General features: G+C 39.3%; 1 protein-coding gene, 1 long non-coding RNA gene and 1 other non-coding gene across 5 annotated transcripts; 2 read left to right on the forward strand and 1 right to left on the reverse strand.

Annotated features, from left to right (window-relative positions):
- The first annotated feature begins 2,656 nt into the window (after nt 1-2,656).
- Nucleotides 2,657-7,250, forward strand: LOC118926221 (uncharacterized). Its single transcript, XR_008995228.1, has 3 exons — nt 2,657-2,881; nt 3,759-3,871; nt 4,408-7,250. It is a non-coding gene; the product is annotated as an uncharacterized LOC118926221 (long non-coding RNA).
- On the reverse strand, nt 3,168-3,272 carry LOC118926323 (U6 spliceosomal RNA). The gene has a single exon (XR_005030418.2). It is a non-coding gene; the product is annotated as a U6 spliceosomal RNA (small nuclear RNA).
- A 30,564-nt stretch (nt 7,251-37,814) lies between the features above and the next one.
- Nucleotides 37,815-99,065, forward strand: ZFX (zinc finger protein X-linked). Of its 3 annotated transcripts, XM_036912799.2 has the most exons (9): nt 37,905-37,953; nt 67,174-67,262; nt 68,356-68,410; nt 70,000-70,569; nt 90,842-90,991; nt 91,205-91,348; nt 91,712-91,864; nt 92,397-92,537; nt 93,365-99,065. In XM_036912799.2, exons 4-9 carry the CDS (start codon nt 70,017-70,019, stop codon nt 94,546-94,548), a joined length of 2,325 nt encoding a protein of 774 aa, XP_036768694.1. In that variant the 5' UTR covers nt 37,905-37,953; nt 67,174-67,262; nt 68,356-68,410; nt 70,000-70,016; the 3' UTR covers nt 94,549-99,065. The 3 variants fall into 3 exon arrangements, with proteins under 3 accessions (XP_036768693.1, XP_036768695.1, XP_036768694.1); XM_036912798.2 differs by lacking the exon at nt 68,356-68,410 and having other exon boundaries at nt 37,815-37,953; XM_036912800.2 differs by lacking the exons at nt 68,356-68,410; nt 91,205-91,348 and having other exon boundaries at nt 37,815-37,953.
- Nucleotides 99,066-144,179: the final 45,114 nt, after the last annotated feature.

Raw genomic sequence — 144,179 nt, forward strand, 5'->3', positions numbered from 1 at the left:
CCTTCAAAGAGAGGAAGAATGGAAAAATAGAAAGAAAAGGAGATTTTTCAGTTTTAGTTTTTTATTCAAAATTTAATGTGTGGTCCTCCAGGGGATAGGACTAGAGGTTCCATTATTTGTAAAGATACTAGGATAAAATCCAAGAAATTGAGGAAAACACTACTATTAAAATTGAATTTAAAATATTCATATAAACCCATGATTAAATAGTGTATTAGTTGTCTATTGCTACATAACAATATTACCACAAACTTAGAGGCTTAACAGACACATTTATCTCACACTTCTGTGGCCCAGGAGTTTGGGCATGGCTTAGTTAGATGCTCTGCTTCAGGGACTAACAGAGCTTCAATCTGGGTGTTGGCCAAGGCTATGGTCACATCTGCTTCCCAAGCTCCCATAGTTGTTGGCAGCTTTTCATTCCTTGAAGGCTGCTGGACAGAGGGTCTCAGTTCCTTGCCAAGTGGCCCTCTCCATTGGCAGCTCATAGCACGGCAGCTGGCTTCTTTAAAGCCAACAAGGGAAATAGTCTCCTTCAAGACTGGCCTTAGTCATACATACTATAATCATATATGTAATCATGTGCATCCTGTCACTGTACACTGCTGAGTAGAAGCAAGTCATGGTTCTCCCCAGGTTTAGGAGGAGGAGAGCACACAGGGGTATGAACACCAGGAGGCAGGGATCATGGGGCCACCCTAGAGCCTGTCTGCCACAATATGTATTTTTTTCTAGCTCTGTCCATTGAAATGGCCTAAAAGTAGTGTCACCCAAGCAATAATGAACACCCCTAGTCCTCATGTTGTGGTCTCTGAAAACCATTCCTCATTAAAGGGAAGCTGGGCCTTTGGATAAATAGCTTATTCCAGGGCTGGGGCAGAGAAAGTACAAGGAGAGCCAGGGATATTTTGTTGTGCTAGAAATCAGTAAAGTTCTCAAAAATCAATGGGATAATATTCCACTAGCCACAGTCTTGATATTTGCAGCATTATAAAGACTAATGGTGGCAGTGAGCGGAAATACATGGAATCTATGAAAAGTCATTATTTAATAATGATGTTCAAAATAGAGAAAAATCTGAAAAATTTTATTTGTCACCATTTGAGGCAGCTATTAAATCAACTACTTACTATGAAAATTGGTAATTAATGGTAAAGAATTAAGCTTTTTATCTTGCCTTTTCAGTAGAATCTGTATTTCAGGTAACCAGATATCCCCAGTAGGTGAGCGAAAGCTCTACTTCACAGATGAATGCTAATTAGTAACTATAGAAGAGATGATAGGTTTTGAAAAACATCACAAACTTTAATGAAATTACCACAATTATCATTATCATACTGATCATCAACTGCTGTTAACAAGGTTGATGGGAACTGGATATTTTTAAAATTAAAAAGTAATAATGGTCACTTCCTAGTTTCAGGCAAAAAAATATAACTAAAAATGGGATTAGACAGTCATCACTTTAATCCAGTAATCAATTATTAATGTCATTAAAGGGCTAACCACATATTATATTTATTCTGATTGATTCAGCATGAATAACCATTCCCTTTAGAATATTCTAGCCAAAAATGTTTAATAAAAATGTTACAGGAAGTGCAGGAGATAGGAGAACAAACTAAACAGCACCAAGAGGTAACAACTTAACAAACCCAGAAGGTGGCACATTCTTCAGAACAACTGTAGGATCATCTCTTCAATTGTCAGCATCGTTTAAAAAGGGAACTAATAATCAAATATTATTATATGTGGTCCTTGAACAGATCCTGATTTGCACCAAACCACTGTTATAGGCATTTTTGTGTCATTTGGGTAATTTTTAATATAGTGTAGATATTTGTTGAACTGGACAGATGGAGTTCATTGAAAAGTAGGTTATAAAAAGCATGCAAAAAATATACACATAGGAAAAGATCTGGAAGTACGGGTACTAAGGTGTTAACAATGGTGGACCTCTGCAGGAGGGGGACATGTTTATGAATTTCCTATTGTTGCCGTAACAAATTACCACGAATTTAGTGGCTTAAAACAACACAAATTTATCCTCTTACACTTTTGTAGGTCAGAAGTCTGAAATGAATCTTATGGGACTAAATTCAAGGTGTCTGCAGGACTGGTTCATTTTGGAGGCTCTAGGGGAGAATCCATTCTTTGCCTCTTCCAGAAGGCTTCTGGAGGCTGCTGGCATTCCTCGAATCTAGGTGCATCACTCAAATATCTGCTTCTCTCATCTCATCACCTTATCTGCCTTCTGATTCTCCTGCTTCCCTTTTATAAGGACCCCTGTGATTACATTGGGCCCACCTGCATAATCCAGAATAACCTCCCCATCTCAAGATCCTTAAGATAGTCACATCTGCAAAGTCACCTTTGCCACGTAAAAGGTTCTAGGGATTAGGTCGAGGATATCTTTGAGGGTGGCTGTTATTCTGTCTACCACAGAATGTGATGTTTTTACTTTTTTGTGTGTGTCCATATTTTGTAATTTTATATAATATGCATGTATGTATTTAAATGTATTAGTTAAAAGTAGAAAATGTTGGAGTTTAATATCAAGTGACATGAAATGGGTTATTTACAATTTTATCTGCCTCCATGTGAAGCTTGAGCTTTACATCCAGTTATTTTCTTATATTTATACTAAATCAGAAAATTCAAATTCATAATTGTACATTGCCAAAAATGGCAGCAAGTGTTTGGTAACTGGGTCAGAGACTTATGTATGTTGAATTGAACAAGGACCTATAAATCGAGAAGTCATTTCTTCCATTCAGTGTTGCCTCCAGACAATAAGTGGGTGAAGTATCAAACTCAAATTCTGTACCAATGAATGTTTCACCTTGTAAGTGGGCTTCACTGGGAGCAGTACCAACCAGGGGTATGCTTTGAAAACATATGGGGTTATTTTGGTTGTTAAAGTGTTTGACAGGAATCCCCTGGCCAGGGATTTCCTGGCAGTTAGTGGGCAGGAGCCAATAATGTCTTAACATCCTTCAATGCATGTGACTTTCTTTACAAGGACGAATTTTCCTACATCTTATATAATTTTCCAATGTCCCCCTAAAATTCATGTATATGAAAAACCTATTTGTAATGATCTGAGCCTAAACCTAACCTAATTTTGCATGTAAATTCAAAGTACTTTTTTCTAATACTTACTGTTTAAGATATGGAATGCTTTCACAAATTTGTATGTCATTCTAGTGCAGGAGCCATACTTATCTTCTCTGTATAATTCCAATTTTAGTATATTGCTGATGAAGTGAGGAAAAATCAAAGCAGTTTTTGAAGTTTTAATATCATGGAATTTTCCAGGAATGGAACTACTGTGTAAATTGAAAGGAGTGTATATTGTTCTGTTTGGAACTTTATCAAGAATGGTTTAATGTTTTAGAGAATCACACTGATATCAATGCTGGATTGATGGACTATGTTGGATATCTTACATTTGTCCTTCTAACTTCACTCCACCCTCTCTACCTGCTCTGTGCCCTGTGAAGGGACTATATCAACAGGTTTGCTTGTGCTCTAGTTTTTGGGTAAGTTCACTTAATGGAAAGTATGGGCAGCTCTGGAAGATGAAAGGGTAGTGAGGTATGCCACTTGAGTGACCATCAGGAACTAGGTGTTATCTGATTCATGAAAACATAAAATTGGATGTGACAACAGTATTTCACTAGAAAATGATAACACTATATATACAATTGAGCCCATGGTACCTGCTTCTATTGATTTAATGCTCCCTTATCCTACAGTTATGGCTTCCCAGAGAGTTCCCTATGACTGGTTAACAAAGAAAAAGTACTGGCCTGGTTTATGCACAGTTTGTTGTGGATGGCAGCTGCATTCTAGCTCCTGAAAGCCGATGGTGAATATTCCTAGGGACAAACCTTTGGGTAGTACATCTTATTGTCTGCTTCATGTGGATGGCAGATTTTCTCTCTGGGCATATAATATTGTTGGGAAATGCAATCTGTCACAGTCTGGAACTTCCCTATTTGTTCTTCTTTTATGCAAGGCCCTGACCACTCTTTACTGGGGTCATTTCTCAGGGCTGAATTTGCGGGGAGCTACCTTGAGTGATGAGTTGATATCTCCTAGGACAAAGAGCAGGCTTGCTATAAAAGATGTGAATTACCCAAGGCAAGTATTTATTTCTCAGCTACAATGTTTACATAGTGTGTCCACCTGGCCCCCTCTGGGACTTGGGGACATGGAGAACCTACAACAAATATTTGTTAAATGCTTTGAAGTTAGTTTTACAAGCCTTTTGGATAGTATGTGACTTGTACTTGATTTTGCATTGAGAGGTGTAATTCGGAATTATTCCTCTGCAGTTTTGGTCCCTTAGGGAAAATTTTTGCCATCTGTATGTTTGACTGACTTATTTTTTTCTTTGTTCAGGCAAAAGTCCACTGGCAGAGGTATTGCTGCACATCTGTTGGAAAAAGCAGAAGTTTTAAAGACTTCATGAAACTATTTGACAAAGTTTCATAGCAAACAGTACTAAGGACTAGAGGTGAATGGATTGCCAATAAAATAAATCAGAAATTCAAATATTCATTGTAAGTTTTTCCTATTCACACTGTAGATGGACAACATTTCATGCTCATATTCCAGTTTATAATTCTATTTTGCCCCTTTCCTTTCCATAGTAAGTTTTAATCTTAGACCAGTCTTCATCTCTTTTAGTTCTCAGTAATGGAATTTGAGCATTTGGTCTGGAAAACCACAGACCCTCCTTACTGCTGGTATAAGAAATTCCAGCAACAGAATAAGATGATTTTCTGTTTTCTTAAAATGCCCTTGAAAATGTTATTTCTAACAAAGGGGTCTTGTAAGACACCTGGAACTCAGAACTTAGAGCATGTTTTGTGTATATAAGCTTGGCCTTAAAAAGCCTGTAAATTCTTTTTGTTTGTATTGCTTAATAATGTGTTTCCCTGGTAGTATTTAAATTGACATCTCCATGTCCTTTAAGCTGTGAATACCCAAGAGTTTTCTTTAATAGCCAAGTAAATCGAAAATTTGTGTGCACACAATAATTTGTCAGGCAAATGTGATAACCCTAAATTACTGAAACTGCATACAATAACTTGCATGCAAATGTTTATAGCAGCTTTATTCATCAAAAACTGGAAACAACCAGATGTCCTTCAACAGGTGGGTGGATAAACTGGTATATTCATACAATGAAATAGTAATCAGTGATAAGAAGAAAAGATCTGTTGATTCACTGAACAACGTAAATGAATTGGGTTTTTTAGTGGTAAAATATACAAAACATAAACATAGATGAATCTTGAATGCATTTTGCCAAGTAAAAGGAGCCAGACTCCAAAGACCTCAAAGTCTTGTATGATTCTATTCATGTGACATTCTGAAAAAGACAAAACTCAGGGGCAAAACTTAGTTTCCTATAGCTGCTATAAAAAATTACCACAACTTGGTGGCTTACAACACAAATTTATTGTCTTACAGTTCTGGAAGCCAGAAGTCCGAAATCAGTTTCACTAGGCCAAAGTCAAGATGTTGTAGGGCTGGTTCCTTCTGGAGACTCTAGACAAAGTTCATTTCCATGACTTTTCTAGCTTCTGGAGGCTGCTTGTATTCCTTAGCCTGTGACTCCATCCTCACATCATTCCAACTCTTGCTTCTATCCTCATGTCTCCTACTACCTCCTCTGACTTTCTTGCTGCTGTCTTGTAAGGACCCTTGTGATCACACTTAGAACTCAACCAAATAACCCAGGATTATCTCCCCACCACAAAATTTTTAACCTTTATCACATCTACAAAGTCCTTTTTGCCATATGATGTAACATTCAATTGTTGGGGGGATTAGGACATGGGTATCTTTCAGGTCATTATTTGGTCTATCACAGGACAGAAAGTAGATCAGTGGTTACCAGGGGTTGAGGGAGAGGGAAGGGTTGAGTACTTAATGGGCTACACAAGAGTGCTTGTGGATATATGACGCTACAATTGTCAAAACCCACAGAATGGTACACCACCAAGAAAGAACTTTACTGTACACAAAATTTAAAAAATCAACCTGGTTGTCAATGATCCCAGGATGGAATGCAGAATGTGATAAAAAGATCTAATTGTATTAAAAATGTATGACATAACTTCACTGAAGAGAGTCAGGGAAAAAGTTGCTAAACTTTGAAAAACAGTGTTTTTAAGCTCATAGATAACAGAACAGATTGATGGTTGCCAGAGGTAAGGGGCTGGGGGTGGGTGAAATGGGTGAAGGGAGTCAAAAGGTACAAAAAGTAGGAGACATGAGGATAGAAGCAAGAGTTGGAATGATGTGAGGATGGAGTCACAGTTGTAAATAAGTCATGGGGATGTAATGTACAGCATGGTGATCTAGTTAGTAATACTGTATTGTGTATTTGAAAGTTGCTAACAGAGTAGATCTTAAAAGTACTCATCACAAGGAAAAAAATTCTGTAACTGTGTATAGTGATGGATGTTAACTAGACATTGTGGTGATCACGTTGCAATATATACTAATATCGAATCATTATGTTGTACACCTGAAACTAATATAATGTCATATGTCAATTATACCCCCATAAAAAAAGAAAAATGGTGTTTTGACTAGCTAATGTAAGGCTAACAACAAAAAGAATTGTACATAAATACTGTACTCTAGTTGGCAGATATAGAAATATAGATATGTATGTGTAAATAGGGTGGTATATTTAGATACATTTCCTGGCTCTGACTGCTGAGATGGCCTTGAAGCAGTGACACCCCAGCAGCAATAAGCACACTTATCACTCAGATCTTTGTTTCTAGATACCATTTTCCAATAAACAGGATCAGGGCTCCTTGAAGAAGTGACTGATTTTAGGGCTGGCACATGCAAGATGTAAGGCAAGTGCAGAAGATCTGGCAGGACCAGAAGAAGACAGCCCAGAATATGAGCCTGCACCTGACCACTTCAGACTCTTGCTGTGATGTATGTTCTGACTTTCACACTTTTGCTATACTGTGTACTTTTCATGAAAGAAACTGTACATACTATAATGTCTTGTGAGTCCTCTTTAGCAGTTGAACCCTGTTTAAATGCCACTTTAGTGCACCTATATATTCAATTTTTGTAAATGATACATGATTACTAGGGAAAAAAGGTGTATTGTCTAGTATACCTGTTACTTTTCAGGAAGCTATTAAGGAAGACTTATTAATCATATTACTAAATGATTCTCTATATGTCTTCATATTTTGGCTTTAAAAATTTCACTGTCATTTTTTTAAAGGTCAAGTTCTACTAATGTAAGTATTTTCATCTTTGATTTCTCTTCATTTGCATTTATATTACATATTTCACCTTCCTTTACATTAATCTTTTTGTTTCCTTTTGTTTCATTTAAATAACATAAAATTGAATTCTTAATCCAATTTGTGAATCTTAGTTTTTAATAGAGTAGATTTCATTTATATTTATCATGTTTGCTAATACATTTGTTTTATTATTCATCTCATATTTTCTATGCTATTTTGAATGTTTCCTTATCATTTTTTATTTATTTTATGATTTTTAAATTTGTTATTTCCCTTTGAGCACTTGCTTTTATCTTCTTCATTTCTTTTGAAGGCATATATACTCCTTTTGATACTGGTAAGTGTGACCTTTAAGTTTTTCAAAAGCAATCTGTGGGTCTGGAGAAGGTAAGGTACACAGTATTTTAATAGCAAGAAAGCTGACAATGACTGTTAGGGTCATGTCAAAAGGACTCAGGAGTCAACTTAAAGAAGTTCCTACTAGCCACAGTTGGGATAATTTGATCATCAATAAAAATAATGCAGTGGACTGAAACACATGGAATATGTTTGAATCACGAGTTTATAATACTACTAAACAAACTTATTTTTCGCCTTAAAAAAAGAAGATAAAGGTAGCAGTATTACAAAATGGTGGGCTAAGGAGGTTGGTAGATACTCTCCCCAGTGAAACAAACATTTAATTGGTGAAACTTTACCCAACCACAATTAAAGACATACAACAAAGAGAAAACATTAATTCAAGAAAATCTACTATTAAACCTTAGTAAGAATGATGGGAATCTATGGCATTTGGCCATGAACTGCTTCCCACCCCCTGGTAGGAGGTGTGTGATCGAAGTTCCACTCTGGGAAGATGCAGTCAAGAAGGTGGGGCTCTCTTTCCTTCCATTTCCCAGTGTGGGGCTGTGGTTTCACTTCAGGCAGGGCAGCCCCTCAGCATCTCTCATCACTGCCCACTGTGTTGTAGAAGCTGTACCCAGGCAGGTGCAGGGCAGAGGATTGGAGTGCTCATCCCCTGCCTAGCATGCACTGTGGGACAGGAGTTGTACACCTGAACAGGTTATAGTACTGGGACCTGATCTCCCCTGTTCCAACTTGCTCACTGGGCAGTTTCCATATTGGGAGGAGCAAGATGAGAAGATCACTGTCTGCTGTCCCTGAGCCATTACCCTCTTGTAGAGCAGATGTGTCACTCTGGAATAAGTGAGCCATAGTCTTACCCTCTCTGCAGTCAGGTGTAGTAGTGCTGTGATCCTCTTAGAATTTAGAACAGCACCTTTCACACGGTGTGTGTTTAATATTTGTTAGCTATTATTGTGAAAGACAATTTGGCAGAGCGTACAAATCTTCAGTTACAAACCTTTCCCCAAATAGTGTAGCGGTTGTTCTCTCTTCTTCTGAAAGCTGATGGCTGCAGAGAAGTCTGCAACCAAACTGACTTGTCTTACAGCATGGTAAGCTCTGGTCAGACCGCCGGGGTGTGTATCCTGGCTTTTCAACTTACACTAGCTGTGTGGCCTTGGGCGAGGTACTTGACCTCTCTAATCCTTGTGGTCATCATCTGTAAAGTCAGGCGACTCACAGACCTCCCTGTTGTGGGCCAAACCATCCTTCCTCTCTTTCATTTGTTGCTTTTTTTCTCACTCCAACCTTGCCATTCCAGTGGGACTTCTAATCATAGCACCCTCGGCCCCTGGCCAGTGACCTTACCCCTCCCTCTTGGCCACTGGGATGGCTCCAAAGGCGAGCACAAGGCATGAAGACGACTGGAGTCCGTCTGTGGTGAACCCAGACGAGAGACTGTCTTTTTCTTCTGGGGTCACTGAGCGAGGCTACTGGGGGCCGGAGCTGCATGTGCCACGTGGACGAAGCCTGTCTGCTGCCACACCGTGCGGAGAGAGCCGAGGGAGCTGGCGAGCAAAGGGCTCACGACAAAATCGCTCCAGCTCCCGATCGCAGTCATCCCGAAGGCCAGCATCACCACCTGACTGGAACGCTATGAGGGCTGAAGGAGAGAACTCACGGGAAGCACCAAGCAGTGTGCAGAACACAAGGTGAGCCCTCAGTGACAGATCGTTTCTCCTGCCTGCCGGAGCGCGGGGCTTTGCCCCTTGTCGTTGAAATGGTTGCAAATGTGTGTGTGTGTGTGTGTAGGTAGCTTATTTTCCCTGAAACGAGGTGAGTTCTGTCCGTCTGCAGACCAGATCTTCCTTAAGCTTAGGAAAGTCTTTTTCTAACAGATCTTTCGTCACGGCCCCCCTTGGCTGGGAACGGCCAGTACCTGTATGTAGGTGTTCAGAGTCATCTCCGAATCTATCGTCTCTCTCATCGTATTCTCACGCCCCCACCTCTGAATGTTGAGGGCCTGGGGGTGTGGATGATGGTATTAATCCCAACAGGGTTGACTCCTTGTTCTTCTCCCCTCCGTCGAGGCCCTAGAAGGCCCAGGGGGGGACGTGGGCCACTGGCTGCCACAAGCCCACCCCTGAGGGTTTCTGAGGGGATGCATTTCTGCCGGTTCCCCATCCTATTGCCTTCCTGGCAGCAGTGCTGGCAGGTGTTTGTGACCCACGACATCTCGGTGACACACTTCAGGCAAAGTCAGCGGGAAGAGCAACAGGTAGGTGTGCAGGACCCCAGACGTTCCCACTGCCCAGCCCCTGCAGCAAAGGCCTCATCCTGGAGCTTGTTGGAAATGCAGACTCTCAGGCCGCACCCTGGACCCGCTGCATCAGCAGGAGCATGTTCACAACGTCCCGCGCATTTGTGTGAACATCACTGTTTGAGAAGCTCTGCTCCAGAGCCTGGGCTCAGTTTAACCTTTCTATTCACAGTCCTTTTTTTTTTTTTGTCTATTCACAGAGCCATTCTAGGTGCTGCTTCTTGGGAAGCCAAAACCTTCCCCAATGCCTCACCAGACCAGATCATGTAATGCTCTGAGGTTTTAATTCTTCATGTTCATGTAAATTTCCCCTCAGTATGAAGTTATTGCTGTAAGTGGGGGCTCCACTGCCAGCGCTCCTAGGAGTCTTACATGTGCAGTTCACCCTCTGTGGAAACCTTAATTTTTCTCAGATTCCTGCTGTGTCCTTGGCTTACTTCACCTTTTCGATAATCACGAAACTTTCTGCATTTCTGCCAGCTGCTTCTTCCTGTTTTGTTCTCAATTTGAGGTGTTTGTTTATATTTGCTTAATGTCCATATGCAAAAACAAGCAAAAGACATTTGTGGTTCATGTAAACAGAGCACAGTTCAAATTTGTTCCATATGAGATTCTCTGATGGGGAATTCTTATGTCCTATAATTGGTGAGAATATTTTTGCTTTAAACTGTAATGTTGAATGATCACTTCTCTTAGCATATTTATTTAATGTATTTTGCAGTGAAAAGTCATTATGTAATTAAAAAGGAGTCTGTGTTCAAAATGTGGTAGATTTTTCAAGAGCTGCTTTAGCAAATGTTGCTAACTGAAAGGTCATTCTGTAAGGTGGTTAAGTTCTTGGCAAAAATTAAAAAGTATAAGCACATCAAGAGCTGACCAATGAATGGGGAATTAGGAATTCTCTTTTTCTTTTGGAAAGTATGTATATTAGTATAGTCATGTTGGAGAGTAATACTGAAAATGTGCCACATATACCAATTTTGTTTCTTTATGCTGGAAGAGGAACTCTTATAAATGTGGGCAAAGAGGCATTTACCAGGATGTATTAATATTTCCTTAACTATCATTGGTGGGAGGCTTACTTGTATACATGTCACCTGGACCCCTATTAAACTGCATGTTCCTCAGCCCTATCCCATACCTATTAACAATGAGAATTTCTAGGAGTGAGGCCCAGGAATTCCCAAGATAGCAATGTGCTCCCATGCAAATTTGAATCATTGCTGCTCTCTTAATCATAAGTGGTCTGGTTTTATTTATTTCATTGCTTCATTGTGTTAATTGTTTCAAAAATAAGTGGTGTTATACAGTCTATGAAAAAGTAAGAAAGGAAGCAACTAATATCTGTAATACATGCCATATTCCAAAGATTCTTTGAAACTTGAAGGTAATTTTTTCTCTGTATGTTGATTTTTGTGTTTCTTAAACTTGCTATGGAAAATTTGAAGTATATACACAAAGAGAATAATGCATTAACCCCTGAGGGCTCATTGTCCAGCTTCAACAATTGTCTGCTGACAGCCAATCTTGTTTCATTCATACACCCCTCCACACACTTCACCCTCAAACTGTGTTCGGCCCTCACCCTCCCATATTATTTCAAAGGCTATCTCTGATAAGATATCATTTTATCTGTAAATATTTTGACAGTATCTCCCCAAAAGATAAGAAGTGTTTTTAAGACATAATCACAGGATCACAGGAAGATGGCGGCGTGAGTAGTTCAGTGGAAATCTCCTCCCCAAAACATATATATTTATGAAAATACAATAAATACAACTATTCCTAAACAGACACCAGTGGATGCAGTACAACAGCCAGGATACATCTACATCTGCGAGAACTCAACATCACATGAAGGGGGTAAGATACAAGCCATGGCCAGGTGGGACCCAAACGCGCCCCCATGGGAAGAACCTGGCAGGAAGAAAGGAGTCAGAACGGGGAGTGAGTGAAAGCCCAGGACTGCTAAACAACCAGCTCTAGAAATGTGCACCTGGAGCGCAGACACAAGGTGCACGGGGTACTGGATATTAGAGAAACGGAAAAGCAAAACCTGTGGGCAGGTCCCCACAACTGGCGCCCCTGAGACAAAAGAAAAGCAAGTGTTTTCTGCACGTCTTAAAGAGACAGGGACCCCACAGCTGGACAAAGTCATCCCGGCACACTTAGCCAGCAGCTGGGAATCCCGGGGAACTTTAGGCACCCTAAACCCCGGGGCGGCAGCACAGCTCTAGGTCTGAAGCCTCTCATGCTACTAAGCAGCTTGCCAGTCGTTCCTCCAACTGGCGTGGACCCCAACACAATAGCCCAATAGTGGGATAGTGGCAGCACACGCTGGGGGTGGCGGTGCTGGAGGGGACCGGGAGTGGATCGTGTGCGCCGGTGGCGACAGAGGGGACTGGAAGTGAATTGTGCGAGCCCGCCATGGCGGTGACTGAACAGCCTGGGTGAGGCCCACGCGTGCCAGCGGCAGTGGCACCAGAGGAGCCCGGGAGAGGTCTGCGCAGGAGAGGCTCACGCGCACCTGCAGCTGTACCAGAGGGAGCTGCCGCGCTCCCAGCAGCCGACCAGAATCCCAGCCCAATGAACAGCGGCCCGGGTGAGACCCAAAGGCTGCTGCTGGCACACAGCTGCCCGGCAGGGGTGCTGCTATTGTGGAGGAGTGCACCTGGCTTGCCTGACACTCCCCGCAGAGCTCCGCGCTACTCTGACAGAGACCCCACCCATAGCAGCTTAGGGGATTAACCCTGTGGCTGCTCCAGGAGTGTGGGTAATTGACACAGGCAGCGGAGAAGGGCAAGGCATCCAGCAAGCAGGAAAGGACTTTCTTCTCCCAGCTGACACACCCACAACCTGCCTACAGCCACTGCTATCACCATGAAAAGGCAAAAAATTTAGTCCAGTCCAAGATAGGTAAGACAACACCTGAGAGAGGATCTGCAGAGACAGACCTAACCAGTTTCCCTGAAAAAGAATTCAAAATAAAAATCATAAACATGCTGACAGAGCTGCAGAGAAATATACAAGAGCTAAGGGATGACGTCCAGAGGGAGATTACAGAAGTGAAACAATCTCTGGAAGGATTTATAAGCAGAATGGATAAGATGCAAGAGGCCATTGATGGAATAGAAACCAGAGAACAGGAACGCATAGAAGCTGATGCAGAGAGAGAAAAAAGGATCTCCAGGAATGAAACAATATTAAGAGAACTGTGTGACCAATCGAAAATGGACAATATCCACATTATAGGGGTACCAGATGAAGAAGAGAGAGAGAAAGGGATAGAAAGTGTCTTTGAAGAAATAATTGCTGAGAATATCCCCAAACTAGGGGAGAAAATAGTTGCTCAGACTACGGAGGCACACAGAACTCCCAAGAGAAGGGACCCAAAGAGGACAACACCAAGACACATAATAATTAAAATGGCAAAGATCAAGGACAAGGACAGAGTATTAAAGGAGCCAGAGAGAGAAAAAAGGTCACCTACAAAGGAAAACCAATCAGGCTATCATCAGACTTCTCAACAGAAACCTTAAAGGCCAGAAGAGAATGGCATGATATATTTAATGCAATGAAACAGAAGGGCCTTGAACCAAGGATACTGTATCCAGCACGATTATCATTTAAATATGGACGAGGGATTAAACAATTCCAGACAAGCAAAAGTTGAGGGAATTTGCCTCACACCAAACCACCTCTACAGGGTATTTTAGAGGGACTGCTTTAGATGGGAGCACTCCTAAAAAGAGCACAGAACAAAACACTCAATATATGAAGAATGGAGGAGGAGGAATAAGAAGAGAGAGAAATAATCATCAGACTGTGTTTATAATAGCTCAATAAGGGAGTTAAGTTAGACAGTAAGGTAGTAAAGAAGCTAACCTTGAACATTTGGTAACCACAAATCTAAAGCCTGCAATGGTAATAAGTACATATCTTTGAATAATCACCCTAAATGTAAATGGACTGAATGCACCAATCAAAAGACACAGAGAAATAGAATGGATAAAAAAGCAAGACGCATCTCTACGCTGCTTACAAGAGACTCACCTCAAACCCAAAGACATGCACAGATTAAAAGTCAAGGGATGGAAAAAGATATTTCATGCAAACAACAGGGAGAAAAAAGCAGGTGTTGCAATACTAGGATCAGACAAAATAAACTTCAAAATAAAGAAAGTAACAAGAGATAAAGAAGGACACTACATAATGATAAAGGGCTCAGTCCAACAAGAGGATATAACCATTATAAACATATATGCACCCAATACAGGATCACCAATATATGTGAAACAAATACTAACAGAATTAAAGGAGGAAATAGAATGCAGTGCATTCATTTTGGGAGACTATAACACACCACTAACTCCAAAGGACAGATCCACCAGACAGAAAATAAGTAAGGACACAGAGGCACTGAACAACACACCAGAACAGATGGACCTAATAGACATCTACAGAACTCTACATCCAAAAGCAACAGGATACACATTCTTCTCAAGTGCACATGGATCATTCTCCAGAATAGACCACATACTAGGCCACAAAAAGAGCCTCAGCAAATTCCAAAAGATGGAAATCCTACCAACCAACTTTTCAGACCACAAAGGCATAAAACTAGAAATTAATTGTACAAAGAAAGCAAAAAGGCTCACAAACACATGGAGGCTTAACAACATGCTCCTAAATAATCAATGGATCAATGACCAAATGAAAATGGTGATCCAGCAATATATGGAAACAAATGACAACAACAACACAAAGCTCCAACTTCTGTGGGACACAGCAAAAGCCGTCTTAAGAGGAAAGTATATAGCAATCCAGGCATATTTAAAGAAGGAAGAACAGCCCAAATGAATAGTCTAATGTCACAATTATCAAAATTGGAAAAAGAAGAACAAATGAGGCCTAAGGTCAGCAGACAGAGGGACATAATAAAGATCAGAGAAGAAATAAATAAAATTGAGAAGAATAAAACAATAGAAAAAATCAATGAAACTAAGAGCTGGTTCTTCAAGAAAATAAACAAAATAGATAAGCCTCTAGCCAGACTTATTAAGAGAAAAATAGAGTCAACACACATCAACAGAATCAGAAAAGAGAAAGGAAAAATCACGACGGACCCCAAAGAAATACAAAGAATTATTAGAGAATACTCTGAAAACCTATATGCTAAGAAGCTGGAAAACCTAGAAGAAATGGACAACTTCCTAGAAAAATACAACCTTCCAAGACTGACCCAGAAAGAAACAGAAAATCTAAACAGACCAATTACCAGCAATGAAATTGAATCAGTAATAAAAAAACTACCCAAGAACAAAACCCCCGGGCCAGATGGATTTACCTCGGAATTTTATCAGACATACAGAGAAGACATAATACCCATTCTCCTTAAAGTTTTCCAAAAAATAGAAGAGGAGAGAATACTCCGAAACTCATTCTATGAAGCCAATATCACCCTAATACCAAAACAAGGCAAAGACCCCACCAAAAAAGAAAACTACAGACCAATATCCCTGATGAATGTATATGCAAAAATACTCAAGAAAATATTAGCAAACCGAATTCAAAAATACATCAAAAGGATCATACACCATGACCAAGTGGGATTCATCCCAGGGATGCAAGGATGGTACAACATTCGAAAATCCATCAACATCATCCACCACATCAACAAAAAGAAGGACAAAAACCACATGATCATCTCCATAGATGCTGAAAAATCATTTGACAAAATTCAACATCCACTCATGATAAAAACTCTCAACAAAATGGGCATAGAGGGCAAGTACCTCTACAAAATAAAGGCCATATATGATAAACCCACAGGTAATATCATAGTGAACAGCGAGAGGCTGAAAACTTTTCCTCTGAGATCGGAAACAAGACAGGGATGCCCACTCTCCCCACTGTTATTCAACATAGTACTGGAGGTCCTAGCCACGGCAATTAGACAAAACAAAGAAATACAAGGAATCCAGATTGGTAAAGAAGAAGTCAAACTGTCACTATTTGCAGATGACATGATATTGTACATAAAAAACCCTAAAGACTCCACTCCAAAACTACTAGAACTAATATTGGAATTCAGCAAAGTTGCAGGATACAAAATTAACACAGAGAAATCTGTGGCTTTCCTATACACTAACAATGAACTAATAGAAAGAGGAATCAGGAAAACAATTCCATTCACAATTGCATCAAAAAGAATAAAATACCTAGGAATAAACCTAACCAAAGAAGTGAAAGACCTATACCCTGAAAACTACAAGACACTCTAAAGAGAAATTAAAGAGGACACTAACAAATGGAAACTCATCCCATGCTCCTGGCTAGGAAGAATTAATATCTTCAAAATGGCCATCCTGCCGAAAGCAGTATACAGATTCGAAGCAATCCCTATCAAATTACCAACAGCGTTCTTCAATGAACTGGAGCAAATAGTTAAAAAATTCATATGGAACCACCAAAGACCCTGAATAGCCAAAGCAATCCTGAGAAGGAAGAATAAAGCAGGGGGGATCTCACTCCCCAACTTCAAGCTCTACTACAAAGCCACAGTAATCAAGACAATTTGGTACTGGCACAAGAACAGAGCCACAGACCAATGGAACAGAATAGAGATTCCAGACATTAACCCAAACATATACGGCCAATTAATATACGATAAAGGAGCCATGGACATACAATGGGGAAATGACAGTCTCTTCAACAGATGGTACTGGCAAAACTGGACAGCTGCATGTAAGAGAATGAAACTGGATCACTGTCTAACCCCATACACAAAAGTAAATTTGAAATGGATCAAAGACCTGAATGTAAGTCATGAAACCATAAAACTCTTAGAAAAAAACATAGACAAAAATCTCATGGACATAAACATGAGTGACTTCTTCATGAATGTATCTCCCCGGGCAAGGGAAACAAAAGCAAAAATGAACAAGTGGGACTAGATCAAGCTAAAAAGCTTCTGTACAGCAAAGGACACCAACAATAGAACAAAAATGTATCCTACCGTATGGGAGAATATATTCATAAATGAGAGATCCGATAAAGGCTTGACATCCAAAATATATAAAGAGCTCACACACCTCAACAAACAAAAAACAAATAATCCAATGAAAAAAATGGGCAGAGGAGCTGAATAGACAGTTCTCTAAAGAAGAAGTTCAGATGGCCAACAGACACATGAAAAGAAGCTCCACATTGCTTGTCATCAGAGAAATGCAAATTAAAACCACAATGAGATATCACCTCACAGCAGTTAGGATCACCATCATCAAAAAGACAAACAACAACAAATGTTGGCGAGGTTGTGGAGAAAGGGGAACCCTCCTACACTGCTGGTGGGAATGTAAATTAGTTCAACCATTGTGGAAAGCAGTATGGAGGTTCCTCAAAATGCTCAAAATAGAAATACCATTTGACCCAGGAATTCCACTTCTAGGAATGTACCCTAAGAATGCAGCACTCCAGTTTGAAAAAATCAGATGCACCCCTATGTTTATCACTGCACTATTTACAATAGCCAAAAAATAGAAGCAACCTAAGAGTCCATCAGTAGATGAATGGATAAAGAAGATGTGGTACATATACACAATGGAATACTATTCAGCCATAAGAAAGAAACAAATCCTACCATTCGCAACAACATGGATGGAGCTAGAGGGTATTATGCTCAGTGAAATAAGCCAGGCAGAGAAAGACAAGTACCAAATGATTTCACTCATATGTGGAGTATAAGAACAAAGGAAAACTGAAGGACCAAAACAGCAGCAGAATCACGGAACCCAAGAAAGTACTAACAGTTACCAAAGGGAAAGTGACTGAGGAGGATGAGTGGGAAGGGAGGGATAAGGGCAGGGAAAAAGAAAGGGGGCCTTATGATTAGCATGTGTAGTGTGTGTGGGGGAAGAGGGGTTGCTGTGCAACAAAGAGAAGGCAAGTAGTGATTTTACAGCATCTTACTACGCTGATGGACAGCGACTGTGAAGGGGTATATGGGGGAGACTTGGTGAAGGGGGGAGCCTAGTAAACATAATGTTCTTCGTGTAATTGTAGATTAATGATACCAAAAAAAAAGATATAATCACAGCATCATTACACCTAAACCAAATTAACAATAGTTTGTTTATATCAAAATACATCCAGTTACATTGGCAACAATTCAGTGTTACCATTTCTCTAATTGTCTCACCATTTTTTAAATTAAGGTATCATTTATATACACTCTTATGAAGGTTCACAAGAAAAACAATGTGGTTGTTACACTCACCCTTATTATTGAGTGCCCCCTTATACCCCACTGCAGCCATTGTCCATCAGTGTAGTAAGATGCAACAAAGTCAGTCCTTACTTGTCTTCTCTGAGCTACACTGTCTTCTCTGTGACCCCCACACACCATGTGCACCAATCATGATACCCCACAATCCCCTTCTCCCTCCCTCCCCACTCGCCCTCCCAAAGCCCTCCCCTTTGGTAACCACTAGTCCCTTCTTGGAGTCTGTGAGTCTGCTGTTATTTTGTTTCTTCAGTTTTGCTTTGTTGTTATATTCCACAGATGAGGGAAATCATTTGGTATTTGTCTTTCTCTGCCTGACTTATATCACTGAGCACAATACCCCTAGCTCCATCCATGTTGTTGCAAATGGTAGAATTTGTTTCTTTCTTATGGCTGAATAGTATTCCATTGTGTATATGTACCACCTCTTCTTTATCCATTCGTCTACTGATGGACACTTAGGTTGCTTCCCTATCTTGGCTATTGTAAATAGTGCTGTGATAAACATAGAGGTGCATATGTCTCTTTGAATCCGAGAAGTTATTTTCTTTGGGTAAATTCCTAGGAGTGGAATTCCTGGGTCAAATGGTATTTCTATTTTTAGTTTTTTGAGGAACCTCCATATTGCTTTCCACAATGGTTGAACTAGTTTACATTCCCACCAGCAGTGTAGGAGGGTTCCCCTTTCTCTGCATCCTTGCCAGCATTTGTTGTTCCTAGTCTTTTCTTTTTTTTTTTTTTTTTTTAGATAATTATTTTTTATTGAAGGGTAGTTGACACACAGTATTACATTACATTAGTTTCAGGTGTACAACACAGTGATTCAACATTTATATACATGATAATTCTAAGTACCAGCTATCACCATACCAAGTTGTTACAATATTTTGACTATATTCCTTATGCTATACATTACATCCCGGTTGCTTATTTATTTTACAATTGGAAGTGTGTACTTTTTCTTGGTTGTTGTTGTTAGGGCATCTCTCATATTTATTGATCAAATGGTTGTTAACAACAATAAAATTCTGTATAGGGGAGTCAATGCTCAATGCACAATCATTAATCCACCCCAAGCCTAATTTTCGTCAGTCTCCAATCTTCTGGAGCATAACAAACAAGTTCTTACATGGAGAACAAATTCTTACATAGTGAATAAGTTACATGGTGAACAGTACAAGGGCAGTCATCACAGAAACTTTTGGTTTTGCTCATGCATTATGAACTATAAACAGTCAGTTCAAATATGAATACTCATTTGATTTTTATACTTGATTTATATGTGGATACCACATTTCTCTCTTTATTGTTTTTAATAAGATGCTGAAGTGGTAGGTAGATACAACATAAAGGTAGAAAACATAGTTTAGTGTTGTAAGAGAGCAAATGTAGATGATCAGGTGTGTGCCTGTAGACTATGTGTTAATCCAAGCTAGACCAGGGCAATAAAACATCCACGTATGCAGAAGATTTCTCTCAGAACGGGGGGGTGAGGTTCTAAGCCTCACCTCTGTTGATCCCCAATTTCTCACCTGATGACCCCCCTGCGACTGTGCCTGTCTTAGGTTGTTCCTCCCTTGAGGAATCTTACCCGTCTCTGGCTAACCAGTCATCTTCCGGGGCCATACAGGGAAATGTTAAGTTGGTAAGTGAGAGAGAAGCCTTATTGTTTGAAATGGTTAGCTTTTTATTTCTTTGCATATTTATGCCCTGTGGCTTCTATGCCCAGCATTTGTCTTGAGGTATCTTTACCACTTGGAGGAGTTATGATACTCGGTAAATTTGATATGAGGCACGAATTCTATTTAAGGGTTGTAATTAGGAAGGAAGAAGAAAAGCTATAGAAGTAGCAGGCGGGAGAAAACATGGGAAGATTGATTATTTCTTTGACATATCTTCTTGTAGAGTAACTTCAGCATGTATAGATTTTAAGCTACTACTTAAATTGCGCACACACATTAACATAATAGGAGTATAGTTACATAACCAAAGCATACCTGTAATTACCAGCCATCTCCAGTGAAACCAAGAAAACCAGTTAGGCACCCTAGGCATTTGTGAAAACTTATCAATGATATGATGGTTATTATCTAACTGAATTTGAGTAGTTTGAGAAAAATCAGACAAATTAAAACAACCCATTCCTGGGCACTGTTCACATCCCATATGTTCTTTTAACAGTAAATAGTCTGTAGTTGTAAGATTTTGGAGCGCTACAATTTGCACTTCTCCTAATTCTTGGTTGAGTTCCAACAGTATAGATCCAGTCAAATTTGTTGTTTTACTGTATGCACAGGCCAGCTTAGATATCTCCTTCATTCCCATGGCAAGTCCAGGAGCTGGTGGGATGAGTGCATCTACAGCTGTAGCAGTGTGTGGATCTTTGTTGGGGTTTTTTGATGATCATCTTCTGGCATGAGTCTTCCCGAGAGTGCTGATGTTGGAAGTTCTCTTTCATATCGTTTCTTAGTTAATTTTCGGGGTAGCCAAATTAGGCTTTGATCCTCTGTATAAACACAAACAGACCCTTTGCCTACACTTTTATATGTCCTTTATATTATTGTGTAGAACTCATTAGAGGTCACCACATAGGAACTGCATTTTTTTTTTTTAATCATTAATCTACACTTACATGACGAATACTTTGTTTACTAGGCTCTCCCCTATACCAGGTCCCCCCTATATACTCCTTTACAGTCACTGTCCATCAGCGTAGCAACCTGTTGTAGAATCACTACTTGTCTTCTCTGTGTTGTACAGCCCTCCCCTTTCTCCCACCCTGCTATGGATGCTAATCTTAATACCCCCCTACTTCTCCCCCCCTTATCCCTCCCTACCCACCCATCCTCCCCAGTCCCTTTCCCTTTGGTACCTGTTAGTCCATTCTTGAGTTCTGTGATTCTGCTGCTGTTTTGTTCCTTCAGTTTTTCCTTTGTTCTTATATTCCACAGATGAGTGAAATCATTTGGTATTTCTCTTTCTCTGCTTGGCTTGTTTCACTGAGCAAAATACCCTCCAGCTCCATCCATGTTGCTGCAAATGGTTGGATTTGCCCTTTTCTTATGGCTGAGTAGTATTCCATTGTGTATATGTACCACATCTTCTTTATCCATTCATCTATCGATGGACATTTAGGTTGCTTCCAATTCTTGGCTATTGTAAATAGTGCTGCGATAAACATAGGGGTGCACTGATCTTTCTCATACTTGATTGCTGCATTCTTAGGGTAAATTCCTAGGAGTGCAATTCCTGGGTCAAATGGTAAGTCTGTTTTGAGCATTTTGATGTACCTCCATACTGCTTTCCACAATGGTTGAACAAGTTTACATTCCCACCAGCAGTGTAGGAGGGTTCCCCTTTCTCCACAGCCTCGCCAACATTTGTTGTTGTTTGTCTTTTGGATGGCAGCCATCCTTACTGGTGTGAGGTGATACCTCATTGTAGTTTTAATTTGCATTTCTCTGATAATTAGCGATGTGGAGCATCTTTTCATGTGTCTGTTGGCCATCTGTATTTCTTTTTTGGAGAACCGTCTGTTCAGTTCCTTTGCCCATTTTTTAATTGGGTTATTTGTTTTTTGTTTGTTGAGGCGTGTGAGCTCTTTATATATTCTGGACGTCAAGCCTTTATCGGATGTGTCATTTTCAAAGATATTCTCCCATACTGTAGGGTTTCTTTTTGTTCTATTGATGGTGTCTTTTGCTGTACAGAAGCTTTTCAGCTTAATATAGTCCCACTTGTTCATTTTTGCTGTTGTTTTCCTTGCCCGGGGAGATATGTTCAAGAAGAGGTCACTCATGTTTATGTCTAAGAGGTTTGTGCCTATGTTTTCTTCCAAGAGTTTAATGGTTTCGTGACTTACATTCAGGTCTTTGATCCATTTTGAGTTTACTTTTGTATATGGGGTTAGACAATGGTCCAGTTTCATTCTCCTACATGTAGCTGTCCAGTTTTGCCAGCACCATCTGTTGAAGAGACTGTCATTTCGCCATTGTATGTCCATGGCTCCTTTATCAAATATTAATTGACCATATATGTCTGAGTTAATGTCTGGATTCTCTAGTCTGTTCCATTGGTCTGTGGCTCTGTTCTTGTGCCAGTACCAAATTGTCTTGATTACTATGGCTTTATAATAGAGCTTGAAGTTGGGGAGTGAGATCCCCCCTACTTTATTCTTCTTTCTCAGGATTGCTTTGGCTATTCGGGGTCTTTGGTGGTTCCATATGAATTTTTGAATTATTTGATCCAGTTCATTGAAGAATGTTGCTGGTAGTTTCATAGGGATTGCATCAAATCTGTATATTGCTTTGGGCAGGATGGCCATTTTGACGATATTAATTCTTCCTAGCCATGAGCATGGGATGCGTTTCCATCTGTTAGTGTCCCCTTTAATTTCTTTTAAGAGTGACTTGTAGTTTTCAGAATATAAGTCTTTCACTTCTTTGGTTAGGTTTATTCCTAGGTATTTTATTTTTTTTGATGCAATTGTGAATGGAGTTGTTTTCCTGATTCCTCTTTCTGTTGGTTCATTGTTGGTATATAGGAAAGCCACAGATTTCTGTGTGTTGATTTTGTATCCTGCAACTTTGCTGTATTCCGATATCAGTTCTAGTAGTTCTGGGGTGGAGTCTTTAGGGTTTTTTATGTACAGTATCATGTCATCTGCAAATAGTGACAGTTTGACTTCTTCTTTGCCAATCTGGATTCCTTGTATTTTTTTGTTTTGTCTGATTGCCGTGGCTAGGACCTCTAGTACAATGTTAAATAACAGTGGGGAGAGTGGGCATCCCTGTCTAGTTCCCGATCTCAGCGGAAATGCTTTCAGCTTCTCGCTATTCAATATAATGTTGGCTGTGGGTTTTTCATAGATGGCCTTTATTATGTTGAGGTACTTGCCCTCTATTCCCATTTTGCTGAGGGTTTTTATCATGAATGGATGTTGAACTTTGTCAAATACTTTTTCTGCATCTATGGAGATGATCATGTGGTTTTTGTCTTTCTTTTTGTTGATGTGGTGGATGATATTGATGGACTTTCGAATGTTGTGCCATCCTTGCATCCCTGGGATGAATCCCACTTGGTCATGGTGTACGATGGTTTTGATGTATTTTTGAATTCGGTTTGCTAAAATTTTGTTGAGTATTTTTGCGTCTACGTTCATCAGGGATATTGGTCTATAGTTTTCTTTTTTGGTGGTGTCTTTGCCTGGTTTTGGTATTAGGGTGATGTTAGCTTCATAGAATGAGTTTGGGAGTATCCCCTCCTCTTCTATTTCTTGGAAAACTTTAAGGAGAATGGGTATTATGTCTTCCCTGTATGTCTGATAAAATTCCGAGGTAAATCCATCTGGCCCGGGGGTTTTGTTCTTTGGTAGTTTTTTGATTACCGCTTCAATTTCGTTGCTGGTAATTGGTCTGTTTAGATTTTCTGTTTCTTTTTGGGTCAGTCTTGGAAGGTTGTATTTTTCTAGGAAGTTGTCCATTTCTCCTAGGTTTCCAGCTTGTTAGCATATAGGTTTTCATAGTAGTCTCTAATAATTCTTTGTATTTCTGCGGGATCTGTTGTAATTTTTCCTTTCTCATTTCTGATACTGTTGATTTGTGTTGACTCTCTTTTCCTCTTAATAAGTCTGGCTAGAGGCTTATCTATTTTGTTTATTTTCTCGAAGAACCAGCTCTTGGTTTCATTGATTTTTGCTATTGTTTTATTCTTCTCAATTTTATTTATTTCTTCTCTGATCTTTATTATGTCCCTCCTTCTGCTGACCTTAGGCCTCATTTGTTCTTCTTTTTCCAATTTTGATAGTTGTGACATTAGACCGTTCATTTGGGATTGCTCTTCCTTTTTTAAATATGCTTGGAGTGCTATATACTTTCCTCTTAAGACTGCTTTTGCTGCGTCCCACAGAAGTTGGGGCTTAGTGTTGTTGTTGTCATTTGTTTCCATATATTGCTGGATCTCCATTTTGATTTGGTCATTGATCCATTGATTATTTAGGAGCGTGTTGTTTAGCCTCCATGTGTTTGTGAGCCTTTTTGCTTTCTTTGAACAGTTTATTTCTAGTTTAATGCCTTTGTGGTCTGAAAAGTTGGTTGGTAGGATTTCAATCTTTTGGAATTTACTGAGGCTCTTTTTGTGTCCTAGTATGTGGTCTATTCTGGAGAATGTTCCATGTGCACTTGAGAAGAACGTGTATCCTGTTGCTTTTGGATGTAGAGTTCTGTAGATGTCTATTAGGTCCATCTGTTCTAGTGTGTTGTTCAGTGCCTCTGTGTCCTTACTTATTTTCTGTCTGGTGGATCTGTCCTTTGGAGTGAGTGGTGTGTTGAAGTCTCCTAGAATGAATGCATTGCATTCTATTTCCTCCTTTAGTTCTGTTAATATTTGTTTCAGGTATGTTGGTGCTCCTGTATTGGGTGCATATATATTTATAATGGTTATATCCTCTTGATGGACTGAGCCCTTTATCATTATGTAATGTCCTTCTTTGTCTTTTGTTACTTTCTTTATTTTGAAGTCTGTTTTGTCTGATACCAGAATTGCAACACCTGCTTTCTTCTCTCTGTTGTTTGCTTGAAATATCTTTTTCCATCCCTTGACTTTAAGTCTGTGCGCGTCTTTGGGTTTGAGGTGAGTCTCTTGTAAGCAGCATATGGATGGATCTTGCTTTTTTATCCATTCTATTACTCTGTGTCTTTTGATTGGTGCATTCAGTCCATTTACATTTAGGGTGATTATTGTAAGGTATGAATTTATTGCCATTGCAGGCTTTAAGTTTGTGGTTACCAAAGGTTTAGGGTTAGCTTCTTTACTGTCTTACTGTCTAACTTAACTCGCTTGTTGAGCTATTATAAACACAATCTGATGATTCTTTATTTCTCTCCCTTCTTATTCCTCCTCCTCCCTTCTTCATCTGTTGGGTGTTTTGTTGTGTGCTCTTTTTAGGAGTGCTCCCATCTAGAGCAGTCCCTGTAGGATGCCCTGTAGAGGTGGTTTGTGGGAGGCAAATTCCCTCAACTTTTGCTTGTCTGGGAATTGTTTAATCCCTCCTTCATATTTAAATGATATTCGTGCTGGATACAGTAGTCTTGGTTCAAGGCCCTTCTGTTTCATTGCATTAAGTATATCATGCCATTCTCTTCTGGCCTGTAGGGTTTCTGTTGAGAAGTCTGATGATAGCCTGATGGGTTTTCCTTTGTAGGTAACCTTTTTTTTCTCTCTGGCTGCTTGTAATACTTTGTCCTTGTCTTTGATCTTTGCCATTTTAATTATTATGTGTCTTGGTGTTGCCCTCCTTGGATTCCTTGTCATGGGAGTTCTGTGTACCTCTGTGGTCTGAGAGGCCATTTCTTCCCCTAGTTTGGGGAAATTTTCAGCAATTATTTCTTCAAAGACATTTTCTATCCCCTTTTCTCTCTCTACTTCTTCTGGAATGCCTATGATTCTTATATTATTTCTTTTATATTGATCACTCAGCTCTCTTAAAATTCTTTCATTCCTGGAGATCCTTTTATCTCTCTCTGCATCAGCTTCTCTGCGCTCCTGTTCTCTGTTTTCTAGTCCATTAATGGTCTCTTGCATCTCGTCCATTCTGTTTTGAAGTCCTTCCAGAGCTTGTTTTATTTCTGAATTCTCCTTCCTTAGTTCTTGCATATTTCTCTGCAAGTCCATCAGCATGGTTATGACTTTTGTTTTGAATTCTTTTTCAGGTAGACTGGCTAAATCTATCTCCCCAGTTTCCTTCTCAGGGGAAGATGTAGCAGATGCCGAAGCTGTCTGGGTTAGTCTTGTCTGGATCATATTTTTTTGCCTTTTCATGTTGACAGGTGCTATTGACTGTCAGCTGGGAGGGCCAAAATTTTCACTTACTACTGGCCTTTCTTTACTGGGGCAAGTGCGACCCCTAGTGACTTGTGTTGGGTAATTGCGTGTAGAGTGGGTCTTTGTGTCTTGCCTGGCCGGGAGGGAGAAATTTCCCTTTCTGTGGGCGGAATTTGTCTCAGGCTGCTTCTCTGCTTTCGCAGCGCCCGGTGGGGTGATGGATGGGGGGGCTGCTTGACTGTTTGCCTCCGTGAGGGGTCTCAGAGCTGTTGCCCAGGGGGTTAGTGCACCCGGTTTTCCCTGTAATTTCCAGCTGCTGTACTGTGACCTGGGTTTTTTCCGTCAAGCTGTTAAGTCCCTGTCCCTTTAAGACTTTCAAAAAGCCCCCGCTTTTCTTTGTCACAGGGGCATCAGCTTCAGCACCCGCTCAGAGGTCTTACTCCCTGTTCTCCCAGTATCCAGGGCCCCCTGGGCATATACTGTGTCTGCGCTCTGGCCTGGATGGCTGGGGCTGGGTGCTCGGCAGTCCTGGGCTCCGTCTCCCTCCCGCTCTGCCTATTCTTCTCCCGCCGGGAGCTGGGGGGAGGGGCGCTCGGGTCCCGCAGGGCCGGGGCTTGTATCTTACCCCTTTCACCAATCGCTGGGTTCTCGCTGGTGTAGCTGCAGTCTGGCCACTGTCCTGCGTCTTCTGGTCTCTCTTTTAGGGCTAGTTGTGTTTGTTGTATTTTCAAAAGTATATATGTTTTTGGGAGGAGATTCCCACTGTCCTACTCACGCAGCCATGTTAGCTCCGCCCTCCTAGTCTTTTCTATGTTGGCCACCCTAACTGGTGTGAGGTGATATCTCATTGTGGTTTTAATTTGCATTTCCCTAATAATCAGCGATGTGAAGCATCTTTTCATGTACCTGTTGGCCATCTGAATTTCTTCTTTGGAGAAGTGTCTGTTCAGCTCCTCTGCCCATTTTTTAACAGGGTTATTTGCTTTTTGGGTGTTGAGGCGTGTGAGTTCTTTATATATTTTGGATGTTAACCCCTTGTCGGATATGTCATGTACAAATATATTCTCCTATATTTGAGGATGCCTTTTTGTTCTGCTGATGGTGTCCTTTGCTGTACAGAAGCTTTTTAGCTTGATGTAGTCCCATTTGTTCATTTTTTATTTTGTTTCCCTTGCCTGAGGAGATGCCTTCAGGAAAAAGTTGCTCATGTTTATATTTAAGAGATTTTTGCCTAAGTTTTCTTCTAAGAGTTTTTCTTTTTTAATCTCAAAATCTTTAATTTAATTACATCTTTTTTCTAAATAAGGTTATAATCACATGTTCTGCGGGGTTAGAACATCAACATATCTTTTTGTGGGTCACCATTCAAACCATTACATGGATCAGTGTGAGTAGAGCTTATATGCAAGAAAAAAAAAGTTACAGAGCAAGGCTAATAATTTTTATCATTTTCATAAGTTAAAGAAGATATTGGCTGTCTCTGGGGGAAGAACTGGGCGGCTAGGGCCTGTCACCATATACCCTTGCATAGGTGTTGAATTAAAACAGTGTTACTGAGTTATCCATGACATACAATTGAATGAAAATATTTAAAGTGAAATGAGCCACAACTCATTGTTCCAAAACTTAACATGTATGCACCGGCAAAACCATCACCATGGTTATGATAGTGAACATTTCTCTCTCTCCTGAAGGTGTCCTTCTGCCCCTTTATCCCTTCCCTTGAACCTGCCTGGGTGGACCTTTGTGACTAATGCAATTTGGTAGCTGTAATATGATGCCATTTCTGAGCCTCTTCATAAAAGGTGACACAGATCACTCTGGTTCTCTGTCATGGCGTTTACCCTTGGAACCCAGCTGCCATGCTGTGAGGAAGCCGGAGACACTTGAACTGACTGTTCTGTTCTGTTCTAGTGACAGCCCCAGGTGAGGTCTTGCTACCGGCCAGCATATGAAGTAAGAGGAAGCCTTCAAGGTGACTTTGTCCCCAGACACCATCTGACCGTAGCTGCATGAGAGACTCCAAGTGAGAACCACCCAGCTGAGCCCAGTCAACCCTTAGAAACACGAGAGAGAATAATACTAAATGATTATTATTGTTTTACACTGCTGCATTAGGGGGTGTTTATTATATAACAATGGATGATGGACATACGGTATCTTCCATTAGGGGCTCAGGAAAGTGTGACAAGGGGTTCCCCTTCATGGTTTCCTTCATTCTGTTTAAGGAGGTCACTGGTGAAAGGGCCTGAGGCTACCAGGAGGTGGGCAGTTTTATCACTGTGTTGGGAAGTCACCTAGTGCCAATTCCTAACAGCTCTGGGGGAAGACTTTGCTCTCCCAAGACCTGGGGTCTGCAAGAGGGATTGGAACCTTTTGTCCAACTGACTTGGCCCCAGTCAGCTCCTCCCTGGCCTCCCCACATCAGAAAATGGCACCACTATCCACCCAGGCTCCAAAGCCATCCTCAACTCCCTTCTTGCCTCTACCCCAATAGCCAGTTCATGAGTGTGTGACCCACTGGCTCTGAATATGGCCACCTTTGTCCATCTGCATTCTACTACCTGAATTCCAGCCACCATCACCTCCTCCTCTAGCCTCCCTGAGGTCATTCTTGCCTCCACCCCCTTTCCCCTAAACCAAATCACCTGTAATACCTGCCTCCGAACTCTTTTAAAAATGTTTCATTTTGAAATAATTTCAATGCACAGAAGATTTGTGCTATGGATGGAATGTTTGTGACACCCTCCCCCCAACACCCCCACCCAGTTCCTATATATATATATATATTTTTTTCTTTTTAATATCATTAATCTACAATTACATGAGGAACATAATGTTTACTAGACTCCCCCATCACCAAGTCACCCCCACAAACCCCATTACAGTCACTGTCCATCGGAGTAGTAAGATGCTATGAAATCACTACTTGTCTTCTCTGTGTTGCACAGCCCTCCCTGTGCCCCCCGCCCCCACATTATACATGCTAATCATAATGCCCCCTTTCTTCTTTCCCTGCCCTTATCCCTCCCTTCCCACCCATCCTCCCCAGTTCCTTTCCCTTTGGTAACTGTTAGTCCATTCTTGGGTTCTGTGCATCTGCTGCTGTTTTGCTCCCTCAGTTTTTTATTTGTTCTTATACTCCACATATGAGTGAAATCATTTGGTACTTGTCTTTCTCTGCCTGGCTTATTTCACTTTGCATAATACCCTCTAGCTCCATCCATATTGTTGGAAATGGTAGGATTTGTTGTCTTCTTATGGCTGAATAAAATTCCCACAACTTTTGCTTATCTGGAAATTGTTTAATCCCTCCTTCGAATTTAAATGATAATCATGCTGGATACAGTATTCTTGGTTTGAGGCCCTTCTGTTTCATTGCATTAAATATATCATGCCATTCTCTTCTGGCCTGTAAGGTTTCTGTTGGGAAGTCTGATGCTAACCTGATGGGTTTTCCTTTGTAGGTGACCTTTTCTCTCTCACTGGCTGCTGTTAATACTCTGTCCTTGTCTTTGATCTTTGCCATTTTAATTATTATATGTCTTGGTGTTGTCCTCCTTGGGTCCCTTGTGTTGGGAGATGTGTGGACTTCCATGGTCTGAGAGACTATTTCCTTCCCCAGCTTGGGGAAGTTTTCAGCAATTATTTCTTCAAAGACACTTTCTATCCCTTTCTCTCTCTCTTCTTCATCTGGTACCCTATAATGCGGATATTGTTCCTTTTCAATTGGTCACACAGTTCTCTTAATATTCTTTCATTTCTGGAGATACTTTTATCTCTCTCTGCCTCAGCTTCTCTGTATTCCTGTTCTCTGATTTCTATTCCTTTAAGTCTCTTGCACCTCATCAAGTCTGCTCTTAAATCCTTCCGTTGTTTATTTCATTTCTATTGTCTCCCTCCAGAGTTCATCCCTTAGCTCTTGCATATTTCTCTCTACATCCATCAGCATGCTTATGACTTTTATTTTGAAATATTTTTCAGGAAGATTGGTGCTTTCGGTCTCACCAGGCCCCCTCTGTGGTGTTTGAGGGAGTTCGGACTCAACAAGTTTCTTCTGCCTTTTCATGGTGATAGAAGTGATTGCCGGTAAGTGGCGCATGTGTCAGCTGGGAGAACAAAGTCCATTCCTGCTTGCTGATCGCCTTGCCTGTCTCCACTGCTTGTGCTGGTCAACCACAGACAGGGAGCAGCCTCTGAGTTAATCCCCTCCACTGGCATGTGCGGGGTGGCCCTTTGGATGGCCTCAGGCACTGGCGATGGTTGCAGATGAACAGCACATATTCGCCTCGAGAACAGAGCCCCTACGTGCCTTCTGTACTCTGTGCTGGCTTCCTCTGCCTGTGTCAGTCAACTGGGTGCAGGGGGCATCCTCTGGGTTAATCTCCTGAGCTGCTGTGGGCCAGGCAGCCTTCAGGATGGCCTAAGGAATTGGTGTGGGTTGAAGGTGTGCAGTCCTATGTGTCTTCTGGACTCTGTGCTGGATTCCTCTGCCTGTGCCAGCCAACTGGGTGCAGGAGGCAGCCTCTGGGTTAATCCCCTTGTCTGCTGTGGCCGTGGCAGCCCTTGGGATGGCCCAGGGCACTGGCGGTGCTTGCAGGCGAGCAGCGCGTTTTCGCTGCGAGAATAAAGCCCCTTTGTGCCTTCCAGATTCTGCATCGGTCTCCGCTGTCTGTGCCAGGCAGCTGCATGCAAGGGATAGCCTCTGGATCTGGCCCGGTTAGTTGCATGCTGGGAGAAGACTCTGTGTGGTTGCTGTGGGCAGAGCTGCTCCCCTGTTGCTCCACAGCAATGGCGGGTCAGCCAGTTTCCTTGCAGTGCCAGCAGGGGGAATGAATGGCAGGCTGCTTATCACTGTGAGGGGCTTCAGAGCTGCGTTGCCACCCAAGGGGTTAGGCTGCCTGAAGTTCCTTAAAGTTCTCAGCCTGCTGGGCTGAGAGTGCCAGGATGATTTTGTCCACCTGTTAAACCCCTATCCATTTAAGACTTTTAAAGGGCCCATTTTTCTTTTGTCCCAGGGCAGCCGGCTGTGGGTAACTGTTTGCAGTCTTAGTCTCAGATTATGCTTTTTTGTTCCTCTAATATCCCGTACAGCATGCAACATGTGTCTGTGCTCTCGGTGGAGATTACTAGGGCTGGTTATTTATCAGTCCTGTGCTTCCACTCCTTCCCCACTCTGATTCTTTTCCTCCCACCGGTGAGCTGGGGTCGGAGGAGTGCTTGGTTCCCGCCAGGTCACGGCTTTATATCTTACCCTTTTCCTTGAGATATTCAGTTCTTGCAGATGTAGATGTAGCCTGGCTGTTGTACTGTACCTTCTGGTCTCTCTTTTAGGAATAGTTGTACTTGCTGTATTTTCAAAATACGTATGGTTTTGGGAGGAGATTTCCGCCACCCTACTAATGCTGCCATCTTGAAAATCTCTGGTCCAGGAACTTTTTCTTAGGTAGTTTTTTGATTACCAATTCAATTTCATTGCTGGTAATTGGTCTATTCAGATTTTCTGTTTCTTCCTGTGTCAGCCTTAGAAGGTTGTATTTTTCTAGAAAGTTGTCCATTTCTTCTAGGTTATCCAGTTTGTTAGCATATAATTTTTTATAGTATTCTTTAATAAATCTTTGTATATTTGTGGTGTCTGTAGTGATTTGCCCTTTCTCATTTCTGATTCTGTTTATGTGTGTTGACTCTTTTTTTTCTTGATAAGTCTGGCTAGGGGTTTATCTACTTGGTTAATCTTCTCGAAGAACCAGCTCTTGCTTTCATTGATTCTTTCTATTGTTTTATTCTTCTCAATTTTATTTATTTCTGCTCTAATCTTTATTATGTCCCTCCTTCTACTGACTTTGGGCCTCATTTGTTCTTCTTTTTCTAGTTTCATTAATTATGAGTTTAGACTGTTCATATGGGATTGTTCTTTCCTGAGGTAGGCCTGCATTACAGTGTACTTCCCTCTCAGTACGGCCTTCATTACATACCACAGATTTTACAGTGTTGAATTATTGTTGTCATTTGTCTCCATATGTTGCCTGATCTCTGTTTTTATTTGGTCATTGATCCATTGATTATTTAGGAGCATGTTATTTAGCCTCTATTTGTTTGTGGGCTTATTTTGTTTTCTTTGTATAATTTATTTCTAGTTTCATATCTTTGTGGTCTGAGAAGCTGGTTGGTAGAATTTCAATCGTCTTGAATTTACTGAGGCTCTTTTTGTGGCCTAGTATATGATCTATTCTTGAAAATGTTCCATGCGTACCTGAGAATAATGTGTATCCTATTGCTTTTGGACCACCAGCAGTGTAGGAGGGTTCCCCTTTCTCCATAACTCGCCAACATTTGTTGTTTTTTATCTTTTGGATGGTGGCCATCCTTACTGGTGTGAGGTGATATCTCATTGTGGTTTTAATTTGCATTTCTCTGATGATTAGCAATGTGGAGCATCTTTTCATGTGTCTGTTGTCCATCTGAATGGAATACTCCACAGATGAGTGAAATCATTAGGTACTTGTCTTTCTCTGCCTGGCTTATTTCACTGGGCATAATACCCTCTAGCTCCATCCATGTTGTTGCAAATGGTAGGATTTGTTTTCTTCTCGTGGCTGAATAATATTCCATTGTGTATATATACCACAACTTCTTTATCCATTCATCTACTGATGGACACTTAGGTTGCTTCTATTTCTTGGCTATTGTCAATAGTGCTGCGATAAACATAGTGGTGCATCTGTCTTTTTCAAACTGGGGTGCTGTATTCTTAGGGTAAATTCCTAGAAGTGGAATTCCTGGGTCAAATGGTATATCTATTTTGAGCATTTTGAGGAACCTCCATACTGCTTTCCACAATGGCTGAACTAATTTACATTCCCACCAGTAGTGTAGGAGGGTTCTCCTTTCTCCACAACCTCGCCAACATTTGTTGTTGTTTGTCTTTTGGATGGTAGCCATCCTTACTGGTGTGAGGTGATATCTCATTGTGGTTTTAATTTGCATGTCTCTGATAACTAGCGATGTGGAGCATCTTTTCATGAGTCTGTTGGCCATCTGAATTTCTTCTTTGGAGAACTGTCTGCTCATCTCTTCTGCCCATTTTTTAATTGGATTATTTGTTTTTTGTTTGTTGAGGTGCGTGAGCTCTTTATATATTTTGGATGTCAAGCCTTTATCGGATCTGTCATTTACGAATATATTCTCCCATACTGTAGGGCACTTTTTTGTTCTATTGATGGTGTCCTTTGCTGTATAGAAGGTTTTCAGCTTCATGTAGTCCCCCTAGTGGATCATTTTTAAAAGTCTCATTATAAACTCACCAACATACTTAATGCATTTCAAGCCATAGGAATTATTCTTTTGACAAATTTTTTCATCTTTAGCCAGCTGGAGCTTCTTTAAACTGGACCTTGAGTCCTTTTGATATACCCCCAGTAAACTTTGGCACTTTCTTTTTTCTCTTTCTTCCTGGTTCATCTTGTGCTTTTCTGCTCCAACCCAGGACTCAGTCATTTCTCCTAGAAACCCTGTTTCTCTTAGTGAAAAATTTTATATAGAGGCCCAAATCTGGGCACCCAGGGTGCTCATTATTACTGGTCATTGTTTCTAGGCCCCACATATTGATTTTCAACTCTTCAGTGGATTTAGTTTGTTTGCTGTTTTTTGTGATTTACAATCCCCAAGGTAGAATTGGCTATTGGTGGTTTTCCGGAATTAAGTAATGTTTTTCTCAACTAACAACCTGTGTGAAACTCCTGTTTGAAAAACACCTAATTGATGCCAGGGTTCTTGTTCACGAAGCCCAAGAATGAGCTTCAAGAACACTCAAGGTAGGAGAGCAAGGTACAGGCTTTTATTTAGAAATAAAGTGAGAGGAAAGAGCTCCTGGCTCACAGCAGGAGGGGACAAGAGAGGCTGTAATGGTGCGTTGTCTAGGGGGTTTTAAAGGCAGTTGAGGAATTTTCGAGAACATGAAAAAAACTTAGGGGTGTGGACTTGTTGAGTGGCCCTGAATATTTAGAATTAACTTAACACAAGCAACTTCCTCTGATGATTCCTCTCTGAGATACCAGCATCTTGATCTGGGGGCATAGAAAACAAGGCCACCTGCTCAGCCCCCAAGGTGGGCCGAGGTATTGTTTGCTAAAGAGTAAGTTGAGAATTTCTAACGTCTTAACTTCTTGGGTATTAAAATGCAATCTTATCTTTAAGGTGGAATCCTTCTTGCCTTTTACTGTTTGTTTATGCCTGGGCTTACTTGCTAAATTAGTTGCCCAGTTTGCAAAATCACTTCATCAGATCTGAAGGAGGAAAGACAGCACATAGGCCTGGGCCTTTTAGTATGCTAAAGTAAATCTTACACATGATTATAAATGGTTAGCATAATAAAACATTGCTACTCTTTTTTATCTGGGGAACATTAACTGATGTCACTGAAGAATGATTCTAGAGCTTAATGTTTAACATAGAGTTTTAGTAGGGGGGTTTCCTTGCATGTAGTTACCTTGCTCTGACTGCAAATATCCCGCCCTGCCCCCTCCGGAGGCCCCTCACCCTACTCTGACTACATCCACGGTCCCTGTCTCATAATTGTCAGTCGTTGTTTATTTTAATATTATTTCCCTTGGGGAGTGTGTGTGGCTTAAAGACTCAGATTAAAAATTCTTACTTGGCATTAATTACAGCCAGCTGAAATCCTATATGATGTAACTTGCTCATGTTAAGATAATTTAAGTATCATGTATCAGATAAATGGTTAATTTTTAAAGGACATGCTTAGTTCAATAAAACTAGGGCCTTTCTAGGGGAAAGTAAATATTTTTAAATCTTTGGGATATAAAATAATGAATTATCACAACTTTATTCAAGAGGGTCTATATTTTCTTGTAAATCAGTAATTTATTGTTTCCTATTTGGAGTCCCATCAGTCAGTGATGTGGAGTGAAAACAGCTTTTCTTCTTTTTTTTAACAACTTCTTTTCTGACTGATCTTTTTCTGAAAAAGTGATTGAAAGACCTTGTATTATTTTTGGCTCAAGGACCTATAAACATGTCAAGGATTTTTAGTTATTAAAACACTGTCAAAATCTTGAGTAGAGGCTTTTAACTATCTGATACACATTAATGGCTCTGAAGCAACAAATCAATTTTAGCACATAACCGAAATCCCTTTGACTGCTTTGAAAACATCTATTTGTATTCACAGTGTATGCCTTTGAAGTGTTCTGCTCTCAATCTCCCTAAATAAAATTTCCCTTTATTGTGTTTTTGTTTAAGTGAGAAAATGAAAGCACTTAAGAGTGTTTTTATTCTGCTATACACAGTCTCCTTATTTGGAGTTCCCCAAGGGCAAGCATGTATGTTTTTACTCCCTGTGTCCAGAATTCTATAGGTCTCTGATACTAAAACAACAAAAAGTATCAAGAAAAAGGCTGTAGTAGGTCCTTTAAGTACAAGGGGTTAGGTGCTTAATCACCCAGTGATTGATTGCCGATGTTTTCAGTGATGGTAGGTGTCTTCAGGGTCCTATTGTGAATGTCATCATAAACTGTATTTTGTATTTTATTATAACATCTATTGATTTCTGATCTCTACTGTTCATACTTCCTTTGCTCCTTCTATCTTGAGTATTTTATATTGTGTACTTCTATTAAAGTGATTTTTATTGTACACAGGATTTACAGCCTTCCGTAAACGGATTTGAAGCACATTACTTTCCCTTTTTGAAAACTTAAAGTGTAGTTTACCTCATCTGTACAACCACTTGTAGAATAATCTTTATTGTACTTCAACAAAGGTTTATCTAACTTAATTAATAGAACCAAGCCATCCCTTTCTTGTTTCCCATCAAAGTTAACAGTCTCTTTATGTATTAAAAGTAATGGTAGCAAAGCTAATATCTGGAATACGTTATCTGTGCAAATAAAAGTATTCCTGATTTAAAAAAAAAAAGTAATGGTAAAAGGCTCCCAAAACTACTACTGGTCTTAAATTGAGGAAACATCTTTTTTTGTTTATGCTCCTTGACACTCTTTTCTTAAGGGCTTTATACTGGTGGACTTAGTAGTATTTGATGATAATTATGGAAGAACTAACAAGAATGCTGATACTACGTTTTTGTGTTCATGCTGCTTACAGTTGATGGTGATGAGACCCCATTCTTGACATACCATAGCATTAAATGGAGGCTCTTGGACAGTAAACACTGGTTATCAATTTTTTGAAATTATATTAATGTGGATATGCAAGCTATTTCTCATTTTTACTTGAAAAAAATGCTTTGCCTTTTTGTGAATGCAGTCTATATCACAGCCTGAATTTTCTATAAACTATTAAGACATGTCATTTGTCATTTTTGAAAGGAAATTTAATCGCTTGAAAAAAATAAAAGCTAAAGCCTTGAGAGGAAAATTACCATCCAATACATTCTCAGAGATTTCTTCCTCTGTACGTTTTTCCTTTTTGAAAGCATTTTATAATTGTAAGATGTCTAGGGGAAAGGCCAAGTTGCATTTTGAGAACTTTAAAAAGTTATGACAGGAAACTGAAATACAGGGCCTCTGTATTTAGAGACTTCACAACAGTATGCTATTTACTTTACAACCTTTGTGTTCTTTACTGTTTAAAAATGTCCTTAACATTTAGTGAATGTAAGAAATAAAACGTCAGATTTCACATAGGGTAAAGACCACACTAACGTTTAACTAGTAACTTTTAATCATAGTTTGGGAAAGAACATAAAAAAAATGTTAATGAAAACGCAAAATACACATTTTTGGAATTGATATTTTGTTTAATCACATGCATATTTTCCCTTCTCTCTTGTCTTTTTATACTTAATAGTCTGTAAAAAAATATCCATACCCAATTCTGCCACCTCTCTGTATATTTGTTAAAGAATGTGAAAAATTCATTATTTACGAAACAATTAACACGACTTACATTTCATAGGCACCTTAACTTTGAAAGATATATAGAAAATATACAGTAAAAATATATTCTTTGCAGTGTGCGAAACCAGTTTCAAAATGTAACCCTCTTCCTCATTTTTTCCCCATAACTAATAAAATCAGTTTCTCTGACTGAATGCTTATTAAAAAAATTAACGGTTTGGTCGTTGTTCTAGGATAACCCTTCTCCACCCCCTCCTCTTGCCCACATACCCATTTAGATTGGCAAGCTTATTTTCATTTTGTTTAAAAAAATTTTTTTTTTTTTTTTAAAGCTAAGGCAGGGGTTGCTAAATCTATCTTCTCCAGTCACGGGGATGAAGGAAACACATTTACTGCGGGCGGGGGTCTGAGGGCCTGCAAACAACTCGAGCAGGCGCCTTGGCCAGGGCGGGCGCCGAGAGCCTGTAGGTCTCCGGGGAGGGCCCGGGGGGCGGCCGCGGCCCACAGGAGATACTAGGGGGCAGCCGGGCCCGGTCGGGTGCGGGCCGCCCGCCTCTCCGCGGGGTCGGCGGCCCCACGCAGGTTTTACGGCCGAGGCGGCGGCAGCGGCGCGTGTGTAGTGGAAAGGCGGCAGCGCGGAGGTGGAAAGAAGGGGGGCGCTGTCACCGAGACTCCGGCCGCCGGAGACCCCGTCGCATCGAGGCCACTGGGCTCCCGGGTCGCGGGGTGTGAGTGGCGCCGACCCGGGGCGCAAAGGGGACACGCTGGTCAGAGGAGGGGGCCTGTCTACCCTTCCGCATTTTCCTGGGTCTTTCTCCCGGGCGGTGACGTGACGTGCTGACGGCGGGCCCGTGCCGGGGAGCTGGGCCGCTTTTTGTCAGCTCCGAGCTCGGCCCCTCCTCCCTCCCTCCGCCCGCCCCACCAGCCGGAGCCCGGCCCAGTGCTCCAGAGAAAGGCCGGCCTGCAGGAGCCGCCACCGTCGCCGACCTCCCGCACTCTCGTCCGGTGAGTTCCGGGCGCCGCGGCGGCCGCGGGGCCTAGCGCGCGCGCAGCGGCCTGGTCTCGGCCTGGTCGGCGGCCCGCAAGGCGCCCTTTCGCGCTAGGCCAGGCGGTGCGGCGTGCGGCGCCGAGCAGGCCCCGAGGAGGCCGCAGTTAGGCCCGGGGAGGAGCCCGGCTGCCCCGAGCGGCGGCGGAGACGCGCTCCGTAAACGGGCGGGGGTTGGGGGAGGGTCGCCCGGTAGAGCCGGAGGCGGCTGAGGGGCCCCGGGTAGGCGCCGCGGCCGCCTCCGGGCACCGTGCGTGGTCGAGGCCTGGCAAGGAGGGGAAGGCTGCAGGCGTGAGGTGAAGGCCGCAGGCCGGCCGGGCCGATTTTCGCTATGTAAATATTGGCGAAGGGGGGGAGGGATGGGGGACAAGATGGCGGCGGCTCAGCGCCTACTGCAGGGGACGATTAAGGGGGTTGTCGGGAGGGGGAGCCGCCATCTTGAAGGCGGCGTCTGAAGAGAAAATTCCGCTACAGCCCGTGAGGGGGGTGTCGAAGAGCGGACGGCGGTGGCGGCCGCTCCGGTGACGGGCCCCGGGGGCCCGGCACGGCTGCGTGTGCGCGCAGATGGCGCGTGCTCGCTCCCTACGGCGGCCATTGCCCTCACCGCCATGATGGGTGCTAGAGCTCCAGGCGCTTGGCAGTAGCGCCACCTTCCTGCTCTGCTGCTTGCAGCCCCGTGACTGGCTGCTGCTTCCGCTGCATTTTAACTGAGCTGCCGCAGGCAGCCATCTCGTCCCTTAGCTCCACTGGCTCCGCGGTTCGGCCTCGCGCTCTTAGGCACCCGAGGACCCTCGGGCGAATGGCAGCCCTGGCGCCTGAGCTCAGCTTGTCAGATGGAACCCCAAGACATTTTCTTTATACTCAACCAAAGTCATACGTGGCTGCTAGCGTGCCCTCGAGGCGGTTTTTTCCAGCAATCACTGCGTTCTCTAGTATTCTAATAAAGAAATAAAAATAAAATTTGATAGGAACTAAGTTCTCACCAGTCTTAACCAATAGGGGAAGAAGTATAAATTGCACAGCGCTAAAACGGAGAGTAAAGATTTTAGGGAGTCTTGAGCTCATTTATTTGGAAACAGCTTTCTTGAAAAGGTGTTTTTACGCTGTTAGTGATTTGTTGGTGGTACTCACTTTTTGGGGGGAGTAAGAAAAAGGCAAAAAGTTGTTTATTACTGAAGGACACCACAATGTGGTGCAGTTTTTATTGTTGGTGCATGTCATGTATTTAGTTTCTCCATTTGATTTGAAAATTTCTGAGGTAGAATTCTATCCCTTAACGTTCTTGTGATTGCTGTTATACAACTCTCCTGTAAACTTGAGACCCCTGTTTCAGCGAGGCACTACTGTGCTAGGTGCTAAGAAAGATTAGAGGGTTCTTGTAATGCAGTTAGTGGTTCCAAGAAGTTCGTTGCTGAGAGGCAGATGAGACGAAGTGAAATGCACTGAAGTGCTGTGGGAATTACAGTCATTTTCTGGGGTTCCAGAGGAAGGTAATTTCCATGTGGAGCATCTAGGAAGGGTTCCTGAAGTAGGTGCATTTTGAGAAGGTTACTGAAGGATGGGTAGGACTTTGATAGAGTGGAAGTGGGAAAAGGGCATTTCAAGGTGAAGCTTCTTCACAAAACAGCATGTATTTATAGTTTGGCTGGAGTAGATGGTGTAGGTAAATAGGAGCAAAAATGCTCGTGTTTTGATTAATATTTGACTATCCTAGATGAACATGCAGGGAATGTTTCCCAGAAAAGGTAGAGATGATGGAAGACCTTGCTTGCCAGTTGGAGGGGCTTATAGATGGAGGAGTCCAGGGGGAGCCCTCAGGTAGCAGGGTGAGGACACACCTGAGCCAGGCATTGTATTCACTCAGGAGTTCCATTGCGCTAGGAAAAGTTTCAAGATTGAAAAATAATGAGAATAGCAAGTTGATGTTTTCTCTCTACTGCAGTAATTACCAACAATGTTCAGAAGTTAAGCCCACTTTACTACTTTTTTAAAAATCAAGCACTACTGGACAACTCCTTTTTTCTATCCTAACTTCTCACACCAAATAATAGTTTGCTCAGTTAATGTGTGTACTAAACAAATAGGGTTCTCTAACTTTTCACTTACATGGTTGAAAATTACAGGACTACTGCTGGTTACTTTAGGAAAATGAGGAATGAACTGTAAGTTTTCCCATGGTAATTTTTAAGTTTTGCAAAGTAGGTTAGAAGGGCGATTACTAAAAAAGCAGCAGCCTTCGGATGGCCTTGTGCAATCTCTGATCTTCCCCCTGGTGAGAGTAACCACCTTTCTGTTTGAGAGGGTAACTAAGGCTGTTTGCTAAGTTAAGCCTACTCGTGTTTTGATTAATATTTGACTATCCTAGATGCACAAGCAGGGAATGTTTCCTAGAATTTTGTCATTAAATCCATTGGTAGCATAGGTATTCGCTGGAAAGTTGTTTCAGTTTTTTCATTTCCCCACACTGCAATAGGTCAGATCGGTGATGCTCCATGAGAGGATGGGAGGGAACTGAAGATTCTCATGTTTATAATGAAAGGCCATGGTTTAGAAAAGTGAGAAACTGAGAAACAGTGCATTGTAGGAGACTGACTAGAGGTAAGTTGCTAAGGCAGGCTGCAGTTGTTGGGGTGGTACGGGTAAACATAAACTTAGAAGAACCAGTTACTTTATGTTGTGACAGCTGGGAAAGAGACATAGATGAGCTCTAAAAAAGGGAGTTATAGTGCTGCATACACAGTACAGCAGCGGTGGATGTTCCAGGGCAAGAGTGGATGATTAAGTTAGATTCAAGTTGTATAGTTGAAAAGACGATAGGTGTATAGTTGTTTATAAGAATGTTCTTAGAAGAATTTAACCTTGGAAACGGTTAAATATAAAATGCTTTTTGCCTGAAATGGTCGACCTTGATGCGGAAAACTCACTGGTGGAAAACCTTATTACCCAACCGTCTTGGAAAAATGAAGTGTTTTTACTTTACATGTATGTTTAATATAGATGCAAGTTTCTTTTTTAAGAAAACATGCCCACAGTGCGTTAAAAAATTTTTTTTTCCACATTGCTTTTCCTAAGTGCTTCATCTCTAACCTCATCTGGACTTATATTGTCATTGATGACCTTGCTTGTTTTATTTGTGTTTGTATAAGCTGGTGATTCCAGACTTTACTTACTTTTTTACTCTTCAGCCCCTCAACCTGTCCTTGAAATCGCTCAGCCTTGTCAGAGATTACCTAACCTTTTACTTAAGCCAGAAAGATAGACTACCACCTGACCTAAGCAGTTGAGTTTCCTTCCTTCCACTTCCTACTCTTAGAGAAGCAGGAAAGTCTCTACCTAAGCTTTCCTCCCGTTCTTTCACTGCGGGAAGAATTGGCCGCCTTCAGGCCCAGCTGCTCTGTCTGTGCTCCACCCATCCCAAAGGACTGCCGCTCGCATCATTGCCCTCTAACTCTGCTGGTGCCTGTCCCTCTCCTTACAAATATTCTGAGGTTTGCTTACGTTGCAAAACCCTCACCTGTCTTCCCTCTCCTTTCAGCAGTACTTTTATTTTGTTTCGTCCCACTTATTCCTAAATACAGTTTCCCAAATCGGGAAACTTCCACAGCATGCCAGTCGGTATGTGGCATATAAAAGTGTTCTGTATTTCAGAAACTCTCTCTCTACTGTCGTGGGATTTCCCTCAGGGTACCTATCCTTTTTCCTCAAATCTTCTCCCCTGGTTTTGGTGTCCCTTAGAAGTCCACTCTCTTTCCTCCTAGGTTCTCATCTAGCATTTCCTAGATAATCTTCACCCAGGTGTCTTACGTAAGTCTGAACGTTGCTGAAACCAAATTTATGTGGCACGTAATAGATGCCCAGCAGTATTAAATGGAAATCTATCTCTTTTTTTAAAACTCAGATCCCGCAAAAACAATTCCCTGTTCCTAGCTTTCTTTCTGTTAGTTGTGCCATCACTTTTCCAGGCTCATTCTTTCTTCTCTGTCTCATAGCAATGTGGACGTCTTTAATTTAGCATTTAACCTATTATATTTTAACTGTGTTATTTTTTACTTTTGTCATCTTTTCTAAACGCTGAATGTAGAGATGGGTTCTCATTTATTCTTGTCCCTGAGCAGTATCTGGCATATAGTCGTTATCTCCCAAAACAATGATCTCAGTTACTGAATGCAGAGAATTTTATGTAGTTGAATAGTGTTCAGCTGTTCAGGCTTCTAGTAAGTGGTCCTTTGACCAGGGGGTATATGTATTAATGTGCACCACATGAGCTCAGTAACCCCCACCCCCTCTGCTTAGGGGTTAATATGGCCAGTCTATTTTTATTCCTGTCAAATTATTTTTCCAAACAACTTTTTATAAAATGCAGGTGTCTTGTAACTACATTTTACTCAAAGGGAGGCACATTTTGAGGAAATATGTGGTCTTGAAGTATAAAGCCATTAGGATTTAAAAAATATATTTAAAGTTTTAAAATTATGAAATATTTCAGAATTACTGAAAAGCAAGTATAACCCACATTTAACAGATCTTAATATTTTATCACTTATTTGCTTCATAACTTTTTGTTTAAAGAAAGAAAATCTCACAGATGCAGTGAGTGTCCCCATCCTATTCCTGTCCTTTGCCAGAAGTACTTACTGTCCTAATATGTATGTACGAAAAACAACATCAAGTATTGCTCTGTTTTAAATTTACATAAATGCTATACTGCGTGTCATTTTATGTATTTTTTTCACTAAGCAATATAATTTTGAGATTTATCCCTACTGTATGTGGATCTAGTCCAGTGGTTCTCAGAGTGTGTCCAGGAATTCCCAGAGATCCCTGTCTTCCAGCTGCATTCTTCTGTACACTGCACAAGTGCTGTACAGAGGTTGCATGACACATGATGTCATAGTAGGTTGAACACAGAAGCAGTAATGGGAATCCAGCTGTCCGCTATTAAGCCTGGCTCTAAAGAGATTTGCAAAAATGTAAAACAGTGTTACTCTTTTCACTAACTTTGTTTTGAAAATGATTACTTTAAAACAAATGTTATTCATGTTTACATACAGTGGGTTTATTTTTATGATTAATATTTTTAAAATGGCTCAGATTTGGGGCCTCTCTTGTCCCCTCCTGGTGTGAGCCAGGAGCTCTGTCCTCTCACTTTATCTCTAAATAAAAGTCTCTGCCTTGCTTTCCAAAAAAAAAAGCCTCAGATTTAATTTCTAATATAAATATGTATAGATAGAACCCATACAAATAAAAACTCTTTGGGGTCCTCAATGTTTAAGAGTGTGCAGGGGTCCTGAGACAAGAAGTTTGAAAACTGCTGATCTATTCATTCATTTTACTTGTATTTCAGTGTATAAATATGCTGTGCTTTATCTATTCTTATGGAGGGGCCATTAGGTTTGCAGTTCTTTGTGATTTCAAAAGTGCTGCTGTGAACATGATTATACATGGTTCTTCTCTCTTGAGATTATAGAAGTAGAATTCAAGAGTCTGTGTATTTGTCACCTTTACTGGGAATTGCCAAATCGTCATATTGTGTTCCATTTCACACTCCCACCAGCTGTGTATGAGCCTTGGTTCTCCAGGCCACTACCAAAAGATTAGAATTCGCAATTTTTCCCATTGCTGTTTTCATTTTGCATTTCTTAAGATTACTAAGTGAGGTTGAGCATGGCCATTTATCTGTGACTTGCTTGTGCCTGTCCATGGCCAACTTTTTATTGGATTGTTGACTTTTTCTTACTGGTTTATGGGCCTCTTTTTATATTCTGAATACTAATGATTTATAATTACACACACTGAAAATACCATTTCCTAGTTTGTGGCTTTTAGCTTTGTTTATGGAATATATTTTGTGTAGGACTTCTTAGTGTGATCGTAGTCAGTTTTCTCTCTCTCTTTTTTTTTTTTTTTCATTTATGGCTTATGTTTACTTGTATCTGGAAGAAATTCTTCCATTACCCCAAGGTCATAATAATGTGCTTTTTCATATTAGGTCACTCATCTGGAATTTTTTTTCTCTATTATGTGATGTAGGGATCTAATTCTGTCTTTTTAATATGGATTTGCCAAGTAGTTCAGTCTTTCTCCCCACTCATATATAATGCAACTCCGGAAGTTTATTATATATTCTCACTTGTTTCTAGTTTCTCTCTTCTGATTTCATTGGTCTGTTTGACTATCTCTATACCTATACCACTCTGACTTAATAATGATAGCTTTATAATTAAATCTTATATATGTTCTTTTTTCTTCAGGATTTTTAAAGCTATTTCCTCCCTTTATTTTGGGTCTGTGTGTCAATTTCTGTGAAAAACTTTACTTGCATCAAACTTACAGAATAAATATATAGATACATATAGACATGCTAAGTGGATCTGGGATTTGAATCTTTTTTCGTAAAACTCCTGCACAGCTTTTGTTAGATTTTTTTTGCTATATACTGTGTAATTTTTGTTGTCATTGTGAATAGGATTTTCTTTTAATTATTATTTTTAATTATTGCTGATGTATAAGGTACCACTATAGACTTACATGTATTGATCATGTAACCTTGCTGAACTTCATAGATTCTGAGTTGCACTTTCCCCCCTACATTTGAACACCTCTAAAATCAAAATAGAACTTCAGTCAATGGTGTCCTATAATTACTGTTGTCCAGACAGCCATCATGATGTAGTTATCATTGGTTACACATGTACAAACTTGGCCAAGACTTTTCATTTTGTCATCACTTAAATGGGGATGTGCATTATTGTGTAATTTCATGCCAAACAATGCAACTGAAGGCAGAAGAAATTGTGAAGTGGGTGTCTGACTGGAAAGAAAACCCCATAGATAATACTGGAGCATTTTAAGAGGTACTGCGTCACCAACACTCTTGTTGGCAGAGGACAGTATTGTTAGGAAAGATGGAGTAGCTTTGAGTAGAAAAGCAATCCTTAGTAAGATCCTGAGTGTGAAGTTTTAGAAGTGTCCTACCAATTTCTTTTCCTTCTATTTTTCTGTCTGTGCACAGAGTATGATAAAAATATGTCTAAGTCTAAAATAATTGTCTTGATAAATCTAAAATGAAAATTCTAGAGAATGAAGTATGGTGTCAATTTAATTGGCAAGTTTTTTTCTTAGTTGTGTGTCAAATAAGGGTGCATCTTATAATTGGTGGTATCCTTAGATTCACTAAAACAGGGTAATAACATAACTTTTTGTGTTTTCTAAGTAGTTGTATGTGAATAATGAAGATTTTATTTCTTTTCCATGCCTTTATGCCTCTTGTTTCTTAAAAAAAATTTTCTGCACTGACTAATGCCTCTAGCGCAGTGTTGAATAGAAGCATTGGTAACAGGTATTCTTGGTAGGCACTTTAGTAGAGTGCTTCCAATATTTTATTATTAAGTATGAAATTGTAGTGGGTTTTTTTGGAGGCAGTAAATATTATTTGTTAGTTTATGTTCTCTTCCACTTACCATTTTAAGAGTTTTCATCATGAACAGGAATTGATTTTTCTAATGCTCTCGCTGCATCTTTTGGTTTGATGAATTGCATTCATAGATTTTCTATTTTCAACTGTCTTTGGACTCTGCATATTTGCATCTCTTTGTTATCACATTCTTTTCTTTTTTCATGTAGTCTTTGTCTTGTTTTGATAACAAGGTTATGCTAACTTCATAAGATGAGTTAGGGAGTATTCTTTTTTGAAACAAGCTGTATTTTTTAGAGATGTCCTGTATCCTAAAAGTTGGATGGAGTTTATCTATGAAAGTTGTGCCTGATGCCTTTTTCTGAGTTGCTTTTTTTTCAATAGCCTTTAATGGTGATAAGTCTTTCTGGCTTTTTTTGAATTGTTTTTTGTGTGAGTGTTACTTATACAAAATGAACAACCTTGTAGGAAAATGTGAATTTTCAAATGTATTGATATAAAATGCAGGCCTCTCTAATAACTTTAAGATACTGAATTTTGTTAATTTGTTCTTTTTTTTCTGATTGATACTACTAGTAACTTGCCTCTATTATTAAGGCTTTCCAAATAGTTCTTTTTATTGACCCTTTCTGTTTCTGCTCTTATGGTTAATTCTTCTTTCCTTCTACTTTATGTGCATTTATTCTGACATTTAAAAATATTAAGTTGGAGATTTAGCTCATTAGTGTTTAATGTCTACTCTTATAAATATATGCCTTTAAAATGATAAAAGTACCCTCTGAACTGTAGTTGGATGCTATGACTTGGACATGAATTGATATTATCTAGTCTAAGTGTATTGTGATTTTCATGATCTTCCTATTGCCCACTGAACTATTTAGATCTTTGTTTTCCATTTTATGGTTGTTGTTTTTGCTGTTATTATCTCTGTGACATTTATTTCTAATTTTACACAAAAATAATTGTTCTTAATGCAGTCCCAATCAAAACCCCAATAAGGCCTCTTTTTTTTGATAGACCAATTCTCAAGTTTATATGGAAATATAAAGGGCCAGAAATAGCAAAGGCAGTTTTGAAAAAAAAGTTGGAAGATACACACTGTCATATCAAAGCTTATTATTATAAAGTTGTGGTGATTAAAACAGTGGGTGCAAAGCCAGATTGATAGGTGGAACAGAATACTCCAAAAGCAGACTTAAATTTACAAGGTCAGTTGATTTACAATAAAAGTGTATTGGAATTTTGATTGAATTAAGGGAGAATTGATACTAATCCAGCATATTCAAGAACAAGATTGATTTCTCTATATATTCGTCTTTTTAAAAAAATCCCACTTGGTAGAGTTTTCACAGATGACCCATTTTTAAGTGTTACATATGAAAGCTTTTGTTCAAGTATTTCAATTTTGTACCAGCACATTTTATGAATTCATCCTGATACTAATTTTTTGGTTCTCTTGGATTTCCTAGATAGAGCATGTATTTAAAAAGTATAAAATTCTTTCAAGTGATAATTAAGCCTTACATTTCATCATATTACCTAATTGTACTGGTTCTCAGTTACCATATATCTTAAATAATAATAGTGTTAGCAAACATCCTTTGCTTAATTTTGACTTTAGAAGGAGTACTTTTAGTGTTTTACTTTAGTTTTAATACACCTCGTTTGTTTTAAAGTGGTACATCATTCTCTTATCCAAAAACTCAAGTTGTCACATGAACTAGTTTCAGATTTGCGTATACTTGTGTATTTTTTAACAGCATTATTGAGATTAATCTGTTATAAAATTCACCCTTTAAAAAGGTGCAGTTAAGTGGCTTTTAGTACATTCAGATTTTTGCAGTTATCGCCACTAATTGTAGAACATTTATTCTGTCACCCCCAAAAGAAACCTGTGCTTAGCAGTCACTACTCCCTCCCTGTCCTTCCTCACCCCCAACCACTAATCTACTTCCTCTCTGTATGGATTTGCCTATTCTTGACATTTCATATGAATGGAATCCTGTAATATGTGGTCTTTTGTGTCTGCTTCTTTCACTTAGCACAGTGTTTTCAAGGGCCATTAATGTACCATGTGCAAGTATTTCATTCCTGTTTATTGTATTTTCTAACTGTTAAAATATCTTTCTGTTCCAATTTGACTGAATAGTTTGTTTCAAATAAAAAATGTTGAATTTCAGCTTTTCAGCATCTGTTGAGAAAAATCAGGATTTTCCTTTTTTGACCTGTGAATTTGGGCCATTATTTTGTTCCATCCTTGAATTTTAGAATAACCATACTTTCTTTTTTTTTTTTTTTTTTTTTTTAATAATTATTTTTTATTGAAGGGTAGTTGACACACAGTATTACATTACATGAGTTTCAAGTGTACAACACAGTGGTAGAACATTTATATACATAATTCTAGGTTCCAGCTATCACCCTACCAGGCTGTTACAATATCTTGACTATATTCCTTATGCTATACATTACATCCCGGTTACTAATTTATTTTACCATTGGAAGTCTGTCCTTCTTTTTTTTTTTTTTTTTTTTTTGTGAGGGCATCTCTCATATTTATTGATCAAATGGTTGTTAACGACAATAAAATTCTGTATAGGGGAGTCAATGCTCAATGCACAATCATGCACAATCATTATTCCACCCCAAGCCTAATTTTTGTCAGTCTCCAATCTTCTGAGGCATAACAAACAAGTTTTTACATGTAGAACAAATTCTTACATAATGAATAAGTTACATAGTGAACAGTACAAGGGCAGTCATCACAGAAACTTTCGGTTTTGCTCATGCATTATGAACTATAAACAGTCAGTTCAAATATGAATACTCATTTGGTTTTTATACTTGATTTATATGTGGATACCACATTTCTCTCTTTATTATTATTATTTTTAATAAAATGCTGAAGTGGTAGGTAGATACAAGATAAAGGTAGAAAACATAGTTTAGTGTTGTAAGAGAGCACATGTAGATGATCAGGTGTGTGCCTGTAGACTATGTGTTAATCCAAGCTAGACCAGGGCAATAAAACATCCACGTATGCAGAAGATTTCTCTCAGAACGGGGGGGTGAGGTTCTAAGCCTCACCTCTGTTGATCCCCAATTTCTCACCTGATGTCCCCCCTGCGACTGTGCCTGTCTTAGGTTGTTCCTCCCTTGAGGAATCTTACCCGTCTCTGGCTAACCAGTCATCTTCCGGGGCCATACAGGGAAATGTGAAGTTGGTAAGTGAGAGAGAAGCCTTATTGTTTGAAAAAGTTAGCTTTTTACTTCTTTGCATATTTATGCCCTGTGGCTTCTATGCCCAGCATTTGTCTTGAGGTATCTTTACCACTTGGAAGAATTATGATACTCGGTAAATTTGATATGAGGCACGAATTCTATTTAAGGGTTGTAATTAGGAAGGAAGAAGAAAAGCTATAGAAGTAGCAGGCGGAAGAAAACATGGGAAGATTGATTATTTCTTTGACAAATCTTCTTGTAGAGTAACTTCAGCATATATAGGTTTTAAGCTACTACTTAAATTGCGCACACACATTAACATAATAGGAGTATAGTTACATAACCAAAGCATATCTGTAATTACCAGCCATCTGCAGTGAAACCAAGAAAACCAGTTAGGCACCTTAGGCATTTGTGAAAACTTATCTATGACATGGTGGATATTGTCCAACTGAACTTGAACAGTCTGAGAGAAATCAGACAAATTAAAACAACCCATTCCTGGGGACTGTTCACATGCCATATGTTCTAGAATAACCATACTTTCAAGGACTGTATGTATGTGTATTTTTTTACATAATGTAATCACATTTGCAAATAATTTGTTTTGGGATTCATAACCAAGTTTGTAGTTTGGACACGTTATTTATGTTTGATTTTTTTAAAATGATAAATTAGTTTTGTAAAAGGTATTGAGAAAGCTTTCCTCCTCTGTGCTCTGGCATAGTTCAGATCATCTTGAGAAAGACCTGGAGTATTTTGAAAGGGTAACAGACAACTTTCTTCTTTTTTTTTTCTTTTTCCAATTTCATAATGATTGAGTTTTCTCTTATTAATGCTGGCAACTTGCATATCCCTGCTATGTGCTAGCATAGAATTATAGACTATTTCCTTACAGGTTTTTTCTTTTTCTTTTTTTTCTTATGTCAAATTATGGGTGTGCTTTCCCCCATTTTCCCTCTTTTATTGTTTAATTTTTATTTGTTTATTTTTTATTAAGCTGTCATTGATATATACTCTTATGAAGGTTTCACATGAGCAACATTGTGGTTACTACATTCACCCATATTATCGAGTGCCCCTCACACACCCCATTACAGTCGCTGTCCATGAGCATAGTAAGATGCTGGAGTCACTACTTGCTTTCTCTGGGCTATACTGCCTTCCCCATGCTCCCCCCCCCCCCAAATTATGTATGCTAATCGTAATGCCCCTTAATCCCCTTCTCCCTCTATCCTGCCTCATCTACCCTCACCAGCCCCTTCCCTTTGGTAACCACTAGCCCCTTGGTCTATGAGATTGCTGTTGTTTTGTTCCTTCAGTTTTGCTTTGTTATTATACTCCACAAATGAGTGAAATCATTTGGTACTTGTCTTTCTCCGCCTGGCTTATTCCACTGAGCATAATACCCTCTGGCTCCATCCATGTTGCAAATGGTAGGATTTGTTTTTTTTCTTATGGCTGAATAATGTTCTATTGTGTATATGTAACACATCTTTATCCATTCATCTACTGATGGACACTTAGGTTGCTTCCACATCTTGACTGTAGTAAATAGTGCTCCAATAAACATAGGGGTGCATATGTCTTTTTGAATCAGGGATCTTGTTTTCTTTGAGTAAGTTCTTAGGAGTGGAATTCCTGTGTCAAATGGTATTTCTATTTTTAGTTTTTTAAGGAACCTCCATATTGCTTTCCACAGTGGTTGAACTAATTTTCATTCCCACCAGCAGTGTACGAGGGTTCCCTTTCTCTGCATCCTTGCCAGCATTTGTTGTTCCTAGTCTTTTCTATGTTGGCCACCCTAACTGGTGTGAGGTGATACCTCATTGTGGTTTTAATTTGCATTTCCCTCATGATTAGCGATGTGGAGCATCTTTTCATGTACTTGTTGGCCATCTGAATTTCTTTTTAGGAGAAGTGTCTATTCAGGTCCTCCATTTTCAATAGTGTTATTTACTTTTTGGGTGTTGAGGCATTTGAGTTCTTTGTATATTTTGGATGTTAACCCCTTGTCGGATATGTCATTTATGAATATATTCTCCCATACTGGAGGATGCCTTTTTGTTCTACTGATGGTGTCCTTTGCTGTACAGAAGGTTTTTAGTTTGATGCAGTCCCATTTGTTCATTTTTGCTTTTGTTTCCCTTGCCCGAGGAGATGTTTTTAAGAAGAAGTTGCTCATGTTTATATTCAAGAGATTTTCACCTATGTTTTCTTCTGAGAGTTTTATGGTTTCATGATTTACATTCAGGTCTTTGATACATTTCAAGTTTACTTTTGTGTATGGAGTTAAACAGTAATCCAGTTTCATTCTCTTACATGTAGCTGTCCAGTTCAACACCAGTTGTTGAAGAGACTGTCCTTTGTCCATTGTAGATCTATGGCTCTGTTATCGTATATTAATTGACCATATATGCTTGGGTTTATATATGGGCTGATTTATATATGTGCTTTCTGTTCTGTTCCATTGGTCTATGGGTCTGTTCTTGTGCCAGTATCAAATTGTCTTGATTACTGTGGCTTTGTAGTAGAGCTTGAAGTCGGGAAGTGTAACCCCCCTGGTTTTATTCTCCCTTCTCAGGATTGCTTTGGCTATTCAGGGTCTTTTGTGGTTCCATATGAATTTTAGAACTATTTGCTCTAGTTCGTTGAAGAATGCTGTGGGTATTTTGATAGGGATTGCACTGAATCTGTAGATTGCTTTAGGCAGGATGGCCATTTTGACAATATTAATTCTTCCTATCCATGAGCACGGGATGTGTTTCCATTTACTGGTATCTTCTTAATTTCTCTCATGAGTGTCTTGTAGTTTTCAGAGTATAGGTCTTTCACTTCCTTGGTTAGGTTTATTTGTAGGTATTTTATTCTTTTTGATGCAATTGTGAATGGAACTGTTTTCCTGATTTCTCTTTCTGCTAGTTCATCGTTAGTGTATAGGAATGCAACAGATTTCTGTGTATTAATTTTGTATCCTGCAATGTTGCTAAATTCAGATATTAGTTCTAGTAGTTTTGGAGTTTAATCTTTAGGGTTTTTTGTGCACAATGTCATGTCATCTGCAAACAGGGACAGTTTAACTTCTTCCTTGCCAATCTGGATGCCGTTTATTTTTTTGTGTTGTCTGATTGCTGAGGCTAGGACCTCCAGAACTGTGTTGAAAAAAAGTGCGAAGAGTGGGTATCCTTGTCTTGTTCCCAATCTTAAAGGAAAAGCTTTCAGCTTCTTGCTGTTAAGTATGATGTTGGCTGTGGGTTTATCATATATGGCCTTTATTATGTTGAGGTACTTGCCCTCTATACCCATTTTGTTGAGAGTTTTTATCATGAATGGATGTTGAATTTTGTTGGACGCTTTTTCAGCATCTGTGGAGATGATCATGTGCTTTTTGTCCTTTTTGTTGATGTGGTGGGTGATGTTGATTGATTTTTGAATGTTGTACCATCCTTGCATCCCTGGAATAAATCCCACTTGATCATGGTGGATGATCTTTTTGATGTATTTCTGAATTTGGTTTGATAATATTTTGTGAGTATTTTTGCATCTATGTTCATCAAGGATATTGGTCTGTGATTTTCTTCTTTTGTGGTGTCCTTGCCTGGTTTTGGTATTAGAGTGATGCTGGCCTTGCAGAATGAGTTTAGAAGTATTCCTTCCTCTTCTGTTTGGAAAACTTTAAAGAGGATGGGTATTAGGTCTTCAGTAAATGTTTGATAAAATTCAGCAGTGGTACCTAGTCCAGAAATTTTGTATTTGGGTAGTTTTTTAATTACAAATTCAATTTTGTTGCTGGTAATTGGTCTTTTCAGATTTTCTGTTTCTTCCTGCATCAGCCTTGGAATGTTGTATTTTTCTAGAAAGTTGTCCATTTCTTCTAGGTTATCCAGTTTGTTAACATATAATTTTTCATAGTATTCTCTTATAATTCTTTGTATTTCTGTGGTGTCCTCAGTGATTTTTCCTTTCTCATTTCTGATTCTGTTTATGTGTGTAGACACTCTTTTTTTCTTGGTAAGTCTGACTAGGGGTTTATCTGTTTTGTTTATTTTCTCAAAGAAGCAGCTTCTCCTTTCATTGATTCTTTCTATTGTTTTATTCTTCTCAATTTTATTTATTTCTGCTCTAATCTTTATTATGTCCCTCCTTCTACTGACTTTGGGTCTCATTTGTTCTTCTTTTTCTTGTTTCGTTAATTGTGAGTTTATACTGTTCATTTGGGATTCTTCTTCTTCCCTGAGGTAGGCCTGTATTGCAGTATACTTCTGTCTTAGCACAGCCTTCACTGTGTCCCGCAGATTTTGCGGTGTTGAATTACTGTTTTCATTTGTCTCCCTGTGTTGCTTGATCTCTGTTTTTATTTGGTCATTGATCCATTGATTATTTAGTAGCATGTTATTTAGCCTCCATGTGTTTGTGGGGTTTTTTGTTTTCTTTGTGTGATTTATTTTTGGTTTCATACCTTTGTCATCTGAGAAGCTGGTTGGTACAATTTCAATCTTGGCGATAAAGATAGTTTACGGAACTGGCATGTGTGATGGCTGGGAGAACGTCCCTTCTTGCTGGTTTGTGGCCTTCCTCTCCTGGGAGAACAGCGACCTCTAGTGGCTTGTGCTGGGCAGCTGCGCGCAGATGGGGCTTCTGATTCCTGCCTGGCAGGCTCCGCTGTTGCTATGGGCGTGGCCTGCCTCAGGCTGCTGCTCTGATATGGTGGAGCCACGTTGGAGGGGAAACAGCCAGGAGGCTGTTTATCTGCATGAGGGGCGTCCGAGCTGCGCTGCCGCCCAGGGGGTTAGAGCGCTCAGAATTCCCTGGGATTCCCAGCTGTTGGGCTAATTGTCCTGGGACACTTCTGTCCAGCTGTCGGGTCACTGTCCCTTTAAGACTTTCAAAAAGCGCTCGCTTTTCTTTGTCCCAGGGGTGACGGCTGTGGGGACCCGCTCACAGGTCTTACTGTCCTGTTCCCCTAGTATCCTGTACCCCACGCATGCACTGTGTGTCTGCGCTCTGGGTGCGGATGGCTACAGATGGCTATTTAGCAGTCCTGGGCTCCCTCTCCCTCCCCGCTCTGACTCCTCTCCTCCCGCTGGAGCTGGGGTGAGGGGCGCTCAGGTCCCGCCGGGCTGGGGCTTGTATCTTACCCCTTCGCGAGGTGCTGGGTTCTCGCAGGTGTGGATGTAGTCTGGCTGTTGTCCTGTGTCTTCTGGTCTCTCTTTTAGGAAGAGTTGTATTTGTTGTATTTTCAAAAATATATATGGTTTTGGAAGGAGATTTCCAACTGCTCTACTCAAGCTGCCATCTTGGCTCTGCCCATCTACAATTTCAATCTTTTTAAATTTATTGAGGCTATTTTTTGTGGCCTAGTGTATGATCTATTTTTGAAAATGTTCCATGTGCACTTGAGAATAATATGTATCCTGTTGCTTTTGGATGGAGCATTCTGTAGATGTCCGTTAGGTCCATCTGTTCTAATGTGTTGTTCAGTGCCTCTGTCTCCTTACTTATTTTCTGTCTGGTTGATCTCTCCTTTGAAGTGAGTGGTGTGTTGAAGTCTCCTAAAATGAATGAATTGCATTCTATTTCCCCCTTTCATTCTGTTAGTATTTGTTTCATATATGTAGGTGCTCCTGTGTTGGGTGCATAAATATTTATAATAGTTATATCCTCTTGTTGGACTGACCCGTTTATCATTATGTAATGTCCTTCTTTGTCTCTTGTGACTTTCTTTGTTTTGAAGTCTATTTTTTGAAGTACTGCAAATCCTGCTTTTTTCTCCCTATTAGTTGCATGAAATACCTTTTTCCATCCCTTTACTTTCAGTCTGTGTATGTCTTTGGGTTTGAAGTGAATCTCTTGTAGGCAGCATATAGATGGGTTTTGTTTATTTATCCATTCAGTGACCTGATGTCTTTTGATTGATGCATTCAGTCCATTTACATTTAGGGTGATTATCAATAGGTATGTACTTATTGCCATTGCAGGCTTTAGATTCATGGTTACCAAACATTCAAGGGTAATTCTCTTACTATCTAACAGTCTAATTTAACTCACTCAGTAATGTATTACATACAAACACAACCTAAAGGTTCTTTTTCTCCTCCCTTTTCTTCCTCCTCCATTCTTTATGTATTAGGTAACGTATTCTGCACTCTTTGTCTATCCCTTGATTGACTTTGGAGGTCGTTGATTTGATTTTGCATCTGCTTAGTAATTAATTGTTCTTCTTTACTGTGGTTTTATTTCCTCTGGTGACAGCTATTTAGCCTTAGGAACACTTCCATCTATAGCAGTCCCTCCAAAACACACTGTAGAGGTGGTTTGTGAGGGGTAAATTCTCTCAGCTTTTACTTATCTGTAAATTGTTTGATCCCTCCTTCAAATTTAAATGATAATCTTGCCGGGTAGAGTATTCTTCGTTCGAGCCCCTTCTGTTTCTTTGCATTAAGTATATCATGCCCCTCTCTTCTGGCCTGTAAGGTTTCTGCTGAGAAGTCTGACGATAGCCTGATGGGTTTTCCTTTGTATGTGATCTTTTTTTTCTCTCTCTAGCTGCTTTTAAATGTCTGTCCTTATTCTTGATCTTTGCCATTTTAGTTATTATATGTCTTGGTGTTGTCTTCGTTGGGTTCCTTGTGCTGGGAGATCTGTGCACCTCCATGGCCTGAGAGACTATCTCCGTCCCCAGATTGGGGAAGTTTTCAGCAATTACCTTCTGAAAGACACTTTCTATCCCTTTTTTTCCTTTCTTCTTCTTCTGTACACCTATAATGCAAATATTGTTCCGTTTGGATTGGTCACACAGTTCTCTCAATATTCTTTCATTCCTAGAGATCTTTTTTTCTCTCTGTGCTTCAGCTTCTTTGTCTTCCTCTTCTCTAATTTCTATTCCATTTACTGCCTCTTGCACTGTATCTAATCTGCTTTTAAATCCCTCCATTGTATGTTTCATTTCAGATATGGAATTTCCTAATGATTGAGTCTCCATCTTAAATTCATCTGTGAGTTCTTGAATATTTTTCTGTACCTCCATGAGCATGTTTATGATTTTTATTTTGAAATCACTTTCAGGAAGATTGGTGAGTTCAGTTTCACTTGGTCCTTTTTCTGGTGTTTGTGAGTTTTTTGTTTAAACCAGGTTCCTTTGACTTTTCATATTTGTATGTGGCACCCTCTAGTGCCCAGAAGCTCTAGTCTCTGGAGCTGCTCAGTCCCTGGAGTGATGTTGCGCGTGGCAGGGAGTGGCATTGGTGCCTGAGGTGAGGAAAGAGGTGTTTCCTGCCTTCCGCCTGCAACGCCTGTCTCCACTGTCAGAACCAGTGGGCCGAGCACACAGGTGTAAACCTCTGCTTTGCGTTTGTATCTGCTGTAGGCTGAGCCTCTCTCTGGCCATGACAGGGCCATGGCCTGATGCCATAACAGGGACTGTTGGTTTGCGAGCTGGTGCCAGCAGGCCAGGAGGAGGGTGCAGCAGGCTGCGTATCACAGTGGGGGCCTCGGAACTGAGTAGCCAGCCAAGGGGATGGAGCGCCTGAAGCTCCTGAAAATTCCCAACCTGGTGGGCAGAGTGCGCCCAGACAACCTTGTCCACCTATCCCTTCTCCCGAGCAGCAAGCTCCATGCAATCCCCACCCCTTCAGGAGCCCTCTCGCTATTAGGAAGCCTCTCGGTCTACCTGCCTTTCCTTTGTCCCAGAGCAGCTGGATGTGGATCCCTGTCTTCCACATAAGGCTGGAATCTCAGTCTTTCCATGTATTCTGCTTTCCAACCCCACTAATCTCCAGAGCACCATGCAATGTAGGTTTTTGCTCCAAAGTGGATCTCCAGAGCTGGGTGTTCAGCAGTCCTAGGCTTCCACCATCTCCCCGCTCTGTTTCTCTTCCTCCTGGTGAGGTGGGGTGGGGGAAGGGCTTGGGTCCCGCCGGATTAAGGCTTTGGTACATTACCCTGTTTCATGAGGTCTGCTCTGTTCTCCAGGTGTATGCACTCTGGCACAGCCTTCTTTCCTCTTGCTCTTTTAGGATTAGTTGTGTTAACTATATTTTCGTATTATATTTGGTTTGGGAGGAATTCTCTGTCTCACTTCTCACACCACCATCTTTAATCTTTTAATATTAACTTAATAATTGGACTTTCAACATGTCAACTTGGAGACATATTCTACTCATTTTCAGGAAAGAACATGTTTCATGTTCTATCTATTTAAACTGCTTCAAATTAAAAGGCCCAACAAATAAAAAACAATTTCACCTATGAAAAATATAAAATGTATGAAAAATGTTAAGTGTACATGCTCTGAATAAGTTGGCACTGCTCTTTCCCCACTGAAGTCACCTCTCACCATAATTCTTTCTCCCCCCTTTAAAAATGTAATTATAAAATGGTAAACATAAATTAGTGTTCTAAGCATAATGACATACTGCGTGGAATTAAGCCAATTATGAAGGCAAAAAATGGGATTCATTAAGGTATTTAAGGCCCTTCTCCCCATTTTCCCTGTATAAATCCAATCCCATCAGCTCTAAGAATTCTCAACCCGTATATTAACTCCACTAAACATTCATTTTCCTTGGCTTTTCTATTAAAGTTTGACAGATAATTGATCCCCTCAGTTTTGAAATTCTCTCCTTCCTCAGTTCTCTTTCCACCTTCCCAACCATGGTTTACTCTGCCTCCCTCTCCCATTACTGTAGCCTTGCCCACGGTGGTGCGCTCAGCCCTCTTTTCTACTTTCTCTCTACTCTAGTTTCAACTACCATTTACACAAAGATGACTCCCCAAATCCCCATCTCAGTGTGGTACCTAATACTTGCACCAGACTGCCTGCTGAATATTTTCATCTGATAAAACCCTGCTTTCTCTTGACATGACCTTTCTCCACTATGGCCTTTTCCTTCCTTCCTGCTTATATCCAGTCAGGTTGTCAGACCCTGTCCATTCTTTCTCCACAACTTCTCAGGAATCTGTCCCTTTCTTTTCATTCCCAATGTCACCATTTACTCTCAGCTTCACATTTCCTGATCCCCAGGGGACGAAAATAGCCTCTCAACTGGCCTTTCACTCCTTTCTGCCACTCCCACAACGAATGACTAGGAACCCTATTACAAGCTGGGGCTGCTGCCAAGTTGAGGCATTCCTGAAATCTGAGGGCAGTCCTCCAAAGCACTGCTCTGATTGTGGCACAGCCCTACCTGGAAAGCTTCAGCAGTTCCCCAACATCCAGGGTGCTATTAACCTAAGCCACTGTAACAGACTTACTGCTCTTACTCCCATCACTTTACATCATATCCATTTCCTAACAAATATTCTGGCCCAAATGGTGGGTATCTACTCATCTTATTTTGACTTAGGTGAGCAGCAGTTGTTCAACAGATAGTTTTGACTGGTTATTTTTTTCTATTTTGTCAATATAAAAACTCAAATCAGGAAAAACCTTTTTGTACTTCCAAGCAAAGAGGACTGTATTTCAACTTTGTAACCACAGTGGAATTAGAAATAGTCCTACAGTCAGAATGAAACGAATGTTCTTAGAATGGAACCTACTCCATAAGAGTTCTCAGGATTGTCATCAAACAAGGGTGGGGGCACGTGCACTGACAGTACAACTGAAAGTTCCCCTGCCTTGCCTGAAGGAACTGAGCCCAGAGACCCTCTGAATCTGATAAACTCAATGGTTCAGAGAACCAATAACTTAGTAATTGGGGTGAACATACTAATGTATAGTCTGATTATCAAATGCCCTCAAAATACTTCTGGGACCTCACTCTCACCTCTAGCTCAATAAAATATTCCCTTCCCAGTTGAAGGAGTCATGATCCTGAAAATGCTGTGAAGAATTCACAACAGAAAAACATAGTTTTAAGGGAAATAATGGGTAGAGGGAAACTTAGGAAATTCACAAAAATTTTGTTCTTTTAAAATAAAGCAATAAAATTACCATACCAATTTAATAGGTATTAGCAATGGCATTTTACCTATCTTAGAGACAATGACTATAATGTACTTCCATTTTTTATCCCTTGATGCCTACCTAGTCACCATGATCTCCCTCTCCATCAAGTTAACAGGGTGCTTATATTTTGCTTTTCTTTTGCAGCTAATATGCATCCTAGAATCACTTTTTTGCTTTTGGTCTCCCAAAAACTCAATGCCTTTTAATATTATAACTTAACTTTGTTCCTCTCCCCAAATCACACTAAGAGAACCAAATTGCATTATACATGGTAGATGAATTGGTCAAGCTGCAGGAAAGGCAAACAAAAGTAGATGTGTCTAGAATGGGATTTTTCTTGGAGAGAAATTAGAACTAGTGAAAACTTACATCTAAAGCCTAATTAGTATCTTCCCTCGTAAGCTATACAGCTTTCCCAATTTTTCTTTCCCTGGTGTTCAGTATTAGTCATTATTTCCTCAGATATCTAATTTTCAGATCTGGAACTATATTTCTCTTCCCTTACCAATTCAGCCCGTATATTAAATTTGTCTCAAATCCAGCCACTCCTTTAAGTTCAAGTCCTTTTTTTTTTTATTGCTATCACTCCTTAACAAGTTCTGGTCATTTTACATTCAGAACCCAGTGAGCCCTCCAATCAAAAGCCTTGGTCCCTCCTTGAACTCAAGGAATTTTATTCTGTTGTTTCTGTACTTTCTTCCATTTTCTCTGTTCATTCTTATTAAAATTTCTACCATAGGGATGTATGGACAGACCCCTAAATCTAGCCTCAATAAATCTAGCTTTAACTTTTCTCCTGTATTTTCTGTCTTTCTACAACATTCTCAGAACCCCTAAACTTTGTTCTAAGCTAGCTAATTTGATGTTCACTGCATCTACTGGTTTTTTTTATTGAAAAGATATTTTAATTCCAAAATAAAATTAGTTTCTTTTTCACATCAATCTTTCCTTTTTTGGTGGATGTAACATCTACCCAAATATTTCTAAGGATTTAAAGTTTATTCTGTACCCTTTATTAAACTATCTCCTCTGCTATTTCATTATTCACTTGACAGAATATGGTGCCTCTCTTTCAGACTGCTGGTTTTCCTCAAAAGCATAGTTGTTCTAAGTTGCCCATTCATAACTGAAGATGAGGACCTAGACCAGAGTTACATTTTGATAGCTGAGTTGTATTTCCTCAGGCCAACAGAGACTCCCTGTTTGCCCAGGAGTGAACCTAAATTGTGACCACAGGAGTCCTATCAAGAATGAGTCTTTGGGAGAGAAAGGAACCAGTTGTTTAACCAGTCAGGCATGCTTTTAATCGTGGGATAAGTATCCCATCTTCCAGGTACTGGGGATCCAGTACCCTTCAGGATAGCTACAGGCTACCTAAAGCACTGCCCCTAACCTTCTCCCCTTAGTACTTGCTTTGAAATTTCCTGTGGTCAAATTTGCAGTTCAAAGAGCTCAATTTCTGGCATTAGCTCAGGAGGAGAAAACCACTAGAGACATCCATATGGATAGGATAGTGGCTTAGTTTTCTGTAACTTTAATTATCTGACTGTGCCCATGGTTTGCTCTTTCTCCTAGGACATTGGGGATAGTGCAGAATGACAAATTTGGGATGGTCCAACTTTCTGAACAGGGCCACAGGTTCACCAAACTCTCTAGGATTTTGCCATTAATTGATTCCCAGTTGCTTTATTCAACCAGAAATTCATCATATTCTGGCCTGCAAGTGTCATACCTCTTATGTTTTCTTTTTTTTCTGTATTTACTTTTGTAATTTCTTCTTCAATGTGATTTCAAAATCAAGGAAAAGTAAATGTGTGTATTTGCCAGTCTATCTTGAATTTGAAGTCATTATGAATTTGTATGTGTCAAATAAAACACCATGGAAGTATATGCAAAAACAAAAACCCATGACAGAAATAGAAAAAAATCAATAACGGAAGATTACAGCTCTTATCAACACATGACAGATCAAATACTCAAAAATAGGAGATGTAGATAATTAATAATATTAATCAAATAACTTTAATTCAAATTCCATTTCCTAACAATAAAGTATTTTCAGACAACTTTGTCCACCTTCTGTGATAAGAAAAGGAAGAGAGAATGCTTGCTGTTGTAAAAGCAAGAGCCCTGTCCTTGCTTGCCCTGTCCTACTTGGAACTTTTGTAACTTTACTCAAAAAATTCAGTGCAAAGTTTTTTTTTACAAATTAGTTTTTTCATAAAACCTTTTGAGCCACTCAATAAGTTTAAAGTTTTATTTATTTAAAGTCTAAGAGTTCGAACTTTCAAAATCTATTAAAATTTGGTCCTAAACTGACAAGACTATTAAAGCTGATTAAGCTGCCAAAATACCTCTGAAGTTAGTTGCACTGATGTGCTATGAACACTAAGTAGTACACTTTTTTTAAAATTTTTTTATTTTGATGTCCTTAGTGTACAGTTACTTGAACATTATGGTTTCTAGACTCCCCCCATTATCAAATCCCCCCCACATACCCCATTACAGTCACTGTCCATCAGTGTAGTAAGATGCTATAGAATCACTACTTGTCTTCTCTGTATATACTGCCTTTCCCATGTCCCCCCACCCCCCTACATTATGTGTGCTAGTCGTAATGCCCCATTTTCCCCCTTATCTCCCCACCCACCCACCCTCCCCAGTCCCTTTCCCTTTGGTTACTGTTAGTCCTTTCTTGGATTCTGTGAGTCTGCTGGCATTAGCTCAGGAGGAGAAAACCACTAGGGACATCCATATGGATAGGATAGTGGCTTAGTTTTCTGTAACTTTAATTATCTGACTGTGCCCATGGTTTGCTTCCTTCAGTTTTTGCTTTGTTGTTATACTCCACAGGTAAGTGAAATCATTTGATACTTGTCTTTCTCTGCCCGGCTTCTTTCACTGAGCATAATACCCTCTAGCTCCATCCATGCTGTTGCAAATGGTAGGATTTGTTTTCTTCTTATGGCTGAATAATATTCCGTTGTGTATATTTACCACGTTTTCTTTATCCAGTCATCTCCTGATGGATACTTCGGTTGCTTCCATTTCTTGGCTATTGTAAATACTGCTGCGATAAACATAGGGGTGCATATGTCTTTTTCAAACTGGGCTGCTGCATTCTTAGGGTAGATTCCTAGGAGTGGAATTCCTGGGTTATATGGTATTTCTATTTTTAGTTTTTTGAGGAACCTCCATACTTTTTTCCACAATGGTTGAACTAGTTTACATTCCCACCAGCAGTGTAGGAGGGAGTAGTACACTTTTGAAATGCTTTTGTCTTTAAGACTGTGGCTTGATGTTAAAAAATGCATATACTTTCTGACTAGTTTTTGGTATATAGTGTAGTAAAGCCTCCTTAATGAAATATTACTATTTAATACATCCAATAATCTATCAATCCATGTTCATTATGTAAAATTTTTCTGCAGTGGTGTGGGGGAAATGGGCAAAATAAGGGGAGTAAAAGGTACAAATTTCCAGTTATAAAATAAATAAGACACAGGGATACAATGTACAGGATAGGGAACATAGTCAATAGTATGTAACAACTTTGTACAGTGACAGGTGGCAGCTAGATTTACCATAGGGATCACTTCCTAATGTGAGTAAATGTTGAATCATTATGTTATGCACCTGAAACTAATATAACAGTGTGTGTCATTTACATGTCAATAAAAAATAAAAACCAAACAATGAAAAAAATTCCACTGTGTCTATAATGTATAAGAACTCATTTATTTGGATCACTCTTTGGTTTGGCTGTGAAAATTTTAAAAAATAGTTTACTAGCTTCTGTTGAGATTTTAAACAATTCCTATTCATATGTTTCCTCTAATGAAGTATTCTGCCTTTAGCTGCAGGTGTACTGGAGTGGTAGGTGTGAAACACCTGATGTAATCGGAGGATGAAAACTGTTTTGACATAACATTAAGTGGAGATGAATTTAGACTACATTGCACACAGAATACTTAAACTAAATAAGACTCTCAGGGGAAAACTTTTTAAAAGGTTAATTTCTGTCAAATACAGTACATGATAAAGAAAGGCTTGTATTATCAAAACTGTTTTGTTATACTTTTCCTTTTTCTTGCACCTGTCATCTTTCCCAATATTGGGCATTTTAAAAATTCATCTTTGAACTGGTCATAACCATAATTGTTAATTAGTAAATGCTTTTCTTATTGAACTCCTTAATGAGCGAATGTCTCCTTGTATTAGAAAATCTTTCTGATAAGCATTAGAAATTTTTTTAAATTAAAGCATTCTCACTTTCATGTAACTTTATTCAAGCTAATAAATCCTTTCCTTTGTTTTCTAACTAGTTGTAAAAATCATGTATTGCAGCTTTACAGTTTTTAAACTATTTTAAATATTCTTAAAGTATGAAACTTCTTAAAATTACTGTCTTGCCAAATCAACATGGTAACTTGACTAATACCCTTCTCTTTCCTCCTCCATGAACATACGCTTCCTATTACAGTTTTTCCTCCATTCATTACTCCGGGTCTGTGAGGTTCTGTAAACTCAATCCTGACACTCTTCTCTGTACATCTTAAACACTGGCAAGAATATTAGGCCTTTCAACAGCTATAACAAATTTTTTAAATTAACAGTTGCAGAATTATGGAACATACTTACATTGATTTTTTGCTAATGGAATTAGCAGTGTGTTTTGTACCTATATTAAATCCTTTAATTAAAAAACAGAACAGGCTGGACAATGCAGGGGCTGGTTCACTGTATACCTGCTTTTTACATGACCAACAGTGGTCATGCTCCATTGAATATCAGCTCCAAATTGAATATCAGCAGCATTAATTCTATATTCATTCCCTGGAGCAAAGGTAGGAAGCCAGATAATTTATACCAAAGGGGAAAAAACAACAAAAACCAGCTAACCTGGCTTTATTCAGAGGTCTGGGGAGATAGTAAACTACTACTAGATAATCATTTAAAAGAGGGAGGGTAAAAGCTGAAAGCTTTTCCTCTAAGATCGGGAACAAGACAAGGATGCCCAGTCTCCACACTTTTTCAACACAGTTCTGGAGGTCCTAGCCTCAGCAATCAGACAACACAAAGAAATAAACGGCATCCAGATTGGCAAGGAAGAAGTTAAACTGTCCCTGTTTGCAGATGACATGACATTGTGCACGAAAAACCCTAAAGATTAAACTCCAAAACTACTAGAACTAATATCTGAATTTAGCAACATTGCAGGATACAAAATTAATATACAGAAATCTGTCGCATTCCTATACACTGATGAACTAGCAGAAAGAGAAATCAGGAAAACAGTTCCATTCACAATTGCATCAAAAAGAATAAAATACCTACAAATAAACCTAACCAAGGAAGTGAAAGACCTATACTCTGAAAACTACAAGACACTCATGAGAGAAATTAAGAAGATACCAGTAAATGGAAACACATCCCGTGCTCATGGATAGGAAGAATTAATATTGTCAAAATGGCCATCCTGCCTAAAGCAATCTACAGATTCAGTGCAATCCCTATCAAAATACCCACAGCTTTCTTCAACGAACTAGAGCAAATAGTTCTAAAATTCATATGGAACCACCAAAGACCCCAAATAGCCAAAGCAATCCTGAGAAGGAAGAATAAAACCATGTGTGTTACACTTCCTGACTTCAAGCTCTACTACAAAGCCACAGTAATCATGACAATTTGGTACTGGCACAAGAACAGACCCATAGACTAATGGACAGAAAAGAGAGCCCAGATAGGAACCCAAGCATATATGGTCAATTAATATATGATAAAGGAGCCATGATTATAGGAGATGATAGAGGAACAATGGGGAAATGACAGCCTCTTCAACTGCTGGTGTTGCCAAAACTGGACAGCTACATGCAAGAGAATGAAACTGGACTATTGTCTATCCCCATACACAAAAGTAAACTTCGAAATGGATCAAAGACATGAATGTAAGTCATGAAACCATAAAACTCTTAGAAGAAAACAGGCAAAAATCTCTTGAATATAAACATGAGCAACATTTTCCTCAACGCATACCTCGGGCAGTGGAAACAAAATAAAAAATGAACAAATGGGAGTGTATCAAGCTAAAAAGCTTCTGTACAGCAAAGGACACCATCAGCAGAACAAAAGGCATCCTCCCGTATGGGAGAATATATTTGTAAATGACATCTCCGACAAGGGGTTAACATCCAAAATATATAAAGAACTTACACGCTTCAACACCCAAAAAGCAAATAACCCTATTAAAAAATGGGCAGAGGATATGAAGAGACACTTATCCAAAGAAGAAATTCAGGTGGCCAACAGACAAACATGAAAAGATGCTCCACATTGCTAATTATCAGGGAAATGCAAATTAAAACCACGATGAGTTATCACCTTACAGCAGTTAGGATGACCAATGTAGAAAAGACTAGGAACAAATGCTGGTGGGGATGCAGAGAAAGGGAAACCCTCCTTTACTGCTGGTGGGAATGTAAACTAGTTCAACCATTGTGGAAAGCAATATGAAGATTCCTCAAAAAACTAAAAATAGAAATACTGTTTGATCAGGGAGGGAGGGCGAAGGGGATTGTGGGGTATCATGATTGGTACACATGGTGTGTGTGGGGTCATGGGGAAGACAGTGTAGCTCAGAGAAGACAAGTAGTGACTCTGGCTTCTTACTATACTGATGGACAGTAACCGAAGTGGGGTATGGGGGGGACTTGATAATAAGGGTGAATGTAATAACCACATTGTTTTTCTTGTGAAACCTTCATAAGAGTATATCAATGATACCTTAATAAAAATAAAGTTAACATTGATTAACTGAGTTCCTCATGGATATTTTTTTAAGGAATATATATATATATATAAGTTCTGTATCTAAAGACGACATAGATAATTTATAGCAAACAAGGATAGAGAAAGAGGAAAAAGGGTAAAGTGCTATAGAAATTCAGAGGAGGGAGAGATTATTGTCAGCTTTTTCATTTTTTGTGGGGAAGGGGATCTGGGGGAAAGGCCCAAGCAGAGATGACAGGGAAAAGGTGTTCCAGGTAAAAGAAACTCTGAGCCAAAGATAGAGTTGGGGTCTTATGAGGACATTGGGCATTTTGGTTTGGCTGAAGTATGTGCATGTGATGGTGGGAGGGCTTGAAGGAAAGTTAGGGGAGATGATGATGGAAGTTCAGGGCCAGAACTTAGATGGCAGGAGTTTGAACTTTATTTGGAGGCAGCAGAGAACCATTAAACACTTTTGAACAGAGGAATGACATCACCTAGCTGATCGATGCTTTAGAAAAATGACTGTTGTTCCTGTGATTTGAAATTTTAATAAGCATGCAGCACTTCCATCATCAGCAAAAAATGATAAAGGTAAAAGAAAAACGAGTTTAATAGTACTGTTTAGATTACATTAGGAAGTGAGAAAGTAGAGATATAAGGAAACCAATGAGGGAGGAGGTTTATGCAATTCTTACAATGTGAGTAAACCACAATCCCTTATGTCGGCCCTTTTGAAATACTGATTAGTATTAAGTAGTGTATTATTTAATTGCTTCCATTCTTTCTGTTGTCAGTTTTGGCTTAAGTAGAAAGGGAGCATTAAGGTCATTGGGGTGTCTTGAAAAAACCCAAGGCAGACAAGGTTCTGTACCCAGCCAGACCTTAGAAAGGTCTAGAACCGGGAGCTAAAAACCTATTGGTAAGCCTCCCCTTCCTGCTCTCTCTACTCTCTTTTTGGCATTCACTAAATTCTTTTCATTTTTTATTTGTTGCCTTAGCCTAAGCTTAAGTTGGGAAAAGGCCTTCCTTAGCTCCTATGTTCCAGCTACCAGGTGAGAAAGAGACAGAGACAGAACACAGACAAACAGACCAACTCTTGCTCATGGTTTCAAGTTCTCAGGGATAGGACTTTGATTTTATTGGCTCAAAGATGAACTTATTTTTATCACTGCTAGTGCCAAGCAGCTATGGCCAGGAGAGTATACATATGCTGGGGGAATTTACTTCTTTAGATTGGACAGTTAGTTAAGAGAGGTCATTGTAAATTAGCCAGAAATCTCAAAGGGTGTTTACTACAATTATGCACTTTGAATTTTTGCTGTTGTTTAATGTATTCGTTGAAAGATAGCAAACTACACTAAACCTAGAGACTACAAAAACTGTGCAGAAATTTCCTCCCAATAAGCTACAGAGTGTGTTAAAGTTGAACCTTAATAAAACCAGTTACCCTTGAGGGTGTAGAGACCAAGAGGCGACAAGTGCTGGCAATGTTCTTTATCTTGATATCTGGATGGTGTAGTGACTACTCAGGTTCGGGTTTATGCATGTGTCAAAATTCACCAAGATGTGTGCACTTGATATATGTAAACAGTCTCTCAATTAAACAAAAAGTCTAGGCAAAGCTGACTTGTTTCACTTACCTGCCTTGCCTTGTCATATAGCTGGAAATCAGTTATGTTCCCTTTTATTTTAGATAGGTATGATTTTGGTAGATGTTCATCTGTCACCTAATTTTTGAGTATCTCAGAAATGTAAATATCATGATGACATTTTGCATGCATGATATAAAAAAAGTAATACTTGGTGTACTTCTTCCCCCAAATTTAGGTGCCCTGACTGATGAGAATTAAAGGCCATGGATGAAGATGGACTTGAATTGCAACCACAAGAGCCAAACTCATTTTTTGATGCAACAGGTATAACTACTTTCCAGCTCCCAAATTTGGAGTTGTTTGTCTGTCTAATGGGCAAATTGCTAGACTCTCACACTAGATACTTAGGTATCTTGTTATTCTGTCAAGCCTACAAATGTTGACGTGAGCACATTATTATTCTCCTTCTTAAAAATTTGGCTCCTTCACAGCCAGCTCTCATTCTTGTGAGTAACAGCAGTCATATCCAAACTTTAATGTTACCTTCAGTTATTCTTATCTCGCCCACCAGTCAGAGTACTCTTTGTAAAATAACATGTGGATCATGTCCTTTCCTCATTTTTCATTACCCAGCAGGTAAAGTATAAACCTAATGCCCTCCACATTCAGACCCCATCCTACTTTTACAACTTTGTCTCTCACAAGTTGACAAAAGGAGTCATTTGCTTTAGGAAGATAGAGTCTTGTCTCACTCCCCAAACTGTACAAAGAAAATTAAATTCATAAAGTTCTAAAATAGGAAAAAAGTATTCACAATTTCAGATTACCCATGGTTCCAATCATATAACATCATAGAGTGATTGCACTGTGTTTTATAATGTAAATGGTTTTATATCATGTTATTTAGCTACCCTTATAAAGAAAATGTTAATGAGTTTTCCATTGGACTTGAAATGATCACATTGCACTATATTAAAGAAATAGCAATTAACTTTATCAGGAAATAAAACATCAGTGATTTTCCATTTTAATATTTCTTTAATCTCTGTATCCAGTGGGGTCTGTGTATTTTTCTTAACTTGGAATAATCTTGTGACTCATGTTTGGTAATTTAGTTTGATAATGAGAAATGCAAAGGTGTAATTCTTTCATTAAAACATAAAGTGTAAAAAAAAAAAAAACATAAAGTGTAATTAATACGCTTGAAAGAGAGACTAAGCTCTTTGGAGAAAAATGCACAGTATTTACTAGTTTAATCTTTCCACGAGCAAGCCTGTGCTAAGTGATAGATTGAAGGGCTGTTGCATATTATCCCTGATTGTTAACACTTATGGTGTTTGTTTATCTTTGAGCAAGTCACTTAATCTGCCAGAGCCTCCATTTTCATATGTCCTAATGATGAAACCTCTCATTACAGTTTTTGAGAACACTTCCCATACATTCCCATTTGATCATCACAACAGTCTTGTGAGGTATGCGTGGCAGATACTACTGTCCTCATTTTACTGATGAGGAAACCGAAACTCAGAGGTTAAATGACTTGCCCAAGGTCACAAAACGAATAAGTGTCCAAACCCTACTTTCTGATTTAGATTTTGTAACCAGTGCTCTTGCCACTAAATTCTTTCAGCTTCATGTCTGCAAAATAGAGATTACAGTGATCTATTGCTTGATGTTAATATTGAGAATATTGAAAACAAATGAGTAAAGAGCATTTTGTAGAAGTTCAAAGAAATTAAAGCAAATATACTCTTTTTATTATTTCTAGTTAAAATGGATAAAACCTGGCTTTAAGAGATCCTATATTTTTGAAGGTTCTTTGGCCCTTATTGGTCATTTGTGTTTGTTAAACAAAGCCATGTGTCTCTCTGAGGGCCTGGCCAGTGACATGCAATCATGGGAGTTAGGCAGCTGCTTGGACTCAGCCGATTCTGAGTCACATCCAGAAGCACTAATGAACTGTTTTTTAGGTAAAACTTTGATAAAACCTCGTTTGCTTTTCTCTGAATTAGGAGCCAAGATACTAGATGTGTTTTATGTTATGTTATGTTTTTGGCAGAGATACCTGATTTTGGTTTCCATTTGTGGCATTCATTCAAAGTAATATTTACTGAGCACTATAATCTGTGCAAAATGTGTGATCTTGGTGAAGTCATTTAATCTCACTGGGCTTCATTTGATTCCACCTTCTACCTTCATTCCTTAACTGCAGAGTAGACAAGAGTATGGTTTCTTATATTCTGAGGAACTGCCTGGGGGACTGGGATGTAAGGGGACTGGAGGAGGCTGGATGGAGGCAGAGTATCCAGGTCAAGGTGGTGGCAGGCCCTGTTCCAACTAACCTCACCACCCTCTGTCACTCCAGAACAGGTGTACTTTATTCATCTCATCTGTCCACAGAGGCTCCTTAGCTGATTGTCTTTCCTGCTTAACTGTGGCCTTCTAGTATCTTTCATTTATTCCCCAATCCTTTAATATCCTAGAATTCAGGGGATAATTTCTAAATTTCTGTACTCATAAATGAAGGATGTTAGTGGGATGTTGTACCAGAACAAAGGGGGGGAAAATGAAAAAAAATGGAAGGGAAGTAGAAGAAATACATATGGGAGAGATGGAAAGAAGAAAAAATATGAGGTGAGAGGAGATGGAGGAAGAAGGAAAAGAAATGAAAAACACAAACAATGAAGGAAAGTAGTATATTTGCCACCTGAAGTTGCATTACTTATTTTTATGAGCATCCCTTGAGTACCTGTGGATATGGTTTAAGTTTAGTGAGCCTAGAATTTTACTTTTCATGAGTATTTTTCTTTTGTGACTTCCTCAGTTGCCTTTTTTTATATTTCCTTATCTATTAATTGATTTGGGATGAGTATAAAAGTTCTTATATTAATTATTTCTGATAGGATTCTAAAATAGATTCCTTTATTTCTTTAATCTATTTTAATGGTTAAGAAAACTGAGGACCTAGTCTGTTTTACTATTAGAAATTAAATGACATTTGCATTAATTGAGGTAGTCATTCATGCCTACCTAAAATTTGTGATTTTAATTTTTTTTTAAGGAGCTGATGCTACACACATGGATGGTGATGAAATTGTTGTGGAAGTACAAGAAACTGTTTTTGTTTCAGATGTTGTGGATTCAGACATAACTGTGCATAACTTTGTTCCTGATGACCCAGACTCAGTTGTAATCCAAGATGTTATTGAGGATGTTGTTATAGAAGATGTTCAGTGCCCAGATATTATGGAGGAAGCAGATGTGTCTGAAACGGTCATCATTCCTGAGCAAGTGCTGGACTCAGATGTAACTGAAGAGGTTTCTTTAGCACATTGCACAGTCCCAGATGATGTTTTAGCTTCTGAAATTACTTCAGCCTCAATGTCTATGCCTGAACATGTCTTGACGAGTGAATCTATACATGTGTCTGATGTCGGACATGTTGAGCATGTGGTTCATGATAGTGTAGTAGAAGCAGAAATTGTCACCGATCCTCTGACAACTGACGTCATTTCAGAAGAAGTATTGGTAGCAGATTGTGCCTCTGAAGCAGTCATAGATGCCAGTGGGATCCCTGTGGACCAGCAAGATGATGACAAAAGCAACTGCGAGGACTACCTTATGATCTCCTGTAAGTCTTGGGGTACAGTGATTCTCTAAGGTGTTGAAGGCTGTCTTTCCTAATTTAGGTCAGGGGTGAAATTTTTTAGGCTTCTATAAAATTGACACTCATAGACCTGCCTGCATTGTTTCAGTTTGGAACCTATAAGATAAATTAAGAAAAGTGAAATGGTGCAGAATAAAGAGTCATTTATTTATAAGGACACAATAGAAAGATGAGATTTCTTCAGTCTAGAAAGATAAAAATGGAAAGGAATAGAACTGAAGTCTGTGAAACCATGAAGGATGTGATTAAGTTGTTACCAGACTTTACTAGAATTAGCAACCCTTTTGAAACTTAAAAGTTTAACCTGGAAAAAAATGTTTAAACAAACTACTTAGTATTTACTCTATTTCTGTAGTATGTAAAATGTTATTTATATAATAGACAGCATGGAAAAGAGCTCTAGCATAGTATTAAAACATTAATGATTGCAAAACGAATTCAAATATGATGGACTCGTACTTGTAGGTTATTGAAGAAAAGTAAGGTGTTTTAGAACATACCTCTAAATGTTTAACATTTGGGAGAACAGCTGTGTCGTCTTACAGCCTATTTCTTGGTACCACTGTCAGAGATAAAATCCTAAGTTGAGAGACACAGTTCTGACCTAGTATGGAAATTTTTAGGCCTTCAGGAACTAAACTTCAAACAAATGAAGACTCACAGACTATTTGCTTATATAAATTTATAAGACTATTTGCTTTGCTTGAATACCTGTCATCATATAGGACTTTAATATAACATATATTGAAGTCTACCAGCATTTTAGGAAATAACCTTTTGAAAGTTCCAGATTTGGGAAATCAGATAACTGTTTGTATAAAGAGGAATATAATGCCTTCATTCAACATGTTTATTGGGTCCCTATGTGTCAGACATTGTTGTGTAGGTAGTGCAGGTACACTAAATAAATAAATACATAAAACCATTGTCCTTGGAGAGCTTGCAGTCTGTTGTGGGAGAGAAAGGTAAGTTGCACTATTGTGCAGAGGTGTGACTAAATTGCTGTGGAGACAGGATGGAGTTGCTGACCTTTGAACTCAAGGATGAGTTCTAGTTTTATGAGATGAAGGGCATGGGTGGAAGGGGGGGTTCCAGGCAACTGGTAATACTATGTAAAAAAAAAAAAAGGTCTCCGACTTTGCTGGGAATGATGGGAACTTCAGGATGTCCTTCTATATCCTTGTGTACTGCCTGTTTTAATTCTTTGGAATGAATTTCTAGAAATAGAATTGCTGGATCAAAGGGTATCACATTTACACTGACCAACACAGGCTATTATTTTCCTTTTTAGTATTGCCAGTCTGTTGGGGAAAAGTACGATATTTTGTTTCAAGTTTGGATATATTTTAGGAAAATAGTCTTGGCAGTAATGTAGGAATAGGTGAGGGAGCGATTAGTAGCAGAGAGTAGTTGAAATGGTTTGTGTATGAGATAAAGATCCTAAGTACCTTCATAGTAATGGGAACAGAGAGGGGAGGCTGGATTCAAGAGAGGTTGGCAAGTGAAATGGCTGAGATCTCTGACAGATAAAATAGGGTTGGGGATTTGAGGGAGAAAGGGAATTAAAGGAGGATCCTAAGGTTTCTGCCTTGGAAGACTAGGTGCCTGGTCATGCCATTATCTGAGAGGAGGAGTAGATTTGGTGGGGGAAAAATGATTTAGGACCTGTTAAAAGTTTGAGTTGCTTGCTGGGCTTGCTGGAGACAATCTGGTGGATGTTTTTTCTAAACAGTTGGAAATACAAATTTGGTACTTTTGAGAGAGTTAGAGGCTAGAGGAGGAAATTTGGGATAACAATGTATTCATGTGGTGGATAACAGCTTATATTCCATGTGGTGATGGATAGTGGTCCCTGCAGAGTGATTGTAGAATAAAAGTATCAAGTTTGGATTCTTTGGGTGTTTAAGAGTAGGCAGAGGGATAAAAAGAAAACAAATCCTACCATTTGCAACAACATGGATGGAGCTAGAGGGTATTATGCTCAGTGAAATAAGCTGGGCGAGAAAGACAAGTACTAAATTATTTCCCTCGTTTGTGGAGTGTAATAAGGAAGCAAAACTGAAGTAACAAAATAGCAGCAGACTCAGACTCCAAGAAGGGACTAGCGGTTACCAAAGGGACGGGGTTGGGGAGGGTGGGTGGGGAGAGAGAGAGAAGGGGATTAAGGGCATTACAATTAGCACTCACAATATAGGTAGGTCATGGAGAAGGCAGTACAGCACCGAGAAGACAAGTAATGACTATAGCATCTAACTACGCTGATGGGCAGTGATTGCAGTGGGGTGGGGGCAGGACTTGATTATATGGGTGAATGTTGAAACCACAATGTTTGTGTGAAACCGTTATAACATTGTATATCAACGATACCTTAATTTAAAAAAGAAGATATTGAGCCTTCCAATCCATGAAAAAAAAAAAGAAGTAGGCAGAGGGGAAGAGCTCATGAAAATCAGGAGGTTTTGGGAAGAGTAGGAGAAAAACCTTTAGAGAATGTTTTTAACACTGGCATAAAAAGAATTTCTATAAGTGTCAGTCACTGAAGAGAGCACAGGTGTTTTTGTTGGGCAATTAGGAAATGATTGGTATCTTTATTAGAATAGTTTCAATAAAGCAGGGGCCGTCGGACAGGAGATGGCTGTAATGGATTGAGAAGTTGGTGGAAGTGGACTAGAGACACCAGTTTGTATGAATTGCCATTTTGGTCAGTAAAAGGACAGAAGAGGCAAGAATACAACTTTTGATGGTGGGCTGGCTGATGAAAGTGTGTTGAGCATACCTATAGGCTTACAGGTGCAGGGCACAAACAGCTGGACAAGGAAAGACTGAAGGTAAAGGAAGGGCTAACAGATGGAGCAATTCCTGAGAAGAGGGAGGGAGGGAGGGAGGTCCAGGGTAGCACTGGAGGGCTGTTAGATGAGTTCTAGATAGGAAGAGTGAGTCCCTTTCTCTAAGACAGGAAGGCAAGTAAGGGTGAGGCCCCTAAGGAGCATTTTAATGTTGGGAGCTATTTTCTCTGTGCTGCTAATAAGGGCCTGCAGGGATTGGGTAGGAAGCTGAAGAAGGATAGTGTGGAGCATTGAAAAGCCTTAGTCTTAAGGGGATGGATCAGAGCAGGAAGCTAAGAATTTATAAGCTAGATTGCTGAACTTCCTTGAGGGGCCAGCTGAGATTGAGAGTCTTAAGTTTGCACACAAGACAACACTGTTTAGTTTGCAATGCTGTTTTAAAATACCACTGCATGTTTTCTATGGAAAGACCATGCAACCCAAGGGCAAGGCTGCAGAAAGGAGGGAGATGGGCTTCTGGTACGTATGAGGGGAAGGGGATCTGGTGAAATATTTAAAAGAGAAAAAAGTACTCTTTGTTCTATTTGACTTCTCTTCTCCATTTTCTGTTCTTTCTGTCTTCTTAAACTTGTTTGCTAAGGAGTAAAATACATGGCCTTGGTTTGACCTTTAGTTGCACGCTATTTCTTACCTTAATTGCTCTTTTAGGAAACTCAGCCCTCCAAGAAAGTCATCAGACAAGCCAGAAGTTGATTTAGTAACAATTGACATATTGTTCTGGATTCTTACATTGTATTACAGAGTCTACAATTGGAAAATTTTCATTGGAAATCATATTTATGGTCATCTTTCTTTTAGGCCTTGGGCTTTTGCTAATTTATATTAATTTTAATGTTCTGAAAAAGTAAATATGGATGGACACAAACAGCTGTTGTAGTGTATTTTAGTATATTTCATGTACATATATAAAATACATATTTTAATAATACAGTGATAACGTTCCTTTCCTTTTTAAAAATAGAATGTCATATTCAAGCTCAAAGAATACAAAGAACACACATACACACACGTTATCTTATTCCCCTATTCTACTATAATGAAATGGTTGGATTGGTTTTAAATTGGGTTTATGGATGGTGACTTTTGGTAGTATCTTTTGTCTTCTCTCTTGTAAGACACTTTGTTCTCTTTTCCTCCCCTCCACACCAATTTTCCCCTCAAAGTAGTGATCGTGGTAAAAAAATTTAGTTTAGTATTGGCTTTGGAATCAAACCAGTTGAATGACTTGGAATTAATTAGTCCTTCTCTTGTTTTTGCCTCCCAAATAAAGATACTTTTATGCTGCATTTTAACATAAAACCTAAATTGATTTAAAAAATCAAGGGCTTTGTGGTAAGCATATAGAGGAGGTATGGCCTGATTTTATCTGTGACAAAAGGATTCAGAGATGCCATTATTAGCAGTCAAGTTTAATACTTTTTGTAATATGATGAGAGATGGTAGTATCTCTGAATTTCTGTGACATTTAATCACTTAATAGGTCAAAGAAGAACATAAACATATGTTTAAATACTCTTTAAAATTTCACTAAGTCATTGATCTAAGAGCCTAATAGTTTTTATAAGTCTTTAGTGTTTATCCTGGCAGATTGCTTCACTGAACATCTCATTTAAAATGATGAAGTAGCTATCCCCATTTTTTATAGTGTCGTGGTAGTGTTTAAGTCACATAGGCTCTTTGCACAAAGCTGCCTTTGAAGTCAGTATGACCTCTTTATCTAGTGTTTGCAGTCTAGGTGTTATGATTCCTTCTAAATTGATTGTATGCTTCTCGAGGACAGGAACTGTCCACTGCATCTTAGCCACTTATGTATCTCCTCCATCAAACCCTGTGTATAGTAGGGGTGAAATAAAAATATTTGTTGAATAAATGAATATATGAATGCTGTAGCTGCAAGTCTGTGGACATGATGCCTCGTCCGAAGTATTAATAATTAGTAGTACATTTCTTCCCTACCAAAAGCTATTGGCTGTTCCTTGGTTCTGGTCAGGCTAGCTATGGTGGTACTGCTTTATGGCCTTTAGGAGTTTTCTGGGTCTCTGAGAGGGGGAGTGTTTGAGTCATCTACTTGTTACTGAAGTTGTATTTTAGTTCTCTTTTAATCTGAGAGTTGCCAGACTTCCCTAATTCCTTTCCAGTGGTCTTCAGACTCCTGGAGTTTCACCTTGCTGCCAGATTGTCAAGATGCTATTTTGTGAAACAGCAGTTTATGCAGTAGGGAAAGTTGAGAGAATATCTGGTGATGATGATTACAACAGCTGCGGGAAACAAAGTATTCTTGGGGTGCCTCTGATATTAACATAAACAAGATGTGTCAGTCTTTAGATCTTCTTGACGTCCCTCATGTCTTCTAGGCAGAAGTTAGGTATCCCTTTCAAGTCCTAGATTCAACTTAAATGTTCAAATAAACGTTTTTTTGCTAACAGCTTTATACACATGCCATACAGTTCATCCATTTAAAGTGTGCAGTTCAGTAGTTTTTAGTATATTCATAAGCTTGTACAACCATCATCACAATCAATTTTAGAAAATTTTCATTACTCCAAGAAGAAACCCTGTACCCTTTAGCTACCACTCTCATCAAGCATCCCCATTCCCCCCAACCCTAAGCAACACCTGATCTACTTTGTGCCTGGCTGGTTTTGCCAATTATGCACATTCTATATGAATGGAATCCCATAATACATGGTCTTTTGTGACTGGCTTCTTTCACTTAGTATAATGTTTTCAGTGTTCATCCATGTTCTAGCATGTCTCAGAACTATGTTCCTCTTTATTACTAATATTCCACTGTACGGGTATACATTTTAGTCCATTCATCAGTTGATGGCCATTTGGGTTATTTGGGTTGTTTCCATTTCTTACTATTATGACTGTGGTATCAACATTTGTGTACAAGTTTTTGTGGCCATATGTTCTCATTTCTCTTGGGTATATGTATGGGAGTAAAATTTATGGTTCATACGGTAACTCTGTTCAACCTTTTGAGGAACTGCCAGACTGTTTTCCAAAGCAGGTGCACCATTGTACACTCCCACCAACAGTGATGAAGGTTCCAGTTTCCTCACATTCTCTCTAGCACTCATTAATACAGTCTTTTCCATTGTAGCCATCTTAGTAGATACAATGATATCCTATTGTGGTGCTTTAATTTACATTTTTCTCATCTGTAATGATACTGAGCATTTTTTCAATGTGCTTATTGGCCATTTGTATATATTCTTTGGAGAAACACCTATTCAGATCTTTTGCTTATTTTGAAATTGAGTTGAAAAAATCCTTTATATATTCTAGGCACAAGTCCCTTGTAAGATAAATGATTTGCAAACATTTTCTTCCATTCTGTCAGTTGTCTCCACTTTCTTGATAGTATCCTTAGATGCATAAAGTTTTCAGTTTTACTGAAGTCCAACTTACATATATTTTTTTGTTATTGCTTACGCTTTTGATGTCATATTTAAGAAACTTGCCTAATCCAAGATTATGAAGATTAATACCTGTGTTTCCTTCTAAGCGTTTTATAGTTTTCGCTCTTAGCATTTAGGCCTTTAATCCATTTTGAGTTTATTTTTTAAAATAGTGTGAGGTCAGGAGCAAACTTCGTTCTTTGACATGTGGATATTCAGTTGTTCTAGCACCATTGAAAAGACTATTCTTTTGCCATTGACTTCTTGATGCCCTTGTCGAAAATAATTGACTATAAATGTGAGGCATTAATTTCTGGACTCTTAACTGTATTCCATTGATCTGTATGTCTATCCATATACTAGTTCCACAATGTCACGACTGGGTTAGTGAATTTGCAAAATGTACTACCCTAAATATTAAAGTCAAGGCAGAAATGCATAGTTCAGTTTTTAAAGGTGTGGCAAATTAATAAGCAATGGTGACAAAATTTGTTCTTATGGAAAACAGGGGTACTTGGGTATGTGTGCCTATCTTATAGTAACGCCAGAGGAAACAACTAATATGCCTCTGGAGCATAGGGCCCCTCTGGAAAAAACAACATTTGGTCGGAGAGTCTATTCTAATGTAAACTGTATATGATGCTTCATTTCTAATACACGTCTTTAGTAAGATATGTGCTTTCAAGTTATTTTAAGCAGTTTTAAAAGAGACAGATTAAGAAAAATTTTAGCAAATAAGCATAGAGCCTTTTAAATTAGTTTGGTTAAAGTATGTTACCATTCTTAACATGTTGGTTATACAATTGGGAATTTTGCTTTGTTCAGACCATAACTTTAATAATTAAACTTCTTGATGACAGTGAGTGTGGAGCCATAATATAGCTATGTTCTCTCCATTTAGTTGTTATATTCTAAGGCCACAGACTTTTTCACTAAGATAAAATTGTTTTCAAAACACTATATTCTATAGTATGTAATTGTGCTTGTATAAAAGCTGAATTGTGCAAATCATTAGATTGATTAGTTCTTAACTAACACTTATTAAACTCTTTTGGTCTGGTGGCATACATATAAAATTTAAGTTCGTTTGAATTAATGTTTCAAGGAAGAAAGAGCTCATGTGCTAATGTGTGCAAAATGCTTTCAGACTCATCAGACCCATTTTCTAATGACCCTTAAGTCATTTGCCATTTCCATCAGAAGATGGAATTAAGAGGGTTGTTGTTAATAAAGTTCTCTTTTTTGGAGGAAAAAGACATTTAGGATTGTATTTGTGGTTTGATGGTTATCAAGTCAATATAGACAATTAAAGTTTTTTTTTCAAGCTTAAGCTTTTTTATGCCAAGAAAGTTGGAGATTTGTAACAAATTTGTAACTATAAATATAGGTAACAGTGAACCTTCAATAAATAGTATCTGTGTGCTTGTTCTTATACAACCGTATAATGTTGGTGTTATCACCATTTTACAGATTGGGTAACTGAGGCTCAGTTTAACTTGCCCAAGGCTCTACACATCCATCTAGCATTAGGTTGAAGATTTGAAATCAAGTGTGTTTTATTCCAAAGTGTCTTCTCTCTACTCTCATATTGCCTTTCTTCTTGTGTGTGTGTGTGTTTTATATGCATGTGTATATAAAGTTAATGCTAAAAAACAGTAGAGTTTGGGATAAATAGTGCTTACTGGTGGATGGAGGAGATAGTAGGATTCTACCAATTACTAAAATTTACAATATTACTTAATATCCAGTTTTAACAACGTTAGGAAATGATTCAGGGAGTTTAAGCATTTTCTTAGTTAACTCATAGCAGAAGCCATCCAGACAGCTTCCAAACCCTATTCCATTGTTTTTCTACCTCAAAAAATGATATTTCCTTTCAAATTTGTGTTTATGTGAGGAAAAGGAATCTTATATAAACTATTATTTTTACTCTTGCCCATGTTTTCCTCATGCCTTCATTTAGAAACATTTATTGATAAGCCACAATAAGCTAGGAACCTTGATAGCTATTAGAGATAAATAGTGAAAGTGTCTGGCTTTTTAAAGTTCACAGTCCTGGAGGGAAGACAAACAAAAACAGGTAATTACAACTGAGTGTGAAAAGATAGGTAACTAGATATCTGAAGTATTTTGGAAGCACTAAGGGAGGAAATGGTGGGAGATTTTTGGTACACCTGCTGAGCTAAGTGCTGTGAAAGCATTGTAAACCAAAGTTCTGTGGAAGCTTGGTTGAAGACATAACTAAATTTATTTTGCTTCTATTCCTATCCATTTCCCTCTATTCCATACTATTTTAAAGCAAATTCCACATATTTCATTCATAGGTATTTCGGTATCTATTTCTCAAAGATAAGGATTTTTTTTAAAAATTGGGTAAACTCAATTTGAAGGATAAGTGAAGTGTTTAGTGGGGGCTAGGGAAAGAGAAAGGGAGGAGAGGACAGTGTGCTTAAAGGCAGGGAGAGGTGTGAAAAGTCTTTGTGTGTTCAGAGACTTATTCTTTGGGGTGCAAATAATGTCTTTGGTGAGGAGAATGGAGGACATGGTAAGAAATAAGACTGGCAAAATAGGGCCTAAATCATAAAGGCCCTTGAATACACTAAGAGGCCTGCTTTACCGTTTTGATACAGGGAGCTGTTAAAGGATTGTAAGCAGGTTAATCATAACACTTAGGTTTGTAGTTTAGAAAGATAATCTCTATGGCAGTGTCGAGAGCACACAAGAGTAAAGTCAGAAACAAAGTACACAATGAGTGGTTGTAATAGTCCAGGTAAGAAACGTATGATAGTTTGAAATAAGGTTCTATCAGGAGAGTGTGGCAGAAACTCCTTCATAACATATCTAGGAAGCAGAATTTGGGTTAAATTTAGCATTGAGGAAGAGGAGGGTTTGAAGCTCTCTTCCTGGTTTCTGGCTTGTGCAGCTGGGCAGATGGCAAAACCATTACCAGAGGAGGCGCATATGTGAGCATGCCAAAGATCTGTCCATGGGGTTTCTGCGTGCGGCTCTCCACTTAGAGCTACAGTGTGAACAGTGTAACCCCTGCAGATGTGGAGTGTGGTGTGCCTGGCCACATAGTTTAGGTGTTTTGACCAGTTGCTCTGATGTTAGCTCCTAATTAAGCACAGCTTTGGTCATAGTAGACCTGTAATATAAAGTGATTCAGGGAATAAATGAATAAATAAATCCAAACCCTTATGTTTAATGCATAAACATTGAGGATCAGTACAATCTAACAGTTTACTTATTGATTCAAGGGCTATTAGCACAGGAGACGTGGTAGAATATTTGTTTATTGTTTTATGGGGCTATTTGTGGGATCTTTATGTATCTTGCCATTATGTTTATTTGTGCATTCTATCAGTTTTGTTTCTTAAACCATTTGCTAAACCACGGAATAAAATTTTAGAATCCTAAAAATGCATATCCACATGGGAATATTTCTGAAATGTGATAAAAGTCTTACTTACTGAACTAAGGATATTTTAGAGAAGATGTGTTAAACAAGCTTTAAGCTTGTTTGATAAAATCCAAAAAGATTTCTGTTAACCCACCTAAAGTTACTGTCTTTGCTGTAGGCACTCTGAGATTTAGAAATCAACACTAAAGTCAGTGAATTAACAGTTTTCAGTTTAATGTTCAATATGGATGTCTGTTAGATATATACCAAGAATAAAGCACTCAAGGCAAAGATGTTATCCTCCCCTCTTCCCACGAAAAAAAAAAAGATCTGTGTCATGAAAGCCTTAGAAGCAGTTGGAGCTTCAAATTGGCCTTGTGACTCATATTTACCATTTATCTGTTTGGGACCTAGACAGAATTGTCCACAGGTTGCCCTTTAAACAGATCTATGATTACTCTGTGGAATAATGGGGGTTGGGGAAGGCCGGGGGATGGGGTGGGAGAGAGACCGTGCCTCTCCTTTCAGGATCTTAGAGAAGCACCTTAGTGTATGCAGACAGTGCCTGATGCTTAAAGTCAGCCAGCCTCCCATTTGGATGCCAGCTCTGCAGCTCACTAGCTATATGGATTTGGGCAAGTAACTGACTTTCTATGGCTTCAGTTTGTGAAATGGTAGTAATACTACTGACCTGGAGGGTGGCTGTGAGATTTAGAAATCACATGTACCAGGCATCCAGCACAGAGCCTGCAGTAATGCTAGCCATTGTTATCATCCACAGAGGGTTGGTGGCATCCACTGGGCTAGCAGGACTAACTCTAGATTGGCTTCACTTAAGACCTGCCTGTTGTCCTGTCAGAGAATTCTTGGGTAAAGGCAGGCACAGGGTAGGATTGTAGGACAGTTGACCCTTGAACAACTCAGGTTTGAACTGCGTGGGTCCACTTGTGGATTTTTCAATAAATATATTGGGAAATTTTGGAGATTCACAACAAATTGAAAACATTTTCTCTAGCTTTATTATAAGAATACAGTATATAATATATATAACATACAAAATATGTGTTAATTGACTGTTTATGTTATTAGTAAGGCTTCTGGTCAACAGTAGGCTATTAGTAGTTAAGTTTTTGTTATATGTGGATTTTCACCTGTGCAAGGCGAGGGGCAGGGTAGCCGGTGCCTCAAACCCCTGCATGCTGAAAGGTCAACTGTAGTCATTCCTTTCTTTTCCTCCTGAATTTACAGTATTAAGAAATCAGTTCTTAGTTAACTAGGTTTAGTTGACAGTGTTTTAGATCAACTCAGTGCAATTTGGAAAATATTTTTCATTAATTGTATCACTGACACTATACTAGAGATCACGGTAACTTAGAACAGGTACCTGAATGGCTCTGATCCTTTAATTCCCCATCTGTAGAATGAGGCTAATTTCATTAAACCTTTGAATGTCTCCAAAAGAGTTTGAAGAATTAAAAAAAGATCAGTTCTGATTCTTTGAAGTCTTTCATTGGCTATGTGATTAAAATAAGATGGAATATTGAGCCCAGAAAGAGGGTTCCTGAGGAGAGAAGCCTAAGAGACAGAGGTCTAAAAGTGAATGCGTAAGTATTTATCTATTAGAACATTCGCCTGCTTGGCAGAGTGCTTCCTTGTAAGTTACTGAGTCTTTTAAGTGCTCTTGTTTCATATCTGTAAAGTGGAGATGAAACACCTAGGTCGTGGGGTTGTTGTCACTGATTTCATGATAAAATATAGAGAAACTGGCTTCTGGCTAAAGATGGTGGCATGAGTAGGGCGGCGGAAATCTCCTCCCAAAACCATATATATTTTTGAAAATACAACAAATACAACTATTCCTAAAAGAGAGACCAGAGGTTACAGTATAACAGCCAGGCTACATCTACATCTGCGAGAACTCAGCATCTCACAAAGGGGGTAAGATACAAAGCCGTGACCTGGAGGGACCCGAGCACTCCCCCCACCCCAGCTCACCAGGGGAAGGAAAGAAGCCGGAGTGGGGAGGGAGTGGAAGCACAGGACTGCTAACTTAACCAGCCCTAGTAATCTGCACTGAGAGCACAGACACACATTGCATGGTGTGCTGGATATTACAGAAACGGAAGGATAGGGTCCAAGACAGGGACTGCGAGCGGATCCCCACAGCTGGCTCCCCGGGGACAAAAGAAAAGCGGGCGCTTTTCAAAAGTCTTAACGGGACAAGAGCTCAGCAGCTGAACAAAATCATCCCAGCACACTCAGCCCAGCAGGCTGGGATCTTGAGGAACTTCGGGCCCCCTAACCCCCTGGGGGATAAAGCAGCCCCGAAGCCCCTCACAGAGATAAGCAGCCTACCACTCATTGCCCCTGGATGATGCTACAAGCAACCTGGCTGACCTGCCACAGCTGTGGAGCAGCTGGAAAGTGGCTCCACCCACAGCAACCACCCAGGGTCTCCTCCCAGTGCGCAGCTACCCGGGACAGGCAGCAGAAGCCAGAGTAAGGTCTGGAAGGCACGAAGGGGTGCTGTTCTCGCAGGAGAACACGCCCGGCGCAGCTGCAACTCCCTGCAGCGCTGTAGGCTAGCCCAAGGGTGGCCCCGCCCACGGCAGCTCAGGAGATTGTCCCAGAGTCTGCTCCTGGTGTGCGGGTAACTGGCATAGGCAGCAAAAGCCAGAGCAAGGTCTGAAAGGCAAGAAGGGGCACCATTCTCATAGGAGAACACACCCGACGCGGCTGCGACTCCCCACGGTGCTCTAGGCTAGCCCAAGGGTGGCCCTGCCCACAGCAGCTCAGGAGATAGTCCCAGAGTCTGCTCCTGGTGTGCGGGTAACCGGCATGGTCAGTGGAGAAGGGCAAGGCGACCAACAAGCAGGAAGGGACTTTGATCTCCGAGCTGACACATGTGCCACCTGCCTGCGACCACTCCTATTGCCATGAAAAGGCAGAAAAATCTGGTCCAGTCAAAAATCACTCAGACAAGCCCAGGGAGAGGGTCTGGTGAGATAGATATAACTCAGTCTTCCTGAAAAAGAATTCAAAATAAAAGTCATAACCATGCTGATGGACCTTGTTACTTTTCATTGTTTGAAGTCTATTTTGTCTGATACAAGTACTGCAGCACCTGCTTTTTTCTCCCTATTGTTTTCTCCCTATTCTCCCAAAAGCAGCACAATACACATTCTTGCATAGAGAAATATGCAAGAGCTAAGGGATGAAGTCAGGAGGGAGATAACAAAAATGAAACAGTCAATAGAAGGGCTTACAAGCAGACTTGATGAGGTGCAAGAGACGGTTAATGGAATAGAAATCAGAACAGGAATACAGAGAAGCTGAGGCAGAGAGAGATAAAAGGATCTCTAGGAATTAAAGAATATTAAGAGAACTGTGTGACCAATCCAAACAGAACAATATTCACATTATAGGGGTACCAGAAGAAGAAGAAGAAGAGAGAGAAACAGGTAGAAAGTGTCTTTGAAAAAATAATTGCTGAAGACTTCCCCAAGCTATGGAAGGAAATAACCTGTCAAACCATGGAAGCCCATAGATTTCCCAACACAAGGGTCCCAAAGAGGTCAACACCAAGACATACGATAATTAAAATGGCAAAGATCAAAGACAACGACAGCGTATTAAAGGCAGCTAGAGAGAGAAAAAAGATTACCTACAAAGGAAAACCCATCAGGATATCATCAGACTTCTCAACAGAAACCTTAAAGGCCAGAAGAGAATGAATGGCATGGTATGTTTAATGCAATGAAACAGAAGGGCCTTGAACCAAGAATACTGTATCCAGCACGATTATCATTTAAATATGAAGGAGGGATTAAACAATTTCCACACAAGCAAAAGTTGAGGGAATTCGCCTTCCACAAACCACCTCTACAGGGTATTTTAAAGGGACTGCTCTAGATGGAAGTACTCCTAAGGCTAAATAGATGTCACCAGAGAAAATAAAATCACAGCAAAGAAAGCAGACCAACCAAATACTAACTAAAGGCAAAAAATAAAATCAACTACCCACAAAAACAGTCAAAGGAAACACAAAAGAGTACAGAATAAAACACCTAACATATAAAGAATGGAGGAGGAAGAATAAGAAGGGAGAGAAATAAAGAATCATCACACTGTGTTTATAATAGCTTAATAGGAGAGTTAAGTTAGAATGTTAGATAGTAAAGAAGCTACCCTTGAACTTTGGTAACCAAGAATCCAAAGCCTGCAATGGCAACAAGTACATATCCATTGATAATCACCCTAAATGTAAATGGACTGAATGCACTAATCAGAAGAGAGAGTAATAGAATAGATAAGAAAGCAAGACCCATCTATATGCTGCTTACAAGAGACTCACCTCAAACCCAAAGACATACACAGACTAAAAGTGAAAGGATGGAAAAGATATTTCATGCAAACAATAGGGAGAAAAAAGCAGATGTTGCAGTACTTGTATCAGAGAAAATGGACTTCCAAACAAAGAAAGTAACGAGATAAAGTAGGACACTACATAATGATAAAGGGGTCAATCCAACAAGAGGAAATAACCATCATAAATATATATGCACCCAATACAGGAGCACCAACATATGTGAAACAAATACTAACAGGATTAAAGGAGGAAATAGAATGCAATGCATTCGTTCTAGGAGACTTCAACACACCACTCACTCCAAAGGACAGATCCACCAGACAGAAAATAAGTAAGGACACAGAGGCACTGAACAACACACTAGAATAGATGGACTTAACAGACATCTACAGAACTCTACACCCAAAAGCAACAGGATACACATTCTTCTCAAGTGCACATGGAACATTTTCCAGAATAGGTCACATAATAGGCCACAAAAAGAGCCTCAGTAAATTCAAAAATATTGAAATTCTACCAACCAACTTCTCAGACCACAAAGGCATAAAACTAGAAATAAATTGTACAAAGAAAACAAAAAGGCTCACAAACACATGGGGGCTTAACAACATGCTCCTAAATAATCAATGGATCAATGACCAAATTAAAACAGAGATCAAGCAATATACGGAGACAAATGACAACAACAGCACAAAGCCCCAGCTTCTGTGGGACGCAGCGAAGGCAGTTCTAAGAGGAAAATATATAGCAATCCAGGCCTATTTAAAGAAAGAACAATCCCAAATGAATAGTCTAAAGTCACAATTATTGAAACTGGAAAAAGAAGAACAAATGAGGCCCAAAGTCAGCAGAAGGAGGGACATAATAAAGATCAGAGAAGAAATAAATAAAATTGAGAAGAGTAAAGCAATAGAAAAGAAATCAATGAAACCAAGAGCTGGTTCTTTGAAAAAATAAACAAAATAGATAAGTCCCTAGTCAGACTTATTAAGATAAAAAAGAGAATCTACACACATCAATAAAATCAGAAATGAGAAAGGAAAAATGACGATGGACCCCACAGAAATACAAAAAATTATTAAAGAATACTATGAAAATCTATATGCTAACAAGCTGGAAAACATAGAAGAAATGGACAACTTCCTAGAAAAGTACAACCTTCCAAGACTGACCAAGGAAGAAACAGAAAATCTAAACAGACCAATTACCAGCAAAGAAGTATAATCGGTAATCAAAAAACTACCCAAGAATAAAATGCCTGGTCCAGATGGATTCACCACTGAATTTTATCAGACATATAGAGAAGACATAATACCCATTCTCCTTAACGTTTTCCAAAAAATAGAAGAGGAGAAAAATACTTCCAAACTCATTCTATGAAGCCAGCGTCGCTCTAATACCAAAACCAGGCAAAGACCCCACAAGAAAAAGAAGTTACAGACCAATGTCCCTGATGAACATAGATGCAAATATACTCAACAAAATATTAGCAAACCGAATTCAAAAATACATCAAGAGGATCATACACCATGATCAAGTGGGATTCATCTCAGGGATGCAAGGATGGTACAATGTTTGAAAATCCATCAACATCATCCACTACATAAAACAAAAAGAAGGACAAAAACCACATGATCATCTCCATAGACACTGAGTATAGAGGGCAAGTACCTCAACATAATAAAGGCCATATATGACAAAGCCACAGCCAACATCATACTGAACAGCGAGAAGCTGAAAGCTTATCCTCTAAGATTGGGAACAAGACAGGGATGCCCACTCTCCCCACTGTTATTCAACATAGTACTGGAGGTACTAGCCATGGCAATCAGACAAAACAAAGAAATACAAGGCATCCAGATTGGTAAAGAAGAAATAAAACTGTCACTATTTGCAGATGACATGATATTGTACATAAAAAACCCTAAAGACTCCACTCCAAAACTACTAGAACTAATACCGGAATTCAACAAAGTTGCAGGATACAAAATCAATACACAGAAATCTGTGGCTTTCCTATACACTAACGATGAACTAGCAGAAAGAGAAATCAGGAAAACAATTCCATTCACAACTGCATCAAAAAGAATAAAATACCTAGGAATAAACCTAATAAACCTAACCAAGGAAGTGAAAGACCTATACCCTGAAGTTCTACAAGACACTCTTAAGAGAAATTAAGGAGGACACTAACAAATGGACACTCATCCCATGCTCTTGGCCAGGAAGAATTAATATTGTCAAAGTGGCCACTCTGCCTGTAGCAATCTACAGATTCAATGCAATCCCTATCAAAATACCAACAGCATTCTTCAACAAACTGGAACAAAGAGTTTTAAAATTCGTATGGAACCACAAAAGACCCTGAATAGCCAAAGCAATCCTGAAAAGGAAGAATAAAGCAGGGGGGATCTCGCTTTCCAGCTCTAAGTCTACTACAAAGCCACTGTAATCAAGACAATTTTGTACTGGCACAAGAACAGAGCCACAGATCAGTGGAACAGAATAGAGAGTCCAGATATTAACCCAAACATATATGGTCAAGTAATATATGATAAAGGAGCAAAGGACATACAGTGGCGAAATGACAGCCTCTTCAACAGCTGGTGTTGGCAAAACTGGACAGCTACATGTAAAAGAATGAAACTGGATCATTGTCGAACCCCATACACAAAAGTAAATTCGAAATGGATCAAAGACCTGAATGCAAGTTATGAAACCATAAAACTCTTAGAAAGAAACATAGGCAAAAATCTCTTGGACATAAACATGAGTGACTTCTTCATGAACATATCTCTCTGGGCCAGGGAAACAAAAGCAAAAATGAACAAGTGGGACTACATCAAATTGAAAAGCTTCTGTACAGCAAAAGACACCACTAATAGAACAAAAAGCATCCTACAGTATGGGAGAACATATTCATAAATGACAGGTCCGATAAAGGGTTGACATCCAAAATATATAAAGAGCTCACGCACCTCAACAAACAAAAAGCAAAGAATCCAATTAAAAAATGGGCAGAGGAACTGAACAGACAGTTCTCCAAAGAAGAAATTCAGATGGCCAACAGACACATGAAAAGATGCTCCACATCACTAGTCATCAGAGAAATGCAAATTCAAACCACAATGAGATATCACCTCACACCTGTTAGGATCGCCACCATCCAAAAGACAAACAACAACAAATGTTGGTGTGGTTGTAGAGAAAGGGGAACCCTCCTACACTGCTGGTGGGAATGTAAACTAGTTCAACCATTGTGAAAAGCAGTATGGAGGTTCCTCAAAATGCTCAAAATAGACTTACCATTTGACCCAGGAATTCCACTTCTAGGAATTTACTCTAAGAATGCAGCACTCCAGTTTGAAAAAGACAGATGCACCCCTATGTTTATCACAGCACTATTTACAATAGCCAAGAAATGGAAGCAACCTAAGTGTCCATCGGTGGATGAATGGATAAAGAAGAAGTGGTACATATACACAATGGAATATTATTCAGTCATAAGAAGAAAACAAATCCTACCATTTGCAACAACATGGATGGAGCTAGAGGGTATTATGCTCAGTGAAATAAGCCAGGCGGAGAAAGACAAGTATCAAATGATTTCACTCACCTGTGGAGCATAAGAACAAAGGAAAAACTGAAGGAGCAAAACACCAGAAGACTCAAGAGAACCCAAGAATGGACTAACAGTTACCAAGGGGAAAAGCTCTCAGGCGGATGGGTGGGAAGGGAGGGATAAGGGGGGGTGAAAAAAGAAAGGGGGCATTATGATTAGCATGTATAATGTTGGTGGGGGGCATGAGGAGGGCTGTACAACACAGAGAAGAGAAGTAGTGATTCTACAACATCTTACTATGCTGATGGACAATGACTGCGATGGGGAATGTTGGGGGAACTTGGTGGTAGGGGGAGTCTAGTAAACAGAATGTTCATCATGTAATTCTAGAGTAATGATACCAAAATAAAAAAAAAAGAAAAGAACCTTGGCTTAACTGGGTATGTCATAAGAATATTTAGCTTTAAAAGGGTAAGTCAGGCCAGAAATAAGGACATATTGCCAATTCTTTCCCCCATAAGCAATTTTTTTTTTTAAAGGACAAACAGGCTTTTATTTCATTTCTCAGATTTGTTTAAAAGCAGGCCAACTCTGGTTTTGGTGCCATAAACAATTTTTATAAAGCAGTCAAGACATTTGAATTTGAGTAGTTATCTTCAGAGTTAGGGAGCCTCTGTTTTTTTAAACCGCAAAGTGTCTATAACCCACTGGCCTCTGAACCTTCATATCATTACATTTGTCCTGGATCAGCTCATTTCCTGTAGCTCCTTAAGCCTACAGCCTGCCATTCTCTCATTGTAACCAAAGCCTTTGCCTCCCATTTCATACGCACGGTTGAAGCCATCAGCCATGAATGGCTTCAACTTTCTTCATTGCAGCTTTCTCCTTTCCCTAAACACAGCATAGCTACATTCTCATCCATGTTTGTCTCAAGTCCTGGAAGGCTATAGCACATTTCTCTTCTGTTGAAGGACAATCATCTTTGTGCCTCATTTCATCTCCCTTTTCTGCTGAGATCTTGATCCAGAAATTTCTCCATGTCCTCTGGCTTTGGCTTCTCAGTTTGTCATATTTTCTCCTCCAGACTCGGCAAGCTTGAGTATTTTTATCAAACACAAAAGTCCTTGACCCTGCAACGCATTCTAGTTATTGACCCTTTGTTCTCCATTTTTAAATTAGACTTCTTGAAGAAACGTATACCTCCCATTGAATCCTCAACCCACTTTAATCTGACCCCATACAGCCTTCGCCACACTGCTTTTCACCAGGAACATCAGTGACTTCGGGTGGCTCCTGTCAGTGCACACATTTCTCCTTGACTATTGTGTGTGGTACATCATTGCCATCGGCCTTACTAGGATTCTTGGCACTTTTAACTCCCTTAAGCTTCCTTCATGGCCTTCTACCAACCTTCCCAGCTTTCCCTTCTCAGGTTCCTTTGCGAACTCCTCTTGTCCCTCCCTGAAACTTCCCATGACATTCCCCAGGATCTCCTCAGCTCACTCTGCTCGTGCTGCAGATTCTCACTGTGTGATCTCAAGGCTTAGTAAACACAGAGCTGATGGCTCCCACATCTGCTTGTCAGCCTTCAGCTTTCATACTTGAATATCCAGCAATCAACTTCACATCTCATTCATTGAATCATTTTTTCATCAATATTCTGAGCATCTGCTATCATCAGACTCTGCCTGAAAAGACTGAGTAATGGAAATACAGGTTCTGTTCTATCAATGGGAAAAACAGAGGAGAAAAACATGGATAGTGACAATACAGTGAATTGTATACCCAGAGAGAAATAAGGAAAGGGTACTGTGAGCACAGAGGGATAGGAAGAGGCAGCAGTTCTGAGAGCTTTTAGGGATGTTACTCCTCAAGATGTTACATTAACTCAACATACGGGACCTTTTCCTCATTTCTCTTCTTATTAACATTTCTTCCCCTGTCACTCAGTTATCTTAAGTCAAAAACCCCATAGTTTTCCTTGGTCCCTTTGTCGTGTTCATTTTTCAGTGCACCAAGTCTTGCCATTTCAGTTCTGAGGTAGGACTTAGGTCCAGCCATCTTCCCCATCCATACTACTCTGTCCTGACAAGAGGCTTCTTGTCATCTGTCACCTGCATTATTGCAGCACACAAGTGGTATCCCTGGTTTATGTCTTGATCCTTTTTCCAAGACCAGCATGGAATAGCAAAAAATGGTGATCTGACCTTGTCACTGCTCTGCTTAAAAATCTCCCATCACCCCCAGCAGAGGTTCTCAAAGCTCTGATCAGAATCCCTGGGGTTGTACTTCTAAATCTGTCTATATGTCAGGCCCTGCCCCTACAGATCCTGATTTTGTAGAACTGCTGGGCTAGTGCCTGTTTTTAGTTTCCCTAAGAGATTTTGACACCTGATCAGATTGAGAAGCCTATGAGGATCAAGTCTGAGCCCCTCTGCCTGGTTACACAAGGCCCTCCCTGACCTGACTTTGACTTAGTTAGCAGTTGGCCATTTTTCCCAGTATGCCCTATGTGTCTGCTTGTCTAAGTAAAACCATCCAATTTTTATGTGAATCAAGTTAGAGATTTTAATTGTTAAAAGGGCTTTTGAAAATTGTAACACTTTAAATATCTGCTGTTAATTATTTGTAATGTATTTTCTGCCTTTTTAGTGGATGATGCAGGCAAAATAGAACATGACGGTTCCTCTGGAATGACCATGGATGCAGAGTCAGAAATTGATCCGTGTAAAGTGGATGGCACTTGCCCTGAAGTCATCAAGGTGTACATTTTTAAAGCTGACCCTGGAGAGGATGATTTAGGTAAGAGGAAACCTAAAGCATATTGTACACCCTGATCATGCACTTGAACCTGATTACGGTTGTTTATTTTGAGAATGTTTGAAATCTTTTTTGAAGATAACTTTTAAAGAAGGATTCCAATGTAGCAACGACAAGTATGTAAAATATAGTAAGTAAAGTGGGTGGAAGTAAAGTTTTCACATAAATTCTTGGAGCTGTCATCTCCCCTAATAGGTGGCACTGTAGACATTGTGGAGAGTGAGCCTGAGAATGACCACGGAGTTGAGTTACTTGATCAGAATAGCAGTATTCGTGTGCCAAGGGAAAAGATGGTTTATATGACTGTCAACGACTCTCAGCAAGAAGATGAAGATTTAAGTAAGTAGGTGGCCTTTTTGTGGGAGAAAATTTTATGTTTCTTTAGTTCTTTTATTTAATATGGTCAGTATTTGAAGGAAACAAGTAGCATTATCTTAGAGACTGTTATGCTGCCATATTCCAAGGGAAGCATCAGTGGACTTTACACTTAGAATGTTGCTTTAAAAACAAATTATGGTGAAAGCAAAAAATGAATGATTCATTTAACAAATATTTGAGTGTTTATTACTATGTGAAAGCTGTGTTCTGGGTATGTAACATTCGAACCTTCTTTCTCCTTGTCTATTAACTAAATTCAAATAAAATGTCTTCCTGTGCTCTCTGAAAACTTGGTCACAAAATTTTATATAATTTTCTACTTAGATGTTGCTGAAATCGCAGACGAAGTTTATATGGAAGTGATTGTAGGAGAGGAGGATGCTGCTGCCGCCGCTGCAGCAGCTGCTGTGCATGAGCAGCAAATGGATGACAATGAAATCAAAACCTTCATGCCAATAGCATGGGCAGCAGCTTACGGTAAGTCACATAGCTACTCTTAGAATTGAGTTGCTTCTTAAACATGAATTCATGATTGAGAAGTGGTTTCTGTGGTCTTAGGTTTCAGAAATCTGAAATACCAGTACACTATAAGGGTTATTTGATTTGAACAAGAGTAGAGGAAGATCATAAAGGCTACTTTTTGTCTTTATTTTTAACAGGAATTTCCTTCATGTGTATATTCACGTAGAAGGAAGTACTGCAAGAAGTACACAGGCTTTCGAGCTGAAACTTTTCAACTGATTATATTTGGCCCATGACTTTACAATTTTGGGAGACAACAACGGAGTCCATGGGGCAAAATGCTGACATGTGTTTTTTAGATTTGGAAGCTAGGCATTTCCTATGGTCTCACTATAATAAATGTGGTCATAAAACCCATTACCTAGAATGGGGAATTTCTGTCATTCATGAGTATCATGGCTTACTTTTCATTGTTATAGTTAAAGAATCCCTAATTTTTTATAATTTATAATACTGTATAATTTTGTTTTTTAATGCACATTGTTAGGTAATAATTCTGATGGAATTGAAAACCGGAATGGCACTGCAAGTGCCCTCTTGCACATAGATGAGTCTGCTGGGCTCGGCAGACTGGCTAAACAAAAACCAAAGAAAAGGAGAAGACCTGATTCCAGGCAGTACCAAACAGGTGAGGGCACACGAGTTCCACAGCGCAGCATGCTTTGCGAGCTCTCAGATGAAACTCTAGTACGTGTGCACAGAGGTATTGTGATGGCATTTTAGCTGCTAGACTACATGTAGCTTTTTGTGTCTTAAATTTGAAAATATAATTTTAAGAATTCAGTGATATTCATGAATGATTCCCTTGGCTAAAGAGAAACAGGGAATGGATCAAACTTGGATGAGAAAAAATGCAAAGCTTTGGTGGTTTTTATGTGAAAATGAAAAGAAATCGCTCAGATATGTTGTAAGCATTAACCTCTTTTTAAAACTAAATTAATATATTTAAAGAATCTGATTATGTCAGCATAAGCAGGCATAATTTAAAGAGCAGCAGGGCAAATACTTCAGTTCATGTGACTTGTGCCTGTCTATTCTTATATGCTGATTTGCATGTTAAACATTTTATAGGTATATTTACAGCCTTACTGAAATTGACAAATTGTCTTTTGGAATAAGTAAAGCAGATATTGTAGCTATGAAACTTTATTTTTATGAATAATTTCCCACCAGTTTCTAAACTGACATGGCTTCAATCACCACTTGATAGAAGTTACATATTCATTTACTTATTAAACTGTAGGAAGTGAAGTTGCTACAGTCATACTCAGTGCAGTTTTCAGACCAGAATTTCACCTCTTAAGGTGAAAAATGGTAAAAGGAATGTTCAGTAGCAAATAGCCTAACTTAGGAGCATTTGCCCAGTAATGTTCAGAACACACACTTGAAAGGATTGAAGGAAACCCAAACATGACTAGGTTTGATCACTCATGCTTCTTTCTTTTCCTTTCTTAGCAATAATCATTGGCCCTGATGGACATCCCTTGACTGTCTATCCTTGCATGATTTGTGGGAAAAAGTTTAAGTCCAGAGGATTTCTGAAAAGGCACATGAAAAACCACCCTGAACACCTTACCAAGAAGAAGTACCGCTGTACTGACTGTGATTACACTACCAACAAGAAGATAAGTTTACACAACCACCTGGAGAGCCACAAGCTGACCAGCAAGACAGAGAAGGCCATCGAATGTGATGAATGTGGAAAGCATTTTTCTCATGCTGGGGCTTTGTTTACTCACAAAATGGTGCATAAGGAAAAAGGAGCCAACAAAATGCACAAGTGTAAATTCTGTGAATACGAGACAGCTGAACAAGGGTTGTTGAATCGCCACCTTTTGGCAGTCCACAGCAAGAACTTTCCTCATATCTGCGTGGAGTGTGGTAAAGGCTTTCGTCACCCATCAGAGCTCAAAAAGCACATGCGAATCCACACTGGGGAGAAGCCGTACCAATGCCAGTACTGCGAATATAGGTCTGCAGACTCTTCTAACTTGAAAACACATGTAAAAACTAAGCATAGTAAAGAGATGCCATTCAAGTGTGACATTTGTCTTCTGACTTTCTCAGATACCAAAGAGGTGCAGCAACATGCTCTTATCCACCAAGAAAGCAAAACACACCAGTGTTTGCACTGCGACCATAAGAGTTCGAACTCAAGCGATTTGAAACGACACATAATTTCCGTTCACACAAAGGACTACCCACATAAGTGTGACATGTGTGATAAAGGCTTTCATAGGCCTTCAGAACTCAAGAAACATGTGGCTGCCCACAAGGGTAAAAAAATGCACCAGTGTAGACATTGTGACTTTAAGATTGCAGATCCATTTGTTCTAAGTCGCCATATTCTCTCAGTTCATACAAAAGATCTTCCATTTAGGTGTAAGAGATGCAGAAAGGGATTTAGGCAACAGAATGAGCTTAAAAAGCATATGAAGACACACAGTGGCAGGAAGGTGTATCAGTGTGAGTACTGTGAGTATAGCACTACAGATGCCTCAGGCTTTAAACGGCACGTTATTTCCATTCATACGAAGGACTATCCTCACCGTTGTGAGTACTGCAAGAAAGGGTTCCGAAGACCTTCTGAAAAGAACCAGCACATAATGCGACATCATAAAGAAGTTGGCCTGCCCTAACAGTACTTCTGCGGACATTTGCAGAGATGTTGGCTTTGAAGCAGAAAGTTCATTTTTTAAAGCCAGTCAGTCTCATTCACATACAATACTGTACGTTGATTTATGCTGTGTACAAATAGGATTATTGCTTCTAGTTGACCTTTTTTTACATTTTGTTCAATACTGTGTTCTGAATTCTATTCAGTTTGTTTAATAAATGGGGAAAAGTAGCAACAGGCAAGTTGCTTTTAATACAGTAATCCCTGATTCTATACAGAATTTTTCTATCTTAGAAGCTTTATATTTATTTAAATATTTACCTTGCTTACCTTGATGGTACTATTCTGTGACCATTTAACTTAAGGTAACTTTAGATCGGTAACTCTGAAACTATTCATGTTGACTCATTTTTTTTTTCCCATAAATTTCTCACAATAAAATTGTCAGAGACATCTACTAACATCAGTGGGAGATTTGATGGTCAGGTCTAATTATCCTAAAATGAGAGCCATTTACTTGTCTTGCCTAATATTTCCAGACCACATGACAGTGAAAGTTTCCATTTAAGCTTTTGTGACCCTGGCATTGCTGAGTAAAGAGCAGTGGCTGGGTTTGTGTTTACTTTTCATTTTGGTTAGCAGACAAAATATACTTTTGGGGGGCTTTCTTTGGAGTATTTACATCGTTTGTCAGCATAGAAAATGTTTAGAAAACTTTATGGAAAAAGTTTGCTTGATCCTGTTATATTTTGATTATTCTGTCTGGGCTGCTTTGTCTTGGAATGGTTGTATGCTATAAATGAGACTTGCTGAGGACTGCGTTTTGGAATCTCCTAGAAGTAATTTGTGGCTCATAGGATCTTTTGCAACTTGATATATGTAAATGTATCCTGAATTATATATATGCACATACATATAACATGTATCTGTGTGTATTGCTTATTTTACATACTTATACACACAACCCCAAGTAGTAGTTGTTTGAGATCTATAATGAAAAGTATTACATTTACAATAACATGAAAGATACAGGGATGAATGAGAGAGCATTTTGTAAACTGTGCTCTTCAGAGAGACTACTCAGGTGAAGAAATTAGAAGGAAAATAAGGACACTAGTATTTTTAAAGAGTAAAGGTATTTTCTTTTAAAATGTCTTTGATAATTGAAAAATAGAAGGTAAGGTGTTTCTAGATAGAATGTTTTCATACAACTTCAGTTCCATGCCTTTATATTTTCTGAAAAGCTAATGAGAATCCAGACATAACTTCTCATTTCACTCTGAGAAGCCCATGAGGGAGCTCTGTGTCACCAAGTGAGGTGGGGGGACTAAGGAAGTGACGGCTCCACGCCACTTGTACTAGAGAGGGGATGCTAATTATGACTTGCACTTGGCAGGTTCCACCTGCTCTGTAATTTCTTAGTTACAGTTAGCAAATTAAAAAAAAACTTAACACTCAAGTTGGCTTTCATTGGAAGATAAAGGTGTGTTCTAAGTGCATGAGGAAAATCTGAGGCCTTATTTGGAATGTCACCAAGACTTTGTTTTGCCTTTCTTTTGAGAGTTGACTTCTTTCAAACAAATAGTTCTGAATCAGTCATAAATTCATAAAGTAAACTCAGTTATGTTGAGATGAATCTTGGAGAAAGAAGATAAAACAGTTTTGGCGGGTCTCTTAAATTGGCTGTCCACACATGAGTGTCTGGCATGTCATTGGAGATGAAGGAATTTTCTTCCCACTTGGTAGCTGCCTTGCCACTTCATTATGGTGCTCCATTCCCTTTGTGCTGTTAGGTTTTTACCTTTCATCTTTCTCTCTGCCATCACTATTTGTATTCAAGAATTATATTTATAGGATTAGAAATCTAAATACTTGTTTTTTGGCAAGCCTCCGAAGTGCTAGATTGATTTAGTCCAGTTCTTCATCAAGTGCTTTAGGTTGGTGTGAACTCCAATCTGAATGCCAGTCAAAGCCAATGCATGGGCCTATCCCAGTGGGAATTCCTGTGCCCTCTTGGCCCCCATAATGTGCTTTAAAAAAAAAATAGTGACAATTATGTGATTCATTGCCTTGCAGTACTATTCTTGAATGCTCTGTCTGTTTTTTTGTGAGAACCTTAAAATCTCCCTTAGGGTTTTTTCCCAGAAATAATGTAAAACACTGAAATGAAAATGGAAATCTGTCAGTTATGTCCTGTAAAATTAATACAGAAAATATAAATAATTGGTCATCTAGCTATATTTTTTTAAATAAACTGAAAGATAAAGAACACAACACTTTACACACTTTATATTTCTCTTACATAGTATGGAATTATACACAGTTTTTTTCTTTTTAAAGCACAATATTGAAACCTTTAAAAGGTATTTAAGGGTTTGGTCAAGTGAATATTAAGATGTTATTTGTCTGTATAAAGAGAAAATCAAAGTGTAGTCACTGTTACGTACTGACATTTAGTTACAACCTAGTTTTAATTCTTAAAACAATTTTGATTAGCAAAGCTAAAAAAATGATGTTTCAGTTAAATGTTTTAAAGAGGTACAGATTTTTACAAGGACATAATATAACTTATTGTTCTGTAGAAATATCCTATTAAGTATTGTATGTCCCTCCCTCTGTACACTTTGTAAAAAAGTAAAATACATAAAAAAATCATATAGGGATGTGTGACATTATTGTAATTGTGTACTTGACAATAACGTGCAAAAATAAAAATCAGAATATTTTCCTGTTACTGAATGTTTAGTCTATTTGATACCAGTACTAAGTTAATGCTTTTTCTTAAGGAAAAAATGTACAGTTTTTGTAAACCTAATAAACATCAAAAGCAGTGGATTCTTTTCATTTCCCCATTTCCTAATTCCTTGTATGCACCAGTGGAATGCAAAATGCTTGATTGCTTTGAATTTTGTGACTTGATGGAAATACTGATAATATTTCAGCCCTGCAAATTTGCAAGTAATAGTTCAGAAAAGTTAAGAGGCAATTGGTGAGTCCTTTGATGAGTGTGTTGTCCTTGGAATTCTTTTTTTTTTTTTCTTTTCATACAAGATTTTTAAAATTAGGATCTCCAGTTACCTTGAGATAAATTTCCCATGCATAATGAGGTTCTCTGGAGCACTTAAAGTTCATTTCAGTGTTAATCCATAGCACATTTAATCAGTGGGGGTTGTCCCCAAATCCACAGTAGAAGCCCTCCCCTAGAGCTACCTGTTTTTGCCTAGTTTGGAGGACACAAAGTAGGTGCAACATAGTAGAACATGGTCATTGTCCTAAAAAAATCTAAAGTTAGGTAAAAAGTTACCAGGAGTCAAAAGAGAATGACAGGATAGATTTGAACTATCTTTGATTTTAAAAAATGAGATCCTCAAAACCGAAAGTTTCTGTGATGACTGCCCTTGTACTGTTCACCATGTAAGAACTTATTCACTATGTAAGAATTTGTTCACCATGTAAGAACTTGTTCGTTATGCTTCAGAAGATTGGAGACTGATGAGAATTAGGCTTGGGGTGGATTAATGATTTTGCATTGAGTCCCCTATACAGAATTTTATTGTTGTTAACAACCATTTGATCAATAAATATGAGAGATGCCCTCTCAAAAAAAAAATAAAAAAGGGATCCTGCAGATCTTGAACTCTGTAGGAACAAGTGTTTGCCTAATAGTTGAAACAGTAAATAATCAAAACTTGAGGTAAATGATCAAGAGAACATGGTGAATGTCTAGAACCATAAATTGGACAAAAGCATAGCATGCTAAGAACTTAGTAGTAATAGAATAATAGAATGCCTGGCAGACATCTTACCAGTCTGATTCCAAGCAGTCAGATAATGTACTGCTCTTTTCTCTGGGAAACTCATTAGTAATTTCCTTTATTTCCCCCAAATTCTAAGATTCAGGTAAGGAAAAGCATGGCCCAACCAGTCAAAATCTTGAAGGCGTGCTTGAGAGTAGTCGTTTTCAAAGTGTGGTCTGGCAGCAGTGGCAGCAACATGATCACCTGGGACTTTGTTAAAGATGCAAATTCTCGGCCTCACACACACAAACCCACTGAATTGGGAAACTGGGTGTGGGACCCAGTGATCTGCACTTTAACATGTTCTCCAAGTGGTTCTGATGCATGCTCAAGTTTGGGAAACACTGTTTTAGAGCACTTGAACTTAAAAGATGACTGGCACAACATTTTGTGAGGTAGACAAGGAAATACACGCACACCCTGAAATACGCAATGAAGGTGAAATGGGACTCAGTGTATGCCTTAGTTACCCTTTTTAAAGTGTGAGCCTGCCAGTCAACGAGCGGACATGTGAATAGTTTGTGTGTGTTTAATTCATTGGCCCAACATTACTTGAGTAATTCATACATTTAAAACCATTTTGCCACATTATGCAGCTGTTAAGTCGAAGTTAAGTTTGCCCTTTTGGGTTTTATCTTATGTATATATTGTTTGCCTTTTTCATAATTCTTGAATTTGTTATATATTGTTCCTGTTATTTTTGACATCTTTGCTATTGTAAATAAATTCCTATTTTGCTTTACGTTACTCTAGTGGAGTGGTTGGCTATAGACAAAGGCGCACGCAAACGCACATGCACACGCACACGTACACGGAAATGAGGCTTAAGTAACAAAGGTAATAAATCTCCATCACATAATAAGCTGGAAGTAATGCAGCTCCTTCAGTAGATGAGTACTAGCACCAATGAAAGTATCACTTGGGTTTTTAAATCATTTTCACGACCTCTGAGATGCAAATTTCTTTAATCTACCAAGTTTGAGGTCAAAATCAAATTTTTCCTTTATTTGGTTTTTCCTATTCGCTTGGGCTCTCATGTTACTTGGTGATACTGGTGAATACAAAGGAGTTGGGATTGTTGCGACCTGCTGATACCGTAAAGCCACTCTATTTTGCTACAGAAAACCTGCTTAGGAATTTTAGCTGGCATTTATTTTGATGTGAATAACCACAGAAATAACTAAGTCATGACAAAAATAGGACAGTTAACTACACTTACTATATTTTGCTTTCCAAGAGAGGCCAGTTTCTGCTTTTCCTTCATGCTTGTAGCCAAATCTGTTTCCCCCAATTCTAGGCCTTGACTGATGCAGCCAGTCACTCAAGAGGTGTGGGACCCACCTTACCGGTAACTCCATGAGCTATATAGAAGGACTGCTTGGTCTCCTACCAGAGAAATGGAGCAAGTGGGAGACAATGGTTGCAGCAGCCCCCACACCCCATGCCCCAGCCCTCTCAGGCTGGGCCCCAGGGAAGGCAGAGAAGAGTTCCTTTATGTCAGCCTCATAAAATAAGGCTTAGTCCAATTCTGGGTTGCCATCTGGCATTAGCCCCCTAGCTGAATCTGAGGTTTTTACCTCTGGTCTTGCATATTCGCATTCCTCTTTCTCCAGTGGACTTTTACTGCCCCTGCTGGTGGTGGTTGTGGCAGACTTTTCAAAGGTTCAGTTCCTGTTTCCCGGGATAGATTGCTTTCATTTGCCTTCAGAAAGATAACTTAAAGGGCAAATTTACTTGCCCTATAGAGGGAAACCTTGCACGTTGCTTTCATTACATGTTTTCATAACAAAATTTGGAAAATGATCACCCACAATGCCACTTAACTTTACTAAAGGGTTTGTTCATTTTGGTACACTTCCAATCTTAATCCATGCAAACACCTTTTATCCATCTTGTTTCTACAGTACCAGTTCTATGTTCAGCAATTTTCCTTTCAACCATCATGTGTTTCCGTATGTCTTGGTTGCCTTTAAAATTGTTTTATAATGCACGTTCTTTTTGGAAGGAATATGGCAAGTTCAGAATGGGTGCAGAGAAGAGAAAGTAAAATGCCTTCCCCCTTCAATGTCATTACCCGGAACGTTATCCTTTTAAAAATGTCTTTACCGAGTTTTAATTTATTAGATCTTCAATTGCAAGATACATGTTACTGTAACAAATGTACAACACAAAATAAGAATAAGCATAAAGAAAAATTGATCTCACTTCCTCCAAGCCAGTTTCCTTGAGGTAATCATTGTTAACAGACTATATGCCTTCTCTCCATGCTCATACAAACCTGTATAAAGATTCATAAAAAGAGCAAGAAGAGGCTTGCAGGTGAGGGGCATTTCAAATTTTCTGACCATGATGAGATAACATACCTTTACAAGTTACTTAATATGTCATGTCTATTTGTCCGGACAGTAGGCCAAGTTCTATCTAAATCTCTTTTAATAGGACCCACTGTAATTTAGTCAACCATTCCCCTTTTGATAGACATTTAAGTTGTTTCCTGTTTTCTGCTACTACAAGAATGCTGGAATAATCCTTGTGCATATAATCCTTACATATTTGTGCTTCGATTTCTGTAGGATGGATATCCTCAAGATGTGATTGCTAGGTGAAAGGGTAAGTGCTATTTTTTAAAATGTTACTAGATACTAGCAAATTATTTTTTGTTAGAATGTGAATTCCAGGAGTCCAAGGATTGTCTGTTCACTGCTGTTCACCCAGAACAACATGGTGTATGGCAGGTCCTTAAGAAATATTTGATGGACCACTGAGGTTTCCAGAGTTGTAGCAATTCACACTCCCACAATGCTACATGGGAGGGCCCAGTCCCCTCAGTCTTAAAACAGTGGTTGTTTGCGCCAGTATCACAGGTTAAAAAAGTCTTTCTGTTTATATGACCTGACTCCTAGTGGGGTTAAGTAATGCTTTCATATGTCTGATAGCCTTTGAGCTTTCTCTTTGATGAATTACCTGTTCAAGTCCTGGGCTCATTTTCTATTTAGTCTGTTGTACATTTGACCTATTAGCTTTCTAATACATTTGCTACACATTTTTCTAGTCTGATTTGGCTTATTACTGTTTATGTTATCTTTACATATACAAAAATCTTTAATATCTATAATCAAATGTTTATTTTTTCCATTTATGATTCCTGGGTTTTCTTGTCCTACTTAAAAAGGTCTTTTTTACCCCAAGTTTTGACAAATAGATACCTAGATTTTCTTCTGATATTTAATTTCAATTTGGTTTGGATTTTTATACAATTAAAATTGTTTTGGTATGTGTTATTTGGTAAGAGGCCTAGTTTCTCTCTCATCTTGTATAGAGAGCCAATTATTAGAGTATTTTTTATTAAGCAACTCAGTTCTTACCTTCATGAACTGAAGTGACGCTTTGTTATATATAAGTTCATATATAACCTTGGATTTCTTTCTGAAGTCTGTACTGTTTTTACTGATCTATTTGTTATTCTTGTGCCAATACCATATTGTCTTACTGATAGTATTCTGTGCTGAACTTTGATATCAAAAGGCAAGTCCTTTTTCATAGTTTTCTTGATATCCATAGGAACATTCATCCTTAAGAACATTAAGATAATTTTACCTGGTTTCCCTTAGAAAACACATTGGGATTTTTTATTTACATTGCATGAATTTTTAATATTAAATCGAACCTAATATTTTTATTATATTGTCTTCACATCCATGTTGCGCCATTTATTCTAGTTGTGTTTTACATTCTTTAATAAAATATTACTGCTTTCTTCATATAAGTTCTACTTTTTATAAACATTTAATTTTTTAGCTCCATAGATACTGCTAGGGTATAGAAAAAGTTATTGGTTTTTATATACTTTTTGTGTACCCAGCTAATTTACCACACGAGCCTCCCAATTCTAATTGTGCTTTAGTTGTCTCTTGGATTCCTATGTGTGCAGTCGTTGCAAAGACATGTCAATTATTTCCTTTTTGTTTCTTATGCTAGCTAAAACTTCTGAACAATGTTAAATAATATATATTCTAGCAAGCATTTCTGTGTTACTCCTTTTAATGGCAATACTTCAGTATTGAAATACTTCATATAATTTGTTTTTGGAAAATAGTGTTGACCAAGGTTAGACAGTTTCCTTCCATTCTTACTTTATGCAGAGATTTTTTTTCTGTAAACAACCTATAGTTGGATTTTTTTTGTTGTTGTTATTATCACTAATCTACAATTACATGAAGAACATTATGTTTACTAGGCTCTCCCCTACCCCAAGTCCCCACCACAAACCCCATTACAGTCACTGTCCATCAGCATAGTAAGATGTTGTAGAATCACTACTTGTCTTCTCTGTGTTGCACAGCCCTCCCCTTTCCCCCACCCCCCACATTGTACATGCTAATCATAATACCCCCTTTCTTCTTCCCTGCCCTTATCCCTCCCTACCCTCCCATTCTCCCCAGTCTTTTTCCCTTTGGTAACTATTAGTCCATTCTAGGATTCTGTGATTCTGCTGCTGTTTTGTTCCTTCAGTTTTTCCTTTGTTCTTATACTCCACAGATGAGTGAAATCATTTGGTATTTGTCTTTCTCCACTTGACTTATTTCACTGAGCATAATGCCCTCTAGTTCCATCCATGTGGTTGCAAATGGTAGGATTTGTTTTCTTCTTATGACTGAATAATATTCCATTGTGTATATGTACCACATCTTCTTTACCCATTCATCTACTGATGGACACTTAGGTGGCTTCCATTTCTTGGCTATTGTAAATAGTGCTGTGATAAACATAGTGGTGCATCTGTCTTTTTCAAACTGGAGTGCTGCATCCTTAGGGTAAATTCCTAGAAGTGGAATTCCTGGGTCAAATGGTAAGTCTATTTTGAGCATTTTGAGGAACCTCCATACTGCTTTCCACAATGGTTGAACTAATTTACATTCCCACCAGCAGTGTAGGAGGGTTCCCCTTTCTCTACAACCATGCCAACATTTGTTGTTGTTTGTCTTTTGAATGGTAGTCATCCTTACTGGGGTGAGGTGATATCTTATTGTGGTTTTAATTTGCATTTCTCTGATAACTAGAGATGTGGAGCATCTTTTAATGTTTCTGTTGGCCATCTGAATTTCTTCTTTGGAGAACTGTTCAGCTCCTCTGCCCATTTTTTAATTGGATTATTTGCTTTTTGTTTGTTGAGGTGCGTGAGCTCTTTATATATTTTGGATGTCAACCCTTTATCAGATCTGTCATTTACGAATATATTCTCCCATACTATAGGGTACTTTTTTGTTCTGTTGATGGTGTCCTTTGCTGTACAGAAGCTTTTCAGCTTGATATAGTCCCACTTGTTCATTTTTGCTTTTGTTTTCCATGACTGGGGAGATATGTTCATGAAGAAGTAGCTAATGTTTATGTCCAAGAGATTTTTGCCTATGTTTTTTTCTAGGAGTTTTATGGTTTCATGACTTACATTCAGGTCTTTGATCCATTTTGAATTTACTTTTGTGTATGGGGTTAGACAGTGATCCAGTTTCATTCTCTTACATGTAGCTGTCCAGTTTTGCCAGCACCATCTGTTGAAGAGACTGTCATTTCCCCATTGTATGTCCATGGCTCCTTTATCGAATATTATTCGACCACATATGTTTGGGTTAATGTCTGGAGTCTCTAATCTGTTCCACTGGTCTGTGGTTCTGTTCTTGTGCAAGTACCAAATTGTATTGATTACTATGGCATGGTAGTAGAGCTTGAAGTTGGGGAGTGAGATCCCCCCCACTTTATTCTTCTTTCTCAGGATTGCTTTGGCTATTCGGGGTCTTTGGTGTTTCCATATGAATTTTTGAACTATTTTTTCCAGTTTGTTGAAGAATGTTGTTGGTAACTTGATAGGGATTGCATCAAATCTGTATATTGCTTTGGGCAGGATGGCCATTTTGACTATATTAATCTTCCTAGCCAAGAGCATGGGATGAGTTTCCATTTGTTAGTGTCCTCTTTAATTTCTCTTGAGAGTGTCTTATAGTTTTCAGGGTATAGGTCTTTCACTTCTTTGGTTAGGTTTATTCCTAGGTATTTTATTCTTTTTGATGCAATTGTGAATGTAATTGTTTTCCTGATTTCTCTTTCTATTGGTTCATTGTTAATGTACAGGAAAGCCACAGATTTCTGTGTGTTAATTTTGTATCCTGCAACTTTGCTGTATTCCGATATCAGTTCTAGTAGTTTTGGAGTGGAGTCTTTAGGGTTTTTTATGTACAATATCATGTCATCTGCATATAGTGACAGTTTAACTTCTTCTTTACCATTCTGGATTCCTTGTATTTCTTTGTTTTGTCTAACTGCCATGGCTAGGACCTCCAGTACTATGTTAAATAACAGTGGGGGGAGTGGGCATCCCTGTCTTGTTCCCGATCTCAGAGGAAAAGCTTTCAGCTTCTCGCTGTTCAGTATGATGTTGGCTGTGGGTTTATCATATATGGCCTTTATTATGTTGAGGTACTTGCCCTCTATACCCATTTTGCTGAGAGCTTTTATCATGAATGGATGTTGAACTTTGTCGAATGCTTTTTCAGCATCTATGGAGATGATCATGTGACTTTTGTCCTTCTTTTTGTTTATGTGGTGGATGATGTTGATGGATTTTCAAATGTTGTACCATCCTTGCATCCCTGGGATGAATCCCACTTGGTCATGGTGTATGATCCTTTTGATATATTTTTGAATTCAGTTTGCTAATATTTTAATGAGTATTTTTGCATTTATGTTCATCAGGGATATTGGTCTGTAATTTTCTTTTTTGGTGGGGTCTTTGCCTGGTTTTGGTATTAGGGTGAAGTTGGCTTCATAGAATGAGTTTGGGAGTATTCCCTCCTCTTCTATTTTTTTGGAAAACTTTAAGGAGAATGGGTATTATATCTTCTCTGTATGTCTGATAAAATTCTGAAGTAAATCCATCTGGCCCGGGTTTTTTTTTCTTGGGTAGTTTTTTGATTACCGCTTCAATTTCTTTGCTGGTAATTGGTTTGTTTAGATTTTGTGTTTCTTCCTTGGTCAGTCTTGGAAGGTTGTATTTTTCTAGGAAGTTGTCCATTTCTTCTAGGTTTTCCAGCTTCTTAGCATATAGGTTTTCATAGTAGTCTCTAATAATTCTTTGTATTTCTGTTGGGTCTGTCATGATGTTTCCTTTCTCGTTTCTGATTCTGTTGTGTGTTGATTCTCTTTTTCTCTTAATAAGTCTGGCTAGAGGCTTATCTATTTTGTTTATTTTCTCAAAGAACCAGCTCTTGGTTTCATTGATTTTTTTCTATTGTTTTATTCTTCTCAATTTTATTTCTTCTCTGATCTTTATTATGTCCCTCCTTCTGCTGACTTTAGGCCTCATTTGTTCTTCTTTTTCCAATTTTGATAATTGTGACGTTAGACTGTTCATTTGGGTTTGTTCTTCCTTCTTTAAATATTCCTGGATTGCTATATACTTTCCTCTTAAGGCTGCTTTCACTGCATCCCACAGAAGTTGGGGCTTTGTGCTGTTTTTGTCATTCATTTCCATATATTACTGGATCTCCATTTTAATTTGGTCGTTCATCCATTGACTATTTAGAAGCATGTTGTTAAGCCTCCATGTGTTTGTGAGCCTTTTTGCTTTCTTGGTACAATTTATTTCTAGTTTTATACCTTTTGTGGTCTGAAAAGTTGGTTGGTAAAATTTCAATGTTTTTGAATTTACTGAGGCTCTTTTTGTGGCCTACTATGTGGTCTATTCTGGAGAATGTTCCATGTGCACTTGAGAAGAATGTGTATCCTGTTGCTTTTGGGTGTAGAGTTCTATAGATGTCTATTAGGTCCATCTGTTCTAGTGTGCTGTTCAGTGCCTCTGTGTCCTTACTTATTTTCTGTCTGGTGGATCTGTCCTTTGGAGTGAATGGTGTATTGAAGTCTCCTAAAATGAATGCATTACGTTGTATTTCCTCCTTTAGTTCTGTTAGTATTTGTTTCACATATGCTGGTGCTCCTGTGTTGGGTGCATATATATTTATAATGGTAATATGCTCTTTTTGGACTGAGCCCTTTATCATTATGTAATGTCCTTCTTTATCTCTTGTTACTTTCTTTGTTTTGAAGTCTATTTTGTCTGATACTAGTACTGCAACCCGTGCTTTCTTCTCTCTGTTGTTTGCATGAAATATGTTTTTCCATCCCTTGACTTTTAGTCTGTGCATGTCTTTGGGTTTGAGGTGAGTCTCTTGTAAGCAGGATATAGATGGGTCTTGTTTTTTTATCCATTCAGTGACTCTATGTCTTTTGATGGTGCATTCAGTCCATTTACATTTAGGGTGATTATTGGTAGGTATGTACTTATTGCCATTTCAGGCTTTAGATTCGTGGTTACCAAAGGTTCCAGGTTACTTTCCTTACTATCTAAGAGTCTAACTTAGCTCACTTAGTATGCTGTTACAAACACAATCTAAAGGTTCTTTTCTATTTCTCCTCCTTTTTCTTCCTCCTTCAATTTTTTATATTAGATATCAAATTCTGTACTTCTTTTCTATCCCTTGATTGACTTTAGGGATAGTCAGTTTAATTTTGCATATGTCTCGCAAATCAGCTGTTCCACCCTCCCTACCATGGTTTTCCTACCTCTGGTGACAGCTATCCAACCCTAGGAACACTTCCATCTATAGCAGTCCCTCCAAAATAGACTGCAGTGATGGTTTGTGGGAGGTAAACTCTCTCAGTTTTTGCTTATCTGGAAATTGTTTAATCCCTCCTTCAAATTTAAATGATAATCTTGCTGGATAAAGTAATCTTGGTTCCAGGCCCTTCTGCTTCATGGCATTAAATGCATCATGCCACTCCCTTCTGGCCTGTAAGGTTTCTGCTGAGAAGTGTGTTGCTAGCCTGATGGGCTTTCCTTTGTATGTGATCTTATTTCTGCCTCTGGCTGCTTTTAACAGTCTGTCCTTATCCTTGATCTTTACCATTTTAATTACTATGTGTCTTGCTGTTGTCTTCCTTGGGTCTATGTAGAGATTTTATTAGGAAGACTAATTAATATTAAATCTATTGGTATAATTAACTGATTTTCCTTTTTATTTGTTGATGTAATGGAGTATATTGAATTACACTGATAGATTTTCTAAAATTAAACTGTCTTCTCATTTCAAAGATAAAAGAACCCTACTTGGGTAATTTTATTGTTCTTTAAATATAGTGTTGCTTAAATTGGCTAGTATTTTGTTGGCTAGAATTTTTGCATCTATATTCATTATTCTGATGTTTTCTTGTTTTGTACTATTGTCATCATCAGGCCTGAATATTAATGTAATGCTAGCTCCATAAAATAAACTTGGAAACTTTTCTCTAATCTGGAGTGGTTTTCAAATGAGAGACATTATCTGATATTTAAGGATTAGATAGAAGTCAGTTGTGAAAGCATTTGGGTCTGATGCCTCTTTATAAATAAAGATCTTTTATAAAATGTTTGAAAAATCTTTACTTTTCTGATCTCGTCTACATTAATTGGTCCATCAGCTTTTCTTCTTAAATGAACTTTAGTATCTATTTTCCCTTGGAAATCATCCATTTTCTCTAGATCAGTATGTCTCACATATTAATGTCAATACAGGTCACCTGCTAGATATTGTGAAAATGCTCATTTTGATTCCATGGGTTTGGGGTGGAGCTGGTGATTCTGCATTTCTTGGAAGCTCCCTGGAGACGCTGCTGCTGCTGGTCCATGAACCACATGGCCTAAGCCCTCTCAGGATTCAGTGGTTCTCAATTTTGGTTGAACATCAGAATCACATGGAGTAGCCTTTTCCTTCCCAGTGCCCAGGCCACACCCCAGACCAGTTTAAAATGAGAACCTCCAGGAGCGGAGCTCGGGCATCAGTAATTTTCCAAACTCCTTAGGCAATTATGATGTGGAGTCAAGGTTGAGAATCAGTCTTCTAGATTTTTGACTTGTAAAGTTGCACATAATATTCTCTTATAATTCTTTTATCCTCTTGCATTTCTGGTTCTATCTCTTTTCTCATCCTGAATGTTATATATTCTGTTTTCTCTCATTTTTTTTAGACAGCTTTCAGCTATTTCATAGATATTGTCAAAGAAACAGCTCTTGATTTTATTCTTTATATATATTTTTTCTCTTTAATTTCCTCTTGCATTTATTCATTTTCTTTTCCTATTTTCTTCTGTTTTTTCTGTTATCTAGTTAACATGTCTTATGTTTCATACTTCATTGATATTCATTTCTTTTTAAATAGACTCCTTGAAAGCTGTGTGTTTCCTTTGTTATCCAACTTCAGCTGTGTCCTACTGCATAGTAATTATTTTCCATAACTCTCCAGATAGTTCTACATATCAGTTTCAATTTCCTCTTCATGATAGTGTTTAACGTCCAAGTAATAAAGGTTTTCATTAATCTCTTTAGTGTTAATCTCTAGTTTTGTTGGTTTGGGTTCAAAGTGTGGCCGGTATAACCTCTATTGTCTTGGAATTTTTAGTGTTTCCTTTTTGGATAAGGCATAGTAATTTTTTTTTTGGAAATACAACACAGATATATTAGTATAATGTGAATTTTTCCATATCTGGTACAAATCTTTAGATAAAATTTAGCTTGTTAATTGTATTTTCGAATCCCTCTATATCCTTGCTAATCTTTAAATACTTAGTTTTTTAACTTTTGAAAAAAATATTAAAATCTCCCACCATAAGGGTGTTTTATGAAGTCCCCTTGTATTGCAGGTTTTGCTTTATGTATTTGGTGTATACAAATTTTTGTTACATAGATGTGTGACGTATCTTCTTCATGATTGTACCTTTTACAGAACACCTATTTTTGTCCTCTGACATATATGATCTTGAATTCTGCTTTGTCTGATAATGTGTTTTCTATTTCAACAATCCTTTCTTATCTCTGTATTACAAATCTCAGTCATGTTATCATAATCTATTTAGATGTAAGTGAACACTGTAGGACTTATTGCCCCTGTTGGTTTCTTAGTCATTTTATCTTTCCCCATTTGAACATCTGTGTGCTGAATAAATTGTTTGAGTGATGTATACCTCATGTGTCCCTTTATGTGTGTGGGTGTATATATTTTTTTGAAGGCATTGACAACCCTAAAATATCTACTTTTACCTTGATGAATGACATCTTAGTTGGGAAGTCTAGACTTTTGGCCACAGTCCCTTTCCTTTCACAGTTATAGATGTTGCATGGTTTTCTCCCTTTGGTGTTGAGAAGTCTGGTGTTAATCTGGTCCTCATCTGTGCATGTTGCCATGTCCTTTGTTGTCTGAAGTTTGTATGATTTTTTTTCTTTATCTTTGGAATTCAAAAAGTTCACCAGGATCTCTCTAGGCGTGTGTGTGTGTGTGTGTGTGTGTGTGTGTGTGTGTTTTAATCATGTCTCGGATTTATTTGTTGAGCCCTTTCTTCCTGAGGAGCCAAGTCTTTCTTCAGCTGAAGGAAATTTTCATATATTATGTGTGTAATTATTACTACTCCGACTGGCATTTTGCTTCTTTGGACATTCCTATCATTCACATGTAAGATCTCCTGGATTTGTTTATCATCATAAAATGGCACTGAGAATAAAGAATCCCTTTAATCTCACACCCTCATGTGTGGTCATTATTGTACTGAAAAATTTAAATGTTTGAGAGCAACATCTCTTGAAGAAAGAAGCAGGACAGTGGTAATGTGTGCCGATGTGTAGCTCGTCCTGACTGAGTAACAGTGCCCCTGAGTGGTTTCTTCTTGTAGAAGGGACCTTTGCCCAAAGTTTCCTGTCATAGAGTAACCCAAACCATTCTGGGTGCCTGTTTGCCTCACCTTTTAAATAAAGAAGCATGTGAAAAAGTCTTTATGCTTAGCACATAGTGCTGGGTAGGAGTTCCCCATACCTTCCTGTCCCAGTATGTTGTAAATGTTGTTAAGCTAGCAAAAATGAGAACATTCTGGTGGCAGACATTGCCATTGTCCCCAAATATCTTTTCTCACCTTATTCAAATTTAACATGCAATGCCAAGCTTTGTTTCAACAAGGACCAATTCACATTCTCACCAGCAAAACCTGAAAATACTAAGTTTTGGTGAGGATGTGCAGCAGTGAATGAGAATTCCCAATGCTGTGCACCCTCACCAAAACATGACATTTTCAGATTTTTAAGCTTTGCCAATATTGTGTACATAAAAAAAAATTTATTGAGGCTTAATTAGTATATCCCTAATTATGAACAATATTGAGCATCTTTTCACACATTTCTTGATTATTTGTTTTATCTTTTGTGACATACCTATATAGATTTTTTTGTTTCTTTTCTGTTTGATTGTTTGCCTTGTCCTTATTGATGCATAAACATCTTTTATATATTTTTGATATTAGTCCTTTGTCAATTATATGTAATTTAATGGTCCCTCCAAATACCTTCTCTTGCTCTGTGGCTTGCCATTTTACTCTTTGTATTGTGTCTTTTAATGAACAGAAGTTCTTCATTTTGAAGTAGTAAAATTTAAATATATTCATTATGACTAGTGCTTAATATGTCAGGAAAGCCCTCCCTTCCCTACATTGAAAAACATATTCTCTGATGTTCTCTCTTTTCTTTTTTTCCCCCTGATGTTCTCTTTTAAAAGCTCTATTGCACTTTTCACACTTAAGTCTTTAATCTATGGAGCTGGTCTTAGGGTATATATAAATTGGCATCCAATTTTCTTCAATTTCAAATTGATATAGGTTCAACACTTTACAAAAAAAATAATGCTTTCCCCACTGATTTGCAGAGACAGCTCTGTAATATGTAAAATGCTCCTACATATGCGGCTCAGTTTCTAGGCTCTCTGTTTTGTTCCATTTATCTTTCTCTGTAACAATACCACATTGTTTGAATGATTCTTTTAAACATCTTTATTGAGATATAACTCACATACCTTAAAATATGCCCATTTAAAGTACACACAGTTCAATGCTTTTAGTAAAATCAAAGAATTTTGCAAACATCACCATGATCTAAGTTGAGAATATTTCACCACCTCCCAAAAAATCCCATGCCCATTAGCAATAACTCCCAAGTCCCCCTTTCTCCCAGCCTCTGGCACCATTAATCTGTTTTTTATCTTTATAGATTTGCTATTCTGGTCATTTCAAGTAAATGGAATCATACAATATGTGCTCTTTTTGGCTGGCTTTCCCTTAGCATGATGTTTTCAAGGGTTATTCATATTGTAGCATGCACCAGCACTCCATTCCTTTCTATGATAGAATAACATGCTCTTGTATGGATAGATCACATTTTGTTTATCCATCCATCAGTAGAAGGACATTTGAGTTTTTCTACTTTTGGGCTACTATAAGGCTTCTAGGAACATTTGTGTACAAGCTTTTGCATGTATGTGTATTTTCATTTCTCTTGGGTATATACCAAGGAGTGGAATTGCTGGGTCATATGGTAACTCTAAGTTTAACATTTTGAGCAACTGCCAGACTATTTTCCAAAGCAGCTACATGATTTTTCATTCCCTTTAGTAGTGTATGAGGGTGCCAATTTCTCTACATTCTCGGCAACACATGTTATTGTCTGCCTTTTACTATAGCCATTCTAGTGGGTGTGAGGTTGTATCTCATTGTGGTTTTGATTTGCATTTCCCTAATGACTAAGGATGTTGAGTATTTTTTCATGTGCTTGCTAGCCATTTGTATATCTTCTTTGGAGAAATGTCTGTTAAATCCTTTGCTCATTTTTTAGTTGGGTTATTTGTCTTTTTATGATTGCGTTGACAGAGTTCTTTATGTATTGTGGATACCAGTTAAATAATCATCTAATGCTTTTGAATTTTTGAATTATTTATGTAATATTTCATATTTTTTAAATATTTAATATAATTAACTCTTTTAATTCAATTAAAAAATAATTCTTACATTTCTTAGGACAAATATAACATTTTATTCTTCTTCAAGGGTGTCTTGGCTTTCTTGGTCCTTTGCAGTGTCTATATAGAATATATTTTGGGGACTTAACCATGTGCTTTCAAATATACCATTCTTAACATTTTCCTTTTTAAAAAAAATCTTATTTTTAACTTTATGGTATTACCATGCTTTGGATTAACCTCTTGTAAGCAGTATATAAGCAAATTTTAATAATTCAGTATGACAATTTTAGTCTTTTAATGGTAATTGTTTTAATGTAATCAGTTATACATTTGATATTTACCAAATGTGATGTATGTTTTTTACATTTTTATTATAAAAAATTTCAAGCATTAAAGAAAAGCAGTCAGAAATAGGATGGCAGACCCCTGCTGACCCATTATCCAGATTCAATAATTATCAACATTTTACTAATCTCCTTTCATCTATCCCTCCCCTCCCATTTTATGCTAGAATATTTTAAAGCAAATCCTAGATATCATATACTTTCACAGATATATACACAAGGATGCCTCTCAAAGAGATGGTATTAAAAAAATATAACTATCATGCCATCATCAGATATAGAAAATTTACAACAATTATTTAACATATATTATCCAATCCATATCCAAATTTCCCTAATTGACTCTTTTTTCTGTAATAAGAGTTCTTCACCTACTCACCCTTACTTTATGGAATTGATTTTTCAACAAACCAGAACATTTTGTTATGTGGAATGTCTCACAGACTGCATTTGGTTGCTTCCTCAAAATATTATTTAACTTGTTCTTTTATTGCTCATATTTCTTATAAATGGGTAATTAGATGTAAAGCCCTGATTAGATTAATATTCAATGCTTTCAGCAAGAAGACTTCATGGGTGGTGCTGTGTGACTCATACTGCATCATGTCATTAGGCACCTAAGATCTGGTTTTCCTACTTTCAATGAAGCTAAGATTGTTGAGTCAATTTAGATGCACATTTTCCTTTCATCTACTCACTTGCTTTATTTTGGATTTGTTGTTTTTTGTTACTTCATTTTCTCCCTCCTGTTAGTCTGAAAATAAAAAGAAGTTTCTTTTACTATTTTAATTAATGGTTACCCTGGACATTACAACATGGTTCCCTAAACTTATCAAAGCAAAATGTTAATCAGTATTTTTACACTTCTCTGAAAAAAAAAAGGACCATAGAACATCTTAAACATTAGTCTCCCCAACTTAAATGCTATTGTTGTCATATATTTTAATTTTCTTTGTGTTTTAAACCTTCTAAGAGATTAGTTTTAGTATATAAGTCAATGTTCATTTTTACCCACATACCTACCGTTTTTGCTGCTCTTCTTTTCTGCATCTCTGGTCGGTATTCTGCTAACATTTTTGGCTTGCTAGAGAAATACTCTACTTTAGAGTTTCCTTTACGACAGGGCTATTGGTGGCAAATGTGCGCAGTTGCTGTCTGAAAATGTCTTCACTTTTCAGCATACAGATATATATATATGTTTTGTTATATTTATACTTAAGTATTTAATTTGGGTGTTATTGTAATACTGTTTCTTAATTTTCTGCTGCCAGTAATTTGTTCATTATTATTATTTTTTTGGTATCATTAATCTACAATTACATGAGGAACATTATGTTTACTAGACTCCCCCCCATCACCAAGTCCCCCCACATACCCCATTACAGTCACTGTCCATCAGTGTAGTAAGATGCTATGGAATCATTACTTGTCTTCTCGGTGCTGTACAGCCCTCCCCGTGTCCCCCCACCTACATTATGTCTCCTAATCGTAATGCCCCTTTTCCCTCCTTGTCCCTCCCTTCCCACCCATCCTCCCTGGTCCCTTTCCCTTCGGTAACTGTTAGTCCATTATTGGGTTCTGTGATTCTGCTGCTGTTTTGTTCCTTCATTTTTTTTCTTGGTTCTTATACTCCACATATGAGTGAAATCCTTTGTTACTTGTCTTTCTCCACCTGGCTTATTTCACTGAGCATAATACCCTCTAGCTCCATCCACGTAGTTGCAAATGGTAGGATTTGTCTTCTTCTTATGGCTGAATAATATTCCATTGTGTATATGTACCACATCTTTATCCATTCATCTACTGAAAGACACTGAGGTTCCTTCCATTTCTTGGCTATTGTAAATAGTGCAGCAATAAACATGGGGGTGCATATGCCTTTTTCAAACTGGACTGCTGCATTCTTAAGGTAGATTCCTAGGAGTGGAATTCCTGGGTCAAATGCTATTTCTATTTTGAGTTTTTTGAAGACCCTCCATACTGCTTTCCACAATGGTTGAACTAATTTACATTCCCACCAGCAGTGTAGGAGGGTTCCCCTTTCTCCACAACCTTGCCAACATTTGTTGTTTGTCTTTTGGATGGTGGCCATCCTTACTGGTGTGAAGTGATATCTCATTATGGTTTTAATTTGCATTTCTCTGATGATTAGCGATGTGGAGCATCTTTTCATGTGTCTGTTGGCCATCTGAATTTCTTCTTTGGAGAAGTGTCTGTTCAGCTCCTCTGACCATTTTTTATTGGATTATTTCCTTTTTGTTTGTTGAGGTGCATGAGCTCTTTATATATTTTGGATGTCAACCATTTATTGGATCTGTCATTTATGAATATATTCTCCCATACTCTAGGATGCCTTTTTGTTCTATTGATGGTGTCCTTTGCTGTTCAGAAGCTTTTCAGCTTGATATAGTCCCACTTGTTCATTTTTGCTTTTGTTTCTCTTGCCTGGGGAGATATGTTCATGAAGAAGTTGCTCATGTTTATGTCCAAGAGATTTTTGCCTATGTTTTTTTCTAAGAGTTTTATGGTTTCATGACTTACATTCAGGTCTTTGATTGATTTTGAATTTACTTTTGTGTATGGGGTTGGACAATGATCCAGTTTCATTCTCTTACATGTAGCTGTTCAGTTTTGCCAGTACCATCTGTTGAAGAGACTGTCATTTCCCCATTGTATGTCCATGGCTCCTTTATCATATATTAATTAACCATATGTGTTTGGATTAATATCTGGACTCTCTTTTCTGTTCCACTGATCTGTGGGTCTGTTCTTGTGCCAGTATCAAATTGTCTTGACTACTGTGCCTTTGTAGTAGAGCTTGAAGTTGGGAAGCGAGATCCCCCCTGCTTTATTCTTCCTTATCAGGATTGCTTTGGCTATTCAGGGTCTTTTGTAGTTCCATATGAATTTTAGAACTATTTGTTCCAGTTCGTTGAAGAATGCTGTTGGTATTTTGATAGGGATTGCATTGAATCTGTAGATTGCTTTAGGCAGGATGACCATTTTGACAATATTAATTCTTCCTAGCCAAGAACATGGGATGAGTTTCCATTTGTTAGTGTCCTCTTTAATTTCTCTTAAGAGTGTCTTGTAGTTTTCAGGGTATAGGTCTTTCACTTCCTTGGTTAGGTTTATTCCTAGGTATTTTATTCTTTTTGATGCAATTGTGAATGGAATTGTTTTCCTGAGTTCTCTTTCTGCTAGTTCATCGTTAGTGTATAGGAAAGCAATAGATTTCTGTGTATTAATTTTGTATTCTGCAGCTTTGCTGAATTCCGATATTAGTTCTAGTAGTTTTGGAGTGTAGTCTTTAGGGTTTTTTATGTACAATATCATGTCATCTGCAAATAGTGACAGTTTGACTTCTTCTTTACCAATCTGGATGCCTTGTATTTCTTTGTTTTGTCTGATTGCCATGGCTAGGACATCCAGTACTATGTTAAATAACAGTGGGGGGAGTGGGCATCCCTGTCTTTTTCCCGAACTTAGATGAAAAGCTTTCAGCTTCTCACTGTTAAGTGTGATGTTGGCTATGGGTCTGTCATATATGGACTTTATTATGTTGAGGTACTTGCCCTCTATACCCATTTTTTTTGAGAGTTTTTATCATGAATGGATGTTGAATTTTGTTGAATGCTTATTCAGCGTCTATGGAGATGATCATGTGGTTTTTGTCCTTCTTTTTGTTTATGTGGTGGATGATGTTGATGGATTTTTGAATGTCGTACCATCCTTGCATCCCTGGGATGAATCCCACGTGGTCATGGTGTATGATCCTCTTGATGTGTTTTTGAATTCAGTTTGCTAATATTTTGTTGAGTATATTTGCATCTATGTTCATCAGGGATATTGGTCTGTAATTTTCTTTTTTGGTGGTGTCTTTGCCTGGTTTTGGTATTAGAGTGATGCTGGCTTCATAGAATGAGTTTGGAAGTCTTCCCTTGTCTTCTATTTTTTGGAAAACTTTAAAGAGAATGGGTATTATGTCTTCTCTATATGTCTGATAAAATTCAGTGGTGAAATCCATCTGGCCCAGGGGTTTTGTTCTTGGGTAGTTTTTTGATTACCTATTCAATTTCATTGCTGGTGTCTGTTTAGATTTTCTGTGTCTTCCTTCGTCAGTCTTGGAAGGTTGTATTTTTCTAGGAAGTTGTCCATTTCTTCTAGGTTCTCCAGCTTGTTAGCATATAGATTTCCACAGTATTCTCTCATAATCCTTTGTATTTCTGTGGGGCCTCTTGTGATTTTTCCTTTCTCATTTCTGATTCTGTTAATGTATGTAGATTCTCTTTTTATCTTAATAAGTCTGGCTAGGGGTTTATCTATTTTGTTTATTTTCTCAAAGAACCAGCTACTGTTTTCATTAATTTTTTCTTTTGTTTTATTCTTCTCAATTTTATTTATTTCTGCTCTAATCTTTATTATGTCCCTCCTTCTACTGACTTTGGGCCTCATTTGTTCTTCTTTTTCTGGTTTTGTTAATTGTGAGTTTAAATTGTTCATATGGGATTGTTCTTTCCTGAGGTAGGCCTGTATTGCAGTACATTACCCTCTTAGCAAAGCCTTTGCTGCATCCCACAGATTTTGCAGTGTTCAGTTATTGTTGTCATTTGTCTCCATATTTTGCTTGATCTCTGTTTTTAGTTGGTCATTGATCCATTGATTATTTAGGAGCATGTTGTGAAGCCTCCATGTTTTTGCAGGCTTTTCATTTTCTTTTCATAATTTATTTCTAGTTTCATACCTTTGTGGTTTGAGAAGCTGGTTGGTACAATTTCAATCTTTTTGAATTTACCGAGGCTCATTTTGTGACCTATTCTGGAAAATGTTCCATGTGCACTTGAGAAGAATGTGTATCCTGCTGCTTTTGGGTGTAGAATTCTGTAGATGTCTGTTAGGTCCATCTGTTCTAGTGTGTTGTTCAGTGCCTCTGTGTCCTTACTTATTTTCTGTCTGGTTGATCTGTCCTTTGGGGTGAGTGGAGTGTTGAAGTCTCCTAGAATGAATGCATTGCATTCTATTTCCCTTTTTAATTCTGTTAGTATTTGTTTCACATATGCAGGTGCACCTGTGTTGGGTGCATAGATATTTTTAATGGTTATATCCTCTTGTTGGATTGACCCCCTTATCATTATGTAATGTCCTTCTTTGTCTCTTGTGGTTTTCTTTTTTTTTTTTAAGTCTATTTTGTCTGATACAAGTACTGCAAAGCCTGCTTTTTTCTCTCTGTTAGTTGCATGAAATATCTTTTTCCATCCCTTTACTTTCAGTCTGTGTATGTCTTTGGTTTGAAGTGAATCTCTTGTAGGCAGCACCTAGATGTGTCTTGTTTTTTTATCCATTCAGTGACTCTATGTCTTTTGGTTGGTGCATTCAGACCATTTACATTTAGGATGATTATCGATACATATGTACTTATTGCCATTGCAGGCTTTGGATTCATGGTTACCAAAGGTTCAAGGGTAACTTCCTTACTATCCAAGAATCGAATTTAACTCACTTAGTATGCTATTACAAACACAATCTAAAGGTTCTTTTTTTTCCTCCCATCCTTTTTTTCCTCCTCCAGTCTTTATATATTAGGTATCATATTCTGTACTCTTTGTCTGCCCCTTTTTATTACATCTGCTAACAGCTATTTAACCTTAGGAACACTTCCATCTATAGCACTCCCTCTGAAATACACTGTAGAGATGGTTTGTGGGACCTAAATTCTCTCAGCTTTTGCTTATATGGAAATTGTTTAATCCCTCCTTCAAATTTAAATGATAATCTTGCTGGATAAGGTATTCTTGGTTCGAGGCCCTTCTGCTTCATTGCATTAAATACATCATGCCACTCCCTTCTGGCCTCTAAGGTTTCTGCTGAGAAGTCTGATGATAGCCTGATGGGTTTTCCTTTGTAGGTGGTCTTTTTTCTCTCTCTGGCTGCCGTTAGTACTCTGTCCTTTTCTTTGATCTCTGCCATTTTAATTATTATATGTCTTGGTGTTGTCCTCCTTGTGTCCCTTGTGTTGGGAGATCTGTGCACCTCCATGGCCTGAGAGACAATCTCCTTCCCCAGATTGGGGAAGTTTTCAGCAATTGCCTCCTCAAAGACACTTTCTATCCCTTTTTCTCCCTCTTCTTCTTCTGGCACCCTTATAATATGAATATTGTTCCATTTGGATTGGTTGCACTATTCTCTCAATATTCTTTCATTCCTAGAGATCCTTTTTTCTCTCTGTGCCTCAGCTTCTTTGTATTCCTCTTCTCTAATTTCTATTTACAGTCTCCTCCACTATATCTAATCTGCTTTTAAATCCCTCCATTGTAATTTTCCTTTCAGATACTGTGTTCCGTTGTGATTGAATCTCTATCTGGAATTCTTCCCTGAGTTCTTGAATATTTTTCTGTACCTCCATGTGCATGTTTATGATTTTTATTTTGAAATCTCTTTCAGGAAGATTGATAAGTTCAGTTTCAGTTGAACCTTTTTCAGGTGTTTGTGGGATTCTGGTTTAAACCAGGTTCCTTTGACTTTTCTTGTTTGTAGGTGGCACCCTCTAGTGCCCAGAAGCTCTACTCTCTGGAGCTGCTCAGCCCCTGGAGCGATGTTGGGGCTTTCAGGGGCATGGCACTGGTGCCTGGGGGGAGGAAAGAGCTGTTTCCTGCTTCCCAGCTGCTGTGCCTTCTCCACGGCCAGAACAAGTGGGTCAAGCACACAGGTGTAAGCCTCTATGCTTTGCGTTTGTATCTGCTGTAGGTGGGGCTTCCCTCTGGCTGGCCTGATGCCAGGGTAGGGGCTGCTGGTTTGGAAGCTAGGTGAGGGCTGGCTGGGAGGAAGGCCCAGCAGGCTGCGTACCACAGTGGGGGGCCTTGGAGCTACATAGCCAGCCAGGGGGAGTGCCTGAAGCTCCTGAAAGTTCCCAACCTGCTGGACAGAGTGTGCCCAGACAATTTTGTCCACCTGTCCTTTCTCCTGAGCAGTAAGCTCTGTAATCCCTGCCCCTTTAGCATCCCTCTCACTATTAGGAAGTCTCTCAGACTGCCCACCTTTCTTTTGTCTCAGAGCAACCAGATGTGGATCCCTGTTTTCCACAAGTGGCTAGAGTCTCAGTCTCTCCAGCTATTCCTCCTGTCTTAGCTTTCCAACCCCACTAATCTGCAGAACACCATGCAATATAGGTTTATGCTCCTGGAGCAGATCTCCACTGCTGGATGTTTAGCAGGCCCAGGCCTCTACTCCCTCCCCACTCCATTTCTCTTCTTACTGCCAGTGAGCTGGGGTAGGGGAAGGGCTTGGGTCCCACCAGATCACAACTTTGACATGTTACCCTGTTCTGTGAGGTCTGCTCTTTCCTCTAGGTTTATGCAGTCTGGTGCAGCCTTCTTTCCTGTTGCTCTTTCAGAATTAGTTGTATCAATTATATTTTCGTATGATATGTGGTTTTGGGAGGAGGCCTCTGTCTCACCTCTCACACAACCATCTTTAATCCTCTCCCTGTCTTCTTCTTTAATATTTTCTGTCTCTTAGTTTAGGTTCTCACTGAGTTCATCCATTCTTCTCTCCAGTCTGGTAGCATCTTTATAACCATTACTTTAAACTCTCTATTGGGTAGGTTGCTTTACTTTATTTTCATTTAGTTCTTTTTCTGAAGTTTAGTCATGTTTATTTGTTTCCAGCATATTCCTCTGTTTCCTCATTTTGTTTTGCTTTCTATGTTTGTTTCTACAGGTTAGGTGAAATGGCTACCTCTCCCAGTCTTAAAGGCATGGCCTTATATAGGAATATCCCCTGGGTAGACAGCATGTGGCTGGAAGTTTTGGCTGGCTAGCTGGAGGCCAGGTGGATATGGGCTGGAATGTCCTGGTGCTGGGGCCACACTGGCAGGGTGGCTGGTGTTGAAGAGTCATAGTCCAGCAGGTTCCCATGTGGGCAACTGGCTGGGGCCTCACTGGTGGGACAACCAAGGGTGGAAGGCCACCATCCAGTATGCTGGCTGGGCTACACTATCAGGGCAGCTGGGGACAGAGCAGTGTAGTCCAGGAGTTACCTGGGTCAGTGCCAGTTGGGATCATGCTAATGGGGTAGCTGGGGATAGAACTGCAGGAAAATATATGTGAATCTGTGTGGGGCACCATGCTAGTGCTGCCTTGATAGGACTGGTGTAGATCTCTGGCAGTTGTGTTTTCACACAGGCGGGGTCCAGGAGACTGCCTTGGTTAAGTCTGGAGCTGGTGTGTGTGGCCTGACCCTGTTCCCACCCAAACTGGCAGTGTGAAGGGGGGAATATAAACAATGGTGCTCACCCTATTCCCTTCTGCCCTACTGATGTGCTGGGGGAATTGATATGGTTAAGTCTAAGTCTGTCATCTTTTGCTAGTTTTCTGTTTGTCCCGTCTGTGTTCTCTTTGATTTTTTTCCCCCAGCTTTATTGAGGTATAACTGACAAATAGAAATTATATATATTTAAGGTGTACAATGTAATGTTTTGATATATATACATTTTGAAATGATTACCACAATCAAGCTAATTAACCTGACCATCACCTCACATAGTTACCTTTCTGTATGTGTGTGGTGAGAACACAAGATCTACTCCTAGCAAATTTAAAGGATACAATACGGTATTATTAACTATAGTCACTATGCTGTACATTAAATCTCCAGAATTTATTCATCCTGCATAACTGAAACTGACCAATATCTTCCTATTTCTCCTACCCTTCAACCCCTGGCAACCACTGTTCTACTCTCTGCTTTTATGAATTCAGTTTTTTTAGATTACATATCTAAGTGAGATCATGCAGTATTTATTTTTCTGTGTCAGGCTCATTTCATTTAGCATAATGTCCTGCAGGTTCATCCATGTTGTTGCAAATGGCAGGATTTCCTTCTTTTTTAAGGCTGAATAATGCTCCATTGTGTGTATGTGCATATGTATATATGCATAACATATACACTATTATGGATACATATATAAACTATTATGACTACATATATGTATGCATATATATATATAAACTATTATGAATAATGCTTCAGTGAACACGAGAATGCAGGTATCTCTTTGAGACCCAGTTTTCCCCATACCATTTATAGACGAGACTATCCTTTCCCCAATGCAGGATGACTTCTTTCAACTTTTATAGGTCTGAAAAATCTTTATTTTCCTTCATTTTTGAAAGATTTTCATTTGGTGTAGAATTCTAGGTTGGCTTTTTCTTTTAATAGTCTAAAGATGTTTTTTCACTATCTTCTTGCTAGCATTGTTCCAAAGGGTTCTCTATTATGTAAAATGCTTGTTTTTATTGTCTAGCTGCTTTTAAGATTTTCTCTTTATCACTGTTTTTGAGCAACATGGTTATGGTGTACTATACAGTTTTTTTTATGTTTCTTGTGCTTGGGATTCATTGAAATCCTTCGATCTGTGAGTTTATAGTTTTCATAATATTTGGAAAATTTTTGGCTATTATTAATCCACTATTAATCCTATCCAGTGTAATTTCACCTCAGACATTGTAGTTTCTCTCTTGAAGCTGGTTTTGGGTCTTTTTAAAAATATATATCTTCCATGTCTTAACTTTCTAAGCATATGAAACACTGTTATAACTCTTTCAATGTTCTTATCTACTAATTCTAACATTCTATAATTTTTTAGTTCCTTTGACTGATTGATTTCCATCCCCCCACCAATTTTGGGTTGTATTTTCCTGCTTGTTTGCATGCCAGTAATTTTTTAATTGGACGCCAGACGTTGTGAATTTTACCTTGTTGAGTGCTAGATAATTTTGTATTCCTATAAACATTCTTGAGCTTTATTCTGTGACACAATTATTGTCGCTTGGAAAAAATTCGATCCCTTCAGGTCTTGCTTTTAAGATTTGTTAGACAAGAACAGAACAGTGTTTAGTCTAGGGTTAATTATTCCCACAACTGACCCAAGATTCTTCTCAGTACTCTGCCAAATTCTCTGTGAATTTTGAGGTTGTCCAGCCTGGTTTCGGGAACAGGCAGTATTCTTGGCCCTGTGTAAGGTCTGAGTACTGTTCCCTACAATCTCTTCATTTGTTTTTTTTTCCCTGGCTTTGGGCAGTTTCCTAACATGCTTGTGTTGATTAACACTCTGCTAAATATTCAAGGGGGACCCTCTGTAGATAGCTGGATTCTCTTTCTCTTTGTACTTCTCACCTCTGGGACTCACTCCTGCAGATTCTAACCATTTTGATATCCCTAGATTTCTAGCCATTTTGACCTCCCTAAATTTTCAGATTTTCCACAACTCAGAGAGTTTCCAGGCTCTGCCTAGGTTCTCCTTCCTTGCACCCTGACCTCAAAACTCAAGGCAGTAATTTGGAGCAATCCTAGAGCTCATCTTGTTTGTTTTGCAGCTCTCCCCATTGCTGTCATTTGTTGCCTAATGTCCAGGGTCTTGTAACCCAGTGTTTCCAATTTTTTTTAATCTTTTGGTTGTTTCAAATAGGAAGGTAAACTTGATTTTCTTATCCTGTCTTAGCCAGAATCCTTATAATTTTTGATGGAATGTTTGGCTGTGTATGAAAGTTATAGAGATAATTTGATTCTCTATAAAGTATTGTTTTCTTATAGAATAGTTTCACTTTAGCTTCAGGCTGGCAGCTGAAAAAGAGGCAGTTCTTTGAAGCTTATTTGAAGCTGGGAGTATGTCTTTTTGAGGGTTTATTCATTTCTGACTCAGCCTTCTTCCTAATACATGTCCCTTCAGAGATTTCAGCTGAAAAAAAAATAGAGTGTTGATCAGGCCCCCTTTTCCTTGTTGGGCCCTAACCCTTAATTCCCCCCCCCACCGACATCCCTCTGAGACTATTAGAAGCACTGCTTAGCAACTCAGTCTATGAGTCATCGCTTCTGCTAAGCTTTTCAGCCTTTCAGCTGCTTTTTTTTTTAGAATCAGTGAATGCTTTGAAGGGAAAAACAGTCAGCAGTGAATGTCGGTCTCATCTTTGTGTATTTCTCCTATCTTTTTTTATCTCGGGCAAGTCCTCATTACATTGGCTCATATGTCAAGTATGATAAATTTAAAAGTATTTATCCAGACCTATTTTACTAAAATATCAGAACACCAAGAATAAAGAAAAAAATCCTTAAAATTCCCAAAGAAGAAAAGTATATTGCCTTCAAAAGAACTAGTATTTCTTGTTGCACCTGGTAAGAGAGTTGGTATGCAACAAGTTAGTCCACTATCGCACAAAAATAGAAAATGTACCTTTCATTTTTTTGTTGGTCATTTTACTTCATTAAGGTGTTTGAAATTTGCATTTTTTCTACAATCACAATTTCCAGTTGTTTAGTGTTAGTTGTAAGTTTATATGGCTACAGTGTTCATCACTAGTCACTCCACCATTGCACTGCCATTTCTGAGCTCTTTATTTTGATTCAGCATTTGGTTGGTTGGATTTTATTCACAGAAAGTTCCTCTGGGAGCCTTCTTCCTCTGTTCAGCTGACTTGGTTTCTCGCCAGGTCTATTTGTGCAGCTGCTATCCTTGAATTATTTCTGCTTATTATTTCCTTGGTTAGATTTACTGTTTCTTTAATATTATGTCTTTCTTTTTCTAGGCTTACACAGTCACACGCCGGAACACATCCTCTAAATTTCTGAAGAGGGTTTGGGAAGGTAAACTTTAAGTCCTTGCATGTCTGAATATGTCTTTATTCTGTTCTCACTCTTGATAGCTGAAGCTATATTATTTCCTTTCTTATAGTGTTCAGAGGGAGTGATGAGAATTCTGAGAATAATATTCTGTAATTCACAGCTTTACTTGGTCTCTTGAGAAAAACCAAAGAGGAAGTACATTCGTAATGCCTACCTAACTTCGAAATATTCTTTCTCCTCCCCACTGCCTCTTCCCTTGTACAACTTATACTATTGCTAATAGACCTCTGGAGCTCTCAGTATCACTTCCCACCCCTCTCAAATCCTTTCTAATGTCTAGTCCATACAGTCCCACCCACCCCCATGACCCGTTTCACTCTTCTTTTTCCAACTCGGGATCTCTGTGTTTACTTTTTTAAAAAATCTCCTTATGTATATTCTATGGATTCTCCACAACAAAGGAAAACTTAAGAGCTACAACATGAAGAAGAATCTCTCTCAGAAACTGAACATAGTGAGGGAAGATGGTGAATGCTCATACCATAAAATTGTCCCTATTACACTTTTCCTAAGGAAATATTTGAAGTCTCTGGAAAGAGAATGCTGGTATTTAATAGTGGCACGCAGAGATTACTTCTCCAGTTTATCTCCATCCTTCTGGCATGAGCTTAATTACTTTTTTTTGGTATCTTAGAGGCCATGTCAGGCTGAGCCTGACCAAGTTCTTTACGATTTCTTCTCATAAACCTTAAAGCCAGGGAGTGGCACGCTCCGGTTTCCGCCCTATATAATAGGCAAATGAGGAGCTGTGCTTTGAGTAGGTATCATCATGTTTGCAGGCTGCTGCTGGGTGGCCATCTACCTTAACAACTTGAAACAAACCCAGGCCATATACAATCTCCCAGTGTTTGGAGGTAGCATTTTAGGTTTCATTTCCATTTGTCTGGGTTTCCAAAATGCCAGGGTAAGAGTGACCAAAAGCTCGCTGCCACCCTCTTCATGACTCATCCTGTTCAAATGAAAGCAAATTAGTGGGTAAAGTCTCCCAACTTAACTCTTGGGGGCCCTACTCAGGTTTCGGACCCTGCTTTATCTGAACCACTGGGATCGGGATCTTGCTCATCTTGGGTCCAATTTCATGTTTTGAATCCATTCTCTCCCTAGGTCTACACCAGAATCTTCAGTCTGCGTTTTATTATTTAATCTTGCTTTTGCAGAACAGATATGGTAACCTTTTTTCTTTTCTTTCTTTGGATTAGCTTCACCAACAGCCAGAATTCTGAAGATTGTGATGAAGTCTAAGATGGCTTAATAAATCTTGACTATACATTAGGATTATAGGCCCTTAATCTGGGCCAGAGGTTCTCAACGCTAGCTGTACATTAGACTCACCTGGGATTGTTTAAAACGTTTCTCTGCATTGGATACAGCCCAGGCCAACTGAACATGAATCTCTGAGGGAAGGGCCAAGGCATCAGTATTCATCAAAAGCTCCCTAGGTGACGTGACATGGAGCCAAAGTTGAGCAGCTCTGCCCCTAGTGCTCCGGCCCTTCTTGCCTTGCTGTCTTCTCCCCCAGGAGATGCCTGCTGTGTAACTGTTCCCGTCAGAAGAAGTAGGTGGTGCCCTTTTCCCCTTCCCACCAACATGTCCTAGTAAATTGGGCCTGTGAATGGCAGCCATTGTCCATTTTGCTGTTCTCTTAGGGCTGTGAGGCAGCTCTCAAAAACAAAGAATTTGGTGACCTAGGGTCCATGAACAACCCTACCATGGGTCATTAATTGATGCTGTTTTTGCGGCTTCCACTCTAATCCTATTGCATTGGCATCCCTAACCACGGACCGGAGTACTTCTCATTGATTGATTGTGTTTCTCATGAAAGTATTCCACGTCTGTGATTTCAGAGGCTACATGACCACCAGCCTCTCAGAGGCTGCTAAATCCCAAGGGACTGATGGCCTCTGTGGAGCCTAGGAGGCTCTGGGTGAATGCAGGCATGTCAGTCACAACACCTCTGTCCCCATCCAGGAACGATTTCAGTTTCTTCAACAACTGAACATCTGTGGAGGTTGTTTTAATTGGCATCTGATTTACAACTTCATACTTCCTCAATTTGGTAGACTTAGTGCCACATATGATTGGCTTTCTCTCTAATATATATAGTTCTAACAGCATATTCTCCCTCAGATTTGCCACTCTGTCTTCAGACCTCACAAAGTCCTTCTTTGGGGCTATCTGGGGTGAATGACAGATCTATCACAGGCTGAGTCTGGGCAACTCCTGTTCTTTAACATTATTGGTCTGTATTCTGACATTCCTGGTGAAAATGTTTCCTCTCCAGGTTTAACATGAAACTTTGGATCTGAAGTCCAGCGACTACTACCCCTTATAACTCAAAAAGGCTTACAGCACCCCAAAATGTAGTCCAGGCCCTATGCCCCTTGCTTTGTTGGGGAAGGGGTAAGACAGTCAATAACTACCATGTTTGTGATTTTTCTTCTGTCTTCTACTGGGGAGAGAGCAAAGTTTTGTGAGTGATTGGAGAGGTAATAGATGTAGCATATCCACACCTCAGCCAAGCAAACACACAAAGTTGGCTCTCTACTTCGTAATCCAAGCCATCTGGAGGTCAAAGAAGAATTTGGCAAGTTGACCTCATCCATTCAACCCATCTTGTGTGCCTGTGTCCAGTCCTTCTGCCAGTAGAGAGCAACATCCTTGAACCATTTCCAACAGCTTTGCCCCTTTCCCATATTCCTTGATCTTTTTATTACTCATCATGAGCTGTCAGTTATGCTGTACTCCACCCTCTTCCACTTTGGATGGGGAGGAGAAAGCATTAGGTCTGGAAGATAGAATGGACAGTGGAAGAATTCATTGTGGTGCTGTGACCCATGGGAGAAATAGTTACAAAGCAATCAGGCATTTCTGTAGCAGATAACTTGCTGTTGGCATATATTTTGCACCTAATTATGCTGAAAGAGTACATGTCTCCTTCTCAGCTTTTAATTACATTTTTAAAAAGGCCTCTGATTACCTCAGCCTTGAGATGTGTCAGACTCCTCAAGGTGGAGTGGAAAGGAAGCATGCACGTGCGCACACACACACACACACACACACACACACACACACAGTGTCCCTCTATAAATTTCTTGTGTCAGTTGAGCTTCATACCTGTCTTTCATGGCTGTGGACTTCCTCTGAGATTCCGTCATTTTTGTGTGCTCATGTTTGAGTTTGAGAATTCCTGCTTGTATGGCTGGCTTGTTACGGGGCTTGTTTTGAGGATTTGGGGCTGGAGTGGAGTGGGGGATGTTCGGCTGTTTCTCTCTCTGTTGGAGATTGCTGGCTTCCTGGGGCACTTTCAGGTGGAGGGTATGTGTTCTGCTGTCTGCCGGCCAACACAAGCCCCTGGAGAGCACAGGGAAAGAGAGAGAGAGGGAGAGAGAGAGAGAACACCACATGTAGTCCTCAAAATAACCACCCAGAAGATTGCTCCATGGCATGTCCCTTCTGATTCACTAATAAGTCACACACTATAGGGTAAAAGACACTGAGAGATGACCCTTATTACTTATAATAACTCAGAGATTTTAACCATATCAAGAAAGGTTTAAAAGTTAGTTGATGATACAGCCATTTTTTTTTCTGGCAGTACAATATTTTGTTAGGCACAAATGACCACATGTTATTGAACTGACCAGTTGTGATGCCGATTTGAGGTGCTCTTAGTTTAAAACTACCTTGTAGTAATACTCATATCCTGGTTTACATGCAGAAACTTTACATGTCATTATGACATAATTTGCCTTGACACATATCAAAATGTACAACAAAATTTTTAAAAGAAAACCACAGAAGTCACTTAGAATTATAGAGAAATTATATTATTTCTCTTTGAAAATTAATATGGTATATGTGACAATTCCCTATTAACAAGAATATTTGATTGGCTGTTTAAATCTCTTTATTTCCTGAGTAGGCTGTAGTAAAAGATGCTGTTCTCTAAAGAATGGGTACCAGCTCATAGTAAAGGGTGCCATCTACTGGATTTACGAATATTCTCTCTAGCAACACCAGGAACTCCCGGGATACTTGGACACTAATATTTCCTCTATTCCTGCGGACTCCCTTCCCCCACCCCCACTGGCCTAAACAGAGCACAGACTTCCCGTGGGGCTGTAGTAACAGCCTCTGGTCTGGATCCCGGTGCTGCTCTCCTCTCCTTGAGTGTGCGCTCTACCGGGCACTTGCTTCTAATAAACAGAATATGACAACAGTGATGGGATGTCCTTTCTGAGATCAGGTTACAAAAGACTGTGACCTCTGTTTTGGTCACAAACTCTCTCTCTGGTGCCTCTTTCTTGCTTGTTTTGATGAAGGCAGATTTCATGCTGTGAGCTACAACATGGAGAGGTCCACATGGCAAGGGACTGAGAGCAGCCCCTGGTCAGCAACCAGTGAGAAACTGAGACCCTCACTGGAATTGAAACCCTCAGTCCAACAGCTTGTGAGGAACACAATCCTGTCAGCAACCTTGTGAGTGAGCTTTGAAGCAGATCCTTCCCCCTGTAGAGCCTCCAGATGAGACTGCAGCCTTTGCCAACACCTTGACTGCAGCACTGTGTGAGACCCTGGCTCCTGACCCCAGAAACTGTGAGACAATAAATATTGTTGTTTTGAGCCATTAAGGTTTGGGATGATTTGTTATGCAGCAGTAGATAACTAATTCAAGGGCCAATTCTGGCTCACTAATTTTGGTGGAAGTTGAAAAACTTCAAAAGTTTCCTGAATTTGGCTTAATAAGCCTCATAAAGAACATTCTACTGTGCCTGCCTGGTTAGCCTATTAGACCTTGTCTCCACGGGAGTACTCCTGGAAGTTTCTGGGGCCACTCAGTCTATAGTCCTGCAAAGCTGATGTCACAAAAGGCAGGTCTTTATCACACCCCAGGTGGGTGAGCCCTTAAGCTAGGTATATTTTCCAGAGTAACATGCATTATTTTTATTACTAATTTTCACTTGTAAGCATAAAACATGAACACATTCTGCTGGTGAAAATAAGTACCCTATAGATAAAGATAAAGTCCTCTATGACAGCAACCTGACCTATGTCCCTTTCCTCCCCACCTCTCTACTCTTTGTCATGAGTTGGGAATAAATCTTTTCAGGACTTAAAAAAGCATATAAACATGCATGTGCTTGTTTTTACAAAGATAATACACTAGTGCAATATTATTCACTGTTTTTCACTCCTCCTTGCCCTTTTTTTCCATTCAACCGTCTCATCCAGTTTTGAAATCCCAGATGATACATGTAGATCTAATTCATTCTTAGCGGTGAAATGACACACCACATAGTATCTATCTCCCGCTGATGACCTTTAAGTTGTTTCCAAATTCTCACTATTACACACAAAGCTGCCATGAATACCTCCTACCTGTCTATGCCAGAGTGTGTTTTCCAGGGCAGACACTGAAGAGGGGAGACCTGGGTCACACAATATGCACATTTTTAGTCTTAGTAACACTGTCAGATTGTTTGACAAAATGGTTGTGCCAGCTTACACTTCCTGCAGTAATGAAAGTGCCTGTTTGCCCTAAACCTTGCCAAAATGTCCTATTTCCCAGTCTGGTGGGGGAAAAAATGATTTCTTGTTGTTTTAGTTTGCATTCCCCTGGTTATTAATTACGTTGAAAATCTTTTAATGTATTTTATCGGCAGGATTTCTTCCTCTTTATAAGGCTCCTATGGGAGTGGTTGTGTGTGTCATGTGTGTGGGTGTGTCGTGGTAGAGGGGTGGATTTGAGCTTGGATGCCAACTGCCGAGGGGATTTGCATACCAGTTCTGAGAACATCAGCTGCCCATTGCACATAACCCCCATAAGTAAGGGGGTATGATACAGGCTTGATTAATTGCCTCTGATCAGTACAAAAATAGGTTGCTTCTACCGTGTGGGGACAGGGCAGTGGATGGATGAAACTCCAGGGGCTCCTCTGGGTAAAACTTAATGGAAGACTATCAGACTCTTGAACAAGCAGGAACAAACACCTCACTCTAGTGAGGCAAGAGGCATTGGGTTGTATGATGGAGTGGGGAGTCTTACAGTGAGTTGTAAAAGCAAAGATTATTGCTGATCCCTGAATTTTCTTCCTTACCAAATATGTCTGTTTATATATTTTAAAGAATTTCTCATGTCTTTGACTCCTTCCTTGATATAGATGAAGATAGATAAACTTATGATTTAGACCATAGGTTACAGAATGGTAATGGAATTAGAAGAGGAGCAGATCTGATTCAAAGATCTCCATCTTGCAACTGGATGCAGTAACTGAGGAGACTCGGGTGTGTCTCTCTTTGGGGAGTGTGACTACATTTTATGTTGTAAGGGGGAAAAATCACATTATTTTAGACAACAGAAATTTTGGAAATTAACGTATGGGAAGACGGGTTATGTGAATAATAATGGACTGTTTTGTGAGAGGAGCGGGGCTGCTACTGAACATTCATTCACCCTCCCTAACAGCGAGCATGGTTACTTCTGGGCAATTCCCTAGGTGTGTTTAATCTTGGTGGAATGATAAACTGAGGATCTGGCAGAACTCCTGCTAAAGAAACCAAAGAGGCCCCTGAAGGCTCCATCAGCCAAATTCTCCCTCTCATCTCTGCAGTAGAGCCAAATGTCAGCATGTTGCCTGAAGTATGTGAGGGTGACTCAGTCTTCTGGAACTTTTAATCCTTTAATCCTAAACATAGTGAAACAAATCAATTCATTCATTCCAGTGGCTGTGCTGGGAAAGATTGTCAAACTGCTCCGGTCACAGAGGCCCTCTGGAACTCTCTGGTTCTGTTTTGTTACATCAGATGAATACACTTCAATGTATTTATCCATTCTCTACCAACACTTGGGGCTATCTCAAATACTGCTGCTATGAACATCCTTGCACTTTTCTTTTGGCACACATGCTTGAATATTTCTTTCATAAAAGTGAAATTGCTGGATTGTAGTTGTAATAGAGATTAAACACACGTCTTTGACTTACTAATGTCTAATGTTAGATGGTACTTTTGCCTACTTCCAGGACCATGCAGGGACCTTAGAGCATTCCATTTATACTCCTGACCTATATGCCATTGTAGTTGTGTATACTAAGCCTCTCAAAACCTTGTTATTACTGCATTGTACAGTCACATTAATTTGGAACCACCCACACATTGACTGACCCTTTCACTTGCTCTTCATTCCTTCCTGCAAACCCAGACTTCCATCTGGGATCATTTTCCATCTGCCTGAATGACCCCCTTTAGTATTTCCTTTAAGGATATTCTGCTGTCCATCAGTCTTCCGTCTGAAAATATTTTTATCTCACCTTCATGTTTGAAGGATATTTTCACTGAGTACATAATTCAGGATAAGCAGTGATTTACTCTCCATACTTTGAAAATACCATTTCATTTCCTTCTAACTTACTCGGTTGAAAAAATTATTTGTCGGTCTTATTATTGCTCTCCTGAAGGTAATTGTCACTTTTGCATGTCTTCTTTGGATATTTACTTATTTGGCTTTTGTTTTCAGCAGTTTGACTATGCTATGGCGAGGTGTGCTTTTCTTTGTATTTGTCCTGCTTCAGATTAATAGCAGTTCTTGAATATGTGGTTTGTATGTGTCATTCACATTGGAAAATCACCAGCCATTATCTCTTCAAATATTCCTTCTGTCCCATTTTGCCTCTTTCCTTCTGGAACTCCGATTACTTTTTGTCCCTTACACTGTTTTCCTATCTTTGACGTGTACTTTGTCATGGGTATGTTTTCCTCCTGCGCTTATCTTCAAGTTAATCAGTGATCTCTGCATCTGTGTATAATAATGCTGTTAACCCATCAATCAAGTTATTAATTTCAGTTACTGTAGTTTTGTTCTACTTTCCTATTTGATTCATTTCAGAGCTTCTGATTTTTGGCCAAACTTTTAAGTAGTTTCTTGTAATTCTTTGAGCATATTAGCCATAATTATTTCAACATTGGGATCTAATCACTTCATTATTTTGCTCTCTTGTGGTTCTGCTTCTTTTTTATTTCACAATTATTCTTGAAGGATACTCTCCCTGAGTATAGATTGTTATGGCTGTTATTTTCTTTCAGCTCACCGAAATTATCTATTTTCTTCTGGACTTCATTATTTTTGCTGAGAACTCCACTGTCTGTTTCTTCTTTGTAGGTAATATATCTTTCTGCTGTGGACCTTGATCATCTGGCTGAGGCAGTGCTTGCCAGGTTTCTCTGCTGTCAAGTTAGTCCTCCCTCTTTAAATACTGTCCTCTTTGGAAGCAAGACTTGAAGCGCAGCCCACACGTAAGGGATAGGGCGCTAAGCTTCACTTCTCTGAGGGGGAGTATTTGGAATTGTTCTGTACAGATTTGTCTATTCTCCCATATTAATTTGTTCTCAATGTTTTATATCAGTATGGACTCATGGATATTTATTTTATAAATATAACCGTAGGTTTTAATTCATTACTACCTCATTTATTTTGTTTCTCTTGTCTAAATTGTTCTGGCTTCAGCCATTGGCAACACCTTTACACTTTCTCCAGTGTCCTTTTGAGATACTCCCATCATTGTGTGTTTTAAGCACTTGCGTACTTTCTGGTCATTGAAGATGCTCCAGGCTCATCTTGTGTTTTTCGGGCCCCAAACCTAGAAACAACCATTTCTCCCAGGAGCGCTGATTCCTTTCCTGGGAGAATGGTATTGCAAACCAAGACGGGTCACGTTCTATAGTTTTTTCTTCTTGCAGATTTTCAATCATACATTTTATTTCTTTAAATAAAGCAAGCATTTTTTTTTCAATTAATCTTTCTGAAGTTTTGGAAGTCTGATTCTGCAGTCTGTTGTTTCAGCTGGTTCCCACTCATGGTAATTTGTTCTCCTATATGTTTGGTTATTTTCTACTTTATACTGATTACTGTACTTGAAATACTTTTTTGGAGATTCACCGAGGCCTAGGACGAAGCTGTTTCTCCCACAAAAAGTGTTGCATTTCTTTTTTCTTCTTGGAATAGTCCCAATCTGGAACCACTTAAATCACTTGCACAGCTTAAATTCCCCAGAACTACTCAGGCAATGTGAACCTGAGCTACAAGTTCATGGTCACAAGTTCACAGGCAAGGATTATTTTTCCTCCCCTTTTTTCCCTGCTCTAAATATCTCCAAGTCAGTGGGGTCCCAGCTTAACATGGGAAAGGCCTCTATTACTTTCTCTGCCTTCAGCAGACCCTGGCATAGTTTTATGTCTAAATTTCCTCATTAAGCCACTAACATCGAGGCACAAGTGTTCCTTATTAGCAAATTCTTTGAGATAAAAGTGATTCTGTGCTTTGAAACACTCTATAGGCTCCTGCTTTCTCTTGGATTTAGGCCTATGATTTCTTCACTTTTTCATTAGCTTTTTAATGCTCTTAAGATTTAAAGAACTTTATTTTTCTTTATAGTTGCTTTCAATAGAATGGTTGGTACAAATAATACAGCTCATCTTTCCGGGAAATAGCTTTTTCGACCTGTGGGTGCTTTCTTCAGTTCTAGAAAATTCTTGGACATTATCTCCTTAAATGTTGCTACTTCCTGATTCTTTCTAGTTTCACTTGGAATTTTCATTATGTTTTGGTGCCTTTCAATCTATTCCCCTAGCTCTTAATTACTTTTTCATATTTTTAAGTTCATTGTGGCCTTTGTCATTTTTTTTTGAATGTTCATCTTCATGGAGACTTTTTTCCCTCTCCTACTCAGTGTCCCTGGAAAGTGGTTTTATCATTGCTTCAGCCCAGTGTCTTGAGGACAGAAGTTAGCGGCTCAGGGCTTTTGCCCTGTGGGCACATCCCAGTTCTAAACCAGGAGCTCACCCAAAATGTATACCTGGTGGCTGATTGTGCAAGTCTCTGCTTTCTTGCATAATTGCAGGAAAACAGTTTGTTTCTAGCCCCATTCTAGCAAAAAGGTAGGACTTGTTCAGCCTGCTGTTAGAGCTGGTGGCATGTGAGCTCACTGAATCAGTTTCCCCACTATGAATCGGGTGTGTGGTGGCTCCTAATTCCTTGGTTGGACTTGAAATCCCAAACTTCACTGTCTGGGTCAAGTCCTTCTTGGTCTCTATGGGCCCACACGTCAAGCTCACCCTTAACTGCTACAGTTTTCCACTTCATTTCTGGTCCATGATCTTTAAAAGTATGTCCCCGAATATTTTCTGAAACACTGTACCTATCATTCAAAAATGTCTGAAACAGGGTGAGGGAAGTTTAGGTATATTCACTCTGAGTCAACACAATTCTTAACCACAATATAATCTAAAGCCTTGCTCTCTCCAAGTGTGATCTGTGGAGTGTGTTTTAACTGCAGACTCTCAGGCCTACCTGAGACTTGCTAAATCAGAAACTGCCCTTTACCAAAACGCCCAAAAGATTTATATAACATATTAAAGTTTGAGGAGCACACCTAAGGTCAGTTAGTTTCTGTATAACCAACCTGAACAAAATTAGACCCTTTGAAGCTTCTATTTCCCTCAATTCCACCTCCTTCATTCCTCTCCAACAACTCCCATATTGCTGTATTTGAATTTTAGTTACAGTTTGGTGTTCGAGACCATAAGCAACTGTAATCGAGAGTTACTGCATATTTATTGTTTCATTTTTCTTGTTGAAGTTCTTGTAGAGCATCTGATATGAAAACATTTTTGAGTCCTTGTAATCTGAAAATGTCTTTCTTTTGCCCTCATTCTCTGATGAGATGAATGGATATAGAATTCAAAGTTCAAAGATACTTTCCCTCTATTACTCTGTCATTTTCTTGGGTCCCTTAAAAACAAAAAATTCTTTTTACTGTGAAAAAAGTTCATCTTACAGAAAAGTAGAGGGAATAACATAATGTACTCCTATGTATTTATCCATTACTTGATTTTAGCAATTATCAGTATTTTTGCATCCATTTTGCTGATGGAAAATTTCATGCCAATCACATTCTCATTTTTTTCAGGTCTTTTTGTTCCAGTAGCTTTTAGGTAGCTTTTCATCCTTGTTTTGAAAGTTTGTCACAGTGTCTAGATGTGGGTTTTTGTTTTTATTTTTAAGTACTGATTAGCAGTCAAGAGGTCTCTCTTAATCTGAGGGCTTGTGTTGGTTTCAATCCTGGGAATTTCTTGACTGTTATTACTTTTTGAATGTTGCTTTGATTATCTCTGTTCAGAAATAACCTTGAGGAATTTTGTAACTACTGAATCTTTCCTCCATGTGTCTTAATAATTCTCTTCATTCTTTTCCTCCCTTTATCTGTTTGTGCTGTGTTCTGGGAAAGCTGCTCAATGTAACCTTTCGGCATCCTAATTTATCCTTCAGCTGTGTATAGCTGCTCTTCACTGATATATGAAAGAGCTACATTTTTTTTGTTCTCTGGCTTTTAATGTTTTAGGGTTTCAGTGCTTGGTTGTGGACTTCTTTCCTGCAGGAAAATTCTCCTGGGTGCATCTTAGGTGGAGATGGTTTTCCAGGGGACTTAATTTGCAGAAGGACTGGCTGCACAGGAGTGTGGTGGCTGCAGTGTGAGCCTGGCCTTGCAGTGGTGAGGGCCCCTGTCTTTCTTAGGTGAGGGTCTTAGTTGTAACTGAGAATCCAATAGCTACTTTAAACAGAAAAGACAGTTTTCCTTTCCTTTTCCAGAAAAGAGTTTTTTCCCCGGTTTTTAATTACACTGGATAAAGCTGTGAACATTCTCGTTTGTATCTTTTGCCTTTATTTGCCAACATGTGTCTTCATTTCCCTTGGGTTACAAACCTAGGAAAGACATTGTTGGGTCACAGACTGGGCATATAGTTAGCTTTATTTGACGCAGACAAGTTTCCAAAGTTGGTTGTGTCAATTTACATTCTCATCAGCAGTGTGTGAGAGTTCCAATTGCTCCACATCTTTGCCAATACCTAGTACTGTGTTTTTACTTTTAGCCATTCTGGTGGGTGTGCCATGGTGTGTCATTGTGGTTTTAATTTGCATTTCTCTGATGAGTAATGAGGTTGAGCACTGTGACTAGATTTCTAAAGAAAATTTCAAGAGCTCTCATCCCGCCTGATCTTACAATGTAACGCAGGCCCTCTTCTCATCAAGAGGCAGAGTCTGCCCTCCCCTTGAATCCTCTGACTAGATGGAAATGGGGATATGTGACTTCTAAGGCTAGGTCATGAAAAGCATTGCCCAGTTCTTTTGGGACACCCTCACAGAGATCCAAGTTTCCTCATAAGCATTTCAGCTGACCTGTGGTCACCGTGCTGCGGCGCCCAAACTATCCTACACAAACAGACCATGTGGAGAGGCCCTGAGACTGCCGAGAACAGAGAGTCCCAGTCAGCCTCCAGCTCTAACCACCGTTGGCAACTGCATGATGCCCCAAGCCAGAATCTCCCAGCCAAGACATTGTCCAACACTTGATGGCTGTTTTAAGCCAGGGGTCCTCATCTGGGGGGGATTTTTGCCCCCAGGGGACAACTGGCAATGTCTGGAGACATTATTTTTGGTTGCCGCAACTTGCTGGGGGGCTTGTTTCTGGCATCTGGTGGTCGGAGACAAGGGACGCTGCTAAACGTCCTACAGACACGGGCTGACCACCCACAACAAAGCCTTACCTGACCCAAAATGGCAACTGTGCCGAGCTTGAGAACCACTATTTTAAGGCCATAAAGTCTTAGGCCAATTTGTTCCACAGTGGAAGTACTAGTACCAGCCTGCAAACAGGAAGGGAATTTACTGAAGAAAATGAGTTAGGTCACAGATCTCTGAGTGGGCCCGAGTGCTGGACTTAAAGGGTACTTAGCCAGGAGTAGTTTGGTGAAGCCCACCAGACCCAGAGCCGCAGCTCGCACCTGCAGTTCTGAAGACCTGATATAGAACCTCTGAAGGCTGAAGCTGACGTCACCAAAAAGTGGATCCCACATTTCCTGCTTCTTCACATTGCTCACTTTTGAATCACAGTCTCCCATGGATATATCTGATGGATGAACCCTAAGTCCTGTGTGAACCTGTTTGCAAGAGAAGCTGAGAAAGTGAGTTTTCTGGCTTCTACTAAGAAGGTAGGACCAGCATAGGAAGGGTGTTCCAAAGATGTTGGGAAGCCAGAACCTTGACAGAATGTCCTGGCAGTATGTTGTTATAAATGGGTTGTAAGCCTGATTTTTGATGGCTGTGGAATAACACATGTGATGACTGTACCACAATTTACCAATTTTTTTGTTAACACATTTAGATTATTTCTAGTTTTTCGTTTCGCTTACATGAGATAATGCAGCAATGTTATCTTCCCTTTTGGGCTGGGAATTTTACTTCAGGGGTTATAATCCCAAAGAGATAACTAACAAAACAAAACCCAGTTTATTATACAAAGGTACTTGTCACTTTATTATTTCTAACCACTGAAAACTTGAAAGATCTCAAGTGTCTAAAACCATGGAATGACAGACTGATTTGTGATATGATAACAAACTTCTAAGACTTCCTGGGATGGTATTAATTTCAAATATTTGGTCACATTGTCTCCATCTGTTTATTTACACTCAGTCAGATCATATGTCCAGTTTATCACGTGGAATGTGACCACTGTGTGACCATGTGATTTTATTTTGATGGAGTATTACAACAAAAATCATGACTATATGTTCAACTGGGCTAATACATGGCAAGTGAATAAAGTGTTTTATGAGAAAAACAAAACAGGAGTCTCCATATATTCATTACACTATGTAAAATTAGTGTTTGCAGAATGTGAAGGGTCATAAGGTTGCTTTTGGGTTTTGGTTTGTAAAGTTGTTTAAATATAGAAAAGGAAAAGGAAATTCCCCGTGTTATTAACCCCCCAGCATCTGAAGAGCTTGCCCAATAGGTGGCACTACTGGATAAGAGCAGATAGAAAATTTCCAGGCTGCCTTCAAATAGTGTTTCTCAAACTTTGGTGTACATCAGAATGACCTGCTCAAAACACAGTTTCCTGGTCCTTTCCCACACAGGCCCTGATGTAGTAGGTCTTGTATGGGGCCCGAGAATTTGCATTTCTAACAATTTTCCAGCTGAACCTGCTGCTGCTGGTCCCTGACTGCTCTTGAGAACCTCTGCCTGGGCACCCGAATCAACAGAGGAGCTGGCCGGCCACTAGGGGGCAGGGGGCCTGCTTGACCCTCTCCATCCCATCTTCCATTCCAAGGGGGTGGATGTTGGAATGCTCTTCATCTGTTGTTTTCTGGAGGCACCAACAAGCCTCCCAGTAGGGTCCAGCACTGGCCAACATGGCGAATTTCCAGAATCCTCGGTTCCTACCTGATGTACCCTTTGTCCACTCTGGGGTACCACCTCTCCTACAGCAGCCTCTCCCTTCCTTCCCTTCTGTGGACACTGATCTTACTATGACCTTAACCTTTAAGTTAGCTCAATACAGGTTCTGTGTGTCTTGTACTCTACTGAACAAAGACCTTACCCCCAACTCATAGAAATTCAAGCAAAATTTAACTCTGTTCTCACACTTCCAACCTCTCCTCCCCCTATATTCCCTCTCTCAGCTGAGTTTGGCCTTGCTTCCTACTTCTCTAAGGACATGGAAAGAATTAGCAGAGAACTTTCACAAGTGCCCAGCATCACAGCTACCCTCCCTGTGCTTCTGGACCCATATACTCGACTTCCTCTCCATTGATAGCAATCGCTTGTTTATGCTCCCGGCCCAGAACAGGGCCTCCACCTGTGCACTAGATTCTTTCCTTCTCAAGGCCATGGTTGCGGCAGTCCTCTCTTTACTGCAGCACTGATTTCCTTCTATTTGCAGGACCATTCCATCAGCATATACACATACTGGTATTGCTTCTATATTAAATAATAGAGTTGCCTCCATTCACGGTCTCCAATTGCTCTGCTTCTGTTCTTCCATGAGTCTACCCAATCAGTTTTGTCCCCATCTGTCTACCAAAAGTGCCCTAGTCACAAATGACCCCCATACTGCTAAGTCCAATGGTCCCTTCCCAGTCCTCAGCAGCAGCACTTCACACATCAGTCACTTCCTGCTTGAAACACTTTCTTCTTTGGCTCCCACGATACTCCACTCGTCTCTTCTGTCTTCCCTCTAGATCGCTGTGGATAAAATGAGAGTTCCTGTGGCCAGGATTCTCACCTGACCCTGGTTGACTAGCCCACTGCACACCTGTGGGCAATACATGGCTGTTGACTCTATAAAAAGAGCTCCACCCGGTACTCTGGGCATGACACAGTGGCAGGGCTGCAAGGCTGCAGGAGAGCAGAGCAGAGGCTGGAGTGGTGGCAGTGCCAAGGACAGGGGCCCAGAGGGTGGCTGTGCGGGACGACTGTGCAGAGAGGCCTGGAGGACAGCTGTGCGGACAGAGGGGCCCAGAGGATGGCTGTGCAGACAGAGGGGCCCAGAGGCAGAGACTGGCTTGCTGCATGCAGATGTGCTCTGAGTGAACGGGATTTTAGTGACTGACCTGCCACCTGGAAATAAAGTTGGGTATAACCCTTTCACCCCAAGAACGCTTTGCTGTCATTTTCTTTGGTCACACTGAATCCATAGCGAGCTTGCCTGGGGCTGAAACCCATTGGCAAGACAATCACTCTTTCTCATCCCATTTTCTGGTTTCTCTTAGACCTCTTTTGTATTTAATGTCACTTTCTGGGTGATCTCATTTAATGTCTCACTATATGCTGGTGACTTCCCAGTTTATACCTCCATCCTGGACCTCGCTCCCAAACTCCAGACCTGTACATCCACAGCCTGCATGACATCTCCACTTAGTGAGGTGTCAGGCACCCCTCTTATCTGTCCCAGAGAGAGGCTTTAGTACATACCGACCCCATTCCAAGCTACTCCTGCAAACTTCACCTCAGTTGCTGGCAGCTCTACCAGTTCAAGCCACAAACCTTGCTGTCATCCGTGATTCCTTTCTTTCTCTCACAGCCCATGTCCATTGTGTCAGCAAATCTTCTTGGCTCTATCTTCAAACTATATATAGATTTCACTACTTCCCCTTGACCTTTCTCCTTGCCCCTAAGTGCTACCATGCTGAGCCATGCCCCCACCACCTCCCACCTGGATTATTGAACAAGCCTCCCAACCGGTCTCTGCTTCTGTTCTTGCGCACCTGCAATCCATTCCCCACATAGCAGCCAGTAATCTTGATAAAAGCTAAGTCAGATCATGTCGTTCTTCTGTTTAAAGCCTCCCCTCCATTTTATTCTAACACCCAAGTCCTTATGAAGACCTGCAGGACCCCACCAGCTCTGCCCCCTGGAATCTGATCTCTTCTCCATGACTCTTCCCCTTCTTCACTTGACCCCAGCAGCCTGCCTGGCACGCTCCCACTTTCAGACCTTTGTACTTGCTTCTCTCTACCTGGCTTTCCCTTCCCCAGACATTTATTTTCATGGCTTACTGTCTCATTTTCTTAAAAAAATTTTTTCAAAAGCCTCCTACTCAGCAGACTGAACAAAACCGCGTAGTACCCTTCATAATGTGGGTTTGTGGGTTTGCAAATTGGCCTCCTTGCCCAGAAGGCAAGGAGAGACTGAAGAAAGAGGCAGGCCACTCCAGGTTGACAGGTGGCAGGTTTCATAAGCAAGAGAACTTTCCTACAAGGCTCATCTTGGGGCTGCTGCAAGCTGAGTAGATCTCTGAAGTTGCCTGCTAGAATCTTAAAAGTTTATATAGAAGCCTTAACAGGCTTCAGTCACATGTACCGTCCAGATGGGCTCAACACCACCTTTATCTCTCAAGGTTGTGCCCTTGAAAAAGGCTCCTAGTATGGGAATAGTGGGCAGAATGAAGGGTCCAAGGATGGGGTGGGGGGTGAGGAGCTTCCAGTTGCCCAGGTCCAGTTAGAGGGTTGATCAGCGGTCTCATTCTCTCGATGACCTCCTCCAACAGGGCATGCCTCATTCCAGCAATTGAAGGCCTTAAGTGAAAAAGACTGAAGCCCCCTAAGAAGGACTTCCGCTTCCAGACTGCCTTCGGACTCAAGACTGCAGCATTAGCTCTTTCCTGGGTCTCCATCCTGCCGGCCTGCCCTGAAGACATCAGACTTGCCGGCCCCCATAATCAGTCATGTGAGCCAATTCCTTAAAATCTCTCTCCGTCTCTCCCATTCTTTCTCTCTCCATCCTGGTAGTTCTGTTTTCCTGGAGAACCTTGACTAATACAGATTTTGGTTCCCTGGCCAACTTATCTAGAACTTTAATAGTCATCCCTTGACATTTCATATTTATTTTTTCTTCTGAGTATGTAAGACTATCTAAAAATACTACATGTTTTACTTATTTATTTTGTCTGTTGACTGTAAATGAGTAGAATGTAAACTATTAGCGAGTATATGTATTTTGGGATTCTGGAGGATTGAGAGTGATCATGAATATAGCAGTTCCCTTTTATCATGCCTGCCATATAGTCAGTGCTATTTGTTGAACAATTGAATGAATAAGTGAATAAATCAATGTATGAACAAGTGGATAGCTGATAGTGAAGTGGCCCCTGAAATGACACCCACCCAAGTCTATAAAACTTGCTACAATTTGGGGGCATGAGAATATTCCATTGCTGGGCTGAAATGATTTGCTGCCACTGGACCTAGTGACTCTAGTGGTTCACCTTTTTAAAGGTGCATCCAGAAGAGGGAGGAGAATGTTCCAGGAAAAACAATTGCTAAGCCGTCACTTCCTCTTCTTGGGTGGTGATTTCTTTTGAACTGAAGTATAGTCTATATACAATATTTTATTGGTTTCAGGTATACAAAATAGTCAAAAGTTATCTTTATTACTCACCACAATAAGTGTGGTTAACATCTATCATCATACAAAGTTATTGTAATATTATTGACTATATTCCCTATGCAATGCTTTTATTCCCATGGTTAAAGTTTGTACCTCTTTATCTCCTTCATCTGTTTGACCCCCCTTTCACTATAGCAACCACCAGTCTTTTCTCTGTGTTAAAGAGTCTATTTCAGTTTTGTTTGTTCATTTCTTTTGTTTTTAGAGTCCATATATTAATGAGATCATATGGTATTTGTCTTTCTCTGCCTGGTTTATTTTCCTTGGCATAATATACTCTAGGTCCATCCATGATGTCCCACATGGCAGGATTTCATTCTTTTTTATGTGTGAGTGGTATTCCACTGTGTATGTGTCTGTGTGTATGTATGTTTCTTTATCCATTCATCTATTGATGGACATTTAGGTTGCTTCAATATCTTGGCTATTATAAATAATGCTGTAATAAACAGGAATGCATATATCTTTTCATATTGGTGATTGTTTTCTTTGGGTAAATTCCCAGAAGTGGAATTACTGGGTTGTATGGTATTTGTATTTTTAGTTTTTTGAGGAACTTCCATACTGCTTTCCATAGTGGCTGCACCAATTTACATTCCCACCATGTACGAGTGTTCTCTTTTCCCTGCATCCGTGCCAACACTTTTTATTTCTTGTCTTTTGGATAGTGACCATTCTAACTGGTGTGAGGTGATATCTCATTGTGGTTTTGATTTGTATTTCCCTGATAATTACTGCTGAGGAGCATCTTTTCATGTGCCTATTGACCATCTGTAGCTCTTCTTTGGAGAAGTGTCTGTTCAGGTCCTCTGCCCATTTTTTTTTGATTATTCGTTTGATTTTTTTTTTTTGAGAGGGCATCTCTCATATGTATTGATCAAATGGTTGTTAACAACAATGAAATTCTGTATAGGGGACTCAATGCACAGTCATTAATCAACCCCAAGCCTAATTCTCAACAGCCTCCAATCTTCTGAAGCATAACGAACAAGTTCTTACATGGTGAACAAGTTCTTACATAGTGAATAAGTTCTTACATGGTGAACAGTGCAAGGGCAGTCATCACAGAAACTTTCTGTTTTGATCATGCATCATGAACTATAAACAATCAAGTCAGATATGATTGTTTGATTTTTATACTTGATTTATATGTGAATCCCACATTTCTCCCTTATTATTATTATTTTTTTAATAAAATGCTGAAGTGGTAGGTAGATGCAAGATAAAGGTAGAAAACATAATTTAGTGCTGTAAGAGGGCAAATGTAGATGATCAGGTCTGTGCCTATAGATTAAATATTAATCCAAGCTAGACAAGGGCAACAAAACATCCACAGATGCAGAAGATTTCTCTCAAAACGGGGGGTGAGGTTCTAAGCCTCACCTCTGTTGATCCCCAATTTCTCACCTGATGGCCCCCCTGCGACTGTGCCTGTCTTAGGTTGTTCCTCCCTTGAGGAATCTTACCCGTCTCTGGCTAACCAGTCATCTTCCGGGGCCATACACTCTGCCCATTTTTAATCAGGTTATCTGTGGGGTTTTTTTTTTTTTTTTTGGTGTTGAGTTATGTGAGTTCTTTATATATTTTGTATATTAACCCCTTGTCAGATATATGATTTACAAATATAGTCTCCCATTCAATAGGCTGCCTTTTTGTTTTGTTGATGGTTTCTGTTGCTCTGCAAAGATTTTTAGTTTGATGCAGGTTGGGGGATAATTTTAAAATCTGCTTTTTGTCTGCTTCAAGCTCAGCTGAGGGTAGTGAGAAAAGCCCATGGTGTTAGTGGACTGGATACCACATCTGGGCAGGGCAAGTGTAATCCTAAACTTGTCATTTTAAGAAGCTGCACCTACCCAGCTTGTTTCTGTGCCCCAGGCCTGGTTCTAAGCACATATTTACTTAATCCCCATCACAACCCTAAGTGATAACAACTGTTGTCACTCCCATTCGCTAATAGCTGCCTGAACCCACACAGACACTGAGCGCCTTGAACCAAGGCAACTCCCAGGCCCCTGCTCTCAACTATGACCCTATAGGGAGAAGGTGTTGTCAGGGTGTCACTGGCTGAGGAACTAGGTCTGAAGGGCTCGGAGTAGGCAGAGGTGCTGAGGATCTCGATTTTTTTTTGTGTGTGTGTAGGAGTTGACTAGAGAATAGTAAACTTGCCAGTGAGGCAATTAACAAATAATTGCTGA

The sequence above is a fragment of the Manis pentadactyla genome, chromosome X (genome assembly GCF_030020395.1).
Source record: "Manis pentadactyla isolate mManPen7 chromosome X, mManPen7.hap1, whole genome shotgun sequence".
In the NCBI taxonomy this organism is placed as follows: Eukaryota; Metazoa; Chordata; class Mammalia; order Pholidota; family Manidae; genus Manis; species Manis pentadactyla.

What these genes read in the sequence shown, in the direction of transcription:
- ZFX (XM_036912798.2), top strand. Translation starts at nt 67,202, where the DNA reads ATGGATGAAGATGGACTTGAATTGCAACCACAAGAGCCAAACTCATTT. An exon ending in CTCATTTTTTGATGCAACAG is followed by an intron (nt 67,263 to 69,999) that starts GTATAACTACTT and finishes TTTTTTTTTAAG; the next exon opens with GAGCTGATGCTACACACATG. An exon ending in GCAAGAAGATGAAGATTTAA is followed by an intron (nt 91,349 to 91,711) that starts GTAAGTAGGTGG and finishes TTTTCTACTTAG; the next exon opens with ATGTTGCTGAAATCGCAGAC.